The sequence below is a fragment of the Cimex lectularius genome, unplaced genomic scaffold (assembly GCF_000648675.2).
Source record: "Cimex lectularius strain Harlan isolate CLEC.00 unplaced genomic scaffold, Clec_2.1 scaffold216, whole genome shotgun sequence".
Classification (NCBI taxonomy): Eukaryota; Metazoa; Arthropoda; class Insecta; order Hemiptera; family Cimicidae; genus Cimex; species Cimex lectularius.
Genome location: NW_019392801.1, coordinates 20,224 through 164,402, shown reverse-complemented (window position 1 = coordinate 164,402; position 144,179 = coordinate 20,224). Strand labels below are relative to the sequence as shown.

General features: G+C 36.1%; 2 protein-coding genes across 4 annotated transcripts; both read right to left on the bottom strand.

The window, feature by feature from the left end:
- Window positions 1-33,683: 33,683 nt before the first annotated feature.
- Window positions 33,684-137,696, bottom strand: LOC106669222 (ankyrin repeat domain-containing protein 50). 3 transcript variants are annotated; one of them, XM_024228058.1, is made up of 22 exons: window positions 137,163-137,696; window positions 103,710-103,766; window positions 52,159-52,265; window positions 47,820-48,241; window positions 47,431-47,766; window positions 46,657-46,920; window positions 42,496-42,776; window positions 42,250-42,436; window positions 41,978-42,190; window positions 41,818-41,907; window positions 41,442-41,753; window positions 41,282-41,376; window positions 40,995-41,221; window positions 40,227-40,473; window positions 39,991-40,174; window positions 39,437-39,653; window positions 39,173-39,376; window positions 38,986-39,116; window positions 38,789-38,915; window positions 34,058-34,127; window positions 33,819-33,986; window positions 33,684-33,756 (listed from the first exon to the last, which is right to left on the bottom strand). In XM_024228058.1, the coding sequence occupies exons 4-21, from the start codon at window positions 48,162-48,164 to the stop codon at window positions 33,824-33,826; spliced, it is 3,693 nt and encodes a 1,230-aa protein (XP_024083826.1). In that variant the 5' UTR covers window positions 48,165-48,241; window positions 52,159-52,265; window positions 103,710-103,766; window positions 137,163-137,696; the 3' UTR covers window positions 33,684-33,756; window positions 33,819-33,823. The 3 variants fall into 3 exon arrangements, with proteins under 3 accessions (XP_024083826.1, XP_024083828.1, XP_024083827.1); XM_024228060.1 differs by having other exon boundaries at window positions 33,819-33,983; XM_024228059.1 differs by lacking the exons at window positions 103,710-103,766; window positions 137,163-137,696 and having other exon boundaries at window positions 52,159-52,272.
- Window positions 137,697-141,817: 4,121 nt separating this feature from the next.
- Window positions 141,818-143,832, bottom strand: LOC106669267 (coiled-coil domain-containing protein 51-like). Its single transcript, XM_014398604.2, has 4 exons — window positions 142,996-143,832; window positions 142,673-142,934; window positions 142,175-142,611; window positions 141,818-142,107 (listed from the first exon to the last, which is right to left on the bottom strand). Exons 1-3 carry the CDS (start codon window positions 143,322-143,324, stop codon window positions 142,201-142,203), a joined length of 1,002 nt encoding a protein of 333 aa, XP_014254090.1. The 5' UTR covers window positions 143,325-143,832; the 3' UTR covers window positions 141,818-142,107; window positions 142,175-142,200.
- Between the last annotated feature and the right edge of the window lie 347 nt (window positions 143,833-144,179).

Sequence of the window (144,179 nt, the reverse complement as noted above, 5' to 3'; positions counted from 1 at the left end):
TTTTGATCTCGTTTAATTTGGTTTACATTAAAATAACATGTAATAATATAACGACAAAATTACATGTACTTAGTTTGAAATAAACTACAAAAAATATGAGTGTCCTGTTCTGATGCTACCCGACATTACAAAATGGTGTAATTTTACGAGCAAAACTATGAAATAAATTGTTAATTAAATTTTATGAGCAAAACCGTGTAATAAATTGTTCCAATTTTAGTATATGTACCGCCGAAGCGAGTACAATAAATTGTTAGTAAAATTCATTATATCAAAAAATCGTATTCCGCTGTTTTGATTAATTTTCTACCAAACCGTTAAAGTTAATTTTTTAAATAAAAACTAATTAATTTTTAATCACAGTTAATTTGGTGGTAAATTTTGGTTGAGATTGTATATGGTTCTGGTATTATGCGACATAAATTTTACACAATTTAATGATGTTTTGAAGATTGTGATGCAATTTAATGGATTTTCTGAGATTTTTTTTAATAAGGGTTCGCAACAGCAGATTTTATATCAACCCTCGGTTGCCGGAGTTTTTGAAAATAAAACCCGTTTGTAAGATGTCGGGTTTGAATGCAGGGCGGCTGGATTCGAACCCGGGACCTTCACCTTACAGAGCGCTGTGTCAACGCCCAAACCGTTGCGGCCACCGACGCCCCTTTTCTGAGATTTATTTGCGCAAAGTTAATATACGTTATTCGATCACGAGGTAGACGAATGTTTCGTTGCTATTCATAGTCGTTTTTTTTCGTACGTTTTTTTCTTGTTTACGAAAAATTGATAGGTAGGGCGTGCAGTTATGTTAATTTTGTACCCGGAGGCGTGTAATTGTTAAATAGCGAACAATTTACACAACTTGATTCTTTTTCGGTAGCTTCTACACCTCTTAGGTGTATAATTCTGTGAGTAACTAGTACATAATTTACTGGATTCAGTTGTACAAAGGTTGTAGTGTTGTGCAGAAAACAGACACTTTGAGCCCTGAAGATGATCTCAATAAAGATCGAAACGTTGGCACGATAAAGAAAATATTTTTCTAAACCTACGTCACACCAGACCGCATCTCACGATTTCCGAATAATCAAAGTGATTGTAATTCATCGAAACATCTCACCACTGAGAAATGATCCAGTGATTCGGCAGATATTCCCGAACAATTTAAATTTACATTCCATTAGTTTTTTAAATACAATTTCGTACTTATATCATTAATGATCTGATAATCTCATCGCTTTTTTATTCTGAAACAAATTTATTAGTTTCAAAGTGTCCCTGCATTCAATAACTTCTCCATTTTCCAATGTTACTGTTTCCATCGATTTTTAAGTTTCAATCATCTGTGGGGCCATTTAAAAAACAGTGTTTACGCCAATTATTACCCAATTGTAACAGTAATATAAAAACATCAATTTATGAGAAGTCCACAACAAACTGATACCGTAAACCACCTGATGATACCAAGAGAAGTTTTTTAAACCTGTTTCTACATTGAGAGATCCACGAGAGACAATTAACGCTATAATGTTTTCGGGTATTTTATGTAATAGACAATATAATTGTTTTTTAAATGACATCAATCCCAATTTATGGCACGGTCGGTTATAAAGTTATATACAGGGTGTCCCAGTTCCTTCTGACGAAACTCAGGGTATCAATTCTGCTCTTCGTTTGGAGCAAAAAATGCTCAGGAGAAAATTTTTTTATTTTGAAGATATTAGTCAATTTAGGTTTTTTTCAACTTTTCACTACCTTACCACATAAAAGTGATTACAGCTTCCAAAATGTTGAGACTACAACAAATCCAATTACACCATTTGAAAGAACGCTAAATTTGCTGTAAGATACGTTTATTTGCAATAATCTGAATGACATAAAATGTTAGCCAATATCAGTTGGAACATGTCAAAATTACAAAATTGAAAATTTTGTTCATGATTGCATGTTTTACTGAGGTTACAAAAAAAATACCTACAACTTGTCAAATTTCACAAAAACTTCTTCATCTTATGTTTTACGTTGATATATCCAGGTTTTTAAATAACGTTTTAGTAGACTTGAAAAATCAACGTAAAGCATATTAGATGAAGAAGTTTTTGTGAAATTTGACAAGTTGTAGGTATTTTTTTGTAATGTCAGTAGAACGTGCAATCATGTACAAAATTTTAAATTGTGTAATTTTGACATGTTCCAACTGATATTGACTAACATTTTATGTCATTCAGATTATTGCAAATATCTTACAGCAAATTTAGCATTCTTTCAAATGGTGTAATTGGATTTGTTGTAGTCTTAAGATTTTGGAAGTTGTAAGCGTTTTTATGTGGTAAGGTAGTGAAAAGTTGAAAAAACCTAAATTGACAAATATCTTCAAAATAGAAACTTTCCGAAAATTTTCTCCTGAGCATTTTTTGCTCCAAACAAAGAGTAGAATCGATTCCCTGAGTTTCGTCAGAGGGAACTGGGACACCTTGTATATGATGTTCTCGGGAGGACGAGCTCACTCTCCTTTTTCACACTCGGTGGAATTTCTATTGATGGTTGCAGATGTGGCCTTAACTTATATATACTCGAATCAACAATAACAATACACTGTGTAAAATTAGACTGTTTATTATCCCCCCGGGGAAAATCTGGTTAAAAAGCTAGTTTTTTATATAAAATTAGAATGGGCATGCCGAATCAACATGTTTAATCTACCACAACAAGAAATTTTCTTAAAGAAGGCGACCTTCAAACCACTCCCAAGTAATGAAGGGTATGTCTTGGTCCAATGTACTTTTTAAAAACCCACAATATATTCTTTAATGACACACCCACGGACCGTCCGAAGGGAATGGTCACTGATAACTATAGTTAATTTTTCTTGGGCTCAGGGTGCTATCAACACAGGCTAATTCAACAAACAACGAATGCAGTTCCTAAATCCATTAATACTCTCACTCACCCTTAGATACATTTCTGTCTATGAAGTTTCGTCGTCTGATTGACCAAATAAATTCTTTTTCAATTAATTAATCTTTAATTGAGGTTTTGGTTGAGATAAAAAAGTCAGTGTCACGAGCGGGATTCGAACCCACGACCTTCGGCTAAATACGCCGCTGCTCTACCACTTGAGCTTCCCATCTCAACCCCAATTTTTGAATTTTCCCTGCTAGTGGATCGACATAACGATAGTTCAAATGGTAGAGCAGTGGCGTATCGAGCCGAAGGTCATGGGTTCGAATCCCGCTCGTGACACTGATTTTTTTTATCTCAACCAAATCCTTAAATACACTTTTACCCATTTACATACCATTCAGTCAGGTTAGCGGAACACTCGATACTCTTCCAACTTGTGCAATACTCGATAGCGAAGGAATGAAATTTTTGGTGACGACCGGTGGTGTGCGGCTTCCAGAAAACAGTGATTTGGTGTCAAATGATAAAGCCCTCTAATTTGAGAACTCTGTTTTGAAAGAATCGACCTCTTGAAGTTTAATCTGATGTATGATCAGTATTATGGTCAATATGGTCAAGGGGTAGAATAAAAAACAAAATTCTACAAGGTCATCATCAGGGCCTATTTTTTGAAACAAATTAACAACAATTAATTAACAGTTATTTCATAAAAACAAACTATCACAAATTTTTGAGTCAGATAACTCTTTACTATATTGTTTTTTTTTTTCTTTTTAATTTAGAGTAAAAGGTCATTACAAGAAAAACAGGAATTTTAATACAAATTTAAAAAAACCCAACATAGTAAGTAGTTACCTGTGCCAAAAATTGGTGATTGTTTTTATAAAATTAATTAATTGTTGTTAATTTGTTTCAAAATATAGGCCCTGATGATGACGAGCAAAGGCTTGAGCGATGTCAAAGAATACACCCGGACAACACTGCTTCTGCTCAAGGGAGAATGAAATGACGTCCACAAGGGATGACATTGATGGATTGTAGAGTGCAGTCAATTAAATCCAAACTGGTGACTTGGAATATTTTGTTGGGTTTCAATGACAGGTTATAAGCGTTTTAATAGGAGTTTCTCGAGAATTTAACTCAATACAGGAAGGAGTCTGATAGAGCGGTAGGATGAAAGATTGACAGGTTAAGTTGGCTGGCAAAGAGCTTGCTGATCAAATGGCACGTGAAATACCGAATGATGACACCCTTTGTGTTTGTCCCCATAAAAAGCTAACAAATTCAGGTGAAAACAGTGCCCCATGCCCTTACTGACCATGGAAACAATATACCATATATCAGTTCTACCAAGTCCAAATTGCTAATATCAAAAAGCTCTTCTCTAAAACTGAAACTACCTATTTAAGACGATTTGGATGGAAAGGAATGCCAGGAGGCCAAAAAAATTGTTGGAGTATTTGGCCGAGGTTCACTCTTCGACTCCTTAAGTCCAAATAGGTCTGATGCGTGTTTTATAAGCAGTTAGTTTGTTATGAATTAATAGTGATTATTTGGAGATCGTGAGGTGCGGTCTGATGTGACGTAGGTTATAGAACATTTTCTTTATATATCAACGTTTCGATCTTTATTGAGATCATCTTCAGGGCTCAAAGTGTTTCTTTTCCGTGTAGATGTGTCATTCTTGTGTTTCGTTGAGAGTGCTAACTAACCAACGTCACCACAGACCGCACCTCACGATCTCCAAATAGTCATTGGCTAACGGTCACTAAACACCACACCATGCATAGTGTTCATTTTGGTCGAAACCTGAGAAGTCCATATTTTTTGTTTAATTCTAAAGGTGCCCCTACACTATCAAGCGGCTTGATCAAATGCTTGAACCTCCGATTGATGGGAGCTTCAAGCGTGCTTCAATCAACCCTTCAACCTTTCGGTCAAAAGTCCCTCGACCCTCATCAGTGGAAGCCGTGAAGTGGAGCAGTGCGTTTCGCTATTTGATTTTTGTTTTGTTTCGGTGCTGAATGGTTTCAAATACAGATTTGTGCTTCCTAGTCTTAACATTGGTTGCCCTGAAGCAGAAAAAACAGCAAAAGAAAAAACGGTGGGCTAAGGAGTGGTACAAACTGAAAAACTTCACCCATGAACATCTACTAAACTTTCTGTGTGAATCGGAACCAGAGGACTACAGGAACTTTTTGAGAATGGACCAAGAAAGTTTTGATTATCTACTGGAGTTAGTACGCCCCGAAATTGAGAAGAAGGATACAAAAATGCATAGTGGACTCCATGACTTCCACCGAGTGACTGACGCAATGCTTGATGAAAATTGCCCTACACTATCAAGCCGCTTGATCATCTGCTTGAGTCTGAAACTTCCTATTCTTAACATCTGAACCTCATTAACGACCGCACTCGGTTGCAAACCAGGTTAAACGAGCAAAAAAAAGCCAACAAGTTACGTTTACCTTAGTTACCAGTGCATATAGACAACAAGGTCACAGTCCAACCAAGACCGAGTGCGGTCGTTAATGAGGTTCAGTTGTTATGGGATTGTTTCTGTGGTTAAGATTGGAGTAGATAAGATTGCGTTGTCGCCCGCATAGGTATGTCAGCGCTTGTGTAATGGATTGGACCTAGGATACTTCCTTGTCGAACGCCAGCTTTGATTAGCATGATGGATGAAAAAAAAAGGTCTTCATGAGATGGTAGGTATGAGAAAGGATACGTTTTAACTTGCAAACCAGGCCGGGGGCTACACGTCAAAAATAAAAGTATGGTAGATTTTGCTAAAAGAAATTTTCAATATTACGTCATCATTTATAGAATATGTTTTTTATTAGGATAACGGTTCAATTTATAAAATGTAATAAGATCTTCGACGATGGATGACGAAGGTTGAGTCTTACATTCTTTTGTCTTGCAATGTCAACAAGGTGTTAATTTTCTTTCCTGTAGAGAATGACAATGCGTTTTCGTGAATTGCAATTGATCGAATATTCTCCGTGGCAATGAACTTAACCATAATCCAATTCACTTCCACGCCTAAGAGGTCTTATTTGAAATTTGGTCACGACACACCGATTCCCACTTGGCTCACTCCCTTTGAATTTCAATATACGACAGGTGTAAAAAATAAACATTTTTACATTTAGCTTTGAAGTTTTAAACGGCGTTTCACACCATTCTAAGATTCTCTGAATTACTGTTTACATTCATTAATAGTTCACTTGCACTAAAAATCTACAATTTTTTCTCAAAAATTAAATCTCACTGAATAATAATAATGAAGACAAATTTATCAACAAATGCTTTTGATATAAAGCAAATCAACAGCTTTAATAATAATACAGCAAAAACGTCAGGATACACTCAATGTTAATAATTATAATGCGTGAAGTTTAGAGGTCGACAACAGCTAAGGTCATGGCCGACCCTCTCAGTGTTTTTCTGGTCAACTATCTTTTGCTGCAGCCATTTGGGCGTCTCATCTTTTGACTATTTGCTTTTATAGGAAAACTAAGTCGATATACTAAAATGCTAGCCTCTCATTTAACTACAGAATCAAAACAACTCTCAGGTTATCAACTACAGAATAAAACGTACAATACTTGGATGAATCGTGCTATTTTTACGTCGAGGTAAAAAGATAAATTCGTACCTTCAGTATCGTTTGAAAGAGAAAGAACTTAGAGCTTTTCGTGCTCGATGTCTTCTATCATCCGGCAGAATCTATTTTAACTAGTATTGAAGATGGTCAATTTTATTTTTTCATTACTTTCCGGTTCTAATCCAGCCAACAGTGGAACAAAGCTCAACCAAAAGTTCGACCCAAACATTAGGCAGCATACAAAGACCTATGTATGACAGGGACAATGAGAACAACCCCTAAAGTGCACTAGAAATTCTGCTAAACCTACCTCCACTGGAAACATTTATACAAGGAGAGGCTAGGAAAACCTCATTTCGGCACCAGAAACAATCAGATTTGATAGGAACTAAATAATTCAGGCATAGAACCAGAATCAACAAAATCAGACACCCATTATTAGAAATGAGGACTGACCGAAAACATTCCTTACATTCTACAGTCTCAACGGACTATAAGGGAGAGGAAGAACACAGGAGAACTTCAGATACAATGATATGGCAACTGCAAAAACGAGAACAGAAGGTAGATAGTGCATACAAGCGACTTGAGTGCAACTGCAGAAACGAAAGCAGAAGGTAGATAGTGCGTACAAGCTACTTGAGTGCAACTGCAGAAACGAAAGCAGAAGGTATATAGTGCGTACAAGCTACTTGAGTGCAACTGCAGACGGGAAAGCAAAAGGTCGTTCATGCGTACAAGCCACTTGAAAGCAACTTCAAAAACGAGAAAAGAAGGGAGTTCGTGCATACAAGCGACTTGAGCGCAATCGCAGAAGCGAAAGCAGACGGTAGATAGTGCTACAAGTGACTTGAGTGCAACTGCAGAAACGAAAGCAGAAGGTAGATACTGCGTACAAGCTACTTGAGTGCAACTGCAGACGGGCAAGCAGACGGTAGATAGTGCATACAAGCGGCTTGAGCGCAACTGCAAAGCCGAGGGCAGAAGGTAATTCGTGCATACAAGCGACTTGAGTGCAACTGCAGACGGGCAAGCAGACGGTAGATAGTGCATACAAGCGGCTTGAGCGCAACTGCAAAGCCGAGGGCAGAAGGTAATTCGTGCATACAAGCGACTTGAGTGTAACTGCAAAGCCAAGGGCAGAAGGTAATTCGTGCATACAAGCGACTTGAGTGCAACTGCAGACGGGAAAGCAGACGGTAGATAGTGCATACAAGCGACTTGAGCGCAACTGCAAAGCCGAGGGCAGAAGGTAATTCGTGCATACAAGCGACTTGAGTGTAACTGCAAAGCCGAGGGCATAAGGTAGTTCGTGCATACAAGGACTTGAGTGCAACTGCAGAATCGAAAGCAGAAGGTAGATAGTGCGTACAAGCGACTTGAGCCCAACTGCAAAGCCGAGGGCAGAAGGTAGATAGTGCGTACAAGCGACTTGAGCTCAACTGCAAAGCCGAGGGCAGAAGGTAGATAGTGCGTACAAGCTACTTGAGTGCAACTGCAGACGGGCAAGCAGACGGTAGATAGTGCATACAAGCGACTTGAGCGCAACTGCAAAGCCGAGGGCAGAAGGTAATTCGTGCATACAAGCGACTTGAGTGTAACTGCAAAGCCAAGGGCAGAAGGTAATTCGTGCATACAAGCGACTTGAGTGTAACTGCAAAGCCGAGGGCATAAGGTAGTTCGTGCATACAAGGACTTGAGTGCAACTGCAGAAACGAAAGCAGAAGCGTACAAGCGACTTGAGCGCAACTGCAAAGCCGAGGGCAGAGGGTAGATAGTTCGTACAAGCGACTTGAGTGCAACTGCAGAAACGAAAGCAGATGGCAAGGCAGCTTGAGAGCAACTGACTAAAAAGTGTTTTTTCTTGCGTTCCTTTCTCTCTCCAGATCTTCTTGGGTTTACAAAATTAGGCTTATACCGAATTTACTTATAGAAAATGTCCAACGGAAAAGAAAGAAAAACCACAACAAACTTAAATTATTACCCAGAACAATTATTATAAATAAACTGTTTATATAGGCGTGAACAACTTCTTTTATTTTGTATCCCTTCTTTTACCAATTGTTCTTACTGCTATTTTTTGACGAAACCTTTATCTGTTGTTATGATTTGAGGAAGAATATGAAGCAGACATAGAACTACTGACAACAGCAGCAATCGGCTTGCTTTCAACGGCGAACATAACTCGACTACATGAAGTAAACGTATCGAACGAATATTTTTCGTTGATTTCGGTATTAGAAAAGCAAGAAAATGCAGACAGATTCAGAATTTTCACTATTTTGCATTTTCAGATGACGAAACAGTAATTTGATTATCTGCATGGAGCAATAAAAGAACGGTCTAAAAAGTCAGTGTCACGAGTGGGATTCGAACCCACGTTCTTCGGCTAAATACACTGCTGTTCTACCACTTGAACTATCGTGACTTCGATCCATGCGGACAACTGATCTCAACCTACATGTAACCCTTCGAATTTTCCCTCTTTTTGTCATTTTTCAAATGTCATTGAATCAGGATTCGATTCTCAGCGACCCATGAAGCGGCCACGTGGAGCTGTTAGCTAAGTTACTAATTATTTAATTATTATATTAATCCGTATATGTTAAGAGGTCAAACTGACCTTAAGTAGAAATCCTGAGATGCTGTCTGGTATGATGTAATTTTACAAAAACATTTTCTTTATCGTGCCAACGTTTCGATCGTTATTAAGATCATCATCAGGGCCTGGGATTTATGGGATTTATAAACAATGTTTAAATTATACAAACGAATTTACACAGTGATGTACACAACATAGAAATTTTAGGTTTATTCAAAGTATTTCTACTCCCTCGAAATGTGTTTTCTGTATAGATGTGTTACTGTTGTGTGTCGTGTTGAGAGTAATGAGATATTGATGTTTTATGTTTATATATGTTTGAAAATTATTATATACCATTTACCATACATAAAATATGTATGCTATTCTACGAAAATCCTGACAGAGGTGCACTCAAGGGTTTAAAATGTGCTATTGCTGTGGTGTTTTTTAATTGTCTTGGAGCATTGTACAGCAACCATTCCTCGATGCTTATCTTGCTGAATACAATTTGGTCTTAAGCCTATCTTGAAAGCACTGGGTCGCAGATTTTCTTTTAGAGTACCAATCATTATTGATCCATGATTACTTCAATTATCTTTGAGTTGGAGCCATAGAACCCCCAAACCATGATCCCTCGTCCTCTGTATTTAAATGTCAGGTATAAATTCTTTATTTTCATAGCCTTGCTTTTTTTCTCCTATACACATTTCCATCTAAAAATGTTTTTGCCTCGATCGGTGTAAATAATTTTGTCCCACAAGCTAGAAGGCTTACTTTACGGTTTACTTTGCTAATATGCTCCTTTATGCGGGCAGATCGCGATTTGAGATTATTATTTTTTGAAGACCTTTTTACGGCGTTTTTCAGAAAACATACAACCATTCAACATTTTTATCGAGGCGATATCGACTTCGGGGGCACCTGCTTCCCTTCTGCATCCTTGTTGGCACCCTGACAATAGCCTCATACCTGATGGAACGTCCACCGTCAAGAAATGCCACACTACGCACAACATCCTCAGCACAAAGTGGCATTTTTAAGTTTAAAAATTGAAATTAAGAAAACAAGATGAAATTTAGCTTATAACATAAACAACTAAATTAATTAAATATAAAACTAATAAAATGTAAAGCTCCTTTATTCGTCTTTTGAGGTTTCCATAAATTTCACCACCATTTTTCAGGAAAAGTCCTTTCAAGATCGTGGAGTTATCAGGAAGTGATGGACTTGCTCTTTTGAGGTTATCCCATAAATTTCACCACCATTTTTCACGAAGAGTCCTTTCAAGATCGTGGAGTTATCAGGAAGTGATGTACGTGCTCTTTTGAGGTTATCCCATGTTCGATGGGGTTCAAGTCTGGAGAACGGGCTGGCCAGGCTAAGACCCTGATATCATGCTGTTGAAGGTACGTTTGTACCATGCGAGCGACATGCGGTCGAACATTATGGAGCATTAGAATAGGATTGTCGCTGATTTCTTCAAGGATGGGCAACGCATGTTACAAAATTTCATCCGAATAGCGACTGGCCGTCAAAGACCCTCCATGAACGACTACCACCTCTGTGCCACTCTCCTTTGAAATTTCCGCCAACACTATCACTGAGCTACGTTAAAATAGTTGGCTCTGGGAAAAATAACAGGCATTGTACCTTTCATTTAGCCTTCTCGACACTCTTTCACGTCCACCTGGAGATCGTAGAGCACATCTACATTAATCTGTAAGAAGTACAGCAGACCAACGTCCAAAGACCAATGGCTGTGTTCTCTCGCAAATGCGAGCGTGTAACTCCGTGTGTTTTGGTCCTTTTATGGGAGGAAAAGCCAAAAGTCCATACTTATTTAATTTTCTTCCAGCAGTGTATTTAGAAATTTGGACACCTCGAACTTCCTGGAGCTGATGAATCGCTTGAACGACAGGAAGGTCGCCTTCGCAAAATTCTCAGTCAAACAACCGCCAATCTGAGGTTGTGTTACCCTAGGGCGTCCAGGGCCTTCTATGGGAGGATCCAGTTTCTGGAAAACGTCTAACGGCGTCTCGCAGTTTTTCGTAGGGAACTCCAGTGGCAATAGCCGCACACCTGATGGAACGTCCATCATCAGTAAGTGCCACACCAACCGCATCATCCTCAGCACAAAGTGGCATTTTTAAGTTTAAAAACTGAAATTAAGAAAACAAAGATGAACATTTTTTTTACTTCATTTATTTGTCTCTGCAACTGTACGTGTATTATATAAACCCGCAGATGAAAACTAAACAGTTGAAAAATGGCACAAAGGAGGGAAAATTCGAAAGGTTGGGTTGAGGTGGGAGGTTGATGTCCGTATGGATCGAAGTCACGATAGCTCAAGTGGTTCGAGCAGCGGCGTATTAAGCCGAAGGTCATGGGTTCGAATCCCGCTCGTGCCACTGACTTTTCTTATCTCAACCAATACCTTACATAAAGATTAATTAATTGATGTTATTTGGTCAATTGGACCACGAAATCAAATTAATTTACTAAAAAGTTTATAGCTTAAGAATTCAGATGAGACTGAATAAACATTTTAAAATCCGCAAAAAGTACACATTGAATAATCCTTTATCCTTGTCTTGGATTAAGGATTAAGTGTGTTTACCTATAATTTGACAAATGAAGACAAATTAAGGGCAAAATTTTCTTTTATGGAGAAAATTTAAAAAAAGGCAAAAAAGCAGTACCAACTATTAAAACATTAAATCAATGGATGTTTAGTTTTTAATATTTCAAAAATTATTGTTAATCCAACTAGAAAAACTTTGTTAAAAGTTAAAATGTGAGATTCAACTTACAATATATTAATTGTATGCAAAGTTGCATAAGAGGAAGTAGTCATTTTTTTTATTATAGCCTTCAATTATCGCCTTGACAAGTCCGAGTAACGGAGTAATACACGTTTGGGGGCAATAAACGAGCCTTCGGATCATTTTTTCGGCAAGGACGATTGGTCTCGTTTCACACATGCCCAGGAATCTATGTAAAATAATCAGCAACGGCCTTGTTCTTTGTATTCCGCTATCACTAACATTTTACATAAATAGGAAATGACTAATAATTAAATAATCCCAATTAAAACCTGTTCTTGACTTGTTTTCGTCCTGCCAGTTTGATTTTTTCTAAATCGGAATTCAATATGGCAAAATATCTAAATGTTTATTCCAGGTCAACCATCGTGTGACGTGAGAGCTATAACGATGTCCGCTGGATAGATAGAAAACGAGGAATTTCAATTTGGCCCTATCACTCGAACCGTGTATTCGGTTGGATGACATTTTTCTATTTCGGTTCTACCCTTGAAGAAAACAGATAGGACCGAAATTCTTTTAAAAGCTAGTTCATCGAACAAAAGTAAAATAAAATGTAAATGCGTTTGCAGAAGCTGTCGTTTTAATTAATTAAACATCCTGTAATAGTGGAACCTTTTCAACGCTAACACCGATTGTACGATATAACAATTTTATTACAGCAGGTTGAGAGAAACTCAAACTTTAATTAACATCTTGTAATCTTTTCTTGAAAAATATCATAAACTTTTGTATAAAAACAAAAAATATATAAAACAATTAAAATTAAATTAGTTAGAAACATATGTCTACACCAAAGTGAGAGAGAAAAAAAGAGAGATTTTGGTTACGAGGAAATTTTAACTACGAGGATCTTTGCCAGTGGTTTTGCAGGGATTGGAACGTCTTAACCGTCGCGGCTCCCTAAGAGAGAGAGACAGAGACAGAGAGAGAGAGAGAGAGAGAGAGAGAGAGAAAGAGAGAGAGAGAGAGAGACAGAGAGAGAGCGAGGGAGAAAGGGAGAGTGTAAGAGAGACGTTGGGTTGATTGATTGACGGTTTTATTTTAAAGATATGACTCGTGAATCGATGATGATAAATGATAGATAGATAAAAGATGGATAGATGGATAGATGGATAGATAAACAGAAAGATAGATAAATACGTAGGTAGTTAGATACATAGATAGATAGAGATATAGATAGATATATAGTTACATAGATAGACAGACAGATAGATGAATAGATAAATATACTGACAGAGACAGATATATAGATATAAAGATAGATAGGTAGTTAGACAGATAGATAGATAAGTAGGTAGTTAGACCGATAGATACAAAGATAGGCACAGAGAAAGATAGATAGATGGATAGAAAATCAGATAGATAAATAGGTAGATTTGATAGATAGATAGATAGATAGATAGACGGGTAGTTAGATTATAATAATAGACTATAAAATAAATAGATTATAATAAATAATCTATTTATTATTATAGATAAATAGGTAGATTTGATAGATAGATAGAAGACGGGTAGTTAGATAGACAGATAGATAGATACATAGATGAATAGATAAACAGACAGACAGACAGNGTGTGTGTGTGTGTGTGTGTGTGTGTGTGTGTGTGTGTGTGTGTGTGTGTGTGTGTGTGTGTAATAAGTGTTCTAGGATATATTATGTGTGGAAGAAAGGTTAATAAACAAAATAATAATAAACATATGGGTTGTCTAGCCACGGAAAGGGTGACAGAAAAGTTATGAAAAATGCAGAAAAGAATACATATTTCAGTGATTATAAAATAACGTGACAAGGAAAATATATAAGGAACCGGCAATGACCATCGTAATAAGACGGGAAAAATGACGAAAATTTTCATCATTAAGAATAGTTTTCTGACATAAAATTTGCAGTACATTCTGGTTTACTATACTTATTTATATAAATATTTATCTATTCAGTAATTTTTATACACTAGTACAAATTCACACAATTTTGTTACATCTTTCATTTCTGAAGATAACTCATTGCATAACAATATATCTATTTTTAATAAAAATAATTCCGGTACGATTCTATGCCTTGGTATAATTTCATTATTAGAATTATATTTATGTTAAGGAAACTGTTGGAGATTATAAAATATAATACATCTACCTGGAGCGTTAACAATTTTCTGACCAGGCCTTGTAAGAAGTACACTATGTATCTCATTTGACGGCAAGGTTTTTCAAAATTGTTTCGCGGAACAATTAAAACAACACGAATTTGTTATTAGGACGAAAAATTGTATGTAATTCCTCTCGCGTGTCTTACACAGGCGTCTTTGAGAATAGTGAGAAACAAGTACAACCACATACTTTTTATAATTAGTTTCCCTTTTGCATTTCTCATCATTTGGGCTCTTCATGTCTTTGTCCTTTGTCCGTTGCAATTATTGGGAGAACGGATCATATTTCAAACCTTGTCAGTTGTTATAAAACCGACTGGATAGAATAAAAATAGTAAATTGTTTGATAATGAAATGTTTTTAGCTCGACAAGTCGTTTGCTCTTGTGTGCAATGTTGACTTATCAGACTTTTAATAAGGCTGATAAAAAATGGGTTCAGATTGCTAGCTAGTATGGAATCAATTAATACAACGGACTTAAGGACTTGACATGTACAAATTAAGCCTCTAAGAGGGAAAGAGAAAGAGAGAGAGAGAGAGGAGGAGATTGGGTTGATTGATTGATGGTTTGATTTTAAAGTTAGATCTCTTGAATCGATCATGATAGGTGATAGATAGATAGGTACATTGATCGATAAATAAATAGATACAAAAATGGACAAATGGATAGACAGATAAATAGGTATATAGATAGATAGTTAGATAGGTAGATAGATACATAGATGGATAGATAGATAAATAGATAGGTAGATAGATAGGTAAATAAATAGATACATAGACAGCCGAACAGAAAGATAGATAGATAATAGATAGATAGATATACAGAGAGATTAGATATATAGATGGATAGGTAGATAAATTTACAGATAGATAGATAGATAGATGGGTAGATAGGCAGTTAGATAGACACATAGGTACATTGATAAATAGACAGATACTTAGATTTATTGATAGATAGATATGTATGTAGTTAGACAGATAAATACATACACAGAGAGACCCAGAGAAATAGAGATAGATAGATGGATAGATAGATATATAGGTAGTTAGATAGGTAGATAGATAGATACATAGATGAATAGATATATAGATAGATACATAGATAGATAGATAAAGGGGTAGATATATACATAGATAGATAAGTAGTTAGATAGATACATAGATAGATAGATAAAGGGGTAGATATATACATAGATAGATAGGTAGTTAGATAGATAGATACATTGATAGATAGACAAACAGAGAAACACAGAGAAATAAATAGATAGACAAACAGAAAGGTACATAGACAGATGGATAAATAAATAGATAGATAGATAGACAGACAGAGAGATGTATAGATATTTGGATAGATATATATACATAGATGGATAGATATATAGATAGATAAAGGGATAGATATATACATAGATAATAGATAGATAGTTAGATAGATAGATACATTGATAGATAGACAGACAGAGAAACACAGAGAAATAAATAGATAAACAAACAGAAAGGTACATAGATAGGTGGATAAATAAATAGATAGATAGATAGACAGACAGAGAGATGTATAGATATTTGGATAGATAGATACATAGATGGATAGATATACAGATAGATACATAGATAGATAGATAAAGGGATAGATANGAGAGATATATAGATAGAGGGATAGACAGATAAATACATTAAAAATTTGACATTTTTTGTAGAAGTTTATAAATTTATAGGACGTATGTTTATAAGTTAAGTAACAATAAAACAAAAAAACAATCATAAAACAGTTTGTAAGATAATCTTTATCTATATAAAATGCAATGTATGACAATTACATAACTAAAAGACGAAAATTAGTCCGCTTGGATGTTATGAGTGAGAAGTTAAAGGCGATGAAACCGAGAGTCAAACCCTGGGCCCGCGAAAAAAAAAAGGTAAAGAATTATTCTCACGCGATTGACGATAGGACACACTCGCCTCACCCAATTTCTACTCATTGAAAAAATGATTTTTTTTTCAAAGTTGAAAAACTTAATATAGTGATACTTAACTACTATTTTCAAACCTAGAGACCAGGAAATTTCAGAAAACGTACTCCATTTAATATCCTTTTTAGTGGTGCAATTGCTTTTTTATTTACTTTTTTCAAAGCTGAAGAAATTGTTGAAGGAAAGGAAAAAACCGTGGTTGACGGATGGGTAAGAGGGTGGTTTTTTAATTTGTTATTATTATTAATCGTTCCGCCTTACCAATCCGTCAACCACGGCTTTTTCCTTTCCTTAATCAATTCCTTCAGCTTTGAAAAAAGTAATTAAAAAAGCAATTGCATCACTAAGAAGGATATGAAATGGAGTAAGTTTTCTGAAATTTCCTGGTCTCTAGGTTTGGAAATAATAATTTAAAATCACCATAGTAAGTTTTTCAACTTTGAAAACAACTTTTTTTCAAAGTTCTGCCTACTAAAACGCTTATTTCACTATCGTTTTCAAGTTTAATATTGATCACGTCTTATTGAAAATTTAACGTAGTTTTCAATGGTATTAATGGATTTGTCCAAAACCTTTTATTTTTGGAGTTATCATTGTTTATTTGAAGCGAGGTCGTGAAATCTTAAAAAATCAGAAAAAGTGAAATAACTACGAAACTGCCGAGATTCGGGCCATAGTTAATTAGGACTTTTTGGTTCCATTTTGAATGTAGAATCTACTGGCAAAGTTTGTAACGCGAGTAGCCGAACACCCTGTATAGACAATACAAATAAAAAACTTATTTATGAATATTGAACATACGTCCATTAATAACCTACGGTGCTCCCATTTGGCAAAATAAGACTAAATCCAATTTTTTAATTCTCCAGATAGTCCAAAACGCTGTTCAACAAAAGACTTTTTGTAAGATTTCCATGTTGTGGAATAGACTACAGGCACATAAAACTAAACTTGGTTAATAACCCACATCCGTATCAGCAATTGTATTTTTTCATAATTCGCATAATTTGCATAAATAGTCCATTTGTTCATGCATTGAAATACAAGCATGAAAGACATGAGCATTGTTTGAAAAATAATGAACATAGATTAAAAGGAAATGCCTGCCAATGTACCTTGTTTAACCAATTACTGTGAAAATTGATAAATATATGTTTATTCCTTGTGTGTTTGTTGATTTAATCCGCGTACATATCTGTGTTTTGTATCATGCCTGGAATTTTTAATATTTTTCCACTAGACTATTTTATATTTAATGAACATTGTGTGGTGTAATGCCTTGGAGCCAACTGAATATCAGTAGTAAACAAATACCAACAAAAATTAAATGAAATAAAATTCATATATACTAATGATGCTCATATATATACGTGATTTAGCTGGCGGACTAACGTGAAAGAAATAATATTATTTCCAGCGTCATTTACGAAGTATGAGGAGGCTTGGCGTTTTAATAGGGGACTTACGACACAATTCCCAATCGTTAAAGCCCGCCCTTTCATTCTTAATGTATAATTTGTCTCGTTGCCAATAGTTTCATAAGCTGAAAGAACATTTTATATTTTTTATATAAACTAATAATCTAAAATTGTTTAACTTGTCAACTCTTGTAACCTATGAATTGGGAGGTGTTTCCATCTGTGTTCATTCGTTGTTTGTTAAAAGTAATCAATTTGTTGGCCTTTCAGTAAGTTCTTGGCCTTCCTTTCTGAAAACGTCAACCTAACTCGGACGAGAGCATTCTCAAGAATCCCTGGACATTCGGGGCATAGAGGCAACGAAATGGCCAAAAAAGGAGCCATGGACTCTATGGGCCTAGAACCCTACTTCGGCCTAGCAGCCTGCCACAAAAGAGGCTCTTAAATGGATCCTTAATAAGTCCAAAACTTGGTGGAACAATACCGCAGGTATGAGGCACGCGAACATATTCACAGAAGGACCATCCACATAACTTACAAAAGAATTACTGGAAGGCACCGCAACCGAACCAGGATTCTGATTGGACTCCTGACATTGCTTTCCCGTATACTCGGTCGTCCTAAAAAGGACATTGAGGATCTTTAACATCCGCACCTAGCCTTTCGGCCTTATCGGACGTTTTGATTCTCAAGATGAGAGCTGATGTTCCTCCGCATAAGGCAGAAGTTAACTGCCGCAGCATTGCTGTAGAGGCAGCTCAGCTCCGAAGGGCCAATACAACTCGCTCTCCGCTTGCCCATTCCGAGTGGTCGGGTCCGCATTAAGCATCGAACCCTATGCCACTCTATCTCCCAGAGTATTGGGGCTTCCCCAACGTAGAAACTAACGGCCGCGGTTTTGTTTAAAGTAGAATTGCTAACCACCCCCTAGAGGAGACTGCCTACGGTAAAAGCCTCCAATCGAGCTCAGCCTACACCTGCGTGCAAAACATACAATAGAAACAACCGATTCCCATTCCCATCCGCCACTACTCATTCGAGGGACTCTGTCAGCATAATCAAAGTGTTCTCAACGTTTATACGCTTCAGTCCGACTTGTAAACAAGGGTTGGGAGGGGTCACAGGGAAGAATGAAGGAACCTGGATTGAAAGAAAGACGTGGATGAGGACACGAGGTACACCTTCCTTGGGCCCCGAGCCTTAACCACATTGTACCACCGGTCGTCGTTGTAGTTCCACATTAACTGGGCTACAACTCCCTGGGTGGATGGGTTGGAGTCCTGACAGGGCGTTCCCATCTTTACTTATGAGTGTTGAGACCCGTAACGTCCGGACTTATCTCCGAGGGGACTTCTCAGTCGGCCGGTGTTCTCAACGAGAACACCAGGAAGATTTTACATGCATGGACTTGTCACATCTCTTGGCTAGCGAGGTGGTGCAATGCTAACCAAGTTCAGAAGTGCCCTGAAAAAGCACATCCATGTGCCTTGAAAAAGACAGTTTTGTGGTTACCGGCACGACCTTTCAGCCGTGCCTTCACCCCCGGAGAGATAGAGAAGGCACTCTATCTCAGGCTCCGGTTGGCCGGTACCCTCCAGCAAAAAGGGCATGACGTTCCCGCATACTCGGTCGTCCTTAAAAGGAGAATGAGGATCTTTAACGTCCACACCTAGATGATTAGGCCTTATCGGACCTTTTGATTCTCAAGATGAGAGCTGACGCACCTCCGCACACGACAGACGGATGTTACTGCCGCAGCGTTGGTGTAAAGGCCGCCCCAGCCCCAAAGGGCCAAGACGAACCTGCCCATTCCGAGTGGTTGGGTCCGCATTGAGTATCGAACCGCATGCCGCGCGCAAAGGGCTACCTAGGCCGAAATACAGCCTGGTTTCCCGCTCACTCCAGCAAAAAGGGCACTGCCACTTGAGAAAGCACATGCACCGGATAGGAGTACAGACAGAAGAAACACTGCGCAGACTGCCAGGAAGAGGAGGAGACCGCAGAACATATTTTATGTTGCTGCGAAGGTCTCTGTAGGTGCAGGTTCTTGCAACTAGGACAAGAAAAACCCCAAGAAAGATCCTACACCAAGGAACCGCTGGCAAAGCTGTGGAGGCTGGTTAATAGCCTGAAACTGGCCAGTGAGTTATAAATAACCTCTCTTATCCCTATCCTTATTCTCAAGAACGTGGTTTTCAAGTTTATCGGCACCAAACGATGGCTAAGGAAAACGTATTGATGAATCATTACAGTTTTTATTGCCAACTGTAGTTGCGTGCAGTTAATACATAAGTAAAAACGTAAACTTCTGTCTCTCCTGTAAAAAAAATTTTTTTTTTTTGAGCTGTGTAACTTTTCTTGTGGGTATGTGATATGTTTATATCAGATTTTCAGATTGGTACGTGATCCACCCTTGGTGTTACGACACGCCGATTTTGATCAGACGAATGCTAAAAGGACATAAAAGATCTGCTTGGCGTCTTTTTTTCTGGTACGCAAGAGCTCTTATATCCATCCTCAAAGGAATGTGAAGAATGCCAACTGGGAAGAAGATTTGAGCGGTAGTAAATCCTAGGAACCAAGGAGTACTTTACTCAGACCATCAACAGGCAACACCGTCTCATAGTTACACATGCGTTGAGTGGCCGTGGAAATATTTGCGTACAGGAAGTCAACAAGTATACATGATAAATATAGTAAATAGAATAAAATATATACACTGAAACACCTGCACAGTTTAACTACAAATCGCGAAATTGGCCCGGACATTTTTTCGCCTGAGTTTATAGGATGTATTTGACGAAGTATTTAGTTTTTTGTCGCTTGGATTTCGAATAATTTCCGTGAGTTTCAAATAACAGCCATCGATTTAAAACAAACAATTTTTTGTTCAGAATCGCAAAAGGCTTCGTATAATGAGAGCTCTGGCCGTGAACACTATCTCACATCAGCATCGACGTGTTTTTTATTTTTATCTTAATTGCAAGGGTACATTTTAGACCCGGATGAAGCTTAAAACATAATAGAACTGAAAACGAGGAAATCGTTATAGAAAAAATGCAACAGTTCAAATGTTGCTTCGTTATAGTCTCATTTTTTCAAAATAATTTCAACGTATACTCATTAAGTTTTACTTACATTCTGCTAAGTATAAAGTATATATTAGAAACTTTAATGGGAGTATAAAAAAGATAATTGATCCCTTTTATTTCTTTATTTTTCGATATCAAATATCAATCTTGCTCTTTATCAAGATTTTTTTTAATATTACGTTTTACTTTTGATGTGGATTAATTTAAACACGATTTTTTAAATTCAAATTTCGTGTTTCACTCTGTTGATGTAAACAATTTCTAAAATGTTATGTTTATGTTTATTCTGATCTGTGTTTAATATTTTAGGATGTTACTTCGTGTTCAAATTAATATGTATATTTTTAGCCAGAAACGAAATTTATTATTGTGTTTTACACCCCAATATTTCTTGACACAAGTTTTTGATAATGTTTGATAATTTTTTCCATTTTTCTAAACGAAATTTATTTTTATGTTTTGCATCCCAATATTTCTTGACAAGTTTTTGGTTTTTTTTTTTTAATTTTTCTAAACGAAATTTATTTTTCTGTTTTGCAGCTCAATTTTTCTGGACAAGTTTTTGGTGTTTTTAATTTTTCTCCATTTTTCTAAACGAAATTTATTTTTCTGTTTTTCAGCTCAATATTTCTTGACGTTTTTGATAATTTTTTCCATTTTTCTAAATTAAATTTATTTTTCTGTTTAGAACCTCAATATTTCTTGACACAAGTTTTTGATATATATATATATTTTTTCTCCATTTTTCCAAATGAAATTTATTTTTCTGTTTTGCAGCTCAATATTTCTACACAAGTTTTTGGTAATTTTTCTCCATTTTTCTAAACGAAATTTATTTTTCTGTTTTGCACCCCAGTATTTCTTGACAAGTTTTTGGTAATTTTTTTGTAATTTTTCTCCACTTTTCTAAACGAAATTTATTTTTCTGTTTTGAACCTCAATATTTCTTGACACAAGTTTTTGATAATGTTTGATCATTTTTTCCATTTTTCCAAATGAAATTTATTTTTCTGTTTTGCAGCTCAATATTTCTACATAAGTTTTTGGTAATTTTTCTAAACGAAATTTATTTTTCTGTTTTGCACCCCAGTATTTCTTGAGACAAGTTTTTGGTAATTTTTTTGTAATTTTTCTCCATTTTTCTAAACGAAATTTATTTTTCTGTTTTGAACCTCAATATTTCTTGACACAAGTTTTTGATAATGTTTGATCATTTTTTCCATTTTTCTAAACGAAATTTATTTTTNGGGTTTTTTTTGTTCGTTTATGTTTTGTGCTAAAAAATTACTTTGCAGACCATGATTTTTTTCGTTATTAGACATGCGTTGCTTTTCTGATTTCTGCTTCTATTCGTCTAATTTGATCTCTTGATTTGATAACCACTAAGTTAGCGATTAATTTTTTTATAATTGTTAATTTAGTTGTTTATGACTAAAAAAACTTACAATGCCATATAGTATACGACATTTGAAAAATGGCAAATAGGAGGGAAAATTCAAAAAGGTGGGGTTGAGATGAGAAGTTAGTGTCCGAGTAGATCGAGGTCACGATAGCTCAAGTGGTAGAGCAGCAGTGTATCAAGCCGAAGATCGTGGGTTCGAATCCCGCTCGTGCCATTGACTTTTTTATCTCAACTAAAATACCTTAATTAATTGTAATATATTAATTGGTCAAGCGGGCCACGAAATTACTGAATACACCAAATATATCAGAATGTTGTTTGGTATTTGATATTAGCAATTCAATTATTTAAAAAACTCGTACTCGTATTACATTATATTTTGAACAGGTCATCATAATTTTATGAAATATTATATTAAATATACACCAGGCTGGTAAAAGTAATTTTAAAAAGTCGTTGGAAAATGTCTGAAAAATGCATAGTTTAAATAAAGCTTTCTTTATGATCTCTTAACATTAATAATTTCACTTAGTATATTCCGTCAGAGAGAGAAAATCGTTGAGGAATGTTGCAAAACTAGATGTGGCCCTACTCAACGAGTACTTGGCCTTTTTTATTTTATTGCTTTTATTTACAAAGTTCATTAATTTTGCCGGCAAAACTTGAGAGACCGGATTACTAGCAGACAGTCTTTTGGATTTTATTTGAAGAACTTGTAAGATCGGTTTTTTGTTGTTTGAGACGGAAAAGAGAAGGCTGACTAGAATGTTCCTAACTCCAAGAAGAAAACCTGCAGTTCTCAGGTTCTTCCTAGTCGTTTTAAGCCGATAAAAAAATTTCAATTTCAATTTGCTCTTTACTCTTTACCTGTAAGCGGTTTTTATCAATTTGTCTACAAAATCGTGATTTTTCCATACAACGTTCGGATATAATACATGAAAAAACATACATAACAATAAAAAAAAAGATATGAATGCACGTAAAGCGAAGTTTTAAAAAAATTCAAAACCCAAAATGAAAAATTCCTGTTTAAACGAGGAGGAAGTATATTAGAAGAAATATTTCCCGATCTCCGTAGAAAAAAACGAATAAATTCTTCCTTATTATACTCTGAGGAGGAAAAAGTACACTTGTAATTATTCGTTTATTTTACTTAATAACTAGGTATAAATATTAATAATTGGCTTAAAAAGTAAACAATTAATAACATGTTTACCTACAAAGTATTACTAATCCTTTTACGCTTTTTAGATTAAAAAGGGAAGAAAATCAGTTCAGTCTCAAGCTTTCCGGAGGTAATTAGCTTTTTAAATTGTTTCCTTTGATGAAACAGTCAACAATTTGAGTAATTTTTTTTCTTGAAAGCATAGATTTAAGTCGAGAAAATGCTTTGATTAAAGACGGAAGTATCTTCCGTGACATAGTCAAGGGCGGATTCTGGAGTTGGTCACCGAGGGGGTGTAAAATTTCGATTTTTTTCTTTTTAAGGAACAGAGGACTTAAAAACATATAGAGAAAACTCTACACATCGTTTTTCGACCGAACGCAATACTTTCCACTCTTTCAAAGAGGAAACAATTAAAATAAAAAATTATTAAATAAATAAAAAATTTAAAAACAAATTAGTTAAAGTTTAAGCGTTGACACGGCGCTCATCACTGTAAGGTAAAGGTCTCGAGTTCGAATCCGGCGGCCCTGCATTCTAACCCAACCCGACATACTTACAAATGGGCTTTTTTTTTCAAAAACACCGGCACCCCTAGGGTTTATATGACCTGATGTTTATATGATTTTTGATCATTTTTTCCATTTTTTTAAACTAAATTTATTTTTCTGTTTTGCAGCTCAATATTTCTTGACACACGTTTTGAATATTTTTTTTTTTTGTAATTTTTCTCCATTTTTCTAAACGAAATTTATTTTTCTGTTTTGCACCCAAATATTTCTTGACACTTTTGGTAATTTTTTTTGTAATTTTTCTCCATTTTTCTAAACGAAATTTATTTATTTATTTATTTTATTTTATTGTTCTACTTTAGCTTCTTTGGATTTTTTTTTTCTTTTAATACGAGGGTTCGCGACATCAGAGGTCATATAAACCCTCGGGGTGTCGGTATTTTTAAATAACAGCCGATTTGTAAGTATGTCGGGTTGGGTTCGAATGCAGGGCCGCTGGATTCGAACCCGGGACCTTCACCTTACTGTGATGGGCGCCGTGCCAACGCCTAAACCGTTGCGGTCACCTTCGCCCCCCAAGATTATTATTGAATCGTTAATAATACAAATATTATATAAAAATTAAGTCACATCCCGATTTATCAATGCTGATCAATTGTTAATATAATAGAATCTTTATTAAAAAATATTTACATAGGAGTACCAGTTTATATTATAATTTCCTGCTTCAGAATTTAATTTAAAAAAATAGTGTAAAAACAAAACAAAAGTTAATTTAAAAGAAAACTTCTAAGCCGTAGATGAAAACTACACATCACAATTAATTACGGTTTTTAGTCGAGTAAAAAAAGTCAATGGCACGAGCGGGATTCGAACCCACGATCTTTGGCTAGATACGCTGCTGCTCTACCACTTGAGCTATCGTGACCTCGATATCTAGCCGAAGATCGTGAGTTCGAATCCCGCTCGAGCCATTGACTTTTTTTATCTCAACTAAAAACCTTAATTAATTGTATTATGCTTAAAGCAACATTAACTGGTCCAGCGGACCAAGAAATTAGTGAACTCTACACATCGTTTTTCGTCCGAACACAATACTTTTTCCTCCTTCAAAGGGAAAACTGAAAAAAATACATTTAATTTAAATGTTCAAAAGTTCAAAAAGGAACATAATTTTCATAAGTTTCCCAAATGTATTTCTGTAATTGTCTGGAATGTAAGTGTCACAAACATTAACATAAAACACAAACATAAAAAATTAATCGTCGCCAACTTAGAGGTTATCACATCAACAGAACAAATAAGAATATTAGAGGCAGAAATCAGAAAAGCACCGCATGTCTAATAAAGAAAAAATCATGATCTGCAATGTAATATTTTAGCACAAAACATAAACGAAAAAAAAAACCCTCACAGTAGTAATGAGTGAGAGGTAGACATCTTTCTTTTGCGGAATCAATCCAGCGCTGCTAAAAATTTGCTACTTTAAAAATTATAGAATAATTTGAAAACGGCAAAATTAATGAACTTTAAATAAAAGCTAATATAATATGTGTGTGTGTGTGTGTGTGTGTGTGTGTATACATACACTCATGCTACTATAAGATTTTAATGTAACCTTTGCTTGGCATGTCTCAAAGTACAAATGACCAATTGAGTGAACGGTAGTCGAACCGGGTGAGAGTCACCTCAACCACCCCTTTATTCACGCCAATAAATACATTCCTATCGAGTAACCTCTCTTGCAGTATTTACAATTAAAATTGGCAAGACACCATGCATTTTTATTTCCCGGCATTTCACCACTCTATCACTCTCCACTTACTCACTAACCTAAGTTTTGTGACAAGTATGACGAGTATTCGATATTCCTCGGCAGGCCTGTCCACTCATACATAACCACTCACGCTAATAAATACATTCACACTGATTTAAATGTTAAACTATTACCTATATAGCACAACTTATAGATAATAATGATTACTTATTGTAAATAGTATATAATTGTATAACCCAGCATGTTTTCATAAAAGGCCGATCAAATTACAAATTTAATTATTTATAAACACTATTACAGTGAATGCTCTGAAGAATAATTTTGAAGTACATTCCATTTATCCCAATCTATCCAAAGCCTTTGACCATGTTATAGATATATTAGATAAATTTAAAGCTTCTGGTGTTAGTCAACCTGGTTTCGTCATTCCTGGAAGGCCGCACGTAAAATGGACGTTCTCTCTGATCTTCTGGTAGATTCAAGGGTGCCTCAGGGTTTACATTCAGGCCCCATACTTTTTTTATTTATTATTCTTTAATAAATAAATTATATCTCTGGCTGTCGGATCTCTATGCTGGCTGGTGAAGCACTTGAGCTTATAAATCAATAAATCAACTTTAAAGAAAAGTTAGTTTTTATATGAAAGCATCGATGAGGGTAAATTTTACCCATGTCGGGACTAGAGGGTTAATACAAAATGTCAATGAAATATACAACTAGTTATTATTTTAAATACTTTATTTCGTGACATAAATACATGTAAATTAAATATTAATTAATTACATAACCTAATTAAGGAAAAAAGGATCACAAAATTTAAAAAAAAACATTCAAAATATAAAAATAGCTGTACAATGTTTTAAAAAAAACTAAGCACTAAGTATTTGGCAGTTTTACGTGACTAACAGCAATGCTTTTTGGTAACGCAAGTGCAGATTTGTATGCTGTTTTAAGATTGTAAATTATCCTTAGAAGTGTAAAAAAAAAGTCAAGTTCACTTGTACTAAGCAAATAATCTCACAGAAAAAATAACTTAATTTATAATTAATTAAATTAAAAAATTAATAAATTAGTAAAGGTTTGGGAAGAGTATAATCACAATATACACATTGACAATAACAATTAAGTTGTAACAACTGGACGAATTGTGTAAATTCCACACAATGGACTTTCTAAAATATATAATAAATTATACACTTTCAATCGTGTCGCAAAATCTTATGGAAAATATAGATTTATATTTTCATTTTGCATTTAAGGGTTAATAAAACTATATATTTTATTTATTTACTTTTTTTTTCAATCATAGCAACACTTACATTATTAGCTCCGTGAGGCTAAATAGTTTGACGCATATGTTTAAAACACTTGGAATGCCAGTCTGCATTGAACATACACCGATTTTAATTCCGTTAAGAGTGAATTATGAGCCGACTACGTTAGACGTGCAAGTTACAAGAAACGAATGCTTTAACGGGAGTTCTATAGATACTTTATGCATCTATCTAAATAAGGTTATTCGTTACACAATACAGCTAACAGTAACATCAATATGGGAATGTATGGAACTATTCTGTATAGTTAATACGGTCGATTCAAAGTCTAAACAATAATACCATCAACTATCCTACCAAACACTGATCAGCCTACATCGTATCAAGTCTTTCTATAATAAACCTAACTATATTGTCCAGTCTTCTGTATATAAATATCTCCACATAAATAATTTACATTATATTTAATGGCCGATTATACTGGTATTTTTTTTTTTTTTTTTTTTAAATTAAGTGCAGCACTTGATACAAAGTACAACGGATTTTAAAACCAGTCTAAAAGGTCAATCTTATCCTAGAAGTGTTCAATGCTGTCGAACCCGTAATCTTATGAACGAAACCGTTCAAACGATCCACTAGACCTGGGCGCCTGAAAATTTCTTACGATAAATAAAGCGTAAAAATGAAACAAACTAATTTAATATTACCGATGGCACACGAAACACTTGTGGTTTTACATGTTTGTTCCAACACACAAACACAAACCAGTTGACGACTAATCCATGACAGACTAACAGTTTAGTAACAAGTAGTAATACAATAATAATTCCTTAAATATAAATAAAAATATTTTAAAAAATTCTGTTTTTATTTTATATCATTTTTTTGAGCACTAAAAAGACATATTTTTATTACTGAAATTTTAAAATAATATGTTATTTCATATAAAGCATTTTTCAGTCAAATTAATAATTTTTTCAACCAATTTAATAATCATATAAATTGTGTGCTGAGTCCACTTCTCATTATTTTTAGATGACCTGCCAGCTGCTTTAGATTCTGGTATCAGAATCGGCCATACGTTGATTAAAGTTCTAATGTACGCTGGCGATATTGTTCTCATCGACAACGCAGCCAGTCTCCGAAGGAATGTAAAACTCTTGGAATCTTTTCAACGGAATTTATTGGTTAATCTAAGTAAATCGAAGATCATGATATTTAGGAGGGGTAGAAGGCTGGCTGCTAAAGATTGATTTTTTTTCAATAAGAAAAAAATTGAAATTATTAAGGAATATAAATATCTTGGTGTAACGCTATCCCCCTTCAATTATCATATCAACAATAAATGTCTACATCGAAACAGGCTCTGAATTGTACATGGCACGACTTAATTTCCCAAAATTTTATTTCCCTTCCAGTGAAATTCAGACTGTTCCACTCAGTTTGCTGCTCGATACTATGTTACGCTTTACAAGTCTGGGGCTATGAAAAATTTGAACAGCTTGAAAAAACTCAATATTTTTTCATTAGAAAGTTATTTGCCCTTCCCAAAACTACTCCGAATTTTATGATTTATTTAGAGACTAAAGTTGACCAGTTATTTTTATATACCTTCAAACTTCATTTTAATTATATCTTTAAACCCTTGAAACATCCTGATTACCGTCTTTCCAAAATTGTAGCCCTGGAAGTCGTTAGTCGTGGTGCATTGTGGTTTGAACGTTGGAATAGCATGTATAGGGATCTATCATGTGTCTCATCATTTTCTATAAATAACTTGAATGTGTGGCCTTTGCAGTTTAAGGAAATTATAACAAAACTGAGTGTCAATTTCAGTGAAGAACTTCGTGAACAAGTCAGATCGCGCTTTTTATTCTATAAGGAACTTTACCAAGATTATTTTAATATGTTTAACCTATCTAAAGGTTTGTCATTGGTCGAGTTAAGGTGGTTATTCAAAATTTCAATGGTGCACCTTTTCGGGCTAGAGAAAATGTAATTTGTTCATTATGCAATGACCAGGTTAAAGAAGACATAGTGCATTTTATTGCGAAATGCACTATCCTATCGGAGATTCGGCTTCTGCATCTAAATTTTGCTAAATTGAATGTGACACAGGTTATTGACTTACTGCTTAATGATTACAAAAATTTAATCAAATATGCTCGCCACGCAGGCGAGTTGTGGTGCCAGGGCACTATCGCCAAGAGTTAATATTACAATTTAATTTTTGAATATTTTAAAACCTTGTCATTCTAAATTGCTGGCCCAAATAATTTATATATCTATACTTGTTGTAAAATAAACAAAGAACAAAAATTTTATAATGTATGTTAGTAATTAATGTAATTATGAAAAATTAAATTATCAATTGTAATATTTTTCTTTTGTACTTTTTTCTCTGTGTCGACCAAAAATTTAAGTCAAATGAAAATCGACCTCCGAAAATGGACCCTCCATGCCGTAATTTTACTTTAAATTATATATTATGTAATGTTTATAACTTTTCTTTTTTGCAATAAAGTATTATTATTATTATTAATCACCTAAACTAATTTAATAATCGTCCTTTTTGGGATTTTATAGTCGAGGAGTAAATAAATATTACCTAGAAGTTGCAAAAATCTTAATTTAAATTTAGAAAGTAAAATTTTTTCATCAAAAAGTATAAATATTGGAAAAATGATCATCTTTTGGGATTTTTTACATGAGCTGTGTACAAAACTTGATGGGCTTTCATTAAGTAATGCATTTCTAGTGATTCATAAAACTGCTGAAGTTAAAGAGGTTGTGCAGACATTTTTTCAAATGATTACTTCCCTACCGCCTACTTGCCAACTCCTAAATGTTTGACCAATAAAAAAACCAATCAAGTCTAAAATGACAATTCCTTTAGTAACTGAAAATCGTAAAAGTAATAGNCGGACCACGAAATTAGTGAATTTAAGCATAATAAATTTTGCTTTAAAATTACCACAAGGTACAATAAAAACTATAGCATTTGATCGTAGTAAAGAATTTAGTAATTGAAAATTGATTGAAAAAACATGCGATATTAAAATTTATTTTGCAGATGCAGGAACTCCAATTCAACGTGGATTAAACGAAAATAATTATAGTATTTTAAGAAAATATTTTCCTAAATCAACTGATCTATCTGTTTATACTCAAAAACAATTAAATTAAATAGCAAAAATAATTAATTCAACACCTAGAAAAATACTAAATTACAAAAAAACCACTAGATTTAGCACTGTTATTTAAAAAAAGTGTCCCTTACATATTTACAATTCAAGAATTTAAAGAAATTTATGGTTATAAAATGATCTTTATAGATTAATAAAATTTATAATTTAAAATTAAAATTTCATATGAAAAATAAGGTTTTTTATCTTTTTTTTTCTTTTTTGTTTTTAAGGCTACGACCTTTGGGTCATTTTTGCCTTGAGCCTTTCGAGGGTGGGGAGTCACATGTTCAAGAAGTACAATTTATATTTCACCAATTAAGCCTGCTTCTGACAGAAAATCAAAGACAGCGTCTAAATATGGGGACTGATCACTCAATAATTCGGATATGTTGTTTGGGAAGTGGTGTGATGTGCAGAGAGGAGCATAACGTTGACAGTTCAGTAGGATATGTTTAATTGTGACTGGTTTTTGACAGGTGTAGCATATTGGTGTATTTTTATGTTTGAGTAGGTAGCTGTGGGTAAGGCGGGTGTGTCCGATCCTTAATCTGGTTAGAACTGTTTGTTGTTTCCTAGTGGTTCGAATTGAGTATTGCCAATGTTTAACTTCTTTTTTTAATTTGGAAAAGTTTATTTGTAGTGTGTTGTCTGTTCCACTCATGCTCCCATTCTTTCCAAATGATGTTTTTGATTTGTGTGCAGAAATCCTTGTAGGGAACTTTTGTGTGGGAATTCCACACAAAATTGATTCTTTAGCTAACTGATCGGCTTTTTCGTTCCCTTGGATGCCAACGTGACTTGGGATCCACATGAAAATAACTTTAACATTTTGAGTGGAGAGTTCTTTTAGTTTGTAAAGGATATCTTGGATGCTCGGATTGTAAGATAAAATATTTTTGATTGACATTAAGGTTGTGAGGGAGTCAGAACAAAGTATGAGAGTTTTATGAGAGAGATATAACGGTGATGGCTTTAAGAATGACAAGCTCGGCAGAAAAGTTGGATCATTCTTGAGGAAGTGAGAAATTGTAAGAACGGGACCCAGAGATGACGGCCGATCCCACACCTTCATCGGATTTAGATCCGTCGGTATATATAAAATCGGCAAGTGGGTAACGGGATGAAAATTTGGAGAATTCTTGACGGTATAAAATTGGGGGAGTATTATCTTTGTTAAAGACAGAAAGCTGCAGGGGTACAGGGGATGGAAGAGTCCAAGGAGGGATAGGCGATGCTTGTTGTTTTTGGCATGGTACTTTGATCTTTAAGTCTTGAAGGTTTATTAGAATTCTTAGTGGAAAAGAAAACGTAGGATGTGCCAGTTTGGAAAATTAGGAAAGGGTCGATTATTGGGAAAGAGAGAACGAAGTGGATGTTGAGGATGGGAAATTACTTTGCCAAAGAACAAAAGGTCTATCAGACGTCGCTGAAATTTTAGGGGTAGTTCGCCCGCGTCAACATGTATGCTGTTTATGGGGCTGGTGCGGAAAGCACCTATCGCCATTCTCAGCGCCGCGTTTTGAACAGTGTTTATTATTTCTAGGGTCTTTTCACTGGCAGAGCCTTAGGCAATACAGCCATATTATATTTCGGATTGGATTAGTGTTTTGTAAAGCTTGTGTATGTTTCTATCAGCTCCCCAATTTGTGGAACACAGTAAACGATATAAATTTAATGATGAAAGGCATGTTTGTTTTATTGTTTTGAGGTGAAGTTTCCAATTCAAGTGTTTATCAAAAATTAAGCCTAGGTAATGTACGGAGTCTGAGAATTGAATATTTTTGTTATTTGAGTTCAGGAATATGATGAGGTTGCTTCTTGGCAAAGAGAATGGCGACTGTTTTTCTTTCTGATATTTTGAAGCTTTGAGCCATTTGTTTAACAGAGATATCGCTGATTGAATTTGTTCTTCTAATGGAGGAATATTTTTATGCTTATAGAAGATAAGGTCATCGGCATACAAAATAAGGGTTTAAAAGCTAAGGTTCGTATAAAGAAATTTGACTTTAGATTAAAATCAGGAAATTTAAGATATAAAAATTTACTAAATCGTGATTTTATAACTACTGATTTAAATAAAAAATTAGGAACTGATATAACCTACTTATTAGCCAACGATAAAACTTATTTTCTTAGCTGAAGCCAAAGGAGCGTACAACTTAAGTGAACTAATAAGCAGCATTATTTCAATTTCGGCACTGAAAGCAACGATTTTGCAATGGATGTCCTTTCAAAGCTGCTAACAGCTGCTGCAATACTGCCACTCCATTAATTGATGTTAAAATTATCATTTTTACATTTTTTTTTAAATTTAAATAAAGGTTTTTGCAACTACTAGCTCCTGTTTATTTTCTTCCCTGACTGAAAAGTCCTTAAAGGGATGATAAATCAATTTTTTGAGTGTCCATCCTAATTTTGTGGAAGTACACAATAAGTCGATGGGTAGGAAACAAATTGTCTTTTCCTTTTTTTCTTTGAAAAGACAATTTATTTCCTACCCATCAACTTATTATTAAATTAATTGAGAAGATTATTAAATTGAATGAAACGGCTATTAAATTGATTGAGTCAATCATTAAATTGAATGAGACGATTATTAAATTCATTGAGAAAAATATTAATTTGACTGAAAAATGCTATACATTATGTAAATATTTTATGTTTTATTTCACATATTGATTTGACAAAAGTAAAAGCGTGACATCCATCCGTATTGCTTGAAGGTCTAAAAACCAGTCACGAACCTGTTGGAACGCCTGAACTTGACTGGAACGAGCCTAACAGTTTGGACGCGAGATGGAACAAACCGAATGAATTTAAACACAGCTGAACAGAATTTAAAAAAAAAAATCCAATAAAAATGACGTGTTAGCTTAGTGGGTTTAATTTTTAATTGAACTTAAAAATTTTACTTTTGAACGGAAAAAACTAAAGAACTTCTAAACTATATAAATTAGTAAAATCATAAAACAATTAAAGCTCTGATTATTATAATAGAAATATACTACTAAATATATAAAGAAAATTTACAGACCCCCCCTTCGATCTGAAATACTACTATATAAATTTATTACTTTGGCATGATCGTAATGAAATTCCTATTCCTTCGGTATACATCCTTACTTGATTGTTTATGACCTGATTAGTTTTATTTAAATCTCTTAAAATATAGGCCATAATGAAAATCGTTCTATCTTTGTCACTTTGTTTATCGTAATTTCATTTCTCCATATACTAAAAGAAAAAATCCTGTTTCGTACAACTGCTCTTAACATTTCTATGAAACTAAGTAGCCAATAACATTTTTTCCACAGCCAAAATTCATATCATCAATTCTCTCCTTTCTTTCTTTAGATACATATTATGTGTAGCATGAGAGGAGACCAAACTGGTAACATAATCTGTGATTATTATTATTTTTTAAATACTAATACTGTTTCAGTGACAAATTTTCTAGATTCAAGTACATATTACTAAATTATTAAATAATATATACCAATCTGTTAAGACTATTTCAATAATTACACTGTCGATAGTTTTTTTTTCTTTTTCTTTTTTTTAATTAAAAACAATTTTATATTTTATTTTACAACTTTGTACAATTAAGATACATAAAATATGTACCTTTTTTAATGTATTTTTAACATTACTTTAAATGTTGTACCACTTTGGTGAATTTTAGAATCGATCAACTAAAATTGTGATAAAAAAAAGGAACATATCGTGTAATGAGAAACGTAAACGGTTAATAAAAGTCAGTCCTAAAAAAGCCTTTCCTTAAAAGTTTAAATTTTTGAACTATCTCAAAACTAATGTTTTTTTTTTGTCTTAAGCAATTCCATAATTTAGCAAAGCTTGGAAACGGTACCGTCTTCAGTAATTATCTCCCTGTAATATAGATGGAAAATTGAAATTTAAACAGGCGGGACGAGATGTTACAATTTAATCACCTGTGCTAAAGCGGCGTCTCTTTCCTCCATTGGAAACTGTTGGACGGCGTGGCGCTGTTGTTGCTCCCCCAGCGGCCTGCCGCAAATTCTAGGCCATTTCTAATGGCCGGAACTATCCTTAAAGCTGGATTCGTCACTATTCCATTTCGCTTTGGTTTTGATAACCTACTTTAAAAAATAAAACAATAACAATAATAATACGGTATTTGTAACAATTTAATTTTATACTTGTTTATTACCTTTCTCTTGTAGGTGACGTTTTATTACCTAAGATGATTCTCATGTGTGTATCCCGAGAAAAGTGATCATCTAAAATGTTTTCAAAATAATTAATAATAATACATTCAGTCAAAAATAAAAATAAAAATAAAATAAATAAGTAAATAAACCAACACTTGTATTTATTTGTTTATTTTACATAATAAACTAGGCGTAAAAAGTTGATAATTGACTTAAAATGTAAACCCAACATAAATTACTTGTTTACCCATATATATATTTTTTGAGGAATTTCAAAATTATCTTTTAGGTAACTTTTCTTATTCACCCCTTTAACAATAAAAAATGTTTAAAAAAATATAGCTAGGCATTTAGTATGCAAATTAGGGTGTTGCAAAAACGCAACACCGGGCACTTGAGAAGTCATTTCCCCTTATTATCCTATACATATGTATGAAATTAGGATTATATTTGAAAAATAGATAAATTAAAATCATTACGAATCATAATAACCTTGTATATATATGTATATGTATGTATGTAATATGTATGTATGTATGTATGTATGTATGTATGTATGTAATATATATGTATGTATATATACATACATACATACACGTATACATATATTATACAATGTTACTGTACTGTTGTATAATATGTGTATTGTACAATACATATATTATACAATATGTTGTATATATATACATATATATATAATNGTATTTTGTTGTTCATCTGAGCATACGGCAGTGTACTGGCCAAGTTCCAGGAAGCCGCCATTGTATCTTTTCAGGTACCAATTCACCTAATTTTTCTCACTCTCATATCTCTGCTTCCTCTTAAGATGGTTAGGGATGGTTAGTAGCGTCGGTGGCCGCAACGATTTAGGCGTGGACAGGGCGCTCATCACTGTAAGTTAAAGGTACCAGGTTTTAATCCAGCAGCCCTGCATTCGAGCCCCCGATATATTTATAAATGGTATTTTTTTCAAAAACACCGGTACCTGAGAGTTGATATAATCTCTGCTGTTGCGAACCCTCGTAAAAATAAATAAAAAGGTGGTCTTTTGAAATATGAAACATAAATTAAGCTTAGGCTGCTTCGGACATTGTAAAAGTTTGAGCACTTAATATTAAGCCTTTTCAAAAAGGGAGAATTTCAAAATTTTTGTTACTGACTGATCATTAAAATTATAAGGTACTTCCTGAATAGCTACAAATGTGAAATTCCTTTTTAAAAAAAATATAGGTTTTATGCATGAAGAAAAAATCGGAAAATTTCAATTTTCTCAAAATTAGTGCTACTATAGGGGGGGGGGGAGTTTCTCACTGTCAAATTAAAAATTCTTCCATCAGTTTGCGTGGGACAAGTATGTTGTTTCTAACAATGCCAAATGCTGCACCAGAGTTTTTCTATCATGGCAAGGCTTTTTGTCGTATTTTTTCTTTCCTATTTTGACGCTTATTTCCTTCCACTGTCTTCTCTGTTGTTCTTGTTTTGATGAGTTTTATCTTTAGAATCCCAGAAAAATCGATAGCCGTGATGCATTGGATAAGGTAGGCCGTCCACTGGAGCAGTTTTCGGCCGAACTTGCTCAGTCGTGCAACGGCCGAATAGGGCCGGATGGTACAAAAGCGAAGAAACGAATGAGCACGCGTCCATTAGAACCAATTCGTTCGGTCGTGTTGGGCCGTGTACAGCCGAAGCACTTTCCGATCCAAATAAAGTTGGATTTTCCAGTCCTATTCGGCTGAATGGTTTGACTTCAACTGTCAACCGCGTGACATCAAACGCTCACCATTGTTTAACGCCGTTCTTTGCTTTTTGCTTACCTTTTTGTTTCGTTTTTATTTTGATGGATTGTGAAAAATTGATAAGTGCGGTTGAGGAGCAGGCTCTTGGGACATGCATGATCCACTATCATCGGAGAGCTGTCCAGCGTAAGCTGTGGTCAAGGATAGCTTTAGAAATGGAACTTCCAATATTTTTGTTTATTTCTTTCATTCCATTTGTATGTAAACTAAAAATTTTCGAGCGGCAACAAATCTTCTACATCCATTTGGGCTGTGTCGTGAACTGACGAAAATCGGCTACAGTGGACGACGGCGTTTGGCTATATTGCCGGTCGTCCGTTTGGTCAAATAGTTCGGCTGTTGAATGGCCGTCGTACTTCGGTTCCAATGGACGAGCAGCCTAAGTCGAATGCAGTCTTCCTGGTTCCGTTTCGGTCATTTGATTGGCACAAACCTAACCGACATTCGTCTGTAAAAAGATGCTGATTTGCAATTATTCATTTTTCTACTTGATGTCTGGAGAGGAGTAGATCACTTGATGCGGGACGTCTTGAGACTAGGCTATTCTCACGAAGCCTTCTGATGCCTGTTGCTCAACTTTACACAGACTGTTTGTATTTAGCTATCAAGAGGCCATTAAACCATGGTTCTAGAGTGCAGTACCTTATTACTTCCAGTCGCCCTAAACCGCTGCAGACCATCAAGGAAGAGTGTGACACATCCAGGAGTTGGGCTATGTAACATATGCTACATCCGTCATCCGTCAAACCCTCTGCCCGGGTGAAATCTTCTCTATATAAAACCTCGCTTTTTAAGAAACTTTTTTGTTTATACAAATTTATTGCTTCATCCATGAACAAAAAAAAAAAAAAATTAACTCCCTTGACAAGTTACCATCTAAAGAGTATAAAAGAATTAGAAACATTCTATAAATGAAAATTGAAAGTTCCAAAATGACTTGTGCTTCAAGTATGCCCACAAATCAAAATTTAAAGAGGAAAAGAAATAAATAAAAATTTGGAACATAAAAAAATCGCTTTTATTATAAAAATAAAATAAGAAACTGCTCTGAACTAAAATGAAAAGAATGAAACTACAGGAAAAATGAACATAATTGCTTCTCTTAGCATGAATAAAATATATAAAGCTCTTTTAAAACCTATTTTAATAATTTTACTAAACAAAAATTTATCTTTTTTTTATGAAAGGATAAGGAGTTATAGTTAGATATAGTTATAGGAGTTCACAGAAAAAAAGGGAATGGACTCACCGGATGATAGCAAGTACTTTCATGGAGCTCCCAACTCGGAATGCCCTTTTGTTTTTATTATCTTGCAACACCCTATCGGTAGGGAACCCGATGGATCATGGGAGTGATTGGAATGCGCCTCTGACAATTTTGTTTATTTAAATTGGTGAAATGAGATTTTTTTTTTTTGAATATTTGGTCTTTACAATTCTATTAACTGTATATGCCCAGTGGTTATTCGACAGGTTTTTCGATATCAACTGTTACGAGCATGATTTCATCAGGGGCCCAATTCAACAAAATTGGGCATTTCCTAGAAACGAAAGAAAAACAAATCCGATGTGGATTATGTAAATCCACAGCCATAAAACATTGGGTAAAATGCAGAATCGCATTGCACGAAAAATGTTTTCTTGAATTTCACCAAAACTAGACAATTGAAAAAGTTTTGTAGTTACAAAANCGCACTTATCAATTTTTCACAATCCATCAAAATAAAAACGAAACAAAAAGGTAAGCAAAAAGCAAAGAACGGCGTTAAACAATGGTGAGCGTTTGATGTCACGCGGTTGACAGTTGAAGTCAAACCATTCAGCCGAATAGGACTGGAAAATCCAACTTTATTTGGATCGGAAAGTGCTTCGGCTGTACACGGCCCAACACGACCGAATGAATTGGTTCTAATGGACGCGTGCTCATTCGTTTCTTCGCTTTTGTACCATCCGGCCCTATTCGGCCGTTGCACGACTGAGCAAGTTCGGCCGAAAACTGCTCCAGTGGACGGCCTACCTTATCCAATGCATCACGGCTATCGATTTTTCTGGGATTCTAAAGATAAAACTCATCAAAACAAGAACAACAGAGAAGACAGTGGAAGGAAATAAGCGTCAAAATAGGAAAGAAAAAATACGACAAAAAGCCTTGCCATGATAGAAAAACTCTGGTGCAGCATTTGGCATTGTTAGAAACAACATACTTGTCCCACGCAAACTGATGGAAGAATTTTTAATTTGACAGTGAGAAACTCCCCCCCCCCCTATAGTAGCACTAATTTTGAGAAAATTGAAATTTTCCGATTTTTTCTTCATGCATAAAACCTATATTTTTTTTAAAAAGGAATTTCACATTTGTAGCTATTCAGGAAGTACCTTATAATTTTAATGATCAGTCAGTAACAAAAATTTTGAAATTCTCCCTTTTTGAAAAGGCTTAATATTAAGTGCTCAAACTTTTACAATGTCCGAAGCAGCCTAAGCTTAATTTATGTTTCATATTTCAAAAGACCACCTTTTTATTTATTTTTACGAGGGTTCGCAACAGCAGAGATTATATCAACTCTCAGGTACCGGTGTTTTTGAAAAAAATACCATTTATAAATATATCGGGGGCTCGAATGCAGGGCTGCTGGATTAAAACCTGGTACCTTTAACTTACAGTGATGAGCGCCCTGTCCACGCCTAAATCGTTGCGGCCACCGACGCTACTAACCATCCCTAACCATCTTAAGAGGAAGCAGAGATATGAGAGTGAGAAAAATTAGGTGAATTGGTACCTGAAAAGATACAATGGCGGCTTCCTGGAACTTGGCCAGTACACTGCCGTATGCTCAGATGAACAACAAAATACAAGTGTTCGTTTTTTTTTTTTTTTTTTTTTTTTTTTTTTTTTTGTCTTGTGAGTGTATATGTATTATAAATACTACGTACTACACGGGTTCTGAGGGCTTGTAGGAGGAGAAGCATAAATCGGACTTGGAGGCTGAGATTGTAATGGGCTTAGTACTTTGGATCTCCTTGAACAATGTTCTAATTGTTGAGTAAATGACAACTGACCCTAAAAACAAAATAAATGTATTGCATTAAAAATAAGATACGATTTTGTTTTAAATTTTTATGTTGATTACCTGAAGTTCTTTATGAGAGCTTCGTGTACTGTTGGTGAGGTTACTGCTGTCGCTTGAAACAAGAGACCTTCGTTTGCCAGTCAGCTCGGGCGAATCTTGCAAACAAGGGGCACTCGGACAAAGTATCGCTCCTGAAAAACAATTTTTGAGTATGCAGAAGGAGAATCTAATGTTGAGTAAAACGTACCATTAGGTATTGGCAAACTGCTTGGAGGTACTGGCGCTGAGGTACTGTTTGTCGCTTGTTCGAGAAGTCTGACGACAGCTTGGTGTCCGCTTTTCGCAGCGACCCTTAGCGCGTTTCTTCCACATTGATCACAATGATTTGGATCTGCTCCGACTGCTAGAAGCACTCTTACGCACTCTTCATGGCCTTCTTGAGCAGCAATGCCTAAAAAATCGCAGGTTAATTTCATAAAACTAAAGATTTTTATGAAAATGGGAAAATAACCTAGTGCGGTCGCTCCTTGATTGCAAGTATCATTTGCCCGGGCATTGTTGTCTAATAGCATTTTTACGACCTGAGCGTGACCCTGCCAAGCAGCAGAATGTAAAGGCGTCCTTCTTTCGTTGTCCACAGCGTTAGGATCAGCATGTCCGATGGTTAACAGAAGATTAACCATTTCTGCATGTCCTTGCCAAGCACTGACATGAAGGGCAGTCCTCCCCTAGAAAAGCACCAATGTTATATCGTAGCAGAGACCGCAACCCAAAATACAAAAAAATCCAAAATGATAACACTATAATTCTGGTTGATATGACCTATGTGAATCCCAAAAACACCGTTGAAAAAATTAATTAATTAAAAAAATACTAATATGGAAAGGTTCAATTCCAAGGAGAGGTTAGTGTCTGAGTGGATCGAGGTCACGATAGCTCAAGTGGTAGAGCAGCGGCGTTTCTAGACGAAGATCGTGGGTTCGAATCCCGCTCGTGCCATCGACTTTTTTATCTCAACTAATAAACCTTAAATAATTGTAATATGTAAAGGATCGATCATTTTACCTCCAAATCTCTAACTTCTACATCAGCACCCCCATTCACTATAAGGAATTCTGCCATTTGTAGCCGATTTTCCAAAGCAAGAATGTAAAGAGTACTTCTTCCATCAGCATCTTGAGCGTTAACGTCTGCTCCGTAACTTAACAACGCACGGACAACATTTTGATGACCTTGGAGTGCTCCGAGTCTAAAAAGGAAGAAAAATTAGTGTAAAATAGTGCGAATGCGATTAGATTTACCTTAGAGCAGTTGTCTTGTCGTGGGCCCTCTGATCGACCTCGGCGCCGTGCTCTTCTACAAGCTGTTTGACTAGAGCCGTGTGCCCTTCTTGGGCAGCAAGCATTACCGGCGACCTACCGTCATTGTCGGCACACGACGGTCTAGCGCCTGCATTGCACAATGTTCTCACAACTTCACAATGTCCTTCTAAAGCAGCGTAATGCAATGCAGACCATCCGCAGTTGTCTCGATGTTGTTCATCCATTCCTTTAAAAATAAACGTTTTCATTCATTTTATATACAGGGTGAGTCATTTTTTGACGCGTTTAAATCTGACTCGAGACTTATTTCCTTTGATTAATACGTTAATAAAAGAAAGTGAGTAAATTTTTGGTGCACCATAGGAAAATCAACGTTGGTGCGTCTAATTATGACTCGGCACATTTTATTTTGTTAGTCTCCTACCAAAAAATAGGCGAGTCACTTTTCGATGCAACATTCGTTAATTATTAGTTTTAGGAGGTTGGAAGGAAAATAAACAAAACCCATATTATTAAAACATTAAACACAATGTAAAAATTTTTAAAAAAAATTCTTCACAAATTAATATGATTAAGGTTTAAGAGTATTTTTTTCGTCCGATCATCGTTTAGGCTACTGGGTTGCAGCAAATGGAGGTCTGTTCGAACAATTATTATAATGATTTTNATTTAAACGCACCCACGTTGATTTTCCAATGGTGCGTCAAAAAATGACTCACCCTGTATATAGCGAATAATTAAAATTACCTCTTTCGAGTAAAAGATTAACGACGGGCTCACTGCCCTGTGCAGCAGCGACGAGAAGTACGGTCCTTCCTTCTGGATCGATCGCATCGACTGACGCCCCCCAGAATAAAAGAAGGGAAACGACGCTGGCCTGACCCATGGACGCTGCGGCCCAAAGCCCCGTTCTTCCTGCGCTATCAGCATGGTCAACATCCGCTTCAGCTTCAAGGAGCAATTCACAAACATCCCTAAAAAAATTGTAAAGTTAAAATTGCCTGACATGAGTAGTGATATTTAATAAAACATACCGGTGTCCTTCAAATGCGGCCACTAACAATGGTGTCATACCATCTTTATCTTCATGATCGACATCAGCATTTCTCTCGAGTAAAATATTAACAACCTTAAATAAATATTTTATTAGTTGACATTTTACTTTGACAATTTAATTTGAAAATTTTAATTTACCTTGGTGTAACCTTCACTGGCCGGGACACAGAGTGCAGCGACACTGAGCGCAGTCCTACCGTCGCTGTCTTGATGGTTAATATCTGCGTTATAATCTAATAATTTTTCGACTATTTCTGCATGGCCCATGTACGCTGCGGCTATTAAAGCAGTTCTCCCTTCACAATCGGTCCTATTGACGTCAGCGTTCGCTTCTAGAAGGAGAGTAACAATATCAGCATGTCCACCCCAAGCAGCTGCCCGGAGAGCAGTCCTTTGATCTCTATCACAGCTGTCAACAGATGCTCCTGCTTCAAGTACTAATTTAACGACCTGTTATTTAAAAAAATATTAGTAATTAATAGTAATAAATGATAGAAATTTAAAAGTATATTACTTCTGTGTGGCCACCCCAAGCTGCAGCTCTCAAAGCAGTCCAGCCATCACAATCAGCATGATCCACTTCTGCTCCTGCAGCAAGGAGTACCTAAAAGCAAATAATTATTACATGTGTAATAATAACTGTAGACAGGAGTTTACAAATAATAATATATTACTTTAACAATGTTATGTAAGCCAAGGCGTGCTGCCAAGTTCAGAGGAGTCTGACCGTGCCTATCAGTCGCTTCTAAAGCAGACGCGTCTATGTTCAGAGCTGCTTCTAATTTGTCGTGATCACCTTCTGCTGCCAACCAGTGAAGGCTGATTTCACCCGGGCTTTCTACGATATCTTCAGCTTCACCTTCTGCAAGGCAATCTTCCGTCCCTCCCTAAGGTGAAAAATTGTTGATTTTTTCCGTATTTCTGTAAAGAAACTTTGAACCATTACCTGGTTGCAAGCGGCTTCTATTTCTCTTAAATAATCCATCGCTATCGGATGGCTCGAATCGCATAAATCCAACGGGACTCCGGATGTGAGTAGCCAAAGTGGCGTTAACGGGCCGAGTACAGATGGAGGTAAACAGCTCAAATGGTACGCCAATCTTTCGACTTCATTAGGTGACAACGTTGGCCCTCTGTTTCAAACATTCATTCAAACACTGCACGTTTGCGTTATGTAAAAAAAAAACATTACCTTGTTGTAAGATGCATAATAATCATCGCATGACCTGCACTAGAAGAACAGAGATAACGTTGTGTGCAGTGTTTCACGTCGAGTAGCCATTCGGCAAAACTGTTATGAAACGGACGCAGGGTAAGGTCTAGAGATGTGCTCAGTACTCTCCTCGCCACCTGGCACCGTCTTTTCAAGTCTTCCCTGCTCAAGGTGTTATCACAGGTCGAAAGTATCGATGTTACTTCAGCTTCTGTCAATCCCTTCTCGGACGCAAGAATAATATTGAGAAGTGGTCTCACCTTCAGGAAGAGGAAAAGACAAATTAAAAAAAAAAAAATGCATGAGCAATTGCTCGAGTTTTAATAATACAGAGAATCTGAGACAATGAGTCATGCTCAAATAAAGTAGTGCTAAAAAAACCTTATTAGACAGTTGACTGCAAATATGATTCACAAGTGCAACAAAATCAAGGCCACACTGCACAAATCTTTTCTCAGATTTGAATGAATTTACAGCAATTAACATAAATTAGATAATACATATAAACAGAAAATTGTTTTAAAATAATGGTCAAATGTTTCAGCTAATCTAAAACATTTATATTCATCCCTTTAATCCTCTAATTTCTCATTGAAGCTGACGTGTATTGTTGATACGGATTAAAAGTATATATCAAATACCAGAAAAATAAATAAGACAATGGACGCCATAAAAAATGTCCGTGATAAATTTAAAGCAATAAATCACTCACAAATCTTAACTCTCGCCAAGCCATGGTAAAATTGACAGAATCCTTCTTGACAAAGTCCTAGGACTTAACATGAACTTGGCAAAGAATTCAAAACGCATATTGCAAATGCAAGTACACTGTCAATAAAGAAGTTAATTTTTTCAAAAATAATAATAATAACAGTGGGTATGTAATTGAACAGAGGGTTAGGGATATAGTTCAGGATATTAAGAATAGTGTGTACTGAGGAAAAATCGTCGGAAAAGCATAATTTAAAATGAAATTTTTTTTTAAATCATCCAAAGGACATTTAAGAGAGGGTTTTAGAGTATGAGACATATCCGGTCGCGACACCCATAACGGATATTTAAAATTTTCCAAGAAAATGTATTCCTAATTTATTATCAGTAATGCATAATTTCATTTTTTCTCGATTTAAATGTTTCCAGAAAAAAACAAGTATACTCATGAATAAAATACGATATAAAACTAATCGGGATGTTTTACGAGTAGAGAAAAAAATTGATAATTGGATTTATTATAATTTGATTTAAGGACAGATAAGAATTGGTAAATATTATTTTTTTGAATTCATAAAAGAGCAGAATTTAAATAATCACATCGTTGAATACGATTCGAGCTGAATGCATTAGACCGGAGACTGCGATAGCCTTATTTCTGAAATGTTTATGTTTATGTTTTTATATATATTTTTTAACCCTTTATCGTTGTGTATATATATAAATATATTTTTATTTATAAATGGGACGGAGTTCATACATGAAATAATAAAATATGGAAAGTGCTTCCATTCTTTAGGCGTCGATTTCAGCGTAAGTTTTGACGGCCAACGTAGTACTAGTCAGCTTAGTAAATTTCTATATTTGTATGAATACTTTTTTTATAATTCTTTTTCATGAGCATGTTCACCAAAACACGCACACGCACGCTCTCTCTCTCTTTCTCTTTCTCTCTCTCTATCTCTATCTCTCTCCTACTTAATCACTCGCTCTTTCTCTTACTCCATCTCCCTCCATCTCTTCTACTCAATCTCGTTATCTTCCATTCAGTTACTCCCTCTTTTTTTTCTCTCCCTCTCTCCCACCTAATCACTCACCCTTTGTCTCACTCAATCTCTCTTTTTCTCTCCCCATCCTCTCAATCACTCACTCTTTTTTCAGTCTATCTCCCTCTCTCTTCCCCTGAATCACTCACTCTCTTTCTCCCACTCAATCACTCACTCTCTTTTTCTTCCACTCAATCTCTCTCTCTCTCTCTCTCTCTCTCTCTCTCTTTCACTCAATCTCTCGCTCTCTCCCGCTCAATCACTCACTCTCTTTCTCCCGCTCAATCATCCCCTCTCTTTTCCACTCAATCTCTCTTTCTCTCTCTCTCCCCCCTCAATCACTCACCCTTTTTTCATTCTATCTCCCTTTCACTTCCACTGAATCACTCACACTCTTTCTCCCACTCAATCACTCACTCTCTGTTTCTTCCACTCAATCTCTTTTTCTCTCTCTCTCCCCCCTCAATCACTCACCCTTTTTTCATTCTATCTCCCTTTCTCTTCCACTGAATCACTCACACTCTTTCTCCCACTCAATCACTCACTCTCTGTTTCTTCCACTCAATCTCTCTCTCTCTTTCACTCTATCTCTCGCTCTCTTTCTCCCACTCTATCTCTCGCTCTCTTTCTCCCACTCAATCACTCACTCTCTTGATCTACAACTCAATATCTTTCTCTCTCTTTTTCTTTCAATCTCTCGCTCTCTCCCACTCAATCACTCACTCTCTCTTCGATTCAATCGCTCCCTCTTTTTTTTTGTCTTCTTCTTTCCCACCTAATCTCTCACTCAATCTCTCTTTTCTTCTCTCCCCCCTCTCTCTCTGCTTTCAATCACTCACTCTTTCTCTAACTCCATCACCCTCTCTCTGCCACTGAATCACTCATTCTCTCTCTCTCTCTCTCTCTCCCTCTCTCTCTCTCTCTCTCTCTCTCTCTCGATCTTGATCTTCTGAGATCATAATCTTGAGAGATTATGTAAATAAAGCGATATCAATCAATCAATCTCTCTCCCCCACTGAATCATTCACTCTCTGTTTCTTCCACTGAATCACTCTCTCTCTCTCTCTCTCTCTCTCTCTCTCTCTCTCTCTCACTGAATCATTCACTCTCTGTTTCTTCCACTCAATCTCTCTCTCTTTCTCTCACTCAATCCCTCCCACTCAATCTCGTTATCTTCCATTCAACCACACCCTTTTTTTCTTTCCCTCTCTACAACGTAATCACTCACTCTTTCTCTCACTCAATCTCTCTTTCTCCCTCTCCCTCTCTCTCCCCTCACTCTTTTTTCACTCTATCTCCCTCTCTGTTCCACTGGATCACTCACTCCCTGCTTCTTCCACTCAATCTCTCTCTCTCCCTCCTCCTCTCCGACTCGATCACTCACTCTTTCTCTCACTCAATCTCTTGCTCTCTCCAGCTCAATCACTCTTTCTCTCTCTGTTTTTCTCTCCTCGCTCTTGCCCATTCTCTCTTTTTATCTTTAGTCCCGGAAGTTTTTAAGGAGAAGAATTTTGAAAAAAAATGTATTTAAAAATGGTAGATCGGTCGGATTTTGAAACTAACGAATTTTGACAATTTTTTCAACCTTAAAATAATTTGATTATTTAGGTCCGCCTATCCTCCCTTAGTACTTCGCTATCTTCAGTGTGTTTGTATCTACACTTGCAAACGAAAATGATTACTAACGGCCAAATTACAGGTTTCTCACCCCATAGAACCACACGGAAAAATCTCAAAAGAACAATTCCGTCGTTTTAAGTATAATTCGGTTAGTAATTATTATGCCAGCCATGCATGAGGTATTTAGAAAGGGCATAGATCAAATATCCTGAGGGGAGTTAAAGACTGATCTCTCAACTTTCCAAACGACTAATCTTCGACAAGGAGTGTCCCGATGGGGTGGATTTTTATTGGATAAGAATTGGCCTAGTCTGCTGGTGACGAGAGGTTGAGGACGATTGACAATTTTTGGCTGATTATTTGTTGTGCAAAAGGGAATTTGAGACGTAGTAGAGAACACTGACTATGGTTCTGAGGTCTTTGGATTGGAAGAACTTTTGGGGGGGGGGGCTTAGCGTTGACTAACAGTTCCAAATTGGTTTTAGTACTGCTTTGGAGATTGTCAGTTTGTTTTTTCTCAATACGTTAGATTTTTTCGTGCTAGTAGTTCAGACTATTCTAAAGTCCTAAACGTTTTAGTGGGATCCGTTTCGTGAATAGAAATCAGAGTTTTTATCTTTTTTACTATTGTAAAAGCGATATGGGAGGTCTGTAAAGTAGTTACTGGCAAAATTTAAAATCGGGCATCATTAGACGGCCTATTTTCATTCACTTGTTAGTATTTTCTTTTTAAGCTTGACAACAGACTAACAATTTGTCTTACCTTCGCGAAGTGTTTAGCGATCAAAAGCCTCTGACAAAGCCAGAGGTACAGGCCGTTCAGAGTTCCGGGTATGTCCCTCACTTCCCTCAGGACGATGCAGCCATCAGCTACTCCGTCAAGGACACGTTCGAGGTATAGGAAACATCCGTTTGACTTAATATGGAGTTGGTTCAAAGTTTCCGCCGTGCCGTGGCACATCTGCCTTCTGAGGCATTCTTCACTTTCCAGCCTCAAAAGTATATACTGCTGGACGTCTCTCACGACCTGCAATCAGAAATCGGCAGAGAGAGATTAATTATTTGAAGACAAATAAACAATGTGTGTAGAAGATTATCCTTTTGTTTGATCTTCAAATTTATAGTTATAATAATAAAATAGATTATTTTTTTCAAGGCAAAACAACACTTTTGGCGAAATTATCAGTATCTACTGGCAATCCAAGAGATCGACTGATGTGCCGTTGAAATGGTTTTCACATACCCTTTTTAGACATGTGGTTAACAAATGTGGACATGTGCATTTTTTGCTTTGCTAAACTCATCACTTAACGGCTTGTTTCTTTTATCTTGACTTTTTTATCTTCCCATAATAAACAGGAGTGTGAGAGGTGTTATACAATGTTGACGTTTATTTATGATAGTGTCTTGAAAATTGTTTTTCAAGGTTAATAAATGATATGAAATAAAGGGTATTTACCAAATGGACTTATTAGTGCTCAATTTATACTCGAGTTAATACACGCAGTATCGTTTTTGTCAAAATGAAGCCACCCACCTGAGACTTTCTGAGATCATCTATGCATATTTTTTTGTAAGTTGAAAACGCCTTTGCTATGTGCTTATTCTGCCTTCTCGCCGTTACGAACAGAAGAAGCCACGGTGGTAGCAGGTGGTGGTTGTTGACGAGAAGGTCTCCGACGGTTTTGCTAGCGACTGGTGCAGCACCGGTAGGTTTGGCGGCGGTAAAAGAAGTTTCATCGACGGAATCAACCAAGAGGAAAAAACATTGGGTCGGGGTAGGCTGAACTTGAGTCAAAGGTATTAAAACAGCCCTTCTGAAACTGTCGTCAGGATCTTGCACCATAGCTTCCGGCGAGATGGCCGACAAAACCTGAAAAACAAAAATTTATAGAAAGGGTTCGAAGAAGTTAGTTGTGTGGTTACCTCAGGGTCGGATCGCATCCTCTCGGCGAGCGAAGCAAAAGGAGGAGTGTCTTTCACCGAAAGCTGCTTGACCATGCTCAGAATGAACTGCTGCATGGACAGCGAAGACCTGTCGTGCGCCTGGCAGGAATGGTGGGCGAGGAGCCTTCTGTTCAAAGACCTCTGAGGCCTTCCCGTGTGACCCGCAGTCGGGCACGATATCTCGTTGCATATCGCCGACTTGCCGCTGCCGGGCCCACCGACGATCAGGGCTCCACCCGTTTTCTTCTGTTCGATGAGATGGGTCAGTTTCATAAATACCCATTCTCGGCAATAAAATCTCTTTCTTTCCCCTCCGTAAGACATGCCGCTTTAAATCTTCATCTTATTTCGACAGAATTGTACTTTTGAAAGATTATGGGAATTTGGATGAAGTTAATTTCCTGAAACAATTAATGATGTTATTTGAAACTTTGAGAGAACTACACATTACAACGGAAGTGCTAAGGCTAACAGACAGTGATAAGTTTGCAACTATTTTACAATTAATTAAGGCTTTTAGTTGAGATGAAAAAAAGTTAATGNTTGGACGTAATTTCTAGATTTTAAGTCGATAATGCCAAGAAATAAGATATCTGTTTTACTAGTTTAATCCCTGAATGCTGTAGAAAAAGTCAATGGTATTTTTCAGCAAATGGAATTCACTCGGGATTTTATGTCTGCCAGAAGGAAGGTACAAGAAATTCCTCATGTAAAATATGTGGTCGTTATAACAAGTCCCATCAGGTCTTTTGCTGTTTATACTTGGTTCAATATTTTTGGGCTTCAATGGATATTGACAGTTGACCCTACTCGACGTAAAAAAACGACCGTTCATGAATTTTTGTCGCCTACGACGAGCCCCAATTTTATTTGCCAAAAGTACAGTAATAAAGTAAGATAAAACAATAGAGAAAAAAATTTAAGGATAAAATAATAAAACCGTAACTAAAAAGTAACATCTATCAAGTTTCTGGTCCGAATGACCAATTAAATTCTTTTCAATTAATTAATCTTTATGAAAGGGATTGGTTGAGATAAAAAGTCTTGAAATTAAGTTGAAAAATGTCAAAAGGGAGGGAAAATTCAAAAAGGTGGGTTGAGATTGGAAGTTAGTGTCTGAGTGGATCGAAGCCACGATAGCTCATGTGGCACAGCAGAGGCGTATCTAGCCGAAGGTCGTGGGTTCGAATCCCTCTCGTGCCATTAACTTTTTTTCATCTCAACTAAAAGCCTTAATTAACTGTAAAGTATTAATTGGTCAAGCGGACCACGAAATTAATGAATTTGCAACTATTGTTAATTTGTAAAGAAGAAATAAAAATTATACTGCGAATTCCTTTAACTTTAAGTAGATTTAAAATTCAACAGTCATAAATGAATTTTATGCAATTTTGTAATTAGTAAACAACCTAAGAGAGTTCTTTCGATTTGGTTCAAATTTTTATTGTAGTTTCCGTATTCGGACTTTCACCCAGAAGGGTGCTTCCATATCATGGAGTTCACCCACCCCGTTATGGGTCGCTGGTATCCCCCTTAAGTCAAATGCCCAGGATAGTCACTTCCTTACCAACTGGGTTTGGCGCCGACAGGATATATTATGCAGGGTGGGCGACCAAGACCAGAGGGGTTAAATGCCTGGGTACTCGTACCCCATCCCTAAAAGGTCCAGGACTTGGTCGGCTCACGTGTCCAGCATAAATCTCTTGGGCCTGTTCACAAACCTCAAGATTTTGGACCAATTAATCTCGGGGAGTGATTTAGTGATGTCCTCTGCTTCAAAGATTTCAAATCTAGACCTACCATACCTATCACACTCTGTGAGGTAGTGCCTTGCCGTTTCTTCTTTTATTTCGCAAAAACGGCAAAAGGGATCTAGTAGAATACCCATTACGTAGAGGTGTCTTCTCAGTGGGCAGTGGCCAGTCAGGATACCTAGCAGCCTCCCTTCCTTGAGTTAGAGAATAGCCATTTCGATTCTGCTGGTTTGATCGCCTTAACAAACTCTTTCGATTGCCTATGTCCGGGGGATAAATTCCACTCCTTAAGGAATTGTTTATGCCCCAGTTATTGATACTCTCTTTCGCTGTGCTCATAGAGTGAGGTAATACCAGTTGTGGCCCGACAAACGCAGTATTAGAGCCTTCGTTGCCATGGTGTCCTTTATGTGCTGGTATCCAAATAAAGTTACCTTGTTTTCAAACCTGGAAGAGATCCTATTGATAAGATCTACACTTTCCCCCACCAGTCGTGAGGTTGACAAATCTTTTTGTAATGACCTAAGACTAGCCTGACTGTCAGAAAAAATTCTAATATCCTTTCGCTTAATTTTATTTTCCATAAGTGTTCTACAACACACATTAATGGCCCAGATTTCCACCTGAAAAACATAGTGCCAAGAGGGGAGTAGACGCAGATACCTAATTTAAGTATATAGATTCCTGCATCGCTCCCTTTACCTTTGATAAAAGTGAACCATCTGTATAGCAGTCTATGTTACGATGGTCATCATCCTTACTATAATTTTATTCACAAGGGGTGACTACCTGAAAGTACTTTTCTCCGAATGGGTTTTAACCTTTTTATCACTAACGCTTAATAATTGGCCGTTAACCTTACTCAATAGTTCTAAGATGTAAGATTTTCGAGTGACCTATGTTATTGCACTTATGATTACAGCTGCCTTCGCTAATTAATCTGTAGCAGCTGATTAGTGCTCTGACCTTAGCCTCAATGTGTAGAGGTGTGGTATTGGTTATGACTTCAAGTGCTAGGGTGGGTGTAGTTGAAAATGCTCCTACCATCATCAAACAGCCGTCTTTGAAATGACCTTATTTGTTACTAATCCCTTTATTTTCTAGGCTTTCGACCATACTAAACCTGCGAACAATAAACTAGGTAGAATAATTGCAGTATATAGCCATTTGACTACCCATGGTTTGAGACCCATGTTTTACCGACAATTCTCCTAAATTGTACCATAGATATTGTGCCATTCCTGTATATGTTATTAATATGACCTTTCCAATCAAGTTTCAGTCAAGCGTCACACCAAGGAATTGGATTGAATCCACTAACTTTAATTCTATGCCCCGACATTTAGGGTTTTTAAAATTACCTAATGTTCTTCTCCTGCTAAACATTATCAATTCTAGTTTAGCAGGATTAATTGATAAACCTTTGTCACAACACCACCCATAAAGTAATCCCATGGCGTTTTCCATCAGTAGTGAAAAAGTCAGGGGATCCCTACCTGTGAGCATTATGGTACCATCATCTGAAAATAATTGACTGTAGAAGCCTGAATTATTCAGAAGTTATATTAAGAAGTTTACTGTAATTAGCCATAAAAGAGGTGACTAACAGCCTCCCTGTGGACAGCCTCCTTTGAAATTAATTCGGCGCCGACAGGAGCAATCGACAGCTAGGTCATTTCAGTCCCAAACGCATGCAATGAACAGACCCATCTCAAGGAAGGAGGAAACAATGTCTACCGCGCGGTGGCACTGTTGGACGGTTGAGTGACGGTTGCCAAACCAAATTGATAGTCTGGGATTATGTTTTGAGAATTTAGAATCGGAAGAATTCTTTTCAATAGGAGTTTTTCTCAAATTTTACCCAATTACTAAAATAAAACATAAATCGAAGAATTGCAGCAGCAGTCATGTATGGATGCGCCCTTTTCAGGGCACTTCTGAACTTGGTCAGCATTGCACCACCTCGCTAGCCAAGGGATGTGACAAGTCCATGTAAAAAATTCCTGGCGTTCTCTTTGAGAACACTGGGCGTCTGAAAGTCCCCTCGGGGATATATCCGGACGTTAAAGATCCTCATGGGTCTCATCCCTTGAGTATAGATGGGCCGAATGAAGATCGGAAGGGTGGAAAGATGTATATCTGAATGGAGTCGGGCAGATCGTTAATATAAATGGAAAAAAGGATAGGAGAGATGCTAGAGCCTTGGGGCACCCCAGATTTTAATGGAAGGAGGAGGTAAGGCCATTGAGTATGGAGACAGCGTAGTGGCGATTGATAAGATAACAGTGGAACAAACAGATGGTGCTGTTGGAGAAGGAAGAAAATTCGAATTTAGAGAAGAGGAAAGAGTGTGGGACAGAATCCAAGGCTTAAGAAAAATCAAACAAGACAAGGATAGTAACTTTCGTTGTTCCAAAAAAAATTTCCTTCGTAAAAACAAAATAAAGTCTGGAACTTGAAAATAAAAATATTTTGTAAGATACTTTGACATGTAAGTAAACAGTTGTGTGACATGGTTACTTTTTTAGCAGAATAAAAATTAAGTTACTGCTGAATTTACTTACATTCTAAATGTTTGAATAGGCTGGCAGGCTTAGCGAATATGCTTATTTGTTGAATTCAGATACCATTTCGTATGAGCCATGTTCCCTCGTAGAAAAACAAGTCCGTGCTGAAATAAAAAATAGAAAATTGTAAATATCGATCAGCATATTGGAAAAAATACACGTTGTAACTAGATATATATATAAATAGCAGATAATCCAGTTATAATTCAACGAGACGACACAGCTTTCTGAACGGCTGAGATAACTTTGAATTATTTCTGTTCCAACCCCACTGTTTGTTGTTTGTTCTATTTAGTCATTTATATTCTCTGGGAGTCTGTCTAGGTATGAAAAATAGGAACAGACATTCTTTAATATGATGCACAGATAAATGCGGAAGTAATATCAAACAATGACTTTTGTAAACACCATCACTGCGAAATATGAAAATGTAATAGCAAAATCTCTTTAACTTTATATAAGAAATCATCTCTTGAAGAAAAATGAAAAATAATTTGAAAAATTATCATGAAATTTGGTTAATTGTCATTTTTATCAGACAGTATAATGAATAGGTTTATGTCTGCTTTTTAATCTAATATCGTGCAGTAAGTCCTGTTAAAATTTGACAGGTTACGAAAGACGTCGGTCCCTGGTCCACGGAGAACGGGTCGAAAAGGAAAAAGGTCATACTGCCAAGACTTCGGATAGGTCATACAAGAACAGCGCACGGGGCACCTTCTCGCATGATAGGGACCGCTTAGGTGCCCGTTATGCAAGGATAGAATAACTGTCTAATAATTGTACAAGGTTGATATAAAAGCAATATTTTGGAAATATAGTCAGACCTGTGCGTAATCCCAATACGGCAGCAGGCACAAATCGCTGTTCCGGGACCTCAGGGGTGTAGTGGTATGTACATTACACTAATTTATTGGAAAGAAGGTAATTTATTAGCGTGAAAGTTAATAATCGTTTAAACCCGCCCGAGGAATTTCGACTACTCTGGGGTGAGTGTGTGACGTCTACAGAGTAAGAGTAATTTATTAGCGAGAAAGCAGTGGATCCAACCTCGCTCCATCGCTTATCCATCCGAAAACCTATCGTCGTTGGTATGGTATAGTATTAGTATGGTAATAAGGATACTAGGAAGCGGGGTTTGTTCTCCCCAGGCACTGCAGCCTTACTAGTTCTTTAGTTCGGTGCAATAGACTCAATCCTTCCTCTTCGAAGTAACAGGTCATTGACTGTTGCTGCTACAATTTCATTCCCTAGATTTTTTTTGTATGTTAGGTTAAATTTACATTGAGCTGTTACTTCGCATTCGAAAATGATATGGGTGGCTGTTTCCTCCTCCTCATTGCATAATATGCAGATCGTTGTATATACCATGTTGTGAAGAAGTTTTCTCATATGCCAGTGATCGGTTAGTAGTCCTACTCCTCTAAGTTTAGCCCTCGCCAATTGCAGCAGTGATTTTGCCAGTCTTGGTGAGGGTTGCTTCATCATAAGTTTACTGCGTCTAGCGTCGCTGGAGTTTATCCACTTCTCCTTTTGTTTTCTTTGGATCCATTCTGCGATGGAGGATTTTATATTTGTTTTTGTTATCCCAAGTATGGTCTTGCAGATCTCTGGCCAGTCTGTCAGCTTTCTCGTTACCCAAAATTCCTCTGCCCTGGCACCCAAGATATCATCAGGTTGTGGTGTTTCCCCAGGTTTTGGATATTTTGAATGCATTCACTGACTAATTTTGATGTGAGTTTTTTACCTTCTAATGCTTTAACGGCTATCAGATCTTAGGAGGATTTTTTGCCAGTGTAACTTCTTTTAGGGTTTTCCAGGGTAAAAAGTGGCTTTGCTGTGAAAGACCGAAGTGTACTTCCCTAATGAGTTTGACTGCTCATATTTTGGGTTTGTACAGTAAATATCCGATCCGGTTCCTTCGTTTGTTTTAGAACCATCTGTATCCATATCGTTGTACCTGATGATCAGAGTTCTTCATCTCCTTTTTAGGATGTTGTAAAGAATGTTTCAGGGATCGTCCCCATTTCTAGGGTGTCTGATTTTGTTCATTATGGTAGTATGCCAGAAGTGTTTAGTTCTTATCCAATTTGATTATTTTTGGAGCCTAAATGAGCTTTTCCTATTCTCTCCTTGTATAAATGTTTCCAGTAGAGGTAGTTTAGCAGAGTTTCTTGTGCACTTAGGGGGGTTGTTAGTTTAGGGGTTGTTCCCATTGCCCCTGTGATACATAGGTTTGCTAGTGTTCGTATGCTGCCTAATGTTTGAGTAGCTACGTTTTGTTGAGCTTTGGTCCACCAGGTTCACCTACCGTCCTTGATCAAACCCTATGCTGGAATCCTCACAATTCCCTTCTCCATCCGCCATTTCCCTCATACCAGCCGACTCTTCCTAATCAACACCCGCAAACTACCGGTCCCCTGTGCTTACCCATTTCGATTATGGCTGTTTGAGGTGAACCAACGAGCTTGTTAACAGACTCAAGAGAATCATGAATTGCTTTCTTCAATCCGTATTTAGCTACCTAAAGATCTCATGTGTCTAATATGTACCGTGGTTTGAAATGGCCGTACCTCTCCTATCAAAGGCTATATTGATAATTAAGTCTTCTATACACACTTGCCACCAATCTTCTGATCTCGAACCCTTCTCACACAAATTCAACACTTTTGCTCGATCCTTCCTTATCAGTTCCTATAATCTCTGGAATTCTCTACCTAACTCCATTTTGACAAGAATTGTGACTAATTTTGTATTTTTTTCTTATTCAAGGGTGCCTCTTAAGTCCCAGATATTTTTTTTCTTTTACTTCTTAAAATATATACTCATTACATCTTGTTGTTTGAGGTGTGTACTTTTGGACATGAGTTGAGCTCGCACAAACTCCAGATATTCTTTACTTTAAATTTTGACGTAAAAACATATAAATCAAAACTATTTATCAGGATGAAAGGGAAGAATGTGAAACCGCGTAAAAGTTTATTCCTCACAAAAACTAGAGCCAGGGTACGTGACCGGCGTTAAAAGGTATTTCGTGAAAATTTCCTCCCTCGAATGAAAATGGTTTGGCGTTACGAACTGGCCAAAGGACTTGCAAGTTTCCCTGCCATCTGGATCGCATGACATGGGGTTACGACCGGATGAGAGGAAAGAAAAACGACACATGCTACATCGCACCCTTCCGAACTGCCCGCTATATTTTTGAATCTAATTATTTTAAAATTGCTTTTAATTATGCCGACTAAATAGCGTTCGAAAAATCTGACTGTATTAAAAAGTCAAATTTCTGACAAGCTTTCAGAAATAAGTAGAAAAATGTCGTTCTTCGATGCAGAGCCAAATTAATGGAAACTTGTCTTTTTTAATAGTCACTACTTTCTTCCTAATTTTTGGGTTCAGTTGAGTCGCTCTTAAGTCGGTTAAATTAATTAATATATCTATAAGATTGCGCAGCGGCGTATTTAGCCGAAGGTCGTGGGTTCGAATCCCGCTCGTGACACTGGTTTTTTTATCTCAACCAATACCTTACATAAAGATTAATTAATTGAAAGAAGATATATCAACATTGTTGTCACTTTTATATATAATGCACGATATATATAATGGAGTTTTATGGGCAGACAAATAGCCGAGGTCATCGCCTGCCCACTGTGTGTTGTCCTTTTTATGGTCTTTCGTACGTATGTTTTGTTTTCAACAGCAGCATTTAAGCATCTCGATCTGACTTTGCTTTTATTTGTAAGGTACGTCTATATAAATGCCAGCCTCTTATTTGCACATCAGGTTGTCACATACAGAATAAAATATACAATACACATACATCACCACAAACATAGAAGTCATATTCAATACCAATCAATCCTCCAACGTATTCGATATTCCATGGAGTAGAACCTTCCCCATTCTCGCTAATAAATTACTTTTATTATTCAAACGTCACACTCACCCCAGAGAACACGACGACCTCGGGACGTGGTGAAGCAATACTTTTCAAGATGGCGTCGGTGGCCGCAACGGTTTAGGCGTTGACACGGCGCTCATCACTGTACGGTAAAGGTCCCGGGTTCGAATCCAGCGGCCCTGCAATCTACCCCACATACAAATTTTCTCAAAAACACCGGCACCCGAGGGTTGACCTATGACCTCTGCTGTTGGGAACTCTCGTTAGAAAAAACCCTTTTAAGCTAATAAATTACATTCAATCCAATAAATTTACATAAACACAACACCCGATATAATCCTAAAAGTCTGGACACATTCACTCTCAAAGTATATTCCACGGGGTTGAACTCTCTCGCTGAACACACTCACCTCAGAGTACACTAAATTCCTCGGGACGGGGTAAAGCGGTCCTTTCCTTTCGAGCTAATAAATTACAATCATTCCAATAAAATTACATAAAAACAACACCCGATATAAACCTACAAGTCGGGTCACATTCACCCACCCCCCGCTAGAGTTCTCGTTATTCCTCAGGGGGAGAGAAAAAGGGTTTGTATATCTTTCGACTAAAAGTGGGACGAGCAGGTTGGTGGGTCACGAATTTGGACATTTGCGCCGAACTTTTCTTGCTGGTTCTGCACTCCAAAATATCTGTCAATTTTTGTGAATAAACCAAAAATGTGACAAAAAAATTTTGACAGTTGCAATTTTCGGTGTTTAATATTTTTATTCCGTCTTTATATTTGCTCAAATCAATTAGGTATGGGAATATATCCTTTCACAGTATTTTGTATGTAGAAATGACCAAAAAATTTCTAAAAACCTGATATTTGCCAAATCAACTAGGTATAATGTTTTTTGCTTGAAACTAATATGAATTTTCCTTTTAGTACCATTAGAGACCCCTGAATATAAATTTTTGTTTGAATTTGAATATATCGATTTAGTCTAAATGCAAATTAATTAAAAATAAACACGTTCTTAAGCAGTGTAATTACAGCAAGTAGGTTTTCAGTGGTCTACAAGTCCCCTTTGCCTTTTTCTCTCCCCTTGCGGTTTTATTGGCGTTAATGCTGGATAAACGCCAAAACGAAGGGTTCTCTTTTGCCCTCCCTTTAAATAAATGATGAGAAAAAATTTCAATTAATTAATCTTTATGTAAGGTATTGGTTGAGATAAAAAAGTGTCACGAGTGGGATTCGAACACACGACCTTCTACTAAAAACGCCGCTGTTTTACCACTCGTAGTGGATCAAAGTACGATAGCTCAAGTGGTAGAGCCGCGGCGTATTTAGTCGAAGGTCGTGGGTTCGAATCCCGCTCGTGACACTGACTTATCTCAACCAATATCTTACATAAAGATGTGATTTGGTCAATCGGACCACGAAATCTAATGGATTTTATAAGAACAAAATTCAAAAATTTCTTATTATTACAAAAAGTAAAACTAGCAATTATACAACATTTATGGGCGAAAATCCTTTCAGGTAAATTATTAAATTGCAGAAACATTTCAACTCCCATTAAGGGAATTAAACAAAGGCAAGAACCACCTTCTTCCGTGGAAAAGCGAGAATTTAGTATTGTTTCAAACTTCCGATTACAATTAAACGCCGTTGGACGTAATTTCTAGATTTTAAGTCGATAATGCCAAGAAATAAGATATCTGTTTTACTAGTTTAATCCCTGAATGCTGTAGAAAAAGTCAATGGTATTTTTCAGCAAATGGAATTCACTCGGGATTTTATGTCTGCCAGAAGGAAGGTACAAGAAATTCCTCATGTAAAATATGTGGTCGTTATAACAAGTCCCATCAGGTCTTTTGCTGTTTATACTTGGTTCAATATTTTTGGGCTTCAATGGATATTGACAGTTGACCCTACTCGACGTAAAAAAACGACCGTTCATGAATTTTTGTCGCCTACGACGAGCCCCAATTTTATTTGCCAAAAGTACAGTAATAAAGTAAGATAAAACAATAGAGAAAAAAATTTAAGGATAAAATAATAAAACCGTAACTAAAAAGTAACATCTATCAAGTTTCTGGTCCGAATGACCAATTAAATTCTTTTCAATTAATTAATCTTTATGAAAGGGATTGGTTGAGATAAAAAGTCTTGAAATTAAGTTGAAAAATGTCAAAAGGGAGGGAAAATTCAAAAAGGTGGGTTGAGATTGGAAGTTAGTGTCTGAGTGGATCGAAGCCACGATAGCTCATGTGGCACAGCAGAGGCGTATCTAGCCGAAGGTCGTGGGTTCGAATCCCACTCATGACTCTGACTTTTTTATCTCAACCAAGACCTTACATAAAGATTAATTAACTAAAAAGTAAGTCATTCGTTCATAACCAATCACATTTTCGCCTGTCAAGCACTGCTTTTAACAGGCGGCATGATTTATGTCAGTGAACAAAATTGTTAAAAATTAAATCAAAAGAACTTAGAAGGTGTACAAGACCAAATAAATGAAAGAAAAAAGAAAAATAATGAAGAGAGAAAACAAAAAATAAATAAAACGCAATAAACTCAAATAAAGATAAAAGAAAAATAATAATTGCCATTTGATGCCAAATTTGATGCCACAAAGAAAGTTCAAATTATAAATCTAAAATTTTTAAAGTAATAAATTTTTTGAAATCATAATGAGAATTAAATTATTTTGTTAAAATTAATTTTATGATTGAAAAGAAACCTAAAAACAACATTTAATGAAAAATTAAAGTAAAAATTAGTTCTATTAGGTTTTCTTGTCCGATTGACCAGATAAATTCTTTTCATTAATCTTTAAGGTTTTGGTTGAGATAAAAAAGTCAGGGTCTCGAGCTGGATTCGAACCCACGACCCTCGGCTAGATACGCCGCTGCTCTACCACTTGAGCTACCGTGACTTCGATCCACTCGGACACTAACTTCCCATCGCAATCCCACCTTTCGAATTTTTCCCTCCTTTTTGCCGTTTTTCAAATGTCGTGTGGCAAAAAGGAGGAAAAATTCGAACAAAGTTTAAAGCTCTAATTAATGTTTTACTTAATGTAAAATGTAAGACATTGGATTTTTTCATTGTTTAAAAATAAACAGTTAGAAGATAACAATGTTTTAAATAGTCTAAAATCATTGTTAAAAGATATAATGAAATTATCAATTATCCTTCCAGAAAAATCAAGCACGTATCATGAGCGTAACTAAAAATTTTACCAGATATTTTCCATTTTAAAAGATTATTAATATATCAAAGAAAAAACAGGGGACTTAAAACCGTGCCTTGAGGGAACCAGAGGCGACAGGCAATGGATTACTACAGACTGTTCCAACTTTTGTTATCCGAGTTTTACCCACTAAAATTTAATAAGTTTAAATGGAACCTCAGCAAGTCCTATTAATTTAACATTTTCTAAAAATAACAATCGATGTTCGACGGAGTCCAAAGCCTTTTTTAAATCTACAAAGATCCCAAAAGCATGATAACCTCTATCCAATTCTTTTGAAATATTGTTAAGTCAACAAAAAATGCCTGTTCGGTTAGGTCACCAGGCTTGAAACCATATTGGTTAGGACCGGTTATATTATGGATATTAAGAAAATCAAGTAATCTATTTTGAATCAATTTTTCCAAAATTTTATCCAACATGCAACACAAGGGTTGCAAATTTCAATTTGATAAGTTTAAAACAAACAAAATGTTAATTTTTCAATCTGTTGTGGGCACTTTTTTTCACGAATAATCTGAAACTGACAATCAGTATTGATCTGGATGAAAAAAACAAAACAAATTCAATTATATGCCAAGCTTTCGACCTATTTTATGGTCATCATCAGGGCAAAACCGTCTTAAATATGTGTACAAATTGGCATAAGTCTTTAATGTATGGTTTCATTTCATTTTTATTTTTTTGTAAAGCTGAGCCTCATCATTGCCAAGTGTAATGATGTTACGCCTTTACCGACCAATCTATCGTTAATTTTGGACTTTCACCCCGAAGGGTTGTTACTCCTTGATGTGCTGACCTTAGTGGCTATACCTCAGGGGAGTTCATCTACCCTGGCTGGGTTGCTAGACATACCAAGATCAAGATTATTACTTTGAAATTAGTTCTGATATTGTTTAGTATAAGAATGTTCATTTTTTTTGGTTATATTTTATAGTTAGTTGTAAATTCGATCAGTTAAACCAAAAATGTTCCATTTATAAAAATATGATATCAAATTGTCTTTAATTACAAATTTCAGTGTTTTATTGCACTTCGGCTTCCTTGTTGTCCCAACTTATTAAAAGAATTAATCAGCTTGCAACGTGGAACCTGTTCTGATGCTCAGTGTGAATTATGCTTTTGGAAGTAATATACGCCTGTGTAGGCTCAAGTCGCGATGATGTGTCGCCTAATTGCGACCTACGGCGTTATCTTAAATTTAAATTAATGCGTTCTTTGAACCTGACTTTAATTTTCTAACTTTGTTTAAGGCTTCTCTCGGCGTGACTTAAGCAATACACGGGGTTTTTGTCGTGTGAGTCGACTTCACAAAGTCCAGAGATGAACTGGCTGAAAACTACAATGAGAGGCCTGGGCGTTTTTTCTGCCTACAAAATTTAAATAATAAATTATCAGAGTGTAACTTTCTTTTTGTGTTTTTAAGGTGAATTTATGTTCTTTTAATTATCCGTTTATTATTATTCATAACCACTGAATAAGCTGAGTCTTTGCGTCAGTTTCTCAATACTTTATTCATATACAGAAGATATTTACATTTTTTGTACTATTAGGTTAATTTATTTTTTTATTATACTTCATTTTAGTGGTTTCTGTTAAGTATGCTAGCAAACATTCACAACAGGCATGAAAATGACATTGCCCATTATTATACATTTTCAGAGTTTCAAAATAACAGAGGTCCTCGAGAATATTGACGACAGCCTGACAAAAAGACATTTCGATATTTTGTAAATTAAAAAAGTTTACAACAGCCTGGAAAAAAGACATTTCTATATTTTCTAAGTTTCCAAACTGCACAAATTCGAAAGAAATTGTTACAAAAAGTTTACAAGAGCCTGAAAAAAGGTATTTCTATATTTTGTAATTTTGAAAACATCTCAAATTCAAAGAAAATTATAAAAAAAATTCACATCAGCCTGAAAAAAAGTATTCCTATATTTTGTAAGTTTCAAAACATCTCAAATCCGAAGGGAATTACAAAAAATATTGACAATAGCCTGAAAAAAAGACTTTTGATATTTTCTAAATTAAAAAACAGCTCAAATTCGAAGGGAATTACAAAAAATATTCACTATAGCCTGAAAAAAAGATATTTCTATATTTTGTAATTTTCAACACTACTCAAATCCGAAAGAAATGAAAAAAAGTTCAAAAGAGCCTGAAAAAAGTTACTTCTATATTTTGTAAGTTTCAAAATTGCTCAAATCCGAAGGAATTGACAAGAAGTTCAACAGAGCTTGAAAAAAAAGATACTTCTATATTTTGAAAGTTTCAAAACTGCTCACATCAGAAAGGAATTATAAAAAAAATGTTCACAACAGCCTGAAAAAAAGTATTCCTATATTTTGGAAATTTCAAAACATCTCAAATCCGAAGTGATGTGTAAAAAATACTCACAATAGGCTGAAAAAAAGACATTTCTATATTTTGTAAGTTTCAAAACTACTCAATTCCGAAACGAATTATACTCAAAGTTCATAACAGCCTGAAAAAAAGACTTTTGATATTTTCTAAATTAAAAAACAGCTCAAATTCGAAGGGAATTATAAAAAATATTCACTATAGCCTGAAAAAAAGATATTTCTATATTTTGTAATTTTCAAAACTACTCAAATCCGAAAGAAATGACAAAAAAAAGTTCAAAAGAGCTTGAAAAAAAGATAATTGTATATTTTGTAAGTTTCAAAACTACTCAAATCCGAAAGAAATGAAAAAAAAGTTCAAAAGAGCCTGAAAAAAGTTACTTCTATATTTTGTAAGTTTCAAAATTGCTCAAATCCGAAGGAATTGACAAGAAGAAATTCAATAGAGCTTGAAATACTCAAATACTCACAATAGGCTGAAAAAAAGACATTTCTATATTTTGTAAGTTTCAAAGCTGCACAAATCCTAAAGAAATTATTACAAAAAGTTCACAACAGCCTGAAATAAAGGTATTCTTATATTTGTATGTTTCAAAACTGCTCACATCAGAAAGAAATTATAAAAAAAAAAAAAAATGTTCACAACAGCCTGACAAAAAGACATTTCTATATTGTGTACGTTTCAAAACTGCCCACATCCGAAAAGAATTACAAAAATACTGAGAACGGCATGAAAAATGTTATATTGTGGAGATTTCACAACTAATGAAATTTTAAAAGAAATATCGACAATAAGCTGAAAAATACGCATGCTCTAATTTTTTTGATGTTTCAAAACTGCAGAAATCTGCAATTACCTATAACAAATATTTTCATCAGTCTCAAAAGAATTGCTTTCTTATTCTTAATGGTATTAGAACTACTGAAATCCGGAATTGCAATTTTTTAAATTTCAAAACTGCTAAAATCCTTTAAGGAACAACAGGAAATTTTCGTAACAGCCTAAAAAATAAAAATTCAAGATGAGCATCTGTACGGAAGCTTTCAAATAAAACAGTCCTCCTGATTTGCTGCTATACTTCAAGCAGATTAGACCAGGTGTTCTATCAGCCTAACTTGGCAATTATACGTGTTTTCTGTAAAATCCTCCCGAATCTATTAAAACGAGAATTTAGCACTCTTCTCTTTTCATGCCGCAAAGAATGAATCTAAAATCTCCAAAACGTGGCGGAACGCAACAGCCTAATCATATTTTGGGCACCAGGAGACAAAGGATTGGGTAACGAAAAGGCAGACAATTGGTCAGAGGAGCTACGACGATATATAGGCCCTGAACCTACTCTTGAAATAACGAAAACAAACAGAACCTTCCATCACAGAATGGATCTAGAAAAGACAAATGGTGAAGTGGGTAAACTCTTGAGGTGCTAGACATAGCTTATGTTTAAACAACCAAGACTGGCAAACTGCTACAGTTAGAGAGGGCTGAACTAAGGAGTGATAGGACTACCTGTCATGGCATGTGAGAAAACATCTACACAATATGTGTATGTGTATTCAATGATGATACGTAGGTTCAATGCGGAGGAAGAAACACCCACATCATCTTCTAATGCGAAGTGACCGCTCATGGTGACATAACCTGGGAACCGGTAGTTTGCCGGTGTTGATTAGGAAGAGTCGGCTTGTACGAGGGAATTGGCGAGGGTGGAGAAGGGAATTGTGGGGATTCCAGGATATGGTTTCATCAAGGAAGATAGGTTAATCTGGTGGACCAAAGCTCAACAAAAAGTAGCTACTCAAACATTAGACAGCAAACAAAGACTAGCAAACCTATGTCTGACAGGGGCAATGAGAACATCCCCTACAAGTGCACAAGAAACTCTGCTACACCTACCTCCACTGGAAACAAGGAGAGGCTAGGAAAAGCTCATTTAGGCTCCAAAAATAATCAAATTGGATAGGAACTAAACAATTCAGGCATACAACCATAATGAACAAAATCAGACATCCCAGAAATGGTTACAATGATATGGTATACAGATGGCTCCAAAAGAAACGAAGGAACCGGATCGGGTATTTACTGTACAACCCCAAAATATGAGTAGCCAAACTCACTAGGGAAGTACGGTTCGATCTTTCAAAGCAAAACTTCTTTTCGACTTGGAAAACCCTAAAAGAAGTTACACTGGCAAAAAATCCTCATAAGTTCTGATAGCCAAGGAGCCATTAAAGCATCTAATTTATCAGTGAATGCACTCAAAATCTCCAAAACCTGGGGAAACACAACAACCTGATGATATCTTGGGAGCAAGGGCAGGGGAATTTTGGGTAGCGAGAAAGCTGACAGACTGGCCAGAGGAGGATCTGCAAAAGGCCATACATAGGCCCCGAACCTAAACTGGGTATAATAAACACAAATATAGACTCTTCCATCGCAGAATGGATCCAAACAAAGCAAAAGGAGAAGTGGATAAATTAGTGGTGCTAGACATAGTAAAGTTAGGATGAAACAACCCTCACCAAGGCAGGCAAAATCACTGCTGCAATTAGAGAGGGCTAAACTAAGAGGAGTGGTAGGACTACTCATCAGTCACTGGCAAAAACGAAAAAAAATATAGGGAGGGAATAGTAGCAGTAAGAAGTACCTAGTACTTCTTAGGAGAAGGATCGAGTCGATTGCACTGAACTAATGAACTGGGAAAGGGCAGAGATGGAAAAGAGATGGAACCACCACTTCCTAGCTTCCAATCATCATCTAATCGATAGTATGCTTCAGCTTCAGTGTGAAAGCGAGTAAACGACTCGCTCGGGTGCAGAATTTTGTTTCAAACTGCTGTTTATCGACCCTAATCTTTTACGACGTTTTCCACTTTCATAAATAATTTCGTACCTTCGTATAAAATGTTATTTTTTTCGAGGCTCATCAGGCGCCGAGGTAATTTCCGCCTAGGAGAATATACAAAAGCCGGTGCTAGCGTTTTTTTAAAATTCTGTAATGCCACACTTTACTCATACTTTAAAGCAAGATTTAAGACGGTATGAATATTTACTGATGGTACAATCAGTTAATTAAAACATGATTCTTGTACAATAACCGGAATACTTCTCCAATGAAGGTACTTTATTTAAATCTTTGACAAACAAAGGAAAAAAGCGTATTCACACACATTTACGTCTCTGTTAAAAGGTAGAACTTTCTTCTCAAATAAGAATTATGGCGTATCCTGAACAAAAGAGGAAAACGAAAGCCAGTTAATGCGATGAAAATGATAAAACGCGATGGGAAATATCATGGGAATACGGTTTTATTAATATGCCAAATTATCACTGTTTCGGGGTAAAAGATCGAGAAACTTACGACCCATGTCGAAGGTTGATAGAAGAGTCGGGTTATTTGAAGAGAAAAATCTCCACTTCCTTCGGTTTTCCACCTGAGATCAACCCAGGATCTCACAATGAATACTAAAAAGGCTTTTAATAGCGATGTAATGGACCATTTATTAGATTCCCCTCGTTTTAAAGAAAAGAAAATCTTTGTTTCCCTTCTTAAAAATTCAAAGTAACACGGATTCTCTAATTGAAGTTCAAATCTTTTAAGGGAAATATATCCCCAGGCAATTAAATCGAGACCAGAAAATTACCATGGAAAAAACATTTCTTGACCCAAATCGGTTACAAAATTAAAGACGGTCTCGAGTAAAAGGTATACGGTGAAAAACAGTACAATTGGCAGAGGGTAAAAGAAATGTTCTTAAGAGAAAAACATTTTGCATTAATTATTCTTTTTATGTAAGGTCTTGGTGGAGATGAAAAAACCAAGTGTCACGAGCGGGAATCGACCGCAAGGCCTTCGTTTGAGCTATTCAAAGTAACACGGATTCTCTAATTGAAGTTCAAATCTTTTAAGGGAAATATATCCCCAGGCAATTAAATCGAGACCAGAAAATTATCATGGAAAAACGTTTCTTGCCCCAAATCGGCTACAAAATTAAAGACGGTCTCGAGTAAAAGGTATACGGTGAAAACAGTACAATTGGCAGAGGGTAAAAGAAATCTTCTTAAGAGAAAAACATTTTCCATTAATTATTCTTTTTATGTAAGGTCTTGGTGGAGATGAAAAAAACCAAGTGTCACGAGCGGGAATCGACCGCAAGGCCTTCGTTTGAGCTATTCAAGGTAACACGGATTCTCTAATTTAAGTTTAAATCTTTTAGAGAAATGTATCCTCCGGCAATTAAATCGAGACCAGAAAATTACCATGGCTCGTCGCACTTGCTATTTACATCCCAACCAAGACCTTAGACTAGAAGTATAATTAGTTAAAATAATTAATAGGTCAATTATGGACCTGAACTATCTTAAAAACACACATAAAAGGCTTAAGAACAGATTGAAAAATAATGAAGATGTGGTAAAACAAAATGTGTGCTTCCCTATGTACCTGGTTTAACCAACAGTTGTGATAAATAATATGTACAAAGATGTAAAGTTCTTGTCTGTTAGTTGATTTTTTATGCTGCGTAACATAAACTTGAATATTCTTATTGTCTTATTTATTTATTGAATTCATGTACATGCTGGTATAACACCTAGAATTTTTATTATTTTTTCCCTAAACTATTTTATGTTTAATGTATATTTTATGATATAATGCATCTTATACTTAATAAATTCGCTAGTTTTCGTGGTCCGCTTGACCAATTAAAAGGTTTCAATTAATTGTTTTTAGTCGAGATAAAGAAGTCATTGTCACGAGCGGGATTCGAACCCACGACCTTGGGCTAAATACGCCGCTGCTCTACCACTTGAGCTATCGTGACCTCGATCCACTCGGACACTAACTTCCCATCTCAACCCAACCTTTCGAATTTTCCCTCCTTTTTGCCATTTTTCTATTTCATTTTGGTGTCCGAGTGAATCGAAGTCAAGATAGCTCAAGTCGTTAGAGAAGCGTATTGAGCCGAATGTCGTGGGTTCGAATCCCGCTTGTGACACTGACTTTTTTTTTATCTCAACCAAAGCCTTACTTAATTGAAAATTATTTTTTAAATTATTTTTCCCCTAAACGATTTCATGTTTAATGTATATTTTATGATATAATGAATCCTATATTTAACGAAGACTAAATGAAAGCAAGGTGCAACTGAATACAACTATGTAAACAAATACTGAACAAACAAAAATCAAAAGGAATAAAATGCATAACACACAAATAAGATATGCAATCGAGTAAGCAAAATGTTTAAAAAAAATTTCTTTTCAGTCGGTTCAACTAAATGTTTTCATGCTTTTCTTTTCGTTGGATATTGATGAGAATCTGGATTATAAGCTTTTTTTTTAAGTTGGAAAAACTTACAAAGTTTTTATAATCTAATTTTTTTTCGTGTTTAAAAATTTAAGAATTCGCGAGATTTCTGACGATTGTCACCTTTGGTTTTTCGAAACCGATAAATTTTTAAAACAGCACGGATAGGTACTAAGCATTCATGACCAAAAATTAGCTGTATATTGACCACATAAAGACAACTCAGGAAATGTTAAAAAAAAAAAGAATGATTAACGTTTTGCAGACACACAACCCTCATTTTGTACTCTTTACAAAAAATCTTTTCTTTTATAATAGGGAAGACTTGAACTACTATAAAAACAAACATAAAAGTTTTAAGCACAAATTGTTTGAAAAGTAATGAAGATGTGTTAAAAGGAAATGCCTGCCAATGTGTGTTCACCAAGTGATGTGATAAATAAAGTGTAAATTGATGCTAAGTCCTTGCCAGTTTTTGATTTGTTGGTATAGAATGAACTTAAATATTCTTATTGTCTTATTGAACTCACGTTCCTTTTAATTTTTTATTGTTTTGTTTAATCCTGGAGTTTTCTCCTCAAAACTTGAAAAACATTGGCAACTTTTTAAACAAATACAGTAAATCAATGTATGCAATAAAATTCGTAAAATATAGTTAAAGCAAATTGAATTATTTAACGCAATCCACTTTTTTTACGAACAGTAATTAATAATTTACTCATTAATTTAATAATGATTGCTCATTCTTTAACTGTTTAATAATTCTTAGTGCTTGTAGGAATTTACACACCGCAACGCTAGACCTGGTTTAATTAATTAGTCGAATACACTTTCTAAAGTAAGAGGAGCGATTTATTTAAATTACAATGAAAGTGTTTATCTTTACCTGCTAAAACAATGCAGAATGAAATATAGTGAAACTTCCCTATACCGGACACTCTTGGGGAATAACATTGTACGCTATACACAGGTGTCCCCTTTTGGAATAAAAGGGAAAAAATTAATTAGTGTTAAAAGATGGACCAAAGTGGGGATTACAAGATATCGACAGGATTTTGGACTTTTCTATGGCCAGAGGGTTTTTCAAATTCACCGAGCAAACTTTTGCAAAGAGCAAAGTTAAACGCTGCTTTGAAACTTTGGACTAAGCTCATTTTTCAACATAATTTTATCCGTAAATACGCTAAAAAAATTAGATTTCATCACAATTAAAAATGAATCTTTATGTAAGGTATTGGTAGGGATAAAATAGCCAGTGTCACGAGCGGGATTCGAACCCATGGCCTTCGGCTAAATACGCCGCTGCTCTACCACTTGAGCCATCTTGACTTCGATCCACTCGGACACTAACTTCCCATCTCAACCCCACCTTTCGAATTTTTCCATCCTTTTTGCCATTTTTGAGTGAAAATGAAATTTTGAGTCGCAATAATTAAAATGTATATGGTATGTCTATAGCCTTACTTCATTATTTATGAAATTTTAAATTAATCAACCTCATCAAATTGAACAAAATTATGTCGGTATTCACAGTTTCCTCCATTTTGAAAGTAGAAACCGGCAAATCCCGCTTAACCGTCGACGAGAAATGGCCTCCTCTCGCTAGCTGGCCTTTTTTCGTTAAGTTTTAAAATATCACAACGAAATCGGGCTTCTTAATTTCGTTTAGAGAACTTTGACCCTTGGATTCGTTCAAGATCTGACTCATCGTTGGCACCTGTCGTGGACACCTTTGAAACCAGCCCACTGACACCTTTAGATCTCAGGACCCACACACCTCCAAAACGGGAAACAGTTGTCTTTTTAATTTTTTGTTTGTCAACACTAACGTCTTTCTAAATAGTGGAAATGGGATAATTTAGACCAGTCGTACTGAGTAACGTGACTTTTAAAAATTGTATTCCCTTCTTGTTTTCTATTTTGGATGGTTATTATTATTATTATATGTCTCGTGTTATGAAGATACATCATGCTCTCACTACATTTTAAGTCTTGTTTTCCACATTTATGGCATAATCTTACCATTTTCGTTTGAAACAAAACCTTACATTATAAGTTTACGTCTTCGCCTTTAGACTTAACTTAAGTAGATATAAAAGAAAAAATAACCATATTTTTATAGCTATTAAATTACTTAAATTAAAAGGCTCTCATTTCTCAGATGATCCCTCGGATGACCTGATTCGCAGAAAGGTCATCCTCGCCCGATTAAAGATAGGTCATGCGTGATTGACCCAAGGATCCCGCGTATGTGCCTGCATGCAGAGAAAGGTTGCTCAATGCGTAACCAAAAGGTGTAATTTCTTAACTCTACATAGAGAGCATGTAGGAATGCCACCCTATATGACAATTATGCTTGAGCATGCCAGCCAGTATCTGGTCCCCTCTTACGATTATAGTAGAAAACAGGGTTTATTGCATATAGAAATGATATTTTTGTATCCATAGCATGTGTTGAGATTGAATGTACTTATTTGCGTGAATGTGTAGTGTGAGAGGACCAAAGGCGGAATATTGAGTATATCGACTCTCAATTTGTGGTTCTATAACAGGTGTGTTAAGTGGCGTAAGTATTCATGTTTCCTATGACATGTCATCCCTAAACGGGCCTATCGGGCGTCCGTAGCTTGTTCCCGTCGTGACTTGCTCTCATGCATCCGAGAGAAACTAACGTCTTTGCTTCTGTGCTCCCGATTTCTTGCGTCCCTGCGATTACTTCAAAACTGATTAGTTATTTTCAGTTTACTTATTTTAAACTTCAAATCACGGGAGTGAAATCCGCCAGATGCCGATAGAAACGGTTCGGACGGAACCTAGGTATCATAGCAACCTAAGCCATCATATTATCCTTATATTTTGTTGAGGGTTTAGGTGCTACAAGGCTGGGTTCTGAAAAGAACTACACACCCGTTCACATCAGGTGTTGGGGTTTTATTTAATTTTAGTTTATTTAATTATTTTTATTATTGGTTTCGCGATCACATCAGCGCGCGCCCTATTTAACTACGCCTACAATGTGTAAAGAGTGAAGAAAGAAGAAGAAATTCATTGTGGTAACCCCTACATCCTCCTAGTAATGGGTGAAAACATGCAGTCAAGAATTATCATGCATTAGCACGAATTCGTCGCTAAAAAGTGGAGTGAATGGTCACACAGCTTCCACACGAACTTTCTCAATGTAAGTTAGTGCAGTCAAAGATCCATTCGGTATGATTATCAGTTCGGTGCAGGCACGGACTTTGATTCCACCTCATGACTGACTGTCTTTGAAAAACAGTGGACTCACGCATAACACATGAAACAAAGTGTTCTCCACGCACGTTCCGGTCGTCTGATTGCCACGAACCATTGTTCAAGTGTCCAAGCGGGATGCTGATTTGGGAATAGTGTTTTTCCACTAGATGCCTCTCCTGAAGTAGGACGACTTCTCACGAAGCTTTCTAATGTCCGCTTTAGACGTCTGTTGGTTTACCTAAGCAACGTTTGTAATTGACTAACTGTCAAGGCTGTTAATTGACGGGTCTGGAGTGCGGTAAGAGCAATAAAACGATAGTACCTAGCCGTCGTATGTGTCTTCGTGCAGAGAAAGGTTGCTCGATGTGTAATTGAACGGAGTAATTACTTAACTCTACATAGAGAGCGTGTAGGAATGCCACCCGATATTGTGCTTGAGCATGGTAGCGACTATCTGGATCATCTAGGGTTCTTGTGGGAAGCAAGGTTGTTTATTGCATATAGCAATGATATTTTTGTGTTCCTATCATGTGTTGAGATTGAATGTTCTTGTGGTGGTCACATCTAGTTACCTCTAGATGCCACTACCGCTTATGGAATGTTCTCGCCCTCCAGTCTGCAGGCAATCAAAGTAGAGCCCTTCCGGATATAAGCAGGGGCACTGCCCCACTGAAACCAGACTCGTCAGTCCGAAGAGGTCTCACCTATCACTAATGGAACACCTCCGTCATCGACATCGACCACGACGACAGCAAGGGTACTCGCAACATTAGCCTGATTCTCGCCTTCTAAACACAGCCGACTTGGTTGTAAATGCCAATTGCTGCTCTCGGTTAAGTGCTGCACTCGAGTCCCTTCGGCCACTGTGGAGTCAACCGTCAACCGGGGTCACGACCACTACCAACGGCACACACACAGACACGGTCCCGGCCTCGAGACATCTTCTCGACGCTACGAAACAACACCGGCCCTTTCCAGGGCCACCAAAACTCCCGATCACTAAATACTTATTTGCGTGAATGTGTACTGTGAATATTGAGTACCTCATCAACCCTCAATTTGTTGTTATATAATAGGCGTAAAGAGTACAATTCATTGTGGTAATCCCTATATCCTAACCCTCTCTTTATCGTATTCCAAGTGTTCTATAGAATTCAGGTCAGGAAAACTTGCAGGCAATTATTCATTGAGGTAATCACTACATCCTCCAAGTGATGGAGACAACATGCGGTAGAACATTATCATGCGTTAACATGACGGTGGAATAAATGGAGTGAAAGGGAGCATAGCTTCTAGATGAACTTCCTCAATGCACTTTAGTGCAGTCAAAGATACTGTATGATCATCATTTCGGTAGGGGCATGGACGTCGATTCCACCCCAAACCGTTAACTGACTGTCTTTGAAAAAGATATGACTCACGCATGCCACACGAAGCAAATCGTTCTCCACACACTGGCCGAGTCAAACCGGCACTCATATTTGAAGTAAACAGCCCCCATTGTTCAAACGTTCAAGCGAGATGATTTGCGACCACCTTTCTCCAGTAGTAGAAAACCTGAGGCGGGATGTCCAGAGCAATTCTGAAGAAGCCTTCTGATGACTATTTTATAAGCTAACCCTTACGTTAAGGACCTATCAAGGAAGCCGTTAAATGAGGGTTATAGGGCGATAAGAGAATAAAAAAAACTCGTCTCTAGCCGCCTTATATCGCGGTCCACCTTCTTAGATCGTTTAAAGTCAATTATTAATCGTATTGTCTTTAGTGTAGTTCGAGATATAAGGTTAATATCAATATTACACATAAGATTAATTATTAATTTTTTTAACATCAAAGATGAGTAAAAAAATACCAGAGTTGTTTTATTATATGTTTAAAATTGCCTAGTTAGAACCTCATTCTAAAGCAAAAACCAATAATCTTAATATAATTTTTTAATAGTTTTTTTTATATGTAGATTTCTTTAAATTGGATATTAACTGTTTGTAGAACACGTTCAATATCACTGTTTAGATTGTATCTCGGTTTTACACTAAATTAAAAAAAAAAGAATACAAGAATAGAATATCATTTCAAATTTTAATCTTGTCTATTGCCATGAGACTACTAGGCCAGCGTGTTATTAAAATTATCTTGAGGTTGGCTCGACAAATTTAGAACATAATATTTCTTTTAAGACTATTAGTGGACCAAAGTACAGGGGCTGTTAAAAACCGGATGAAAAGAATCAATATTCAAATCGATTATACGAGGTTTTTCGAAATGAAAAATCTGTGTAACAGGCTGGAATCGATCCGACGATCTTCGGATCTATTACTCCGATGCTCTTAACGCTTGATCTCCGTGACATCGATCCCCAATCCACAAATCTCACCTCGTTTTTTATCTCAACCACTGCCTTATATAAACATTAATTAATTGAAAAACGTTATTTGGTCAATCGGACCACGAACTATATTGAATGGAATTTATTAGCTTGGAAGGAATTGTTTCACCAGTCCCGAGGAATTTCGTGTACTCTGGGGTGAGTGTGTGGACGTCCAGAGAGTAAAAGTTATTAGCGAGAATGTAGTGGGTTCAACCCCGTGGAATATCGAATTATTTGGGGGTGAATGTGTCGTCACGAGCGGGATTCGAACCCACGACCTTCGGCTCAATACACCGCTGCTCTAACCACTTGAGCTTTGGTTCTATCCTCCCGGTCACCAACTCCCCATCTCAACATACAACCTTTCGAATTTTCCCTCCGTTTTGCCATTTTTCAAATGTGTAATCAATTACAAGTAAACTTTAAAGTGTATAAACTTGTGAATAAAAATTAAGACGAGGTCGTGATCAAAATGCGACTCAAAACTCCGACTCCGCCTGAATAAGGAGGGACGGGGTATAATATGGCCTCTGTAGAGTTACTATAACGGTATAACATATAATATTAAAAATAAACATAATTCAATTTTTAAATCACCACAGAGTTAGAATATATTCAGTACCCATTATGAGATAAACAAGTAAATTAATTAACACGCGTACAAACTAGAGAAGGGTGCCGCACCGTTTAGAGATCGGAGATAAGCTGTTCAGATCTCATTACACGCTATTAAGCGTTGGCCTCTTCTCGAGAAGGCCTCGGACCTATTTTTATAATTAATAAAGAAAAACCATTATAAAACAAACAAGAAACGCCTTTGGCTCAGAGATACAAGATACGTCTAAAATCCGATACTGTATATTTAGATATTAAGGATATACCAAACGTGTCAGTTTTATAGTCGTAATATTTTTTAAGGCCGTTGAATGTTTATTTTTTCAATGGTTTATCTTATAACGTTAAAATAATGGGGATCTTTGATGATCGTAAGAATGTGATAACGCAAAACCTTTCCGTTTCCAGTAGTCACGGTATCTCGGGATGCTTCCTTCCTGGAGCGGGGGCGATAGGAGTCGTGTAAAGTGTGTAGGACGGGCCCTCTCTCAGATACAAAAGGGAAGCCGAGGCGAATTTCAGCATAGGTGTACGTCATGTCATTGTTTCACAACTCTCACTTAAATATGACACGAATACGTTATGAGGAATTCGCTTTACGGCTTCCTCACGGGGGGATGGCGCGGTGAATCGATTTCGACTCGGCTGGAACTATAGGGACGACGATTCCGAAAGTTTTCTCAGCTGGACGGAAAGCTGGAAACATTTCATTTGTAATTCCGGTACAGCTTATCAGTATTGAAGAACTTTATTCTTGCAAGTTGTTTAAACACCAAAATTATAATTGATTAAAATAATGCTGGAATTCGGCAATTTTAACTCCTAAGCAATCCCCAGAACATTCTAATTACCTCCACCAAACTTCAAAAGTACACAGCTTACTTAACCATTTATATAGTGCGTTCTTATCTTAAGGAAATAGTCCGTGGTTATTCTCACTACAGCTGACAAACCTCCCAACCACATAACCTCCAACATACCCATTCATCATCGTTCTTGTAATATACAAAATCCTCGAAAGGAACAAGGTTTCATACTTGTCGACACCTATCCTCTGCTCTAGACACAGAAACAAACAATATAAGTTGTTGCATTCGGGCATGCTGTTTTAACTTAAACGCGTCACACCCACTCCTTATCATCTTATATGGAAAGCTTAGCTAACAGACGACTGCTTCACTTAAACAAGGAGAGGCTAGGAAAAGCTCATTTAGACTTCAAAATCAAATTGGATAGGAGCTAAACAATTCAGGTATACAGCCATAATTAACAAAATCAGAAACCCCAGAAATGGGGACTGACTATACGATCCCGGAATACTAAAAACAAACAACGAACATCCTAAAAAGGAGAGGAAGAACTCAGGAGAGCATTAGTTACGATGCTATGGTATACAGATAGCTCAAAAACAAACGAAGGAACCGGATCGGGTGTTTACTGTACAAACCCAAAACATGAGCAATCAAACTCATTAGGGAAGTCCACTTCGATCTTTCAAAGCAGAATTACATGGCATAAACGTGCCCTGGAAAATCTTAAAAGAGGTTACATTGGCAAAAAATCCTCATAAGATCTGGTACCCAAACAGCCATTAAAGCATTAGCAGGTAAAAAATCACATCAAAATTAGTCAGTGAATGCATTCAAAATCTCCTAAACCTGGGGAAACACAACAACCTGATGATATCTTGGGTGCCAGGGCAGAGGAATTTTGGGTAACGAAAAAGCTGACAGACTGGCCAGAGGGGGATCTGCAAGACCATACGTAGGCCCCGAACTTAGGTTGGGATAACAAAAACAAATATAGAAACCTCCATCCCAGAATGGATCCAAACAAAGCAAAAGGAGAAGTGGATAAACTAGCGGTGCTGGACATAGTAAACCTATGATGAAGCAAAATCACTGATGCAATTATAGAGGACTAAACTAAGAGGATGGTAGGACTACTCACCGGTCACTGGCACCTGAGAAAACTTCTACACAACATGGGCATATAGAACGATCTGCATATTATGTAATGAGGAGGAGGAAACAGCCACCCATATCATCTTCGAATGCGAAGCAACAGCTCAATGGGGATTTAACCTAACATATAAAAAAAAATCTAGGGAATGAAATTGTAGCAGCGACAATGAATGATCTGATACTTCTAAGAAGAAGGATTTTGTCTATTGAATTGAAGAAAGGAACTAGGAAGTGCAATAAACCTCAAGGCTGCAAAGCCTACGGAGCACAAACCCCGCTTCCTAATATCCTCTTTACCATACCATAACAAGGTGCGGGAACAACAGCCAGGGGAGCATTCCAGGTCCCATCCTTCATATCATCTGTACTGCTGACCTGCCTGCACATCCTAATACCATTATCATCACCCTCGGACGGTACCGCAATTTTGTCCACTAACTCGCATCCTATCCTACCTCCAACATCCAAGAACACCTTGCACTTATTGAAGACCAATGCAAAAAATTAAAACAATCCTAAATGAAGAAAAATGTACTCAGCGCACTTCACATTGAAAACAGCACTGTACATCAACAACAAAGGGATACCGATTTTCATTCAAGTCAAATAATTAAGACTATACCTAAACACAGACTGACATGGAATCCCAGCACTAGACTGAAGAGACAACGACATACCAGAAGACTTGGTCATCTTCTAGGACTAAAATCTTTGACCGTCAAAACCTTATAAATGACTTTACTGCGACCATTTTGTACATTCGGAGTGGACTGTGGGATTCTGCCAAGGCAGCCCAATATCCAGCGCTTCCAATCCTTCCAATCTAAAGCTCTCAGACAAACCATCAAAGCTCCTTACTACTTATTACTATCCCCGACGACCACAACATTCCTTTTCTCAACCAACTAATACGTTCCCGATTCGAAAAGTTTCACACTAGCCACTCGATCCGTCCTAACACTACTGCTCAAGTTTTCTACATGATGTGTACCTAAAGAACTGTTGGGTACTGCCAAGCCATCCGACATCCAGGGATAGGGATAGGGATAAAAGAGGATGTGGCCTACTGCGCCTCGACGTAAACAGATCTATGGTGCTCCCCTGATTTTATAACTCACTGGCCAGCTTCAAGTTGTTCAGCCTCCATAGAATTGCCAGCGGCTCCTTAGTGTACGATCTTGCTTGCGGTTTTTCTTGTCCTAGTTGCAAGAACCTGCACATAGAACTTCACAGATACATAGAGTGTTTTGCGGTCTTCTCCTTTCTATCCGGTGCATGTGCTTTCTTAAGTGGCAATGCCCTGTCGGGGTACAACTAGAATCCTGTTTTGGTTGCGGTTGTCTTCCAGTAATGTTTTGTAAGTTTTGCGGATGGTCCTTCTATGAATCCCTTGCCTCATACCCGTGTTATTGTTCCACCAGGTTTTGGACATTAAGGATCCATTTTAAGATGTATACTCTTTTGTGGCAGGATGCTAAGCGACAGTAGGGTTCAGTACCTAGAGAGTCCATGTTGACACCCATTTTGGCGAAATCTATCGAATCAAAATCCACGACAAATCGAAAGCTCATTACTACGTCACTAACCTATTATCTAACTTCACATTACTTTAGTAAATGAACTAGTCCGTTACCGGTTCCAAAAGTTTTATACCAACCTCTCATCCCAACAATAATGTTCGAGACCTGTCACCTTAAACGACGATGGGATGGCCTCGAGACTTTGCCCCTTATCCCTCACACTTAGTGCCAGCATTGCCTGGTTTTTCGTGGCATGTCCTCCGGCTGCAGCGCTGGCATTAGTATGTGTAAAAAAGTTTTTAAATCTATCTAAGAAATTTTTAACTGAAAAATTTAATAAATAAGTATATAATACAGGTAGTTTCTGCAATTCAACGTCAAGCTTGTTTGTAATTATCTTCCCGTTATATATGATTATATTTAAAACTTTCCTCTCTGTGTAAAGTTTCAACGTGTATTTTTTTTTATAAGGCTCAATTCTGCCCATATATACACGTGTACATAGATGTGCAAAACCGTGCCTGACTTCTCGTGGCAAGCCGCGACCCACTTCGGAGTTTGGTTGCCCAGGGTCAGACCGTACCACCGTCGAAGTTAGACTCAAGGGGCAATCGTGAACAAGGTCATTTCAGCCACCAACGCAAGCAGCTTTAACGACTTAAACGCCCTCACTACAGATCTCTTTCTTAAATGCGTTCCCTTTCACTTACATACCACTCAATTAGGGTAATGAAGTACTAGATAACCCTCCATCACCCTTTATCACGCAGACTTTACAATACCTAGTCTGAGGAAATTGTCGATGAAACATAAAAGGATGTAATAGAAAAAATTAAACTTTTTTATTAATAATTGGATATACAAGGAGATATAGGGAGATACGTGACAAGGCAAAAAAACAACAAAACAAACTTATCGTCCAACTTAAAGAAATAAAAATTAAGTACGATAAAATACAATCTATAAAAAATGGATGAGATAATGTATAATTGATGTAAAAGCACAGCATTTATCTCATTAATTAGAAAATTGTTTTATCCTGAATACCGAAAGCCTGGAACAGAAAGCTTAATTTTTTCTTATTTATATCAAGGATTTTCAATAAAAGTAATTAATAAATATTTAAAAAGTAATATTATCGAACATATAACAAAAAATTAAATTAAGGTTCATATGTTTTATTTATAAAGATAGGAAAAATGAATTGCCCGAAATATGAAATATAAGACCATAATGACAAAAATTGGCCAACACTAAATTCGGTCTAGGATTACATGTTACAAGACTAACGTTCAATGGAAATTTATTTAAATGCCAAAACAAACATTTAAAAACAATATTTAAAGGTTCAAGATGGAGAAAACCTTAGGACAAATGCTAAAAAAAATTGTAAGAAGAAGAAAGTTCTTCAACTGAAACAAGAATAATAGATTGTATGACATCGACGATTACATGTTACAAGACTATCGTTCGATGGAAATTTATTTAAATGCAAAACTAAACATTTTAAACCAACTTTTGAAGGTTAAAAATGCAGAAAACCTTGGAACAAAAGCTGAAAAAATTTGTAAGAACAGGAATGCTCTTCAATTGAAACAAGGAAACAAGAATAACGGATTGTATGACGTCTAGGATTACAAATTACTAGACATATGTATTCGATGGAAATTTATTCAAATGCAAAAACAAGCATTTTAAACCAATGTTTCAAGGTTCAAAATGCAGAAAACCTAGGGACAAAAACTGGAAAAATTTGTAAGAACAGAAAAGTTCTTCAACTGAAACAAGGAAACAAGAAGAACGGATTGTATGACGTCTAGGATTACATATTGCTAGACAAACGTATTCGTTGGAAATGTATTTAAATGCAAAAACAAGTATTTTAAACCAATGTTTCACGGTTCAAAATGAAGCAAACCTAAGGACAAAAACTGGAAAAATTTGTAAGAACAGGAAAGTTCTTCAATTGAAACAAGGAAACAAGAAGAACGGATTGTATGAAGCCTAGGATTACATAGTACAAAACTATCGTTCGATGGAAATTTAGTTAAATGCAAAAACAAACATTTTAAACCAATATTTGAAGGTTCAAAAAGGAGAAAACCTTAGGACAAGCAAATTACCTGTAAAAGTGAAAAGTTCTTTCTGAAAATTAGATAGAATTAATCAGATTATACAAATTTATTGGTAAAGCACATTCACATTTAACAACTGATGTGTATGTATTCTTTGACAAGGAACTCCAGTGCTCATACCAGAAAATATTTTTATTTATTATCTCCTGAGCTGTAATTTTCATGTGACGGTGACCAGTAAGTTTGAGGGTTTTGTATACATATTTAAAATGGAGCTTTAACATGCGCAGAAATAAGGGGTCAACACGGGTTTCTATTTACCATGTAATTTGAAGTACAAGAAGGCAAAGCAAGCAACTGCTTGATGAAGTAACGATTTTTCCAACTGATCATAAGGTTGAAAACCCCAACTTGACATCCGTACGTGAGAAAAACGGCAAACCGGATTAAACACTTAAAATTTGTAAGATAAAGGGACCAGATCATCTTCATGAACCTAGGCCAGTCTTAAGCGCTAATTTTGCTGCCGAGACTTTCTGCACAATGTGTGTATTGAGTGACAAACAAGAAGTTAGCGTCACACCAAGGTAATTGTACTCATTTCCTACTTCGATAGGAGTCTCTTTGAAATACCATTTTTCTTTCGAGGCTAGTCTGCCTCCTCTCCTAAAAACAATGAACCTCAATTTTTGTAAATTAACCGTTAGTTCCATAGGTCGCAGTATTGCGCCAAGCTATTAATATTTTATTGTAGAGAGGAAACGTTATCCGCAAACAAGACCACATCGTCTGCTTACATGAGGGCTTTTATATACGAGCTACTAACCTTGATCCCTGCATTGAAATAGGTAGGTAAATCATCAATGAAAATAGAGAAGAGAAGGGGGCTAAGAATACATCCCTGCCTTACGCCTGATTCCGCGTGAAACCAGTCTGAAACGCCTGTTTTCCCCCGCATTGATGAGATGCTTATGTCGTAAACGAACTTAATGGATTAATTTAGAAGATATGCCAATGTTATCAAGTTTTAATATCAGTGCTTGCCTGTCCACACGATCACTTAGTCACTAGTGAGTCGTTGGCATGATTACGGAGTGGGTCAATCAATATTTGAGCGGAGTTGAGTGACCCTGGTCAGTGTGGCCAGAGATGATAAAAGTTGGACTGTGAATGAGGGGTGCTTTGACTTAGAAATCTCCTTTGTGGATTGTAAGCAGTTAATAACTTGCCGTGGCATTGAGAATGTCAGAGGACATCGCGGAGAGTCCTCATACGTTAAGGATTGGCTTTTCTTCCGAATCCGTCATTGGGGAATAATAAACAAACGTTTATCAATCAAATCAATAAAAAGAACAAAACAGGTATCTAAGCCGAAGCCAGATACTCCCAAAGCTCGCTCACTCCATAAAAATCACAGGTCTAGCCCGATCGTCTCCAATTTTTGCAACCAACAACTATCGCTTTCAAAATCCAACTTTTAATCATCACTGGCTACACTAACCAAACTCTAAACTCTGAAAACGGACATGCGACCAACTAACCAGTGTCAGTCCATTCCACTCAAGTACTGTCTTCACCGAAATATGCATCAATTTTGTCATAAATTTTATAGATATTCTACAAAAATGGGAGTGCAAAAAAAAGCACCTATAACTACCATTTATTCATGTCCATCCTAATTTTTTTAAATGTAGATTTTGGTCTTTATAGAAGTATGGAAGAAATGAACCGTGCCGGATATGTATGAAAGGGGACAAACAACGATCACCACAAGTCTCACGAGTCCAAGCTAATGACCTAGAATGATAAATGCCCTCCGTGTCCCTGTAACAGACCTAGAATAATTTCCATTATTTACTCAACCCGTGGTACTTCAATTATTCCGTACCTCCAACCAGATGGGATCAAGAGGCCAGTTGGATCTAATCGGAAGTACACACATTCATGGTAAATAGTATTAATTTACACGGTAAACTAAGTTCAGTTACTTTTTCAGTCACTGAAAAAGAAGTTTATTTAGTTTACTTTTCAAGTTACTGTCACGAAAGGAACGGTCTTACATAAAACTAAGTAGAGAAAATTTTCAGCAAAGAAATTTTAGGCGAAACTTCACAGGAGGAAAAGCTGCTTTAGTCGGTTATTAAAAGTTTGACGGTTATTAAAAATAAGGGTCGGAAACACTTTTCAATACTTAGTGATTTGTGGCTCCTTGACCAGACGGTGAAGAAAACTAAGGAAATTAGTTTACCCAAGTTTCAACTTTAAAAAAAAAACCCTGAAATTATTCCATTATATTTAGTGTTCTATTGACCAGACTACTTCGTTCAATTAATTAATCTTTTTATGTAAGGTTTTGGTTGAAATGAAAAAGCTAGTGCCACGAGCGGGATTCGAACCCTAATACACCGCTGCTCTACCACTTGAGCTATTGAGAGGTCAATCCACTCGGACACCAACTCCACATCCCATCCTACAACCTTTCGACTTTTGTCCTTTGAACTTTTGAAAAATGGCAAAAAGGATAGGAAAAAAAAACCAAATGAAATTGTAATCATTCAACCGTCAGGCGAGGATCTGAGTAACCTCTAAGATACATAAGACATACTGGAATTCACTTTTGGAACTATTCTGAATAGCGAACTTTTAGCTCTGTCCCTTATCACATGGTTATGTAGTTGAACATAAAAATTAATTTTCGTACTTTAATGATTGGGAGCAAATATTTTTTATGATTTCAGGTTAGATATTATTACTTCAAATGCTACAAGTGAAATATTTTCAAAGTTTAACAAATGTTTCTAACGTTCTTAGCTTAAGAAAGCAAGGGCGTTTGACATCTTTCATTATTGATGCACTTTATTTAGTAAATCGCATGTTTTCACAATTTCGTCGGATGTTGTGAAAAGTAAGAAATAATATTTAATTTGATTGATAACAGCCTTTTCAAACCGAGACGATACGAGAGAAGCGTGCACGGAATGAGCCTTCGGTAATTTGCGCTTCGTCGTGAGAGACTCGACTTCAACACGATTTCAGCCTGTTTCTTTATCAGAGAACTTCCAACAACAATCTGAACCCGTAAAGGCTTTGTACTTCGTGACGTTAAAAAATATGAATAAAAATCCGTCCGCGTTCTTGGTTAAGTAAAAAGTTAATTACGCTCTGCGAGTTGAATACGAAGCCTATAGTCTTACGCCCTTAATTAAAGTTCCTTATTGGCTTCCTGCCGAGGTTCATTTTTCGGCGTTCGAGGAGGAAATTATCCCGAGATTAGAATTCTGGCGAGTGGGCGAAAGATAGAGGAAGCACTCCGACGCTGGGGGAGACAAATGTTTGTTGTCATCCAGTAGTTGAGAATGCTAATTGTACACTATGCATACAGAGCGACCCAGTTGAATTCAACCCCAGAAGGAAAAATCCATACATTTTCTACAGTAAATTTGATAACATCTTAGAGCGTAAAACACGTGAAACATATTAGCTTTGTACCAATTAACTTGTGGCCTGAGAGAAAACCCTAGAAGTAAATATTTACTTAATTAATGTGTGGTGATTAGCGACCGTTAATCGATATTTATTTAGAAATCGTGAGATGCGGTCTGGTGTGATGTAGGTTTCAGAAAAACATTTTCTTTATTGTGCCAACGTTTCGATCTTTATTGAGATCATCTTCAGGGCCTGGGAATCTAAAATTTTCTAGCATTGTATAAATTCTTATGCTTTTTTCGCCGTCCTACATGTATTTGTTAAATGTAAACAATGTTTGTAAAACCCAGGCCCTGAAGATGATCTCAATAAAGATCGAAACGTTGGCACGATAAAGAAAATGTTTTTCTGAAACCTACATCACCAGACCGCATCTCACGATTTCTAAATAAATACTTAATTAATTATAAACAAATTTTTCTAAATGAAAGCACTTTCACTTTTGTCTAAATACGCTGCTCCTCTACCACTTCCCACGCATGATCGAAGTCACGGTAGCTGGTAGAGCAACGGCTTATCTTGCCGAAAGCCGTAGGTTCGAATCCAGCCTGTGACCCAAATTTTTCATTTGGAAAAAATTGTTTAAGTTCCATCCGCACAAAAACCTTACTGGAAGGCAACCGCAACCGAACCAATTCTGGTTGTCTCCGGACGGGGCACTGCCACTTAAGAAAGCACATGCACCAGATAGGAGTACAGACAGAAGAAACAGTAGGAGACCGCAGAACGCATCTTATGATTTTGTGAAGGTCTTTGTAGGTGCAGATTCTTGTAACTAGTACAGGAAAAACCACAAGCAAGACCCTACACTCGGGAGCCGCAGGCAAGGCTATGGAGTTTCATTAACAATCTGAAGCTGGCCAGAGAATTATTAAAAAAAGGAGGGTGCACAATAGATCTACTCAGGTCGAAGTGCAGAAGGCCCTATGGTGCGCTCAACTGACCTCCAATTTAATTACAGATATTTTTAGTTAATATGGTTTTAAGTTGTTTTATTTACTTTTTCCTCAAGGCTTAAAACATACTTTTTTTTGTCGAAAGGGCTTTATTTCATTAATTAAAAGGGTAGATAGCTTCTCTTCTTTTATGATGTTTGTTTTTAATTTGTTGTTAGGACCAGTAATAAAGAACGATGTTTATGATTAAACGATTATTTTTGTTTGATTTGTAACTTTGACGGAAAATATGTTACGCATTCGTCAAAGGGAATTTTCCATGTTTTTACTCCGTTTTTTATATAGGACTTTAAGCAACAAACGTTACTTATTCGCCTGAAAAGTGTTTTGAAACTATCCAGTTTTGATACGTTGCTGGAATTCTCAGTCAGAAACAAACAAATAATTTGGCAAGCGGATTCACTCTAACAGGAATGCAAACATTTATTCACACCGTCTGCCAGGGGTATCGAACTCCTAAAATGGAAGAGTCGTGTTGGTTAGTAGCGTAAACCAGACCATCTTTGATGTACGACGGGAAGAAACGGAAAGCACTTCAGCTGTTTTGTTTGTTTTTTTATTTGACGTGCATACTAAAAAATCAGTACCGTTTATCCGCCGTAGCGTGTCTTTTAGTAAGGTGTAATAAAGTTTGGAGATGCCGCGGTATGCCATGATAGAAGACAAGAGGATCGCCCTATTTTTTTTCCTTTTTATGTAGTAAACTGGGATTGAGATTCCTTACGAGGGTGTTAAGGATGGCGGGATTCGAAACATACTCCAAACCAATTTGTTGAGCCTCCGGTGATTTCAGTTTCTACTAGTGATCTCATGTTTACGCACAAAGGATGAAGCACTGTTTCATATTTATCATCTAAATCCAAAAGAAATCTTAGGAAAACTTTATTTTATTTTATTTTTTTTTTAATTCATTCGGTTAGTCTTCTTATTTATATTTTCAACCTATATTCTGTTTAAAAACATAAAATTGGGGCTCTAAACCTGAAATAAAAGTTAATTAATGCTGACAGTATTAAATGAGTGCAAAATTTTTAGTGCTTAGTAGTTAGAGAAAAACAATAAAACATACACACATTTGAGATGTCATCTGTTTGCGGAGGTTAGTTAAATCAGCTACAGAGAAAAAAAAAACAATTCAATAAACAAGCATACATATATAAACAATTTCTCAAAATGTAACAAATAAATTAGTTTAATATATGTCCATAACCCATTTATAACTCCTAACAACATTCATAAACATATACAATACTCAATTTAACATTCACAGAATAAATAATACCAATAAATAAATACCAATAACAATCTCATACAACATTAACAAATTAATTTGCTGAAGTCTTGAAGAGCGCCAAAAACGAGGTAGTTAGAGAAAAATTCCTTTTTTTTCCGACGTTTCGACCTTTATTCGGGTCATCTTCAGGGTACAAAGTGTGGTGGTATTCTTGTGGTGACATATTGGTTTTGTATGAAATTGTTGCGCAGTTTGCAATTTCACTGAAAACCAATATGACACTTCAAGAATAGCACCACACTTTATGACCTGATGATGACCCGAATAAAGGTCGAAACATCGGCAAAATGAACTTCTTCATTCTTGACTGCTCCTCGCAACTTCAACCAATTATTGGACAAAAGGTCACTAAAAAACACACTATACAGTAAAATTATATTAAGGTTGGAGCCAAGTTCTGTCAACCAGAATAGTTGTACCTATTTCTGTCCTCTTTTTTCTTCACGGCACTTGCAATCCAGTTTGGCATCTAATGCCATCCCCAGATGCCTGCATTATATAATAATTACATCTATTGTGAGGTCCTCTTGTTTGTTTGTAAAGTTTATATCTAATGATTTTCCAATGTTTATCTTACTACATGCATTTTGAAGAATTTTAGTTAATGATTGATAGACGGTTCTACCGCAGTGTCGTCTGCAAACGTTGAATTTTTAATCCAGCTATTAAAATCACTGGTGTAAAATGAGAAAAGAAGTGAACCTAATATGCTACCTTATGGCACTCCTGCATTTATTGTTTTTAATTTTATAATATTGATCTTCTTGTTTGACTCTAAACAATCTGTCAGTGATATCTACTTATTGCTAGGGTTCGATCCCTTTTGTCATTGATGGGTCCTTCATGTGTCAAAAAAGAGGATCATCGCTCACAATAGATGGAATTATATCATACAGCAATAAGCTAAATATCTGGGAATAACCTTAGATGCCAAGCTGAGATGGAAAGTGCATGTGAAGAAAAGAAAGGACAGAAATAGGTTTAAGATATTACAAATTTTCTGGTTGATAGGACTTGGCTCCAACCTTACTATAATTTTACTGTAAATGACTATCAAGTATTTAGTAAACATGTGTTTTTTAATGACCTTTTGTTCAATAATTGATTGAAGTTGCAAGGAGCAGTCAAGAATGAGGTAGTTCATTTTTTTGCTGATGTTTCGACCTTTATTCGAGTCATCTTCAGGTCATAAAAGTGTGGTGCTATTCCGTCGCGCCATATTGGTTTTGTGGGAAATTGAAAACTGCGCAACAATTTCACACAAAACCAATATAACACCACAAGAATACCACGACACTTTATACCCTGAAGATGACCAGAATAAAGGTCGAAACGTCGGCAAAAAAATGAAAAAGGTGTTTTTTTCTAACTACCTCGTTCTTGGCACTCTTCAAGACTTCAGCAAATTAATTTGTTAATGTTGTAAGGGATTGTTATTGGTATTCAAACTCTATTTATTTTGTGAGTGTTAAATTGAGTACTATATATTTATTAATAATTGTTTTGAGTTTTAAATGGGTTATGGACATATATTAAACTAATTTATTTGTTACATTTTGAGAAATTGTTTATTGCATTGTTTTTTGTTTTTTTTCTCTGTAGCTGATTTAACCGATTTCCGCAGACAGATGACATCTCAAATGTGTATATGCTTTTCGTACAGTTCATATTTGTATGTTGTTTTTTGAGGAAGAAAAATAAAAAGTATTTCTATACCATTTTACCCTTTTTCAATAAAATTATGGATATATATTAATATTTATTGAAGTAGGTATAAATTATTTTAATTTCTTGATTGATTTTAATTCGTTAGATTGCGTGGTCCGATTGACCAAATAACATCTTTCAATTAATTAATCTTTGTGTAAGGTATTGGTTGAGATAAAAAAGTCAGTGTCACTAGCGGGGTTCGAACCCACGACCTACGGCTAAATACGCCGCTGCTCTACCACTTGAGTTGTCGTGGCTATCCACTCGGACACTAACTTCCCATCTCAACCCAACGTTTTATATTGATTTTAATTTCGGTTTTCTATATGCATTAATAGCCAATAAACGATGGGTTTTAAATACCAAAGTAGCCTAAGTAAAGTACCTTACAAACGGAGAAAGACCTGGTTTACTAAATTTATTGTAATATATTATGCCGAATATTTTAATAATTAAACATTCCAACGAAACGCACAGCTATGTAAAGGAAAATACCTGAAGTTATAGGCTGTTATATTACCATCGAGAAAGTTGTTCACATCGTTCGCAACATATCGTGAATAAGTAACTTTGTTCATGAACCCAGAAACCGTTCAACTTTAGATTATAGAACGACGTCTCAAACATGACGTTTCATTACAAGTTCTTCGATCGTTAATAAGAACGAAAAAATATATTAAGCCTGAAAACGCTGTTAAAATAATGGAATTTTAATTTTTAACCATGACCGTGATTTACCGGGAAACACGCTCGATCAAGGATGCCTAAATATATCAAAGCATGGTTAATGATGTCGAAGATAAATACGTCAATCGTGGTCTTCATTTTTTTTCCTGGAAAGGGGCGAAATATTTTAGGAGTCCGGGGGTGAATTTGAACACCCTAAATATAGAAGCCATTGATCGCAGACGTCAACCAACTGTTCACGGTTTACAACTGTTTACAAAACATCACGATCTCTCTTTTACTTTTATTCCGTTCCAACCCACACCAATATACAGTATCTATCAATAAATTACGTTTTATGGGTTAATATGAATTTTTTATATTATAAACAATCGATTTACTATTAATTTTTTTTAAATTTGTTGTACATTACAACTTCCTTAAAGTAGGTAATAAGTAACAGTGAGAAAGGTAATTAAAACAAAACAAAATTAAAACCAAGAGTGGAGAAAACTATTAATAGAAGCAAAAAATACAATAAGCAAACCCACATGGAAATTATTTATTGGATTCACTAATTTCGTGGTCCGCTTGACTAATTGAAAAATGGCAAAAAGGAGGCAAAATTCAAAAGGTGCGGTTGAGATGGGAAGTTGGTGTCCGAGTGGATCGAGGTCACGATAGCTCAAGTGGTAGAGCAGCGGCGAATCAAGCCGAAGATCGTGGGTTCGAATCCCGCTCGTGCCATTGACTTTTTTATCTCAGCTGAAAACCTTAATTAATTGTATTATTTATTAGTCACAATTGAGTGGGCCGGGACGGAAGAGAAGCTGTCAGGTCTCAGCATCACTGCCATTAAGTGACCCTCGGAGGATCTGACTCCCGATTAAGGATAGGCCATGCTGGTTGACACAAGTCATTTACTTTTGGATCAAAGCCCGCGTACATATGCGGCATGTAGGGAAAGATTGCTTGTCCCACCTAATTGAAGGAAGCAACTCCTTACGATAAAAAATACAGGCTGTTCTTTTTGGATGGTTTGGCTGAATTTTTCTTGAAACCATGACGCTATAAAACAAAATACATGTTTAATATTTTTTAGTCAAGTTTCAAATTTTTATCCTTTTTTTGGAGAAAAATTTTATACAGGGTACCTCAGGCCCAGTTCAACTTCAAAATTTCAAATACGACCCCCAAATAACACCCTGAACATGAAATATGATTATTAAATAGCAAACTAAATTTTTTTCCCATAACTTTGTCATTTTTGGACCAATTTAAAATCCGATTGCACTATTATTTTCAGCGTAAAAAAAACTTTAAATTGATGGGTCAGGATCTGTAGGGACGTATTTGAAATTTTGAAGTTAAACAGCCTAAAATGCCCTTATAATTTTTCTCCAAAAAAGGTAAACATTTGAAACTAGAGTAAAAAATATTAAACACGTATTTTTTTATACCGTCATTGTTTCAACAGAAATTCAGCCGAATCATCTGAAAAGGACACCACAGAGCGTGTAGGAACGCCACCTAGCTTGATAATGTGCTTCAGCACCGCAGGGAATACTTGGGCCCTCTGTCCTGAAACAGGGTTGTTTATTGTATGTAATACTGACAGTTTGCATCCCGAACGCGTTTTGTGAGTGAAAGTATTTATTAGCGTGAATGTGTAGTATGAAAGGACCGATGGAGGAATATTGAGTCGACCCTCAATTAGGTTAGTTTTATACAATGAGTAGAAGATGTTGGAGGATTATCGAGTGCTCTCTGGCGTTTTTGCGGCCATAACTATACCTGCAGAAACTGCCTCGCCATGTAGCCAGGAGCCATAGCCTAATTCAGTTTCAATGACATGACGGAAGGTATGCCCTAGGTTCAGTAATTGATTGAATGGTCGGTAAATAAGAATGAGTGAGAATGTGAATGAGTTTGGATCTCGGAACTGCATGGGATGAGTGCTAAACTGACTTAGCTGTTGGAAGTACTGGGAGCCAAACCTGCCGATAATTAATTAAAAATTAAAGTTTGAATACCCGTGGACCGCGAGAAGTGAAGGCTCTAGTCTGCACATCATAAAATTAAAAAGGCTCTCGTAAATGTCATCTTCTCCTGATAATATTAATTGTCTAAGTTAAATGATGCTGTGTTGAAGACTACGATTGCTTAATACATCCTCTTCCCCTGAGGCACGTATTCTTCACAGAGGAGTATAATATGCCGCATATCTTGAACTTCATGAAGAAAATCATACAATACCGGTCAGTGCTTTATTTTCAGTCGTAAGCAGCGTTATAGTAGTATAAAATCGTTTTGCTTTACCACCTTCAGCAAATCAAGGTTTATTTTTGCAGGGAAGACGGTTTGGAAGTATTTACCTACTTCCGATGACTTATAGGCTGTTTGCCATCTGCTTATGTTCTGATTGTTTACATAGTTGTGAGGTTGAAGATCTAGAAGAGTACCGCCTGTCGTTGCGAATTTTACCAGTTACTGTCTCATAATGATGATGATGACTAAGAAAGGCTTATTGTACTTTCCTAGTTCCTTAGTTCACTGCAATCGACTCTATCCTTCTCCTAAGAAGTACTACGACATTGACTCATCGTCCCAGGTTATGTACTCATTGAGTGGTCGCTTGCATAACCTAAAATTGGAATCATCATCGAATATGCCCATGTTGTGTAGGTGTTTACTCAGGTGCCAGTGCGGTAAATAGTCCTATCACTCCTATGAGTTTAGCCCTGTCTAACAGTAGCTTGATATTCTTGGTGAGGGTGTTGTAGCATATGCTTAATGAGTCTAGCACTGCTATAGTTTATCCACTTCTGCTTTTATCTTTTTTTCTGGATCCATCTGTGGTTGAGGTATGTGTGTTTGTTTTTGGTATCCCAAGAATAAATGCAGGCCCTATACAGTATTGCAGACCTCCTATGGCCAGTGTATCTGCCTTTCTTTATTAAAATTTTATCTCCTGTTACTCAAGATATCATCAGGTTGGAGTGTTTCCGCAGGTTTTGGAGAGTTTAGTGTTCATTGAATAATGTTGATGTAATTTTTTCCATGCGAACCTTCAATCGCTGTTTGGTTATCCGTTCTTATGAGGATGTTTTGCCAGTGTTAAGACTTGTAAGATTTTCTAATGCCCAAGCATTGATGGTATTATTTCAGCCAGGGTTGTTCCCACTTCTGTTTTTATCTTTTTTTTGGATCCATCTGTGGTTGAGGTTTGTGTGTTTGTTTTTGTTATCCCAAGAATAAGTGTAGGCCCTATATATACGGTTTTAGATCCTCCTGTGTTCAGTGTGTCTGCCTTTTTGTTTCCAAAGAGGTTTGTTCCTGTCTCCCAAGAGGTTGTTGTGTACAGCTATCCGTTCTTATGAGTTTTGCCAGTTTTACGTCTTTTAAGATTTTCTAATGCACAAGCGTTAATGGCATGAATTTCAACTTGGAAGTCCGAGGTGTACTTCCTTAATGTCTTTGCTCATGTTTTGGCTTGTACGAAAAACGCTTGATCCAGTTAATTCACGTGTTTTGGAGTTATTGTGTATTATCTGTGTACCAATCATTGTACCTGATGTTCTCCTGATTTCGCTTTTCTAGCCTGGTGGGACTTTATAGGTAAATAATGTTTCCGTGATAATAAAGTCAATTCCAATTTCATCTTATGCTTGACTAAGTCACATATTACATCTACTTGGTGATATTATCATAAATCAAAGTTTCATCGCAAATGAATGCTAGTGTTGATTTCAATCAAGCCCTTGGTATATACGTGTTCATTTAGGATTTTGAAACCAGTTATTGAAAACATAATTATGCTAATTTGTAGGCATCTTTATGATAGTTTTATAAGAACTATATAGTTATATTGGCTGTTTAATTATATTTAGTCATAATTTGTAATTAGTATCGACCCTGGTGATGACCTTAAAATAGGTCCAAATTTTGGCAGATAACAGTTGAATTTGTTTTCTCATCAGCCAGATTATTCTTGAGTGTTTAATAATTTAGGAATAGTTTATTATAATCCTAGTTCAATCTCTTGGTACAATTCTAGCTAGGAAGTTGAATATTCCCGAATTAACCTCTCTATATGCCAGATGTATTCATTATGGTTATACACAAATTAGGACTGGCAGACGGATATTTTGACCACGTAATTTTGGTTTCTGATAACTATGTAAATTTATTCATGTAAACTTAAATATTAATTCATTCATTTCCAAATAAAATATATAGTGGTAGTAAATTATGCGTGTGTAAAGTGTTAATCAATGAGGATGAATACATCATCATAACAGATTTCTTCCGACAGTTTAAATATTTATTCACTATTATCCTGTTCGGGTTGTACGAAAGAAAAACACGTAAATATTCCTGCGGTCTATCATGAAGAGGGAGTGTATTTTTATGTCTTGTCCACTAATTTGTGTCAGGGCGGATAATGATTCCCTTCCAGGAGCTGTTCATGACACCGGCTACCATAACTTTCGTCATGTCACCGAAACATGCGCCGGGGATGTTGCCGAATTCGTTCCGGTTGCTGCACCGGATGAGATACTCCGAATTTATTCTGGAAACGATCCTCGAACCGGTCTGATGAGCATGGATCCAGAACTTCGATGGCGTTAAACCGACGTTCGGACGGTCAAATTGCAATAGTTTAGTAACTAATGGTTCACATCATTTGTTTCTTTTTACCACTTTCAAGCGATTTTACACAGAATGTACACCATTCTCAACTCGGATACCATATACTGCAAGCATGAAAAATTATATTTTCTCTTCGTGTGTTAGAGAATAATTTACATCAGTGATGTTACATGAAAGGATGATTAGGTTCCTAAAATTAAAAAAAATAAGATTGTAACGGTAAAAGACAAAGGGTGGGCTAATCGATAACAAACAGGCAAGGAAATGTCTCCATCGGGGGGTTCAAGTCAGTGGCCAGAAATTTCTTGGCAGTAAGAAGTACTATCGATTTTCTCCTTAAGTCTAATAATTGATATTAATTTACACAAGAGGACTTTACACCGAACTATCTTTCAGGCGTTGTGATTTTTTTTCTAAATTTCTGTTGTTACACCTTTAGCCCACTCTTTTCGCTTGCAAATCTTATGTTGAAATCCAAATATGCAAAAATATCATGGTGTTAAATGAACTTGCGAGATGTTTCCTGACTAACAGTAAACTCAATTGGCTCCTGAAAATCACGAGCTTGAACTCGAAGTATACTGAAAGCATGCAAAGTTGGAAATTTTCCACTGGGCTGAAATTATTCACGCATGTGATTGTACTTCAAGTTGAATAGGATGAATACTAAATATATGAACATTTCAAAGCTCGGTTAAGTTAAAATCAATTTAAAATATGACAAAAAAAATTGTTGATTACAAATTCAAATTAGTAAATACTTTTTTTTAATTAAATATACAATCATGCCTTTTTGCCTCAATGCAGCAAACAAATTTTTCATTCCCTTTGCCAAAGTTAAAATGAAGGCTTGAAGGCAAGTTAAAAGGAGCGTGAACAGATGAGATTAAGACTGAAGAAGTCTGTGGAAGTCTAAGCATTTTCGTTCTCCGTATTTTTTCATCCGTATTTTTATAATATCCCTTCCCTTTGCTAATTTAATATTATGTTGATGATAAATTATTACCATTTCCATAATTAAAAACCTAACCTAATTATTTATAGATCCTGGCGATAATTATTTCATAAAGTACTGTCCCCATTTTTATTCATAGCCACCCGCCATGCCAACCGTCGGGTAATTTTATAATATTATCCTTACAAAAGCTTGCGGCTTTCTACACAACATTGTGTTTTTTTATTATTTATGACCAATATGTTGTATTGTTGTCTTGTTCCTCCTTGGTTTTCAATTGATCTTGATATTGTTTGTTTTTCACAGGTGTCACTCAGCAGTACAGCAGTGCCACCGGGTCGAAGATATTATCTTTGCCTCATTTGAGATTGGACAGTATTGTTCAGCGCTGACGTGGCAAAGGCTTTTATCATGTATGGAATTCGGGCTTGCCGTTCTTGCTCAAGGGTATTTTTCCCTATACCACTACCTTGCCTTCGAAGCTGCTCACTGATCGGTACTTCCGAGGCACTTAAGAGCCGTCTTCATCCCCAACCTACCCTATCTTTTACGGTGTACCTCATGGCGGTGTTCGGGCCCCCGTACTCTACCAGGTGAATGCAGGCTCTCAACCCATCCTCAAACCACCCTAACCTTTCGGATGCCAGGACACACAGGGCAGAGGGTCAACGAGGGTTAATAAATTGGCCGAGGAAAGGAGGACACCTATTAGCCCTAAACCCTTTTGTGGCTTATCAAACAGCCAAACACACGGATCCATTAAACAATGGTTTAATGAATTCTCCGCTCAATGGGAATGTAGCCCAGGACAGAGTCATGCGAAAAAAATTATCAAAGGACCATCGCAGAAACTAAGGGCAGAACTACTAAATCTAGGACGGGCTAGGACTAGAATAGTAGTTCGATTGCTAACAGGACACTGCAGAGGCACATGTACAGACTCGCAGCGGAATGAAGCCTGTGCAGATATTGCCAATAAGAAGAAGAAACAGCGGAACATTTCCTCCGTTGGTGCGAAGGCCTGAGATTCCTAATCCTGGGAGAGGAAAAGCCAAGGCCTCAAGGATACACATGGGAGCCCTTGAAAAAGCTTTGGGGTCTGGAAAAAAGCCTCGAGCTTAACGAGGAGCCCTTGATAAAAAATGGAGATGCACTGCAATATTGGGCGCACTGCACAGTAAAGATGCCGGCTCCTATTAAATAATCTATTCATCTATCCACTCTAACCTTTCCAGATGATGACGACGATGATGATGGATACTAGGAAGGTGGGATTTATGCTCCCCAAGAATTGCAGCCTTCTGGTTTTTTATACCTTCCTAGTTCCCTGGAACGGAGAAAAATCCCTGACACTCCCCCATACACAGCTAAAAGTTCCTTTTGTACAACCTCCCAACTACCATAAATTCTTAAATGCAAAAACTCATCCCGAAGAACTTCCTCCAACTCTCGAAACAGGATCATCCTAATAATATAGGAATACTGCCAATTGGTAGCTACTCCGCTCTGTCAGACAGGGCTAAACTCAGAGGAGTGTTAGGACTATTTCCAGCACTGGCATCTGAATAAACATCTACACAATATGGGCATATTCGATGAAGATCCCAATTTTATGTTATTCAATGAGGAGGAAGAAGTGACCTCTCAATCGGGACATAACCTTAGAGATTCAAAAAAACCGGGGAAAAGAATTATAGCAACGACGTGTCAATGACCTAGTACTTCGGAGAAGGAATCGATTGCACTGAACTAAAGAACTATGAAAGTACAATAAACCAGAAGTAAAAAAGTAAGTAACCAAAATAAAAACCCCACTTACTACCATCCATCATCACATCATTCATCGATAATTAAAAAGGTATCGACAATTATTATACTAGTAATTATATATAAGATATTTTTCATTCAATGCCGAATCTCTTAACTTAGCTCGTGATTGATCAAAATATATCAATTATAGAGCTTATCTTTAATATTTATTGTTGTTAATGAAACCGGTGAAGGGCATTTTGAATTCAAATTAGATTTAATTGAATTTCGTACGTAGGATAAGCAAAAGGGGTAGGATGGATAGCATTCGCTACAAAATTTAACATGCAATTTAGCCATAAATTCTGACTAACACAGGCACTCGCCGATTACTCCAGTCAACAGGCCTACCTTCCACATGGCATCTTAAAGTAATCTGCTCCACGTCCATTGTCCCCTATTGTTTCCGCTTACCTCGGCCCGAGGTCGAGTTTGCTGCGACAGGACCGAGCCTCTCTTTGCCAACTCCATTACTTATCCTACGTACAAAATTCAATTCAATCTGATTTAAATTCAAAATGCCCTTTACGGATTACTATTGTTACTCCCCTCCTTTTGAAGTTGTTCCTTTCTCTTTGGAACAACTACTTTAGCCCTACTACCACAAATTACTTGTCCCACTGAGTTCCACTCAATAACTTTTTCCGTGGTGGGTGTAGCCGTTTGGTGCAAACTCTCGCCTACTGCCTGCCCGCAACGCCTCAACCACCAGGTTCCGCCCCCGACCAAAGCCAGCAGTACGCTGATGGTGCTTCACCGATCCCCGTCAGCAGGGGACGATTCCTAGTCGGACGCAACCCACTGTTTGCTCGTAAATGTGCTTCTATTTCCGCTTTCCAGTCCCCGTGTCGTCCTCTGATATTTCACCGACATGCAAGAGCGTATCTTCCGCCTCATTTCATCCGTTAGCAGTCAGTTCTGCAGTTGGGGTAGCGTATTGCATTAGCGGTTCGAGCGTTCACTGTACTACCCTTTTTCTTAAGCCAACGATGTTGATGCTGATGGGTACGAAGTAGGAATCCTGCGTGCGTATACCCTTTTGCTGCAGCCACTTTTCCTGTAATTCCATCTCCATTACAGTAACTTATCAGCCTCAGATCAATCAAGACTCCCGATCCTCACTCCCTGCCGACAGGAAGTGCGGGACGAGTACGGTCCTCCACAAACACAGCGGAAAAGCTTGAAGCACCTCCCCTTAGGTTAGTAATGGTAGGCAGGATGGCCTATGCCGGGACACTAGAGGCCATCGGGCTAGGCACATGAGGTATTCCTTTCCTCTGCAAAAGTGGAGTTCTTCTCGGACCTGGGCGAAATACTGGCGTCCTGACAACAGATTTTCTGCCTCCGGTTGCAGCAAGAGTCTCACGCCAGTAGCACGATCCGAACCGTCAGGGTTGACACATATAGCAGCCTGTGCATTCGTTCCCTTGAGGTCGATGGCAGGTCAATTATCACCTGCAAGCAGTCCTCCTGCACTTCGACAGCATCATCATAAGGGTACAACTCGGCAGGAGAAGTGCCTGTTATCAAGCGGACCTGCGGCGGCAACATAGTCGCTACTTTGAACTAAATTTTACTTAACTCAAAAGGGCACTTACTATCCAACCTTACCAGTGCCAAGTACAGTGCCGTTTGATGGAATGGCCATAATTATATTTTGCCCCTAACCGTATCTAACTCTACCCGAGTTACTGTAAACGAGTTAATGTACTAAAACAGGTACATCTTGAATCGCAATCAGATCTGCCAACTTGGCTAACTTCATTACAACCCCACACATGGCCTGTGACAATCTCGATATCATCTCATTCAGCACAGCGCCCATCTGTTCATTTCTCTCACTTAGCTGTCGGGTCAGAAAGATATGATCGAGGTTGATGGGGATTGGGTCTCTGTTCTGGCGGTCCTGCAGTGCGTGTAGTTTCTACTAGATAGCTAGCAGGAAGCCATTCAAAAAGTGTCTTCCATTATACATATATCAAGTTTAATGCTTTTTCTTTCTTCTTCTTCTTTAATTTAATTTCAATTAAATCCTACACCTCTACCATAAAACTGGGCATAACTGTTGTCGACAATAACACACATTACTTGCAATATTATTACCTACTGGTGTCAAAATTGGCGTGAACGCAAGTCGAATAAAAAAATAAAGGCTCTTGTCTCCATAAGCGCTGAATAAGTGTGACCCAGATTTGTCTTGTAAAGATTATTGAATTTGTATCGGGTAAATTCAATCACATTTTACTCCGTCAGCCTGGAGAACTGGAGTCTGCACTAGAAACCCTAACCTTGTAACCCAATATGTCTTCACTCGAAATGTGTTATATATTCCGTACGAAAATAATAGGTAAGGAGGAATTCACAAAACGTAAATCAGAAAACGTGTACGATTGAAAAGAATATGTTATTAGAATTTAAATCAGAGTTATTTAGAAATTGTATTGAATATTGTTCAATAACAAAAACAATGATAGGTAAAAATAAAACCACTCAAACAGTACTGTGAGTACTAAAAATAGAGTTATAAATAAAATAGTGATTATGCTATTACGTAAAGACTTTTCAGTAAGAGCTTTAATACTTACTACTGATTAATCATCGTTATTTTCTGAAGAAAACTTTCCTATATTTTTCAGTTGTATTAAATAGGGTTAAATCTATTAAAAAATATTTCGCCTGATTTCTATTTTAAATGTATAATGTATAAGGTGGGTTCCATGCTGGCCAGAGTGATGAATATGATTCTACACCATTTTAATGTAAGAAAAAGCATATGTGGATGGTACTTATTAACGTGGAGAAAGCTTTGAAAAACGTTTTGACGGTGTCAGAGGTCTCATATTAAGCTCGTGGCATATTATTTCCAATCTACCTAATATATTTAATTAGAAATTAAACTAATCCTAACCAACGAAAAATTCTTTGTACAGATTAAGGGCATAAAGTCACCTTTAAAAAATATAAACACTAGGGTCTCCCAAGGGTCTGTTCTTGGATCAACATAATTTAACATCTGTATAAACGACCTTTGCAATCTAAAAACAGACTTTCTTTGCTCTTTATAAGAGCCGACTGTAGGGTTGATTCAATCTTCAGAGAATTATCATTAACTGAAGATAGGTGTTCTAAATATTTTGAAACATGGAGAATCAGACCTGATGGTAGCAAGACTGAGGCAATACTGTTTACTCGACGCAGTAGGCACATTTTCAATCGTCAAAATAAATAACTCTCCAATAACATGACCTAAGAATGTTAAATACCTTGGAATGTATCTGGACTCCAGGTTTAATTTTAGTTACCAGTTGAAAATATTTTTTTCAAAAGCATGGATCATCTTAAGGTGCCTTTACCCGGTCTTTAATGAGCCTTCAAGTAGCAGTAAAAATAGGAACTTATTTATGAATTATGCTTTCATTCATCAATAGCTTACTTGCTCCCATTTGGGGAAATCTAAATCCAATTTTGCTAAGTTCCAGGTAGCCCAAAAAGCTGCTTTAAGAATTTTTGGAGGGCTTACACGTTGGTCTAATATAGAATGTATAAACGTAACCCTAAACATACCTAGCTTAGCATCCCACATGTACAGAGCAATTGTAAATTTTTATTAGTTTAGGATCTGGTTTCTGCTCAGGTAGAGAAAGAAGTAGACTCTGTGATCACTTTCCAAGATTTCGGCCTTTATAAAACCATCATCAGGGCAGCATCGTATTTCTCATATTATATTACAGAATTACGAAAAAACCCGACGACATCGACTACGAGGTCTCGAAGCACATGAGGTTGGTTAAGTTGAAATCAAGCCAAGTTTTTCAATTTTTCAAGGATAGTGGTCTCTCCAAAAAACAGGTCCAGTTGACAAAGAAACGTTATGACGTATAATATAGGTATAACAGAATAACGTTTCTTTCTCAACTGGACCTGTATTTAGGGGACCACTATCCTTGAAAAACTGAAAAAAAAAAAACTTGTCTTGATTTCAACCTAACCAACCTCATGTGCTTCGAGACCTCGTAGTCGATGTCGTCGGTTTTTGTTTGTTTTTTTGTAATATTGTAATGTCAATATGAGAAATAGGATGCTGCCCTGATGATGGTCTTATAAAGGCCGAAAGCTTGGCAAGTGGTCACTGAGTCTACTTCTTTACCTGGTTTTTTTAAATTATTTTTTCCCTAAAATATTTTACGTTTAATGTATATTTTATGATATAATGTGCAACTGAATGCAACTATGTAAACAAATACTGAAAAAACAAAAATCGTAAGCAATAAAGTGCATACATACATATAAGATGTGCAATCGAATAAACAAAATATAAAAAGTTTTCTTTTAAACGGGTTCAACTAAATGTTTTCATGGTTTTCTTTTCGTTGGATATTGATGAGAATCTGGATTATAAAAACTTCTTAAGCTTTTTCTTTTTTGAAATTGGAAAAGGTTAGAAAGTTTTTATAATCTGAATTTTTTCATGTTTTAAAAATTTAAGAACTCGCGAGATTATTGACGATTGTCCCCTTTTGAAGTTTTTCGAAATCGGTAAATTTTCAAAACAGGACGAATTAGTATTAAGCATTCATGACCAAAAGTTAGCTGAGTATTGACCAAATAAATACAACGCACAAAAGTTAACAAAATGAATGATGAACGTTCTGCAGACACACAACCCTCATTTTGTATTCACAGACCACACCCGGGTATAACGTCGAGGGCGCAAAGCCAGCAAAAACATCTATATATCATAACAACAAACAAGCATACATAAAAATACATTTTTAAAATTCGGTCAAGCACGTGCGATGAAACATGCAGATTTCGAACGTTGTGACTCAAAAGCGACGTAGCGTTTATGAATTATCAGCGTGATTGGTTTACAGCAATTTAATGGAAAGATGGTTCATGAAAAAGCCAGTGGAGAAATAACTTACAAAGCAGAAGAGTTGTTATTTTTATGTCTTCGTGAAGTAAACATCGCGCATGCATTATCTGAAAATGTTATTTTCAAACTGAACAAATGTCCCAGAAATGATTAAAAACTCGGGAAGAGATATCAAACCAATAGAAAAAAAATATAAGCAGGGAAGGGTGAAATGGAGCGCGAAGGGATATGCGTGTATAACTCTGGGTTCCCCAAGGGGTTGTGCAACGCGTTTTATCCCGAACGGCCTGCGTATATCTTCCTTCCCCTTTCTCTGTTGTTCAGACATTGCAGATGCCTTTGACACCTTTTACAACTTATAGGAGGCCCGGAGGTGAATTTTATTACGAACTTTGGAAATAAATCCCATATTCCAAAACTGCTGTACCTAAGTCACAAAGTAAAGAATGGAGGTTTTTTTGTGGAAAGAATGGGAAAATTTGAATATTTGCTCAAAAACAGACTTATCTATGTGACGGCGATAATGTAACATATAACGCCCATAACAGTAAATTATGCACAATACGACAATCTAACTTCACTAACGGTAAGTTGTAAATATACTTTCATTCAGTTTTAGAGTTGTATAAAGCACGTAATGAATAATATAACAATATATTATTCTCTTGATATATTTTCAAACTAATTAACCTGAAATAAAATATATATGCATGTGTGTAGATAGATGGATAAATAGATAGATAGATAGATAGATAGATAGATAGATAGATAGATAGATAGATAGATAGATAGATAGAGAGAGAGAGAGAGAGAGAGAGAGAGAGAGAGAGAGAGAGAGACTATGTGAGTGAGTGGAAGAGAGAATGTGAGAGGATGACTGAGTGGAAGAGAGAATGAGGGACTGAGCGAGTAAGTGGAAGAAAGAGGAGAAAAAGAAACTGAGTGGAAGAGAGAATGAGGGACTGAGTGAGTGAGTGGAAGAAAAACAGAAAAAAGAGAGAGACAGAGAGAAAGAGACAAAGTGAGTGAGTGTAAAAAAGGCAGAGAGAGAGAGAGAGAGAGAGAGAGAGAGAGAGAGNGGAGAGAGGGAGAGGGAGAGAGGGAGAGGGTGAGAGAGACTGAGTGGAAGGGGGAAAGTGGAAGAAAGGCAGAGAAAGACTGAGTGGAAGAGGGAATGAGGGACTGAGTGAGTGATTGGAAGAAAGACAGAGAATTACAGACTAAGTGAGTAAGTGGAAAAAAGGCAGAGAGAGAGAAAGAGAGAGAGAGAGAGAGAGTGAGTGAGTGAGTGAGTGAGTGAGTGAGAGAGAGAGAGACTTAGTGGACGAGAGAAAGTGGAAGAAAGGCAGAGAGAGACTGAGTGTAAGAGGGAATGAGGGTCTGAATGAGGTGAGTATAAGAACGACAGGCAATTAGAGAGAGACTAAGTGAGTGAGTGGAAGAATGACGAGAGAGAGAGAGAGAGAGAGAGAGAGAGAGAGAGAAACTGAGTGAGGTACAATTCTTTCCTTGTTTAAGACCTACACACTTTCTAAGGATACTTGGATACATATCTAATAATTTGCGAGGTTGAGTGCCCTAAAAACAAATCTAGTGTTGCGAATCATTATAAAACCAACCGATAACAGTAAACATAATTAAGAAATCAAAACATAAAAGAACAGATCTAATTGTTTTTCTTGAATATATTCACTTGCCCCTTCATAAATATTCCTGTACATTATACCTTCTGACCTACTAACTGTATCTACATCTACTCTTCCAACAATTCATTTTAAGTGCCATAATCAGAAATATCTTCATGTAGAGTATTTGCCCACTTCAAGATGATGTTGTTTTAAACAATTAAACGATTGTGTCCGAGCGCGAGTGTTTTGCTCATTTTGTGTTTCACTCTCACCCTCTTTGAAACACTTAAATATAGTTGTACTTTTTATATCCCCCCAGACTAAAGAATTTAAATACAATAATCTTAAGTCGATACTCAAAGACTGTGACACGATAACAAGGTTACGTAAACGTTTGTTTCCACCATTAAAATTCATTGAAGCAGGAAAAAACACGATCCAATACAAAACGAAAAAACATCCTAAAACCACATTTTAGGATAATAAAGGTCATAAGATTGCATTCTCAAAAAAATTGTTTTCATTACAAAACAGATTAATTTTTATAATCAAGAACGTATTACCTAATAATTAATTAAATCCATCATAATTTATATTTAATTATAACACTGCCTAGTTCGTTAAATCCTTGAAATATCAAAAACTAAAAGAGCCTACAATAAATAATTGAAATAAACAATAAATAAAAACATGCAGTTTATATTAGCCTTCACTTATAGAAACTGGTTATAGTATGAAGTTAAAATGATTTTTTTTAATTTATAGCCTATACATATTTGTACATAATACCAGCCAATTCTGGCACTCAATATGAAGGATTGAGGGGCAAAGAGTTCTCGGCGTCATTGTCGATTAATGTGATTGGGCTACAACATTAGGGTTGCGATGAATGGAAAATATGAATGGTTGGTGTAAAACTTTTGGATTCGGGAACGAATTAGTCCGTTGGTAAAAGTAATGTTGAGGTTAGATAATAGTGCTATTAGTGAAGTAGAAATGAGCTTTGTCGATTTGCCTGAGGACGTTTGATTCGCGGGATGTCGGATGGCTTGGCAAAACCTGACAGTTCCATATGCGCAAAATGGTCGCAGTGAAGTCTTGTATAAGGTTGGTTTCGTGTCGATTTTGGACCTAGAAATTGTCCAAGTCTTCTGATATGTCGTTGTCTCTTCAGTCTAGTGTTGGGATTCCATGTCAGTCTGCTGCCTAGGTAAATTCTGAAGTATTTGACTTGAATGGAGCTCTCTTTCTCTTTGTTGATGACGTAGAGTGGAGGGCTGTTTTTCAATGTGCAGTACACTGAATACATTTAGGGTTGTTTTACTTTTAGGATCACGGGAACAATGAGCGGTAGGTCGTGTTAGAGACAGTGTGTGTATCCTGAAAAGTAAGCCTCGGGTCTCGGCACGTCCTTTTCAATCTATTTCCCTGGGACTTTAAGAGACTCCTAGTCACTTCCCAACCTTTCAATGCAATGAGGTTTCCAGGTAAAAAATTATGGTGTAGCTTTGAGAGCGTGTCGCACTTTCTAAAACACAAGCTGTTTTCGTTTTTCCCAGCGTGCATGATCTCTGTAAGCTCCCTCCGCGTGCATAGAACATCGGAGGAAGGAAGCGTATAGCATGTAAATATGCGAAGTCTACGCCTAGAGTCCCCCGAATGTTTTAAGGATTGTAAGCCGGCCGCGGAAGACGGGTGCTTGATCAGTGGCATACGGGGTTAGGGTTGTCTTGTCTGCACCAACTGAACGACGGGATAACAGTGTTTCAATTCAAGTTCCAAGACCATAGCACGGTCTTTGGGAATGGAATCGTCGTTGGCGTTGGTGAGATTCCTGGCGGGTACTGTTGTTCGGTGGTGCCTTTATAGGCTTCCTTTACCGAAAGCAGTCTCCTCCAGGTGGTCCAAGTCTTCTGTTGAGTTGTCGTCGGTAAAAGCATCTATGGAGATTACAAGTCAGTCTGCTGACTAAGTACAGTTCTAAGTATGTGACTTGAATGGAAGTGGGTATCTCTTTGTTGTGGTGTACAATGGATGGCAAGAACGTTTTCTCAATGTGAACGTACACTAAATACGTCCTTTACCGAAAGCAGTCTCCTCTAGTTGGTTGGTACGAATTCCACTTTAAACGAAACAGCGAACATAGCGGATCCGGTAGTTTCGCCCTAGTGGGCCCCCTACAATGAGGGAGATAGTTTTCTTCTCTATCTAGGGAGTGCAGCGGGATGCATTTCAGCCCATTTTTTAATATTTTAGTATCCCTTTCTGCGCGGCAGAACGTAGGTGCATGGATGTTAACCCATCTCCTCGGAAGTCGTCATGTCTGTATGATTAGTCTGTGGATTCGGTGGCTGATTAACACAACACACCGTGAGCGGAGGTGAGTCGCTCCTATCTTGAGAATCTAAACGTGTGATAAGGTCATGTGCCAGGTGCGCAGGTTAAAAAACCGTGTTGTCCAAGTCTTCTGTTATGTTGTTGTCCAGTGTGATCCAACAATTTTAGCACCAGTCTTTGACAAGCTCAAGGTATTCTTGGACGTTGGAGGTAGCATGACTAGAGGACAAAATTGCGATATCTTCCGCATAGGAAATGTTAAGGATATATGCAATATAATGTGCAGGTGGGTCAGAAGTACTTTATATAAATATGAAGGTAAAAATACATATAATAACATCTTAAAAATAAACTATATTTATTAGTTGTTTTAGCGCAAATGTTTTGATTTTTTTTCTACTGGTGTGGCTTGTTGCTAAATTCGAATTAAGCATAATATTTTTGAAAATCGGTACGGTTTTTATTACTCAATACAACATAATGTTTAAGTATGAAATATAATATTTTCGGTAGAAGTGATAACAGTGGCAACAACGACGATACATGAGAAATATATTAATATATTGAAAACTTGTAACTTACCATAAAATCAAAATGTAATTATCGGTTGTATGCTGTCCTTCATTCGGATGAACAAACCTGCAAAAGAAAAATACATAAATATTTTTCTAACATAACTTGTACGTGAAAATTTTCGTGATTGTACAGCGGATTGAATAATTACACAATCGTAAAATTGTAAAATTTATAACCAAGGGTTGTCGACGAAAACGTCAATCGTACTCGACCGGTACCTTAATTCTGCACCGGAGAAAAATAAATTGCGTTCAGGCCTTTCTGATACTTTTCTGATACGCAGAATCAAAATTTGTGGAAAAAAAATTGTGTATAACTGGGTATAGTGAAAACTTTCAATCAATTAATTATTCTTTCTAAGATCTTGGTTGAGATACAAAAAAAGCGGGATTCGAACCCACGACCTTCGGACACCAACTCTCCATCTCAACCTACACGACACTACGTGGGTTCGAATCCCGCTCGTGACACTGACTTTTTTATCTAAACCACGGCCTTAGAAAGAATAATTAATTGATTAAAAACAGTATCTTAGTCAATTGATTACGAAACCTTAAATGGATAGTGATTTCGATTTTGATAGGCAAAGCCTTAAATTTTCCCAAGGCCGCCATAAGCGCAGAATATGAAAATTAGTTGTGCGAGGGACGATGAATGTCGTAGGGTAATAGAGAAACTGACTCATATTGCGAAATTACCTTCTCTTTGAACCACCCCTTCCATTAGGGGTTGAAGTGAAGAGCTCGACGGAAATCCACCGGGGCCACTCTAACGTTCGATTTACTCTCGACAACTAAATATGTGATACGGGCCGGATCGATTTGACGGGTAAAACAACTTGAGAAAGGATTCGTTATTTATTTATCTATCTATGTCTATTTTTTTCCACGAGGCGTGATACCACTTTGTGAAAGGGGCGGAATGCAAAAGGGAAAGAATAACTTCGGACGCTAATCAGATAAATCGAAAAACAAATCGGGGGACATAAAATTGCAATAAAACACTGAATAGCACGCATATAATTTTTATTATATGTAACATTTACTAGCAATTAATTTCATACAAACAAATAAACACATTGACATTTTCTACACAAAAATTATTATATTGGGTTGATGATCTTTAAACATCAGATCTACGGTTAACAGTGTTACCGTTATTATTCGCCTGCTTCGTTTACAGTTGAGAATAGAACTTTTTTTTAAACAGTTGAATTATTTTTTTAATTATTTATGTGAACGAAGGCGCATCCCGTCTGAACGAAATCCAGCATTAAGTATTGGAGCTATCGTGATCAAGTGGTTAGAGCAGCGGCGTATTGAGCCCAAGGTCGTGGGTTCGAATCCCGCTCGTGACACTAGCTTTTTCAATTCAACCAATACCTTACATAAAGATTAATTAATTGAAAAAGTTATTTGGTCAATCGGACCACGAAATATAATGGATTAAGTACTGGGCATATGCAAAAATAATGCAGGTTTTTGATGTTCAGTAAAACAAGATACAATTTAACTTCAACAATGGGGTCTCAGGAATGGACGAACTACCGAAATCCATTTACAATGTCATTCTGGCTTCTGAACCTTTTCACGCACAAAAAGTTGTTGAGATGTTTAAAAAAAGTGATAATCTGTGGGAGAAAGATCCGGTGAGTATGGTGGAAGTGGTAGCCCAACTCGTGAGGTCTTGCCAGAGTCAGTTGTGCGACGTGTGGGCGTGGAGGATAGGCCCCTTCCGAATGATTAATCCTGGCCATGTCGCAGTTTTCGAACCATATCATTAATTTCATTACAGTACTTTTCAGCACTGATGGTTGCAACCCTGAGGAAGCTTTAGCGAATTACTCCTGCAGATGACCACCAGACAGAGACCAGTAATTTTTTTGGATGTAAACTTGGCTTTGGCAATTCCCTGGTTTTTCACTCTTATCCAAACACTGTCTATTGTCGTATAATATCCATTTTTCGTCACACGTTACGATTGAGAAATGGATTATTTGTGTTGCGGAAAGCATTGAACAGATGTCATACCTGCGATGCTTTTGATGGTCGTTCAGATCATGCGGAATCCACAGGGAGAGCTTCTTTGCTTTCCCGATAGATTCCAGATGACCAGAGACTGTGTATTGGTCAACACCAAATTCTTCCGCCGTTTTAGTGGGGTCAGCTTCAACTATAGCCTTTAACTGGTCGTTGATAGCAACCGGATGGCCACCACCCTCTTTGCTCGTGAGGTACCTCCATTCCGGAATTTTTGAAACCAACGCTGCACTGTGGATTAATTTATGGTTCCTTGCCCCAAATGTCATTACTATTTCGACCGATTTGCGCTGCACATCGCCCAGGTTTAAATTCATAGAAATAAATTTGCCGAAAATCGCTGTTGGACATCGTTTTGTTTAAAGGCACTGAACAGGCTGAAATAAATGTTTTTAACTAAAAGGATTGTAAGAAAAAGAAAGCGAGATAAATAGGCTTTAAAATTAAGTATAACCCTTAGCGTAGTGGATAAGTTTTGTTTACTCAATTGGTATTACAAGTGAAGCGAAAAGGAAAAACTACATTTAGTTTTGCATCAATCCAATACTTACTTATGTTGTGAGACAGAATGCTCCTTCGTTCACATAAATAATTCAAAAAATAATTCAAACTGTTTAAAAAATTTCCATTTTCAACTGTAAACGAAGCAGGCGAATAATGTACATTAACACAGTTTAACCACCGTAGATCTGATGGTTAGTTTAATCCCAATGTAAATAAATGCAGCAGTTGATTATTAGGTATTTTATCAGCCATGCACAAACAAATATATCAAGCGGTTTATCCTACACCATAAACGACCGGACAGACAAATTTACATAGATTGAACATAAAATAATTTTGAAATGGGAATATTTAAAAATATAAAAAATTACAGTTTATCTTGATCGCAGATTCTTGGCTAAAATGTGTAATCTTTAGTTCAAACATTCTAATTAATTATTACGTTTTACGTAAGGTCTTGGTAAAGATGAAAAAATTAGTGTCACAAGCTGGATTCGAACCCTCGACCGTCGGCTTAATGCTCCGCTTACGACTTCTGAAGACGATACTTAATTGATTAGAGCAGCGGTGAATTGGAAAGATTTAAAAAGATTTTTTTTTAAATAATGAATTTATACAATGCTAGAAAACTTTAGATTAAAAATAATGAATTAATACAATGCTAGAAAATTTTAGATGAAAATAAATGAATTTATACAATGCTAGAAATTTTTTAGCGAAGTGCTTGTACTCACTTTTTTATCTACATTTTTTTAGCATTGTATAAATGCATTTTTTTTAAATCTAGTTTTCTAGCTTTGTATAAATTCATTTTTTTAATCCAAATTTTTTAGCATTGTATAAATCCATTTTTTATCTCAATTTTTTTAGCATTGTATAACTTCATTTTTCTAATCTAAAGTTTTCTAACATTGTATAAATTCATTTTTTTATCCAAATTTTTTTAGCATTGTATAACTTCATTTTTTTAATCTAAAGTTTTCTAGCATTGTATAAATTCATTTTTTTAACCTAACATTTTCTAGCATTGTCATTTTTTTGACATCCTACATATATTTGTAACAGTTAAACAATGTTTATAAATCCCAGGTCCTTTAGATCTCAATAAAGATCGAAACGTTGGCACGATAAAGAAAATATTTTTCTAAAACCTACGTCACACTGGACCGCATCTCACGACCTCCAAATAATCATTAACTAACGTTCACTAACACCACACACATCCTTTAAAATGATGTGTCAATAATTGTTCTCCAAAAAATGTTAAACAATACTAAATTTTTTTTACAGCGTCTTTGGTTCAAAGGTCACCCTGTATAAGACTGCTCGTGCTAGGAAATGTGTGTCTGTGCGCAGAAAAACCAGCGTTGTAATAGCCAGAATGATCTACAGTGAAAAACACCTCCATCAAACCCAAACTATTATTACTGAAAATAGTGAAGCACGATTTAAAAAACAGTACAAAATAAGTCAGCTTTATTTTAATTGAGAATCCGAAATAATGACTACCGTTCTGGCCGTTAAAACTCTTAAGCATAATTCAATCAAAAGAGAATCCTTAGATGGCCTGACCAGTGTCAAGTGTTTTAAATTAGTATGAATTCTCGTTGCCAATTGAAGTCACTCAAAACGCCTTGACAACTGGTAGGGAACTGAAAATGTCCAGTTTGAAAAGATACACCAAGTACAAAACAGTGTATTATCAGGTCAAGCGAGGATTTATTTAATCGAAATATATTTATATTTAATAATATATATACGCGTAATATATAATATATATTAATATAATATAATATTAGAATATATAATATATTATATAATATGTAATATACATAATATATAATGTATTACGCGCTAGAATGTCGCCGAGTTTTATTTCGAATTATTTCAGCTGTCCATACCTTGAATGGGGTATAATAAAAATGTGGTTAAATAATTCCCTGAAGTGGAAAATCGCGTGATTGGGGCAATTCTGTAATATGCTAAAAAAAATTTACGTCCAATATTAACCCTCGCCGACATGAACTGTCCTTTCTACCAGAGGTGAAATTTCAAAGTGAATAACCTAATTGGGAAAATTCACCGTTTATTTATACCAGCATTTGTACGAACATCAGAACATAAAGACAGCATATTTATTTGATTTAAAAATAAATATGCAAAAAATAAATTTAAATACTTGAACATGATAAGTGAGTAGTCTTCGTGCAACGCGGTGAACAGATACGTACCTCAGGTCTGTAGAGATTTTTAAATGTATATAGTTTATATATGTTTATGTGTGTTTGCGTTGTGTTTATGTTAATTTATTGGAATGAATGTAGTTTATTAGGTTGAAAGGCGTGCTTTTGTTGTTCAACCCCGCCCCGAGGAATATCGAGTATTCTGGGGTGAGTGTGTGACGTCTGTGGAAAAAAGTAAGTTATTAGCGAGAATGGAATAGGGTCAACCCCTCCCCGAGGAATATCTAATACTCTGGAGAGTAAAAGTAATTATTAGCGAGAATGGAGTGAATTCAACCCCGCCCCGAGGAATATCTAGTACTCTGGACAGTAAAAGTAAGTTATTAGTGAGACTGGACTGGGTTCAAACCCGCCCCGAGGAATATCTAATACTCTGGAGAGTAAAAGTAATTATTAGCGAGAATGGAGTGGGGTCAACCCCGCCCCGAGGAATATCTAGTACTCTGGGCAGTAAAAGTAAGTTATTAGTGAGACTGGACTGGGTTCAAACCCGCCCCGAGGAATATCTAATATTCTGGAGAGTAAAAGTAATTATTAGCGAGAATGGAGTGGAGTCAACCCCGCCCCGAGGAATATCTAGTACTCTGGGCAGTAAAAGTAAGTTATTAGTGAGACTGGACTGGGTTCAATCCCACCCCGAGGAATATCTAATACTCCGGAGAGTAAAAATAATTATTAGCGAGACTGGACTGGGTTCAACCCCGCCCAGAGTAACATCGAGTACTCAAGTGAGTGAATATGACCAGACTTCTATTTTTATACCATGTGATGATGTATATGTACTGTACGTTTTATTCTGTAGTTGACAACCTGAGGTGCAAATTGTCTAGCATTTTAGAATATCGACTTAGTTTTCACATAAAAGCAGAGTCAATAACAAATCTTAAGACTCTCAAATGGCAGGCTGAAAAATCCGAGTACCAGAAAAAGAAGGAAAAACACGCTGAGGGCCGGTGATGACCTCAGCTGTTTGTCGAAAGCCTTTTGATTGAAAATACGAAAATAATAGTCTGGCTGTGTGGGAAATCAGATGGTAATATAGTATTAATTTTAATTTTTTTTAATCGTGATCGATCTAACCGTTGTATCAGTGTGCTATTCCGTAAACTCTTTTAAGCTTAGGCTTTGGTTTACTTACCAAGTGTTACTTAGTGATAGCAGTGTTACTAAAAGAATCCCGATAGGTAGAAACAAATTAAATTGATATATTTAAATCAGATTGAAAAAGGGAGGATCAAAAAGGTGGTCAAAGCATGATAAAATTTAATTTCATCATGCGATTTCCAATAAAGCCATTCAAAGCGATAATCTAACAACTCGGCCCTTTTATGAAACTTTGTTATTAAAAAATGAATTAACTTATTATTAACGAACCAAAAACCGCAAAACATATTTGAAAATATGAATAGCTTCCTAAAGGCTGTAGCATATTTAGCAGATGAAAAATTTCGAAATGTTCAATTGCATTAGTACAATTAAATAACACTTAACAGCAAATAATAGTCTAAACTCGGAATACCCTAAATAACAAATAGTGTATTATTCAAATTATTGTATATATTGACTTAAAAAGAAGATTAATTTGACCAAGGTTCATTGCCTACCATTTGTGAAATATGGCTGAATGGCATTTAGATATTACATTTTTATTTTACAGGTATTTTTTGCAAGGTACAAATGCACCAACTAGTCTAGTTTTTAAAGTCACTTTTCTGCACTTTCGCCATAATCATTGACAATTTTATTTGAAACATAAAACAACCACTCCATAATTAAAGGTTTTTGTGGTTGATTTGACCTTCCTTATTTTTCCCATTATATATAATTACATTACTTATTATTACATTTATCCCAATATTAAGTAATTCACTACTCGTACGACAAATTTCGTCAGGTGCTTCTAAACCTCAAAAGTAACAAAAAATTTCGTATGTTAATTAGTTAATTCTCAACCTTTTCGCAAATAGTCAACTTTTTTTTTGTTAACTAACGGTTTTGGATTAAATTAAATTTGAAATTTTTTAAGAAAGCAGCTTTGTAGAACTTTCAATTTCATTTTGGGTAAAAACAAAACAACAACACTAAATCTTTCAAAAACAGTTAAATTTAAAATTTGTAAAAAAACTATATATGCACCTCATTGGAAATCTTCACGGTACAGGTTGACAAATTTGATAGCAACTACTTTATTTTATAAGCTTTCTCGAAGTACAATCTTTTCTTTATTAATTCGCATCAAAATGCGGATTTTTATATTAAACGGAAAAAAGTGATGGTGTGAAAAATGGTGAGTGTGGTTAATCTAGTAATTCAACTTATAAAAAAGCACAAAAAAAAAGAAAAATTTAACCGAGCAATCAAACAAAACATATAAAAGAGAGAAAATAAACATAGCAAACCAAAGTAGAAAAATTAAATAAAATATCTACACTAAACACAGAAAAAAAAAATACAGAACCCGACTTTAACTTAATAAAAAAAGCACAAAATGAAAGAAAAATTAAACAAAACACATAAAAAAGAGACAATAAATGCAGAACCACTACTTTTTTATATATATTTTTTTAAATTAGTTTAAAGATGGGTTTTAAATTTCTATATAGTTGTTCTTTTTTGTCTGTGTTTAGGGTAGATATATTGTCCAATGTCTCTGCTATGGTTGTTCGCGAAGTTTACTGTCTCTTGTTTTATGTGTTTTGTTTCACTTGCCTTTCTTTTTGTGCTTTTTTATTAAGTTAAAGTTGGGAAATAAATTTTGCCTAGGACAAAAGGTTGAATTGCTATATTAAACCCACTCGCCTTATTTTACACCGCCACCACCCACTTTTCTCCCATTTAACATACCATTTCTCCATTTTGGTTCATTGTAATTAAAGAAACGATACACGGGTAGAAAACTTATTAAACGAATAAGTTATTCTCTCGTGAATTTTCTCAACGAAAACAAAAATATAATATGTTGAATATGTGCGAAGTGGTTGAGTATCAGGCCATGGTTCATACGAACTTTTTTGTGGCATTTGCGGAGTAGAAGCCCCTGACGAACTTTGCCGTACAAGTAGTGAATCACCCTGTAATTTTTTTAAATATGACTGCATGGTTGTTATTAAATTCTATCTTTCGATAAAAAATTCTTTTATGCATACATATTAATTTTTCCTATTTCTTTGGGTGTTATAATTTTGTTTAATGTGTGTACAGAAGTTGTTCGTATTTCTTTGGTGGTTCCTGATCAGAAGATATCATTACGCGGCTGTAACTGCTTAATTAATTTTATTAACAAGAATAATGGGCATGGTTTTATTTTGAAATAAGTCTTGAGATTCACACGTTCGCGAAATCTCGACAAAACGCCGTGGCTATAATATAGTCCAAAGTTGCGTAATTCGTAAGCATTTTCTTGAACTTTCACGCCAATTATCTCACTGCTGTCGGTAAATGAGCGGTTCAGAATAAAAGCGACACCGTGAGAATATTCGAGTTAGTGTTCAGAGAGGAAAGGATACGTTTATTTAATTAAAAGTATCTACAATTAGACAATGAAAATTCACATAAAAAACATTGAAACGCCAAATTGATACGCCAAATTGATACACAAGGTGTCCGGCTATGTGTTACATACTTAGCCAGTAGATTCTACATTCAAAATGGAACCAAAAAGTCCTAATTAACTATGGTCCAAATCTCAACAGTTTCGGAGTTATTCCACTTTTTCTGATTTTTTATGAATTCACGACCTTCCTTGATGATAACTGCAAAACTAACAAGTTTTGGATAAATCCGATGATACCATTGAAAACTACATTAAATTTCCAATTAGAAATGTTCAATACTAAAATGGTGAACGTTGGTGAAATAAGCATTTTAGTAGCCCGAACTTTGAAAAAAAATTTAACTTGAAAAATTACTATGGTGATTCTAAGCTACTATTTACAAACCTAGAGACAGCACAATTCAGAAAACGTACACCATTTAATATCCTTTTTAGTGATGCAATTGCTTTTTTAATTACTGTTTTCAAAGCTGAAGAAATTGATGAAAGAAAGGAAAAAACCGTGGTTGGCCCTTTATTTAGTTTTTTATTTTTTTTTAATCTTTCCACCTTACCAATCCGTCAACCACGGTTTTTTCCTTTCCTTCATCAATTTCTTCAGCTTTGAAAAAAGTAATTAAAAAAGCAATTGCATCACTAAAAAGGATATTAAATGGAGTACGTTTTTCTGAAATGTGCTGGTCTCTAGGTTTCGAAATAGTAGCCTTAGAATCACCATAGTAAGTTTTTTAACTTTGAAAAAAAAATTATTTTTCAAAGTTCTGGCTACTAAAACGCTTATTTCGCCAACATTTACAAATTATTATTGATCACATCTTATTGGAAATTTAACGTATTTTTCAATGGTATCAACGGATTTGTCGAAAACCTTGTGGAGTTATTGTTTATTTCAAGGAAGGTCGTGAAATATTAAAAAGTCAGAAAAACTGGAATAACTCCGAAACTGTTGAGATTCGGATCATAGTTAATTAGGAATTTTTGGTTCAATTTTGAACGTAGGAACTACTGGCAAATTTTGTAATACGAGTAGCCGAAAACCACATATAAAGATAATTCGGAGAAAAAAAACCTTTCCGTGTTATATATCACCACGAGGAAAGTTAGAGCAAGTGCTCTCACGAGAATACAGGCTGTAAATGTAATTCAATCCCTTCTATATTGATCACAGCGGCACACGGGGTACTTTGCAAGTTTATCGGCAAGACTGCCCTTTTGAACGAATGACCGCCAGCGGTGAAAGAGCAACCATTTATCGAATAAGTCCAGAACCGATTAAAAAACCGACAAAAATTCAGTTTTTCACGATCATTGCCGTTGCCACGGATAATAAGGATAACATATTATATAACTCAGTCTACCGATTTATAATATTTTTGGCATTATGTAAATATTTACAGGACTATCACTTCTCCAAAATACACTCGACGAGGACGCTTGTATTTATTTGTTTCTTTTCCATTATAACTAGGTAAAAAGAATAGTTGATAAAAACATAATTTTTAAAACACTTGTCGAGTGAGTTAATTGGTACTTTATAGTGTTTTCTTCGATGGAACAATAAATTTAACCAAAAAATGAATTATTAATTTTTTCCTTAAAAGTATGGTTTTAAGTCGATAAGACAAACGCTGGCAGATGCTTCGGCCAAAACGTAAGTTGCGTCCTGTACATAACCTAAGTCCCGTTTTAGGGCGACCGGAAGTCTCGATCGACTGTTAGGGATCGTTTTAATGCTCTTCTGCACGACCGTCATTTAACGGCTTCCTTTGTAAGTAGTCAGTTGGCTCCAAAGGTAATGTAAGGATGAGCTCTGCAAGTCATAAGAAGGCACCGTGAGAGTAGACTAGTCTAAACATCGCGCATGAGGTTCTCGTTAATGAAAAGGCATCGGGCAGAAAGGCGAGTATTCGCAAATCAGCTTTGACACTTGAACAATGGGGGGATGTTCTCTCACAGATGCCGGTTTGGTTTGTGGCAATGAAATGACCAATACCGTGTGTGGAGTACACTTCGTGTGCTGTGCATGAGTCTAAGCATTTTCAAAGACAGTCAGTTAAGGTACGAAATAGCATCAAAGCCCATGCCTATACCTAATTGATATACAGACCTTTGACAGCACTAAGGTACATTGGGGAAGTTCTGAACTATTCGCAAATCACCATCTCGCATTGTCACAGTAAGGGATTGTTCCCTTTATAGATGCCGGTTTGGTTTGTGGCAATCAGATGATCGGAACGTGTGTGGAAAACGTTTTGCCTTATGTGCTATACATGAGTCCGCAACCTTTTCAAATACAGTCATGGTATGGGGTAGCATCGATCCTTGACCGAACTAAGGTACATCGAGGAAGTTCTGGACTATCCGCAAATCAGCATCTCGCTTTGACACATGGGCGGTTCTGTTCACAGATGCCGATTTGGTTTGTGGCTATCAGATGACCGGAACGTATGTGGAGAACATTTTGTTTCATGTGCCATGCGTGAATCCACAGCATTTTTAAAGTCAGTCAGTATTGGTATGAGGTACCATCAATGTCCACGCGCACACCTAACTGATTTCATACAGATCTTTGACATTGGGGAAGTTCTGGGCTATTCGCAAATCACCATCTCGCATTGACACAGCAAGGGATTGTTCTCTTTATAGATGCCGGTTTGGTTTGTGGCAATCAGATGAACGGAACGTGTGTGGAAAACGTTTTGCCTTATGTGCCATGCATGAGTCCGCAACCTTTTCAAATACAGTAATGGTATGAGGTTGCATCGATCCTTGACCACACTAAGGTACATCGAGGACGTTCTGGACTATCCGCAAATCCGCATCTCGCTTTGACACATGGGGGTTCTGTTCACAGATTAGGTTGGTGGCTATCAGATGACCGGAACGTATGTGGAGAACATTTTGTTTCATGTGCCATGCGTGAATCTACAGCCTTTTTAAAGACAGTCAGTATTGGTATGAGGTAGCATCAATGTCGACGCGCGTACCTAACTGATTTCATACAGATCTTTGACATTGGGGAAGTTCTGGGCTATTTGCAAATCACCATCTCGCTTTGACACATTGAGGGGTGGTTCTCTTCACAGATGCCTGTTTGGTTTGTGGCAATCAGATTACGGGGACCGTGTATGGAGAACAGTTTGTTTCAGGTGCCATGCGTGAGTACACAGCCTTTCCAAAGAAAATCAGTTATGGTATAAGGTAGCCCACGTCAGTACCTAACTGATTTCATACAGATCTTTAACAGCACTAAGGCACATTGAAGAAGTACTGGAAGCTGTGATTGCATCGCTCTATGTATGGCAACTTTATCCATGATAACGATCGACCGCATTTGGCTCCAGTTGTTACCCATTTCTCGTAGGTGGAGGGATAACCACAATGAATTTGCCAGTACGTTTTCCTGAAATGAATCCTTACAGAAACACTTATGGGACGTAATGAAGAGACGGATTAGACAGTTCTTTTTGAATAATGGGATTTGTTTCAAAAGACGTACGATCGCGTATTTACTCGAAACCTGGAGGTAACCTAGGATTAGGCCTCTGCTGGGCCAGAGGAGGTAATACGCCTTAGACCTATCTCTAAATGATTTATGGTATGGTGTAACTATTATCAAAGTTCACGCCGATACTTTACTATTATAACCTAAATATCATACGGATCGGATCTTTTATCGTACTAAGGTACATCGAGGAACGGAAGCTAGGGTCCTATTCGCTCCATGTATGACATCTTGTTAATGGATGATAATTCTCAACCACATTAGCTTGAATGTCGCCCAATACTTGGGGATTACCATTGGTCAGCACTTTCACCTGACATGAAACCTATAAATCATGGGAGACGGGTTAGACATTGTTCCTCTGATATAATAGCGACATGTAGCTACCTTTTACCAGAAAAAACGTTAGGCTACTCTAGAGAATTTACCTGATAGTAAGAAAGACACGGCTAAATAAATAAAATTGATTAACACCCGTAAAGTCTATCCTCCCGGCTTTTTGAACGGGTACCATTGTGGTTTTCGTACAATGACCTCTAACTGATGAAGCGTTCATTCAGCAGTATTGCTTGATTGTTACTTATTTTTATTACTTATAGGTTCATGAACCAACTAAAGACAGAGAGGATAAGCAAAAGATGAAAGGTACCTATCAAACAGTAGGTTTATCACCCCTCAGACCACCACAAGAGGAAATCTAAGCAAGTTTAGGTTAAATCGTACGCCTCGGAATGCATAGTCCTAAATAGCTGTATTATCAGTAAAGAATAGCATTTGTATTGGACCACTGAGCACAAAGAGAGTCCGAGTCAGTTTATATTCACAATTAACTCATGTATCGTATAAAGAAACTTGTTTGCGTGAACTGTTTGGTTTTTTATTCTATATTTTGCCTCGTCATTTAGAACATAATGTAGTTTTTAAATTCCAGAACAAAGGGCGTTTATTAGAATGAGAAAGGATATAGTTACTTGAAATGCCATTGACTGGGTCAAAGGTTATTTCCGTATCGAGTTAGGTCAATAATGAATGTTTCAAATCGTTAAAAAAATAATGAAACTGTAGAGTAATAAAATGTTTAAAACATTCGTAATGACAGGAAACAACCATAAAATAAGCGAAAATACGAAAAAACTATAAACCAAAAAGAAAACCATTGTTATACTAAAACATTCATTACACAAAAACTGTACTTAAAAAACTACCACTACTTCCCAAAATTATAGCTAAACACGTATATACAGGCGCAAGATGACATTCTCGCCATAATAGGGCAACATACAACATTAAACACATGTAACATACTTAATATTAAAGAACTCATAAACACGAATGATCGAGATTTCTGTATGGCCTGGATTAAGAAACAAATTCAATTCTTACTGCCAAGCTTTCGACCTATTCTAATGTCTTAAATATGTCTACAAATTGGCATAGTTAAATTTTTAATAGGTTTCAAATTTCATTGCAGACCAACTAACCCCAGCAAACGACTGGTAATCCACATTTGAAACCTTCTATTAAAAACTTAATTTTGCCAATGTGTAAATATAGTGAAGATTTCAATTAATCAACATTTTTATATAAGTTCACTAATTTCTTGGTCCGCTTGACCAATTAATTATAACATTTTTATGTAAGGTTGAAATGAAAAAGTTAGTGCTACGAGCGGGATTCGAACCCACGACGTTCGGCTAAATACGCCGCTGCTCTACCACTTGAGCTATCGCGACTTCGATCCACTCGGACACTAACTTCCCATCTCAACCCAACCTTTCGAATTTTCCCTCCTTTTTGCCATTTTTCTATTTCATTTTGGTGTCCGAGTGAATCGAAGTCAAGATAGCTCAAGTCGTTAGAGCAGCGGCGTATTGAGCCGAAGGTCGTGGGTTCGAATCCCGCTCGTAACACTAACCTTTTCATTTCAACCAATACCTTAGAAATGTTAATTAATTGAAAGAAGTAATATATTTTATAATTATAATAATTTAGACCACTAAATACAATGGATTTAATAGTTAAGGTTGTTTTGCCTGATGATGACTTTAAAATAGGTCGAAAGCTTGGCTGTAACAATTGAATTTGTTTCTTCATCCAGACCGTACTAAGTTACAGATTATTCGTGAGTTAAAAAGTGGTCGATACATCTAGCACTTTAAATAAAAACTCATAAATACATAAATTAACAATAACCCACGTATACAACATTAGACGAAAGCAAAAGGACCGAAGGTCACTATGACCACTTAATACACCAGACGGACAAAGATAACGCCGACACCCGATACACTTCTCACGACCATAAATGAAACTTGACTTCTTAAAAAGTACCCAGATCCAACAAAAACATTCAAAATGATCGACAACAACCAAATTACAGTTTTCTCAACCTACAGACACGGAGAAATCACACAAGCTACAAATTGCAAGGCGAACAAAAAATATAACATACTTGGAAACCTAGAAAAAGACAAACACAACTCAGTCGACACAAATCACACCATTTAAAACACTGTAGAAATTAAAAAAAGTAACTAATATAATGTTCAACCAGAGGAAAAAACAGAAAGCCTTCAAAAATACAGTATCAGTTTTCAAAAAACAGGCAACGAGGAGAGGCGGACCAAAATAATCATAAACGAATGAATATAAAATTGATAACTGTTGATGAAGTGCATTTCGTTTTTATTGTACTAAATATAGAGCAATAAATTTATCCTAAGCTTCTGTAACACATTCTTATAAGGAAATTATTTATGAGGGGCGAACTGACCCAGAAGCACTTTAAAATCGTCAAGGCAGCAGCATTCAGTCAACATCGTCGCAGACCCCCAAAACCCTTATATTTCTAAATTCTGTACCCTTGAATTTAAAATTTCCTATCTTTGTCTTTTTCTTAAATATTATAGTAAAGAAAAGGGTGTTGTATGGGTTCGCGATGACGCAATGGCCGAACTAGTTCACGATTCTAATTCTTCTTTTGTCTTTAAAAAGAAAAACAAATGAGATAAACTAATAATATGGTAACAGGAAGATAGAAGTTTGACCGGTATAATTTAATGGCGCCGAACGAAAACCCACGGGAACACGCCATATGGCGCTTTGCGAAGTCGTTTTAAGCCGCACTTCCTAATTAGTTTCGATGACGTCGAAGCCGTTTTAAAAACATAACAAAATAATATCCGAATAGCCGGTCAAAAGTGAAAAACTGGGTAGCCAGGTTTTTAGCCCAATAGCAAGTGTCCAATACAAATTGTTAAAAATATGTCAAGTATTGCGTTGTGTGTATTGTTTGTGTAAAGGATTTATGTTTAATCGTGTAAAATTACACAAATAAAGTAATATTGCAATAAATCAAAAACCAAATGCCGAACGTTTTTGCTCAATCACAATTGTTAAAAAAAACTATAAAATTTTACAATATAATATATTGCCTATGTATTGTAAATATAATCTATACTGAATATATTATATCGTCAGGTCATCCTCCAGCCAGCGGAAAGGAATAATTCGAAGCTGTAAATATTTATCTTTTTTGTGTATTGTACCTATATTTAGGAAATTATTATAATAATATTATTACATGAACAATCCATTCTGTTTCGTGGTCCGATTGACGAAATAAATTCTTTTCAATTAATTAATCTTTACGTAAGGTATTGGTTGAGATAAAAAAGTCAGCGTCACGAGCGGGATTCGAACCCACGACCTTCGGCTAAATACGCCGCTGCTCTGCCACTTGAGCTATCGTGACTTCGATCCACTCGGTCACCAACTTCCCAAAAAGGAGGCTAAATTCAAAAGGTGGGGTTGAGATGGGAAGTTGGTGCCCGAGTGGATCGAAGGCATGATAGCTCAAGTGGTAGAACAGCGCTCGAAGTTTGTGGGTTCGAATCCCCCACTCGTGACGCTGACTTTTTTCATCTCAACCAATGCCTTACTTAAAGATTAATTAATCGAAACATGAACAATGTTGTTGCTGTATAATCAATAGTTCAATCACAAAAACAGAATTACGTAATCAAAATAAACGCCATAACCAAAAATTAAAATTTGCATAATTGATGCGTTCTGTTCATACATGAACATACGCAAAACACGCAGAAAGGAATGTTATCGTAAGTTATTTTAAATAAGAGGCATTTTTGAAGATTGTTTTGTCCACCCGTTACAATCGATACACATTGGATTCGAAAACGGCGCCATAAACCATTTTATATCTGCCCTTATTCCTTAAATAGCTACACGGCAGGGGTTTGTGGTAGTATTTCATGAATAAAATAGAACAGACGTTTAGATTTTTTTTTCATGGACTTATTTAGACTCCCCCTTGCACACCATCACATCCTAAACATTAACAAATCCGGGTATTTAACTAGAAAACGGAGTACCGACATTATTTTTCAAGTCCTTAATATGTGTTAAATTTTAGAAAATTGTATGACTATTTTAAATAATCCATTTACGTTTAGTGGTCTACTTGACTATGTTAATTATTTCAATTAATTATTCTTTTTATTAGGTTCTTGGTTGAGATGAAAAAGATAGTGTCACGAGTAGGATTCGAACCCATGACCTTCGGCTCAATACGTCGCTGCTCTAAACACTTGAGTTATCGTGACTTCGATCCACTAGGGCTCAGACTCCCCCCCCTCTCGTGACACTAACTTTTTCATCTCGACCAAGAACTTACATAAAAAGAATAATTAATTGAAATAATTGACATGGTCAATTAGACCACTACTCATAAATGGTTAATTAATAAGTAAAAAAGTATCACTTCACTAACTGCTCCCCATGGCCATTTCTTAAGTCGCTGAAAATCGAATCCTGATTGAACGACATTTGATAAATGGCAAAAAGAAGAAAAATTCGAAAGATTGTAGATTGAGATGGGGTGTGTCCGAATGGTGCAGCGGCGTATTGAGCGGAAGGTCGTGGGTTCGAATCCCGCTCGCGACACTAGGTTTTTCATCTCAACCAAGACCTTACAAAAAAGAATTAATTGAAACTTTAAATAATGTTAATTTTATTTAAGCGCATGGATCTTTTGAATTGACCCAACTTCCATGAACATCAAAAATCTCATTTGAACGTGTACATGTTTCATTATGTGATTCAAACATTAACATTACCATTATCAAAAAGAAGCCTTCAACAGGGCCAAAACTAAAATGGAGAGATAGTATAGCCTGATGAAGCCGATAATCATGGCTCCTAGTAACGACATAAACAGGTTTTTTTTAATCCAAGCAAAATTTCCAAAAAGCAAAACGGGAAGGGAAAACTCCACCGTTGAGTACAGCACCATCTGTTAATACACTGATGGATCTACGAAAGAAGAAGGGGAGCAGACGTGTTCGATCTTGGGACCAAAAAACCAATCTCTTCCAGGCTTAAATCCATTCAATTGAGACATGTACCCAGTTCAACTTGAACAAAGTGTTCAAAAACAAGAATATAGCTAACATGACTTTCCACCGTCTTTTTATGGTATGAAACATAAAGTTTGTATGTGGTTCAAAACATAAAAATTATATTTGGTTTAAAAATAAGTGGTACATTACTTAAAAACAAACAAATAATACACTAAGGACTTACCTCTCACAAGACTTACGAGATATTAACTCAAACGAAATCTTGGAATACTGCACCGAAATAGGTTAAGCCTCCAATACCTACCGCATCCAATCACTCCATATACTCAGAAACTACAGAAAAAATACACTAGTATTATCCCGGCTGAACTCTATGGAATTAAGAGATGTACCCAGTTTAACCTGAACAAAGGGTACAAAAACAAGAATATAGCTATGATGCCATCATAGGACTAAGTTCAAGCAACATTAGTTCAAAGATGAAACTAAACTTAGATTAGGTTTGCAAAATAAGCTCACCCTCTGCTGGGTCTCAGGACATGTGGGAGATAAAGGCAAAGAGAGAGCGGATGCCTTTGCAAGGAAAGGGGATGACATACCGCTGATAGGTCCCGAGCTCTTCATTCATACTATCAATGAGTATCTTAGACAAAAGACAAAATGAAAATGAGGAAACATTGAAATTCACTTATTGTAAATGATCCAAGAACCTTCTAACAAATTTTTGAGATAACAGATTTCACCAAAGTAAGCAGGAAAACTTCGTATACATGACAGGACACTCCAGGCTGAATGAGCATTGGTAGATGATCCAACAGTAATCCAGTAACTGCAAAGAAGCAGAGGAGACACCAACACACCTGACGCTACGTTTGCCCACAGAAGTGATGATGAAGTGTTTTGGGAGATACAAATATAACCGTAGAATAAATTGAACGACTGAAATCGGATCTCCTTATCAAATTTCTTGATGAACTAGGACTGGTGTGCTAGAGGTATAGAACGTGGGGTACAATAGCCCTCAAAGGGCGCAGTATATCATACATCCCTAACATTACAGCTTAATCTTTTTACATGGTTCAAGCAGTAATGAATTATATTAAATAGCCAAAATTGTAACATTTGTGTCCTAGAATGGGAAGATCAATTTTTATTAAACTATGTTTCTTAGGAAAACCAAAAGAACGTAATTGATGAGTGAATTTTTATGGATGATGTAAAACGTATTCAGGCTACATACTATGTACTTTTTCATTTTATTCCATTTGCAATGTTTATGGTTTTCTCGGACCAATCTCTTCATTCGAAGTCCTTTTTGTTTGGCCTTAAATGGAAAAATGAAATAACAGATTTTGCGTCAAGCCTGCTAGATATCGGTCGACCACGTCCTACGCCTACATTGCTCAACCTCTATTTCAAAATCGTGTTTCGTTAATTTCAGACTGAGAAGGATGAGCCTACCCCTGACAGAAACAGGACGAAATGCCACGTGTTTCCAAGACGGAAAGAAACAGTTACACTTAAGATGAGAACTCTCTCATAATAACTCTGGATTGTTGTTTGTCAAATTGCGAGGATGTGGGCGCTTGGCTTTATTACAGTTGGACACCACATCAAGGCTTTGTTAATCATTTTAGTACAACGGGCCGTTTAGACTCCTTAAATAAATGTTCGCTAATGTTTATGCCCCACCCCAAAGCAAAACAAAACAAATTTGTTCTGAACACAGTTCGAAATTAAAAGATAAAATATTCAAATCTTAAGACCTGGCATAACTCAGCATAATCAAGCATTAGTAAAAAATAAATAAAAACGTACTAAAATGTATCGTCTTCAGAAGTGGATGGAAAGACACTTCTTCGTGCGTTTCCTCGTATCGAAATAAATAAACTTTTGTGCAATCTTTAGCCAGCAATTCAAGATAGGCGGAAATATTCAAATTCCCTGCAATTAAAAAATATAAAAATAACCTAATGAAAAGAGAGAGAGAGAGAGAGAGAAAGAGAGAGAGAGATGTTGATGACATACACGCCATAAGAGGACCTAAATTCCACAAAACAAAACAAATAAAACAAGTTTGTGCAACCTTTAGCCAGCAATTCAAGATACGCGGAAATATTAACTTCCCAGCAATTAAAAAATATAAAGAATAACATAACGTAGAGAAAGAGAGATAGAGAGAGAAGAGAGAGGGAAANAGAAAGAGAGAGAGGAGAAGAGAGAGAGAGAGAGAGAAAGGAGAAGAGAGAGAGAGAAGAGAGAGAGAGAGAGGAGAAGAGAGATAGAAGGAGAGCGAAGGAGACTGGGAGAGAGGAGAAGAGAGAGAGAGAGAGAGACAGAGAGAGAGAGAGAGAGAGAGAGAGAGAGAGAGACAGACAGACAGACAGAGACAGAGAGAGAATGAGACAGAGAGAGAGGAAAAGAGAGAGAAGGAGACAGAGAGAGAGAGAGAGAGACAGAGAGAGAGAAGAGAGAGAGGGGGGAGACAGAGATAGAGAGGAGAAGAGAGAGAAGGAGACAGAGATAGAGAGGGAGACAAAGAGAGAGAAGAGAGAGAAGGAAATAGAGAGAGACAAAAGGGAGAGGGAGACAGAGAGAGAGAGAGAGAGTGAGAGGGAGAGAGAGAGAGACCGACAGATAGAGTGAGAGTGTGAGAGAGAGACAGAGGGAGAGGGAGAGGGAGAGTGAGAGAGAGAGAGTGAGAGATAGAGAGGGAGACAAAGAGAGAGGAGAAGAGAGAGAAGGAAATAGAGAGAGACAAAAGGGAGAGGGAGACAGAGAGAGAGTGAGAGGGAGAGAGAGACCGACAGATAGAGTGAGAGTGTGAGAGAGAGAGAGGGAGAGGGAGAGTGAGAGAGAGAGAGAAAGAGAGAGAGACTGAGTGAGTGAGTGAGTGAGTGAGTGAGTGAGTGAGTGAGTGAGTGAGTGAGTGAGTGAGTGAGAGAGAGAGAGAGAGAGAGAGAGAGAGAGAGACCGACAGACAGACAGACAGATAGAGTAAGAGTGAAAGTGAGAGTGGAAAGAGAGAGAGAGACGTTGACGACATACACGTCATAATAGGACCTGAATTCCTTGCATAAAAAGACCGAATACAACAGTATAAACTTCCTCGGCTTATCTATTACACAAGTCCCCAATAATTCAACCTGCAAAGAAAACCATAGGAAACGAACAACATAACGCCTGACTCGAAACACCCACACAGGCACAAAATGACAGGATTCAAATATTTAACGCAGAGAAAAATCAGAAACACGGCATTAAGGAGCAACCAACACAAAGCACAAACAATAAAAACCATAGCATATAACCACAATTGTAACATAAACAATAAACTAGTAGAAAAAGGCTGCTCAATGTGACCCACATAGAAGAAACAAGTCATACCTTGTATGACTGTATTATATAAGTTAGTATTAGGCTAGATTATACATTGCATGCGTTGGGGGCTGAGACCCCGGTTGGAGATTAACTACGTTGGTTGAGAAGCGAAGATGTACTGAGCTCTGGCTTAAGGGAGGACACTTGTGGCCCAGGGTAGGTTAACTTAGGTATAAACCCTAGGATCAGCATATCAAGGAGTGACAACTCTTCGGGGTGAAAGTCCGAATAAACTAGTAAGACGAAATATATTCAAAGACAAAACGACATCCCAAAAAAAAACATTAAATGGATCAAATTTACGTAAGTAAAGAAACGTACAACTGTTCAATCAATTTAACAAATTAGACAAAAACTGCACTGAAGATAACAACCACAAATAGAAAACTGCATGGGTCAAAACATCTACAAGACTAACAATAAATATAATAACATGGAAATTCGAAGAATAATAGATCAAATAGACAGAAGAGAAAATAAAAGACAGATGCAAAGAACAGATAACAGAAAAAATTGAATGAGTTTACGTACTTGAAAACCAAGAAATATACAAACAACAAATTCAACACAATAATTGGTAGACTAGTTATTATAAATTTTGGAAAGACTACTGGCATATATCCTAAATAACAAAATTTGTTCNAAACATATACAAGACTAACAATATATACAACAACATGGAAATTGGAAGAATAATACGTCAAACAGACAGATAACAGAAAAAAGTGAATGGGCTTAGATACTTGAAAGCCAAGAAATATACCTACAACAAATTCACCACAATAGCTGGTAGTCTAGATGTTTTGAATTTCGGAAAGACTACTGGCAAATATCCTAAATGCCAAAATTTATTCAATAAAAATATTTTGGATTTATGTACTAGAAATGTGTGGTGTTTAGTGACCGTTAGCCAATAATCGTTATCAAAAAATCTATAAGCTATCAATCAGAGAACTTTTTGTTGAAATGCAGATAACCCAAGGCCCTGAAGATGATCTCAACAAAGATCGAAACGTTGGCACGTCGAAGAAAATGTTTTTCTAAAACCTACGTCACACCAGACCGCATCTCACCATCTCCAAATAATCATTGGCTAACGGTCACTAAACACCACACATTTCAACACGAGAAGAACATGGGATTCTATGAGCAGATTTCAACTACATATGGACACTAAGCAAAGAATATTCTCACGGACATCGCCAACAATGAGAAGAACTTGCATCGGCTATCAATCAGAGAACTTTTTGTTCAAATGCAGACAACACAAGGCCCTGAAGATGATCTCAATAAAGATCGAAACGTTTGCACGATAAAGAAAATGTTTTTTTAAAACCTACGTCACACCAAACCGTATCTCACGATCTCCAAATAATTTATGGACTGGTTTATTTCATGATTAAGTTGAATAGAACTCAGGGTCGGAGGGATCACTGGAATCAATGTCAGCTTATCAAAATGTTAAAAATTCTACACCCAAATTGATTGATTATGATTTGCTATCAGTGTAATTTTCACATTTTGTACAAAAACGTTTTCGTTTATCTGTCAATGTTTTAATGCATTATGCTTATCTTCAGTAGTCGTTTAGTCATAGTTGAAAGATAGTGAGGACAGCTAGACCGGCAAAATGTTAACAATTCGTATATCTTTAGCTATGTCAGGATAATTCTACTTGTATAACTCTCGAACGATTGATTAGTTACAGGTAGGGGACGATTTTCGCCGGTGGAATAAACAACTATGGATCGATGTCAAGAATATTGACTAGGAAGGTGACTCAATAAAATTTGAAATCGGGGCGTGTCCACTTCTTCATAAGTAATTAGGGCCTCCTAAACTGGAATTGATCGAAAAGAAGGAGACTATATGACGGCGCCCAGTCTGGATCGATGCCGGTATTCCAATATGCTGGCTAATATTCCTCTACAGACTTTTCTGATACTACCTGGTTAAATTAATAAAGGTGTTCGGGTTCATACTGGAAAAATAAATGTGCAGCTATAATGTATAGCCCATTAATATACACATTAGGATGATCGAAGGATTAATAAAAATAAGACACAAACAACTCTCCCCAGTACACCTTACAGACTTATTAAATTGCAAACTTATTAACACGACTTGCTTAAATCTATCTTACTTTTAGGTTTATTAACTGCGCCAACTTCATTACAAATGTAATAATTTGTAATATAATTTCATATTATCATTTAATAAAGTACTCGATATCTCTCCATCACCCTTTACACTATTATATAACTAACGTAATTCAGGGTAGATGGTGGACTTAATATTACGCATTAGACCGCTCACGCTAAACATTCACGCCAATAAATACACTCTCAAGACATTTTAAGTACACAAACCTATCAGTACTATATATAATAAGACAACCCTGTTCCAAAAATCAGAACACGGTACCTAAAGATTCGCTGGCGTGCTCAAGCACAATTCTTATATTGGGTGGCATTCCTACTTGCTCCCTATATGTAGCCAAGGAATTATATGGGACACACTGAACAACCGTTCTCTGTATGCCGGGCTTTGGCCCAAAAATGTCTGTATGTCAACCGCACATGGCCAATTCTAAGTCGGATTCGGATGGTCCTTCTTCGACGGTTCGGATTCCCCCCGGGTACCCAGTCCATCTCGTCATTACCATATTTTTAACTCGTTTAGCGTTTAGCGGGTCGGATAGCAAGGTCTGCCCTTTTCCAAATTAATTGAAGTTTGTCCACAACTGAATTAAATTATCAATTAATTCAAAATTTGTCCCGTAATTAAGGGGATGCAAGCCCAAGGCCGCCCCGATACCTCCTTAACTTTATATCAACTTAATTGTTTTAAAACTCTGGCAAACAACCTTATGCGGTTAATTTGTTGGAAATCCATTTCCTTTCACTTAAGATACGCAGGACTTTGCGGCTAATTTCCGTAATATGTTCAAATTTAGGATCATGATAAAGAAGCCATTCGAAAACAATTTCTACATCACATCAAGAGTGTACTGTACAATGGATTCATGCCATGTCATAATAAACATAAATCAATTTTAACTAAATATGACTAATCTATTTTTTTTTAAATATTATAAACAATTTAAAGTTCAGTCTACGTTCTTAAAATTACTTTTCCTTAGTCTGAAACCACGTTATTATGTATTTATACTAATCCATTGATTAATAGGCCATAATCAAAATTCACCATAAATCCAATAAAGCTAACAGTGGCCCATTAAATAATTACACATTATCAACATGAAACCAAAAACTTCAAAAAACACATAAAAAATGGCAAAATAATTAAATTGAGCCTTTTTGTTTTATTAAACTTTGTAATCGAAGTAGACGAGGTCAATACTTGCCAGTGACATCAGGTAAAAGAATTGATGAAAATATTATTTGAATAATTTACATTTAGAAAAATTTTCCATAAATTACAAACCTATATATCTCAATCTTCACGTTTTGTTAAAAAACATAATCTCTAAGCTTATATTTATATATACCGTAAGCATGGCATGTTTTATAGGCATTTATAAGAAATAAAAACTTATTAAAGTTAACTAACATTGAACTTTTTTTAAGTGGTGTAATTTTCAGACGAACAATTTAATAGTACAGGGACAATTGTATAATCGTGTCAACCCTTGAGATATCGTTAAATCTTAAATACATTATTTGTATTATGTATTTAATAGATTAGGTTTCGTGGTCTGATTGAACAAATAAATTCTTTTCAATTAATTAATCTTTAAATAAGGTATTGGTTGAGATAAACAAGCTAGCGTCATGAGCGGGATTCGAACCACGACCTTCGGCTAGATACGCCGCTGCTCTACCAATCGAAGTGGATCGAAGTCACGATAGCTCAAGTGGTAGAGCAGCGGCGTATTTAGCCGAAGGTCGTAGGTTCGAATCCCGCTCGCGACGACTTTTTATCTCAACCAATACCTTACTTAAAGATTAATTAATTGAAAAGTATGTATTTAATTATTGTTTACTAAGATAAAGGTGTATGCCAGTGAAGTTGACAAAAAAAATCGGTTTTTGTACTTATCTTGAAAATATTAACCAGAAATGTATAAAATCCACATTGGATTATAGATATTTTATCCACCCCTAATCCGAGACCCATCCTTGCACGCGGAATTGAATTTAGCGTGTCGCGTTGGGCCGGACGATAAATTCGGCAAAGTATCCAATCCAATAATATAAACATAATAAATAATTCCATGAGAATGACAAATATTCGGTATTCAGAAAAATACGAGGCTCTTCATTTGGGGGCTTTGCGTGGTTTATTTACCCCATTCTGTTTTGTTCTGGGGGAAAGATAAACAAATGAAATAACAAAAAGGCATAATTTCAATTTTTTGTTTTCTTCGTGCAAAGATATCAGAAAGAAGTCGGCAGACGATCGTTTGATTGCAAAAGTAAAGTAACAACATTGGGACAAACATATTTACTCTTTAGCCTATAAAAAAGAAGTTATTGAGACAGCACATATAATATACATTCAAAGACAAAAAATTTGTTATTTACTTCAAACCATACGTTATAATAATTACAACATTTTAATGTAAACCAAATTAAGCGAGGTCTGAAGTTTACGAGTTTGAAACAAAATTCACCAAAACACCGGAAAATCATTTATAGAGAGGTCTAAGGTGTATTACCTCCTCTGGCATAGTAGAGGCCTAATCCTAGGTTTCGAGTAAATAGTCTTTTGAAACAGAATCCCATTATTCAAAAAGAAATGTCTAATCCGTCTCTTCATTACGTCCCATAAGTGTTTCTGTAAGGATTTCAGGAAAACGTACTGGCAAATTCATTGTGGTTATTCCTCCACCTACGAGAAATGGGTAACAACTGGGGCCAAATGCGGTCGATCGTTATCATGGATTAAGTTGTCATACACAGAGCGAATTCGATCACAGCTTCCGGTACTTCCTCAATGTACCTTAGTGCTGTCAAAGATCTGTATGAAATCAGTTAGGTACGGGCGTGGACTTTGATGCAATCTCATACCATAACTGACTTTCTTTGAAAAGGCTGTGTACTCACACATGGCACCTGAAGCAAAACGTTTTCCACACACATCTGATTGCCACAAACCAAACCGGCATCTGTGAAGAGAACAACCCCTTAATGTGTCAAATCGAGATGGTGATTTGCGAATAGTCCAGAACTCCCACCATGTACCTTAGTGCTGTCAAAGATCTCTATATCAGTTAGGTACAGGCATGGACTTTGATGCTATTTCGTACCTTAACTGACTGTCTTTGAAAATGCTTAGACTCATGCACAGCACACGAAGTGTACTCCACACACGGTATACCATGACTTTCTTTGAAAAGGCTGTGGATTCACGCATGGCACATGAAGCAAAACGTTTTCCATACAGATTCCGATCATCTGATTGCCACATACCAAACCGGCATCTGTGAAGAGAACAATCCCTTAATGTGTCAAATCGACATAGTAATTTGCGAATTGTCCAGAACTTCCTCAATGCACCTTAGTGCTGTCAAAGAGCTGTATGATATCAGTTAGGTACGGGCGTGGACATTGATGCTACCTCATACCATAACTGACTGTCTTTGAAAAGGCTGTGGATTCATGCATGGCACATGAAGCAAAACGTTCTCCACGCACGTTCCGGTTATATGATAGACACAAACCAAATTGGCATCTGTGAACAGAACCGCCTAATGTGTCAAAGCGAGATGCTGATTTGCGAATAGTCGCCTTTCTACTCGGTGACTTTCCATTAGTGAGAACCTCATGCGGGATGTCTAGACTAGGCTATTGTCACGAAGCCTTCTGATGATAACTGTGACGATCGTCTCTAGCCGTCGTGCGTCTTCCGATGGAGACTTTAGGTGGCCCTAAATCACTATAGACCTTGGTGAATGGTAGAGCACGGAACACCTAATATACTTAAACTATGACCCTACGTCCTTCGTTGGCCAAAGCATCTGCTTGAGGGGATGTCAACTAAAAACCATTCTTTTTAGAAATAATTTGTTATCCAAATTTATTGTTTCATCAAACAACTCACTCGACAAATTGGCTATGGAAATGATCAAATTGAACTGATTTTCTTTATTTTTAATTCAAAGAGTGTAAAATGATTAGTCACACTCTACAAAGATAAACAAGTTATTAATGCTGTTATTACGGAAAATAAACAAATAAATACAAGTGTACGGGTTTTATTTTTTATCTTTGAGAGTATAATTCGAGGGTGTGCCTTTTAAGAAGAAAGCTCTAGTTAAGCCTCGACATTAGGGTTTCGAATCTTTAAATACCGTTCCAGTAGATGAATGACCAGGGTTCCATCAATCTGCCCAGACGTAACCATTACTCGAATTATTTCTGTAACTTTCTTGATATTTTATGAGCTAAGCCAATAAAACAACAATCCTGTTCCAATTATGATTCTAGAGACATGTGTATTTGTTTTTAATGCTATAAGAAACAATGAACGGAATCATATTTTATTTAAATATTGCTCAAATATCAATATGTGTATTAAAGAAGAAGTGTATAGATCTCTTAGGAAAAAAATTAATTAAAGAACGCCAGTTTAATATGTAAAAATGTGTGGTGTTTAGTGACAGTTACTTGTTGATTATTTGGAGGTCGTGAGATGAAGTCTGGTGTGACGTAGGCTTTAGAAAAACATTTTCTTCATCGTGCCAACGTTTCGACCTTTATTGAGATCATCTTCAGGGATCATCTTCATTGAGAGTGCCCAACAGACAAGAATGACACATCTACACGGAAAACAAACACTTTGAGCCGTGAAGATGATCTCAATAAAGATTGAAACGTTGGCACGATAAAGAAAATGTTTTTCTAAAACCTATGTCACACCAGACCGCATCTCACGACCTCCAAATAATTAATATGTAAATATTTGAAGTACATATGTATTAAAAGAAGTGAGTAACACACCTTGAAAATCCCCCTCACCCAAAGAAATTTAATAAATACAATGAACAAGAAGAACACAAAAACTTATCTTTACAAAAAAGTGTATACGGTTTAAGGGTAGGGGTTTCTAAAAGCTGAATGGTAATTTACGAAGTTTGTAAAGATACAAGCCTAACAGAAAGCGACACGGTCTTTAAAGATAACCGTCCATGTTATTCGTGTTTTTCAAAACGAATATTATCAAACAAACTTTATACATTGAAAAGTAGACCTGTAAGAAAAAAAAATCTCTTGGCAACACAGCCCGAACTTTTCCAGATGTAAACATGCTTTTCCTCTTAATTATCGGAAGCATTTCTCTTTTGCTGCATTATTAAAAGGCCGACTGCTGAATTTACAATCGCAAGTACGACGTATTTTAACGGAAGAACTTTGAACTTTTAAAAAATTCCTATTTGATTACTATTTCTTGAATATTTTCATGAGCGCTGAATATAAATATAAACAGTCTTTCAAGTTCGAAAAATTAACTTAATCTGAATTATTGTAAGAACGTAATATTAGATAATGTACTGAGCATTAGTATAAGAATAACTGCTAATGTTGTTACGTGTGTTGGTTCAAAAATTAATTTTAATCTTTTATGTAAGGTATTGGTTGAGATAAAAAAAGTCAGTATCACGAGCGGGATTCGAACCCACGACCTTCGGCTAAATACGCCGCTGCTCTACCACTTGAGCTATCGTGACTTCGATCCATGGACACCAACTTCCCATCTCAACCAACCTATTTGAATTTTCGCTCCTTTTTTCACCCTCATTTTTCAAATTAATTTAATTAATTGAAAGAGGTTATTTGGTCAATCGGACCACCAAATCTAATGGATTTAATTAATTTTAATTATAATTATTTTATTAAACTCTAGCAATAATCTTATTGGTCTAAACTCTGTTCTTTACAGTTTATTTATAATCTCTCTCTTATCAAAGCTGCGGCAAGTTCATAAAATATACGTATATTTAAACTGTAAATCGTTCTTATTTTTAATGGGATAAATTATTCATTATTCCGTCAATATTTATTCATTTTTCTTTGTCTAACAATTATAACATAGGCGGTGGAAATGGCATAACTGCCATGTGTAAAAATTTTGGTCAAATGGATTAATTGCGGATTAATTTTGATTTGTTATCCAAATATTGAGCAGATGTCCCCAAGTGGTGTCAGGGTCCGCGCGTTCTTGCTTTTTTCCGAAGCCAACAAAGGCAAAATCTACTTGGCGCGAAATTTTGTTTACTTCTCACTATTTCTCGAGAGAGACGGAGTAATTTATACATAATATTGAATAAAAAACAAAACTTTTTAACACAGCTTAATATAAAAATGTTTTTTGGTAAAACAACGTAACTAGCATTTGTTTTAAATATAGAAAACTATAGAGAATATGATTTTTTTTTTTTAATGTCAAAAACCCTATCAACGATCCGACCATTTTCGATTTTTTCCTTGGACCAACGTCGAGGCTGAACGCAAAAGGGAAATTCGGACATAGCATGCGGAAATGCCGAAAACCTCTAGGATTTTTTCTAATTTTGATATTAATTATACCCAAACGACCTTCTCCTTGCAGGTGTACCGCAGGGCAGTGTTCTGGCACCCGTGCTACCAAGAGTACATAGCAGACCTCCCACCCCATCCTCAAACCACCACCCTAACCTTTGCAGACGATACAGCGATCCTTTCCGTCAATTCTGATCCAGACAATTTCTACTCGAAACCTTCAAGAACAGGTCACACTACTGGAATCATGGTGTAAAAAAAAAGATTAAAATTCAACCCAGAAAAATCCATTCACATAACCTTCAACTTCCGCAAAAAGATCCCACCTCTAGTTTACTTCAATCAAATACCCCTCCCAACTGCGGGCCAGGTGCGGTACCTAGGACAATATATTGACAAACGACCATTTTGACTTTTTCCCTGGACCAACGTCGAGGCTGAATGCAAAAGGGAAATACGGTCATAGCATGCGGAAATGCCGAAAACCTCTAGGATTTTTTCTAATTTTGATATTAATTATACCCAAACGATCTTCTCCTTGCAGGTGTACCGCAGGGCAGTGTTCTGGCGCCCGTGCTACCATGAGTACGCAGCAGACCTTCCATCCTCAAACCACCACCCTAACTTTGCAGATGGTACAGCGATCCTTTCAATAAATTCTGATCCAGCCATTTCCACTCGAAACCTCCAAGAACACCTCCCACTACTGGAATCATGGTGTAAAAGAAAGATTAGAATTCAACCCAGAAAAATCCATCCACATAACCTTCACCTTCCGCAAAAAGATCCTTCCTCCAGTCTACTTCAATCAAATGCCCGTACCAACTGCGGACAAGGTGCGGTACCTAGGACTTTATATTGACAAACGACCATTTTCCCTTTCTTCCTTGGACCAACGTTGAAGCTGAATACAAAAGGGAAATTCGGTCATGGCATGGGGAAATGTCAAAAATCTCTATGATTTTTTTTAATTTTTAACATTAATTATCCCCAAGCCACCTTCTCCTTGCTGGTGTTCCGCAGGGCGGTGTTCTGGCGCCCGTACTGTACCATGTGTACACTGCAGACCTCCCATCCCACCCTCAAACCACCACTCCAACCTTTCCAGACGGTACAGCGATCCTTTCCGTCAATCCAGTCATTTCTACTCGAAACCTTCAAGAACATCTCACATCTGGAATCATGGTGTAAAAAAATGATTGAAATTCAACCCAGAAAATTTCATCTACATAACCTTCACTTTCCGCAAAAAGATCCTTCCTCCAGTCTACTTCAATCAAATGCCCGTACCAACTGCGGACAAGGTGCGATACCTAGAACTATATATTGACAAACGTCTGACGTCGAATCCTCACACATAAAACGACAAGAAGTTATGAAACTTTACAGAGCACTTTAACGACTTCTTCACAGACGTTCTAACCTACCTTTCTTAAACAAAAGACTACTTTATAATACCCTAGGGAAGCCGATATGGACTTATGGACTGGAAGCCAAACATTCCAATATCCTACGCATCCAAAGAACCCAATCCATAATCCTCAGAAAAATCCTTAATGATCCCTTTTCCAACGTGCAACGAAACTACTCATATGGACCTAAATATTCCTTTTGTCCAAGAGATAATCCACTCCCGTTACCAAACATTTTACACAAACCTCTCAACCACTATAAATCCTCAAATTCAAATCCTTCCAACCCTCCTCTTCTATCCAGTGACAACAATTAAATACTTAGGACTTACCTACATACCAAAATGAAGATAATTGTAATATACAATAAAAAAAACATATATTCAAAAGCTTGGTTTAGAAGAGAAAGTTGTTTGGTTTTTAAAGTTAATGCAAACAATTTTTTTTTTACGCTTCTATTTTCAACTAAAAACCTTTCACATATTGTATGAAAGCAGTTAAATACACAGATTGTCACTGAGTGAAATTCATTTCTTTACATTTGATTGTAACATTGTTTTTGGTTGAGTTATAAAGAGTTGTCAGGGGTCCGCTTATCCTCGCTCCGACAAGAGTTGTCAAACGTCAAACCAAGAATTGGATTGCAAGCCGCAGGAGACGTCAATGATTTTATTATGTCATTTACATAAATCATACGACACAACTGACAATAGCACAGATAAACAAACGTTATAGAATGTCAGTTTATAATAAATCAGAATACAACGATGTATGTTTTTAAATCATTTATATTTCAATTTTATTGTATCTCTATATTATTTTTTTATCTTAGTTGGTTTATTTTTCTTTCAAAATACTCCATTTAAATTTCTAAATTCGGACAGACTAACGAATTGTTGTCAGGGTCCGGCTAATCTTGCTTTGTTTCAAGTCAAACGACAATAAAATAAAAAAATCGATCTTGGTTCACTTTCATTTTTTCTAAATGTTTTCATTCCTTATTTTAATTGTTGATGTTCACGGGATAGAATTTAGAGTAAAGAAAAATTGTTTCAACACGTTTGTATATGTTTATACTACAATAAAATTAATTAAAATATTTTTTATAAATGAGAATTGATTTGTAAGAAGACAAAATTGTTTCAAAACAAGGAGAACGAAAATTGTCTTCGGGGTTCATAAATTGCTTATGAGTTCAGCCATCACAACATGAAATAAAGGTAATAACATGAAATGTCAAACGTCTATTATTTTGCAAGTTTCGATTTTCAGCTTTATTGTATGTTTTTAAATCACTTATAATTTCGTTTTTATATTATTTTTACTCACTAACGATTTTTCTTTCATAAGAGGTATTTACTTCGAAACGTTCAAAAATTGGGAGAATTGCTGTGTTGTTGACGTTGTAAAATGAATAAAGTCAGGGTCCGCCGATTCTCGCTGTTTTCTAGATCAAAATGCAAACTAGAAATTCGGTCAAGAAAGGTTCAGTCATCATAACAACACGAAATGTCGAAGATATAAAAAAAAAAGTTCAAAAGCTTTCCTAATGAAAAAAGCCAGGGTCCGTCAATTCTCGCTGTTTTCTTGACACAACATGAAATATCTAAAATCCCTGGAATTTTTTTTGTAAATTGCAATCCAATGTCGTATGTCCGAAGTCCAGTTTTTGTCAACCAAAAAATGTTTAAAAAAAAAAAGAAAAAAAAATATAAAAAATCACAAATTAATAAATCAAAAACTTCAAACGTTCACTTCAGCCATCACAACATAAAATGAAGGTAACAACATGAAATTTCGATTTTCAGTTTAACAGATTTGATTCGAAATATGTAATAGTTTTTGTGTTTATTTTTATTTTTTTTTATTTTTTAGAAAGTCTATTTTTTAATATTTCCATTTTCAGTTTTATTATGTATGTTTATATATGTTTTTAAATCACTTATAATTTCGCTTTATGCCTATTTTCACTCGTTAACAATTTTTTTCCCACAAGACGTTCATTTAAATTGCTAAATTTGGTCAGACTGAACGAGGGCGAATCAGTCAGGGTCCGCCTATTCTCGCTTTGTTTTAAGTCAAAACGACCTTTGTCCAGAAGAGAAATCAACAAGAAAGATATTAAGAAGAGAAGTCGCAAATTAATAAAACAAAAACTTTAAACTTGGTTCTCTTAAACTTGACACAACATGAAATGTCAAAAAAAACCCTAGGATTTTTTTTGCATTTTAAATCAGAATCCGACGATAATGTTTTTAAATCACTTATAATTTCGTTTTATATATATTTTCACTCGTTAACCAGATTTCTTTCACAAGTCGTTCATTTAAATTGCTAAATTTGGTCAGACTGAACGAGGGCGAATTGTCAGGGTCCGCCTATTCTCGCTTTGTTTTAAGTCAAAACGACCAATCTTTGTTCAAAAGAGAAATGAACAAACTATCAAGAAGAGAAGTCGAAAATTAAAAAAACAAAAACTTCAAACTTGGTTCACTTCTTTCTAAATGTTCTCATTCGTTATTTTAATAGTTGATGTTCATTGCATAAAATTTAATATAAAGAAAACTTGTTTAAACTAGATTTTGTATCTTTATATTAAAATAAAATTAATTAAAATAATTTTTTATAATGAGAATTGATTTGTAACAAGGCAAAATCGGTTCAAAACAATGAGAACGAAATTACCTTTGGGGGGGTCACAGATTGCTTATGTGTTCAGCCATCACAACAACATCAAATGAAGATAACATGAAATTTCAATTTTCAGTTTTACTGATTTGATTAGAATTATTTAATAGTTTTTGTTTCTTTTTATTTTTTAAATTTTTTGAAGTGGTTTTGTTTTTGGCGTTATAAAACCGTTTTTTTTATTTCTATCGCTGGTATTATTTTAAGGTATAATCATTTTTCAAAGTGAATGTAAAATACGGTTCAACTTACAGATTCAGAAAGGTGGAGATGAAACTTTCGTCATTGGATGAAATGCGTCCACAAATCCGCTTAGAACGTGAACTGTAAGCGTCCCGACTTCCCGATTTTCGTCAATGGGCGAAGAGACGGCTGGCCGAAAGAGAAACAACGCGAGATGCCGATCTTTGTTTACAAACAACAACCCGATTTCGAAAAGCATAAACAACACGATTCGCCTGTCCGAGGGCCGGATGCGTCCGTGGGTCGACACGGATCGGCCCGAGGTGTAGAACCGAAAAGTCGACCGATTTGGACAGAGTTCGATTTCCCTTTTCAAAAACGAGAAAACCACTTATTTCACAGATTCCGGCCAGTTAAAATAAACCGAGGGAAAAAATCGATAATTTCACTTTCAACCCCGACCCGGCTGTCCTCAGTGACAAGACTACAATAAATAGTCAACATGTTATGAACCAGTCTGGTTAAGCGTCTCATGAAATATCGTACTTTTCCCTTTCCGTCCAAATTCCCCCAAATCACTTCAACGCCACTTTAAAAAGACTCACATAAGTTAAAAAATGTATGATTCAACATAAAAAAAACATAATGCAACAATAATTGACACTGACAGTGTTCATCAACATAGTTCTAATGTTCAAAAACAAAAAAAAAACTAAAACAATACACCATCCACGTTTCAATGTAACAATATAAACAAATTATATTTCCAATTAAACTAAGAAATAAAAATTATTAAATAATTAAAAATGATTAATATAAATAAAATATCCAAGCAACCGGATTAAACGATCAACCTGGTTTTACCCGCCAAAATTCAAAAAACATATTTCATAACAACCTAGGCAAAAAGAAAATAATAAGCTGATAAAATAATTACACGAGTATTAAACAATATTGTATATATGTAAGAAAATATTAAAAAAAGAATGATTCGTATGACATATTTATCATGGTGCGCATATGATCATATGTTCCCTTTTTTCACAAAAAGGACCTAGGCAAATCTTGGGGATTGAAACCGAAAATGGCCCATTGGCAGTAATAATACACAAAATAACCAATGGATCATTAATCAAAGCTCAACAAAAAGTAGCTAGTCAATAATTAGGCATCACACAAAGATTAGAAAACCTGTGTATCACAGGTTTCATCAAATATGAAAAGAATAGAAGTGTCCTTGTTTTAGTCGGCCATTGGATAATCAATTGGTAATTTTAAACTTATGTTGAGGTGAACAGCCCCAGAAGAAAAGTCCAAATACTTCATTCAAAACATTTATTGACAACGTTTCAGACGTCTCACGTCCTTCATCAGGTACATAATCATCGTTTTTTTGTGTCAGTAACACCCTTTCCAGCATCCCAGATCAATAGCAATTTTTTGAAAATATCTAAAAAGAAAAACAATAAATTCTGAAACGTGTCAATAAATGTTTTGAACGAATCATTTGGTCTTTTCTTCTGGGGCTGCTCACCTCAACATAAGTTTAAAATTAGCAGAAGAATAGAAGATTTTCAAAATAAACCATTTTATCTGAAAATTCTTTTATTGTTCAAATATTAATTTAAAAGTGTATATTTACATTATTAAAAATGTATTTATACAAACTACAACTGTACAAACTAGGCGGCTACCAATCTCAAGTAATAAAGGTTTCCTCTGGTGTCCGCCAAGGTGCTCTACTATCTCCACTCTTATTTAACCTATTACCTATTAGGGATGGTTAGGGATGGGATAAAAACCACAATGTTTTTTTACAAAAGTTTCTATTTTTGGCTACTATTTTCAAACATTTTCAAGGAAAAAATGTTAGTTCCTTGTGTTTTATCATACATTGAGAAATAAAACGTATGTTTAAAAAATTAAACCTTTATTAAATCAACACTATGATAATAAATTTATTTATTAATGCTTCAAAATGAAGCTTTGGGGGGGGTGAAGAGTCCGATGTTTCATTTAGCAGTCCTGTGAAAAAAAATGTAAACTCAATCTTTTAATTGTATCCCTCAGAGTGTCAGTGCTTTTGAAAAAAAAAAGTCCATTTGATTGTTTGAAGTCAAAATTATTTTTTAACTTTGAATAATAATCCCTTAAGGGTTAAATTCCTTTTCCAGCCTTAATCTTTCTTGATTCGCCATCACAATGGGGTGACCAGGTTGGTGGGTCACGGATCATCGAGATCGTGATCAACCACCAAACTTTTTTGACGATTGTACATTCCAAGATATCCAAGATAGATGTGAATAGGCCCTGGTTTTGTAAAAAAAAATTGAAAGTCAAAATTTTCAGTTTTTTAACATTTTTCTACTTGCTCAAATCAATACTTTATCAATCATTTTACAGCAGTTTTTATGTAGATTGCAATAAAAATATAATAAAAATGATCAACATTTAACAATAACCAAAAAATGTCTAAAAACCAAATATTTCTCAATATTATCTCAATATATCAAATATTTCTTGGAAGAGTTTTTTTTTCTTAGTGGTCATAATTAACCATATTCATTATTCCAACTGATGAGTCTTTTTATCTAAAATTTTTGGTTGAGATGATAAATTAGTGTCACAAGTGGGATTTGTACTTCGGCAAAATATGTGGCCACTTCATAAGCTGCTGAGGATTGAAAATATGTAAAAAACAGGGAAAATTTGAGAGGTTTTAGGTTAAAACGAGGAGTTGGTGTCCGAGTGGATCAAAGACACGACAGCTCAAATGGTTAGGGCAGCAGCGCATTGAGCCGAAGGTCGTTGTTCGAATCCTGCTTGTGAAGCTAATTTTTCATTTTAACGTTAGATAAAAAGAATAATTACCCAGACAATCATTACATACACATTACTTAAACTATTGCTAAAGCAAATAAAACCATTTTCACAATCCGGATACAATTAAAAATTACTGTAAATGTACGTCCAAAATTATGTTATGATTCATCTCTTTGGATGCTCTTTCAATTCAGACATATCTGCCACATAGAAACAGGTTAGGTTTTTATGTTTGATACGTTATCTGAAATTACGATTGTTCTTTACAAAAGAAAATTTTTTTATTATAATTTCTATATATTTTTTTTAATACGTGTGTAATTAATAAGCTGTTAAATTAATATATTTTCTGTTGTCTCTCTATCTCTTCTTGACATATTGGACATCTGTTAAAAGTGGTATTTGGAACATGTTCTGTAAATTATCTATTTTTAATTTCTTTCGGTCGAGTAGGGTTTCCTATTTCTCCGTATTGTGTTGTTTTTGCAAGTAGTGTTTGTTCGCTGTATTTTGTATGTATTTGTTGTGCTCTTTAGTTACCCAAGATTCCAGTTCTGTGTACTGTATAGTTCATCCTAAAAAATAAATTTGGGCCTGTGTTGTTCCAAGGTGAAATTCCTCATGATCTGGTTTCCAACGTATTTTATTAACAGCATTAGCCTTTTTGTAGTATCAATTTTTTTTTTCTTAAGGTATTTAGGCAGTTACAAGTTTTGAGGTTATGTAGGCTTGAAAAACCGTCTGGCTATCTGATATTATTGTTGCACCCTTGATACGTTTGGTATTTATTTTGTTTGTATGGCAATGCTTGAAAAATAGGGTAGGGCCGATGCCGACAACCATTTGGTGCTCATAGTTATTGGATACTACTCACAGTTAGTTGTCGTCGAAAAATTTGGTATGTCCAGCATTTGTTACATGCTTCCTTTCCACAGTCTGATAAATTCTCAATTTCCCAACCATAAGACGCCAGCCTGAGTATTAATTTCGTTGCGACTTTGAGTGTTCTTTTAAGAACACCAATGATGCTATTCTTAGGACATCGTGTATCATGTAATAGTTGCTCAATTTTTGTCCAAAGGCGATCATGGATCTGATAATGTAAGGTATGACTATAAAGTCATGCTAGGATAAATTTAGAATTTGGTCCCAATTTAAAAAAAAAAACTTGCTTTGCTAAACAGAATACATCTTGTTAATTATCGGCCTTTAAAAGAATATTTCATAATAGCAAATTTTGAATTTAAGGTGGGTCAAAAATATAGAACAGTTATAAATAATGTTTTTTATTGAACACAATAAATATAGATACATAAATGTTTATTACATGTAATATCTGGTATAGGCTTTCCTTTTCTCCAAGTTTATAGATGAAGAGAACAAACACCCTGGTCTGCCACTGTCAAATACTCGGAATATACCTACTTAATTTTTTTTCTCCTTTGGACTGGGTATGTCGACCATGCCCATATCCCAGTTTCTGGGTCCGTCCGTCAACTGATTAAAGTACTGTAAAGTTAACTTTGGAACATAGCTGATGGGGATCCCCAAACCAAAACCACTCACACTTCAACACTGAGATCACACTATCTACATCTTAAAAACCATCTGATCACCGAGGCCAACAGCCTGCAATTTTTAGGACTGAAGAGCTAGGTTAGCTGTGAATTTGGTTTGTTAATTAAACGCTACAAAGTTAACTTAGCTAGTTAAATGACATTTAAGAGTGGACTTAAGTGTCTTTATTATTATTATTTTTACTAGGAAGTGTAAATTTAACTGATCTGTATTTGATCAGTTTAACAAATAAAATTTTTCGGAAAATAAAAAATGAGTAAAATATAATTTTCAGATATTAACAACTTATAAACATATAGAATCTATGTTTTATTAGAATTTTAATCAGGAATCAGTTTTGTCATGTCTGAAAGGTGAAGCACATAATATCTTCAGCAATCATCCCGGTCTGCTTATTTTTGCTTGTTTTTTCTATTAGGCATGTTTTCATATTTTACCATGTTAAGTAGTCAATTGTGATAATCCTGGATGATCGTATGCTATCAAGCTCTATATAGTCGGATATGATTTATGATGATTATGATTTACTCCTTAGTTTATAACTATCATTGAATTACTCTCTTTAAATATGAGCACAACGACAAGTCAAGAAACATCATAAAACACAAAGAATCTAAATAAAAATATATTTATTATCACAAAATGTATGTCTATAATTAAGAATATTCTTTTTTTTTTACCTATGTACAAGCTTGATGTAAATTTATTATCTTTGAAGCCAGGATATAGCAAGAGGGACGAATAAGCTGAATAGAGCAACGCTTGCTACAACGATCCGAGTCTCTTTCCTCTGTTGGTTCAGCATGTCTCCAAAATCCGGAGGCATCGCTACAAGCTGTCCTTCGTAATTCTGAACGGTTTTCAACATAGATTTCAACTCTTCGACCCTTTCTTGAAGATGATCTACTTTCTCCGTAACGATTGTTTCTTTTCCACTGTTATGCAGCATTTCGTCCAATCGTAACATTATACTTTTTTCATTTTTGTCCGTGCTGTAATTAGTTACTAATTCTTTCAAATCCCCTAATAACGTCGCTAATTCTTTTTCATGCTGTATTAGAGCATCTGACGTGGGTAATTGCGTCAACGATGCGGTTTTCATGCTTGTTTCTTTCACCTAAAAATATAATCAATTAGCTATTTTAAAATCGAAGGATTGGAAAAATTATCCGTCTCACTAGTTTTCTGAGTTCTCTGATTTTAAACTCATTATTGATTGAGCTGCCGACGACTCCAATGATGGTCCCTATGACTGAACCAATTATAGACCAGTATTTCGTCCTCTCTGCTTGCGCCCTTTCTTTTTGATGGCTTTCCTTTACGTAGGAAGAGAGTAGCGTAAAACTTTCACGTTCCTCACGTTCCAAAAGTAAAAATTCATTGTTCAACCTACGTTCCTCTTGTATAATATCGTGCTCCTGTGTGATCAGTTGTAAATATCTGTAACGGTACCAAAGCTCATATCCACTAAAGATTCTTATACGTTTAAGGGGGAAAATACCTAGTCTCTCCTCGGGTCGTCGTATCCAGCTCGGATGAGATCTCTTTGAGCCTTTGTTGTATTTTAAGGAGGGCTTTGTTCGCTTTCCACCTCTCGTCTTGAGCTTTGGAAAACTTGACCTGAGCTTCGATGACTCTATTCTGCATTTCCTTGACTTCGTCCATGCCTGTGAGCTGTTCGTACCAAATGACCATTTTCTCGATTTTTCTCTTCAGAAAGTGGCTACCCTTCCGTTCATCGACGGCCGTTAAGCTGTTCAAATTCACGGATTTTTGACAGTAAATATGCTGAGGTTTTATATTTTTGAATTTGACTAAAACCCGAAACATTTTATTTAAAACACTATCATCCTATCCTCATGCTTATCTGACAGGAGGAAATTGCAGGGTTATGGGCTACTACTGCCATGTATCCTCATGGATGACACATCAAAGGTAAACTTGGAAATCATGACATTATTATTACACAAAATAAATTGTTTTTTGCATTTTGGTCCTGAAAATGTTGACACTTTGAATGATTATGCTTCATTAAACTATAAAAAAAATCTTTCTTTTGCAAGTTTTCTATCAACACAACATGAACTTAGTAATCACATAGATGCCATCTACAGATTTTTCTAAGGCATTTGGTAGAGTTGACCACAACCTGTTGAAACTTAATTCAGTTGGGTTTTCTGGACGATTTTTTATACTGGATTTCTATTTATCTACCTAACTGACAAACTAGACAGCTACCAGTCTCAAATAATAAAAGTTTCCTCTGGTTTAGCCCAAGGTGCTCGTCTAGCTCCACTCTTATTTAACCCATTACTGTCCACAATTTTCTTTTTTTTTTTTTTTTAATTTTCTACAAAAGTTTCTATTTTTAGCTACTATTTTCAAACATTTTCAAGGAAAAAATGTTATTTTTAATTTTTTTTACATAAAATTTTTGGCATATGTTTTATCATACGTTGAGAACTAAAAGATATCTTTAAAAAAATAAAACCTTTATTAAATCAATATTATGATAATAAATTTATCATTTGCAATGGTACAAAACAAATTTTTTGGGGGGTGGAAAGTCCCACGTTTCATTTTTACCAGTCTTGAGAAAAAAATATAAACTTAATCTTTTAATTGTATTCCTTGAGGTGTCAGTGTTTTTGAAAAAAAAAACAAAAAAAAACATTTGTATGTTTG

Bases quoted from the DNA above. Each gene is read 5' to 3' on its own strand.
- LOC106669222 (XM_024228058.1), bottom strand. From the start codon at position 48,164: ATGTCTTACGGAGGGGAAAGAAAGAGATTTTATTGCCGAGAATGGGTA. The intron at 41,908-41,977 runs GTAATATATTAT...ATTTGCTTTTAG, and splicing joins GCTTACATAACATTGTTAAA to GTACTCCTTGCTGCAGGAGC. The intron at 41,222-41,281 runs GTATGTTTTATT...CAATTTTTTTAG, and splicing joins GCCGCATTTGAAGGACACCG to GGATGTTTGTGAATTGCTCC.
- LOC106669267 (XM_014398604.2), bottom strand. From the start codon at position 143,324: ATGTTTCGGGTTTTAGTCAAATTCAAAAATATAAAACCTCAGCATATT. The intron at 142,935-142,995 runs GTATTTTCCCCC...GTACCGTTACAG, and splicing joins ACGACCCGAGGAGAGACTAG to ATATTTACAACTGATCACAC. The intron at 142,612-142,672 runs GTGAGACGGATA...TTATATTTTTAG, and splicing joins TCAGAGAACTCAGAAAACTA to GTGAAAGAAACAAGCATGAA.